This window comes from Corapipo altera, unplaced genomic scaffold (assembly GCF_003945725.1).
Source record: "Corapipo altera isolate COAL_440 unplaced genomic scaffold, ASM394572v1 75, whole genome shotgun sequence".
In the NCBI taxonomy this organism is placed as follows: domain Eukaryota; kingdom Metazoa; phylum Chordata; class Aves; order Passeriformes; family Pipridae; genus Corapipo; species Corapipo altera.
The window spans coordinates 6,399,763-6,512,255 of NW_020884887.1; the positions used below are offsets into that span (position 1 = coordinate 6,399,763).

The following is a 112,493-nucleotide window of genomic DNA, read 5'->3' on the forward strand; positions in this document are numbered from 1 at the left end:
TTGAACTTGGCAGAATCCCCAGGGAACTGGTGTCCCTTTGGGGCTGGTGTCACTGAGGGAGCTGGGCTGGGCTGGAGAGGAGGCACCATCAGTATGGTCCTGTTTTCATCCATGGCCAGGGAGGGGCTGGACATGGAGAGAAGTAACTGCTGCTGAACAGCTCTGATGGACAGGAGGGGGTGCACGGGTGGGTACCAGAGGTGATGCTTAGGTGGGCATGGGAGGTGATTCCTGTGTGAGCACTGGGAGATGATGCTCAGGTGGGTACCAGGGAATGATGCCCAGGTTAATACTGTAGGATAATGCCCGGGTGGGTCCTGGGGGACACTGCCCAGGTGGGTGTTGGGGACAATGCCCAGATGGGTACTGGGGGCGATGTCTGGGGTGTTTCCAGGGGATGATGCCCAGGTGGATACCGGGGGATGATTCTCGAGTGGCTTCCAGGGATGACGATCAGGTGAGTTCCAGGGGATGAAGTCAGGGTTGGTACCAGGTCGGTATGGGGGGTGATGCCCGGGTCTGTCCCGGGTCCGTCCCCGGTCTGTCCCCGCCCGTGTGGCCTCCCGGCCGCCAGGGGGCGTTCGACCCTTCCCGGCGCGCGGGGTCTCGCGGGGTCTCGCGGTGCCGCTCCCGGAAGCGGAAGCGGCTGTGGCTCCTTTTCCGGGCGGGCAGCGCGGCGGCGGCAGCGGGTGAGGGATCGAGGGGGGCATCCGGGATAATCCGGGATCATCAGGGGCCATTCCGCGCCATCCCCGGCCAGGACCGTGCGCAGCGCCCTGCGGGGCCCCCGCAGGGGAGCGGGAGGGAGCAGGAAGGGGCCCAGTCGCCGGGGGCCCGCCCGGAGCTGTGGGGTGGGTTTGCCGGGGAGAGCTCGGGCTGCGGGGAGAGCTCAGGCTCCAGGAAGGGCTCGGACTTCTTCGGTCTGTGCCTTGGTTATGGATTATTAAATTGATACGGTCCAGCTCGCATAGGAGGTGCCAGTTTGTGCACTGGGAAGTTGTGGAGCTGAGCAAAAGCACCCTTTGATTTATCTTTTAATTTAATTTATCCTTTGCCAGCAGGATGAGTGGTGCTATGACAGGCAGTCCTGCAGTGCAGTTGTTAAAATTTAGGAAAGGCCAGAAGTGTCTTGGATTTGCAGATGCGTTACCTGTGCGCTCTGCCGAGGAGCTCTGTTGAGGATGCCGGAGCAGGGCGAGTTCCCTCCGCGAGCTCAAAATATACATCGAGTTCATAAGTGAGAGTGGTGTGACTGCAGGGCAGGATCCGGGTGTCCTGAGTGCTGGGAATGGGGAGGTTTGGATTAGAAGGGTCGTTGTCAGTCGTGGAAGAGGCTTAAACATTTGGCGTCAAGGCTATGAGGGTCCATTAACCAGTGAGCGGATTAAAAATAGCTAAAAGTGCTTTTTTTGTGCCCTGGCCCTGTGGGTGGACTGTGAAACACAGTGTGTGTGAGTTATGAGCATCTCCCGAGCTGCTGTTCCTCTCTGTGCAGGCAAAATGAAGTTCAACCCGTTCGTGACCTCGGACCGCAGCAAGAACCGCAAGCGGCACTTCAATGCCCCTTCCCACATCCGCAGGAAAATCATGTCCTCGCCCCTGTCCAAGGAGCTGCGGCAGAAGTACAACGTGCGCTCCATGCCCATCCGCAAGGACGACGAGGTCCAGGTACCTCACTGCCCTGAGCTGTCGCACGGGAAACTCTCTGGGGTTTAGTTTTCAGAAGGAGGTCTTCACTGAAAGGGTTGTCAGGCACTGGAAGGGGCTGCCCAGGGAGGTGGTGGAGTCCCCATCCCAGGAGGTGTTCAGGGAATGACTGGACGTGGCACTCAGTGCTCTGGCCTGGTTGACAAAGTGGTGACGGGTCACAGGTTGGACTCTGTGGTCTCAGAGATCTTTTCCAACCTAAATTATTCTGGGGTTCTGTTTCCATATGTAGCCTGTGCAAAAGGGAAGGACGAGACAAATTCACCTTGGTGCTGCAGCTTTGCCCTGGGTATTGCAGAAATAATCCAAGATAATCTAGTTATGACTTGAGCTTTAGTCAAGCACGTTTTGTTTCTCAAATTCACATCAGTGACAAAGACAATACAAGGAACGAACACAAGTGTGGTGGCAGTTTTACTACACTTCACTTATATGTAGTGATTGTCGTGCTGGATTAAAAGCTTTCAACAATGAAGCACAAAAAATTGTTTCTTTTTTTATAGACTATTTGCTGCCTGTGATATTTAAAAGATTGATTTGGAAATTAATCTAAGTTAAGTGGCTTTTTTTATATAAAATGCAATGACAGGTGAAAAAATAAGATAACTGTTCAAGTTGAAGCCTTGTGGCTGAAAAGTTACAGAGCTTCATTAGGATTTACTGCAGGAAAGTGAGGGCGAAGCACAGTTCTGATCCATTATATTTTAGTGATGCAGGAATTGTCAAGTCAGTGATGTCTTTGTGGCGTGTGTGTGTAAAGAACTGAGATGGGATTTCAGTCTGTGCAGCTCTGGTGTCCTGCAGGATAACTCAGTAGTGGTTTATAAGGTGTGGTGGTTGTTCAAGGGGTGTTTTTGGAGCGTGGGTCAGTGTGTTCCCTGTGCTGGTGTTCAGGTTGTCCGGGGACACTACAAAGGGCAGCAGATTGGGAAGGTGGTCCAGGTGTACAGGAAGAAGTATGTGATCTACATCGAGCGTGTGCAGCGGGAGAAAGCCAACGGCACCACTGTCCACGTGGGGATCCACCCCAGCAAGGTACGGTGGGACCTGGGATCTGTGGGCTGAGCTGGGGGGCACATAAGGGCACTGGTATGAGTAGAACTTGTTACCAAGTGCTGGTGCTGCACTTGGGTCAGGGCAACCCCCAGGATCAATCCAGGCTGGGGATGCACAGATGGAGAGCAGCCCTGGGAAAAGGACTTGGGGGTCCTGGTGGGGGAGAGGCCGGACATGACCTATCCCAGAACACTCCCGTGTCTTGGGCTGATCCCACAGCGTGGGCAGCAGGGAAGGGGGGATTCTGCCCCTCTGCCCCACTCAGGTAAGATCTCTCCTGCAGAGTTGCCTCCAGCTCTGGGGGCCCAGAACAGGAAGGACATGGAGCTGTTGGACCAATTCTAGAGGAGGTACAAATAGGATTAGAGGGATGGAAACAGCTCTGCTGTGAGGAAAGGCTGAGAGAATTGGGATTGTTCAGTCTGGAAAAGAGAAGCTTCAGAGTGACCTAATTGTGGCCTTCCAGTACCTGAAGGGAGCCAACAAGAGAGATGGAGAGAGACTATTTACAAGGGCCTGGAGTGACAGGAGAAGGGGAAATGGCTTCAAACTGACAGAGAGTAGGGTTAGATGGGATATGAGGAAGAAATTCTTTCCTGTGAGGGTGGTGAGGCCCTGGCACAGGTTGCCCAGAGAAACTGTGGCTGCCCCATCCCTGGAAGTGTTCAAGGCCAGGTTGGATGGGGCTTGGAGCAACCTGGTCTAGTGGAAGGTGTCCTTGGCCATGGCAGGAGGATAAAACAAGATGATCTTTAAAGTCCCTTCCAACCCAGACCATCCTGTAATTCTGTGTATAGTGGAGATGCTGCAGCACTGGGTGGGTAATAAACCCGAATAAAAATAAATGTTACAGTGTTGTGAATAGAGAAGTGAGTTGAATCCAGTAACTCCTCTTTGTTTCCAGGGTTAGAAAGCCACTAGAGACTTTGGAGTCCTGCTAAAACACTTTAAAGGGCTTGATGTTTTTAAACTACAGAACAGATTGTTTAGAACGATCCTTCATCTTCGCTGTATGGCATTTGCACTGGCTGAGGAGGTGTTAGAAATGTTTAAATAGATGCTCAGAATCAGGATTTGTTCTTGTGGGCTATTGTGAACTAAATTCTGAACCTGGTATCAGCCTGAAGTGTTGAGTCAGTGAAAACCAGGCAAAGTGTGTTTTAGTCATAACAGGAAACATTTCAAACTAAACAGAACCACTCACCAAAACCTGGTTTGAAGCAGATAAATTTAGTCTGCTTCAGCCTTGCCATGTGGGCACACATAGGGAAGCGTTGGTGGAAAAGATCGAGTTGTAACAGGTTTTGTGCAGTAAATAGTTGGTGTGTTGAGCAGAGGGAGAGCAGAATTATTCCAAAACAACATCACGACTTGTGTGCAGCAACAACATCTGATGGACAAGGTGACATTGTGGTGGAGCCTGTGCACATACTTGTTGTGTGGTGAACAGTAGTGAAAGAAATTGAATTTTCTGCTGGTTCTTTATTTCTGGGAAGGTTTTCATTAATTGGGAACCAGACCTCGATAAAGCTTTGCACAAGTTATTAATGCAAATGGAGCAGAGGAATGTTTTGTTACAGACTTGCAGTGGGCTGTATGAACAGTTTGTACCTCTGCTGGGTAGAGAGGTGGGAATTACAAATAAGAGAGACCTAAATACACAAGGAACTGAGGAGGAGTGTGAAGTCCTGCTGCAGCTTTTATGGGATTTCTAGGATTTGATTGTCAGGTGTATTTTTTAAGTACTGCTTTCAGTTATACCAACACACTTATTTCTTGATTCTGTGATCCAAGAAAAACACTGAAGGCTTCTTTTGGGCTGGACATCAGAGCCTCAGTTTGCTGGTGCTTTGTGTGCAATCCCATCAGTTGGCAGTGGCAGTGAAGGGTCTGCACAATTACCCTTTATATGTCAGTCATATTTGATAATCACAGCTGTGCCACTTCTTCAAAGTGTCTTTATAGTCACTGTGGTGCTTTGACTGTTGCCTTTTTGGTGAGATCAGCTCTCCTGTGTTTCAGGTGGATGTGGTATCCATCATGTTTGAGCTGAATAATGGAAAGTATATGTACTTCAAAGTCATTATTTTATTATGTAGTTCAGTAGAAATTTGGCTGCTTTTCACTTTGTGCAATGTTTTGGCTGTGCATTGAAAGAACTCCAATTCCTGGGTGTGCCTGGGAAAATCGTGGAATGGAGTCAATTCTGTACCTCGGGTTTACTCAAACCAAAGGAGATAATCCATGGGAATAACACTTTTGTGCCAGGGCCCAGCTGCAGTAGCACAGGTCCATCGGGTTGCTGTCCTTAACTCTGCAGGGACACTGAGTTCCTTGTCCTCTCTCCAGGTGGTGATCACCAGGCTAAAGCTGGACAAGGATCGCAAGAAGATCTTGGAGCGTAAAGCGAAGTCCCGCCAGGTTGGGAAGGAGAAGGGCAAATACAAAGAAGAAACAATTGAAAAGATGCAAGAATAGATGGTTCCTGTTTGACACCATTAAAAAACTGCTAAAACTCAACCTATTGTGTGTCTTCTCATTTAGAAAGTCTTGGTTTGGTGTGTCCTGCTCAGCCTTTAAATATTCCTTCTTTTTTTGACTATGTAAGAAATACTCCCACTAAATGAAAAACCTTTTTATGTCTTCTTCTTCCCCATAAAAGAATGTTTCAACCAACTGTACAAAGAGCAGTGCAATCCTGAAAACACAAATCTAACAGCCATCATAGTTCTGTCCCTTCCACAGATCTTTAACAGTTCCTTAGATGTGTTCATGTTTTTAAATTAACATTTTAATTCTGCACAGTGTATATATTTAATATTTTATTGGATATTTGAAGTAAGCTATTGCTGGCCATGCATCTCTAATCCTCTTCAATTATCTTTCGACTGTCTTATGAATTTGAGACTAAAACATGACATTTTAGAGGTTTATTGGGCACGTTGTGGGCAAACACAGGCACTGAATTAGCTGTGTGATCTCTTCAGGCCTTACATAATTGGTAGAGCTTGACAAGGGGGTTTATCACCAGTGCTTGTGAGGTAGAGCTGACTGGTTTGAGAAGGGTAGGGATGAAGCAGTCTCAGTGCTGTTGCTGGTGCTATTTTGGATGAACTCTTCAGTAAGAGGAAGTTGTTTTTAGCACTCTGTACCTACAAATTGAGAGTGGCTGCAGTGTGTTGAACACAGCCCTGAACTCGAGAATTTACTGCCTCAGTGAGTGGCCCTCTCACTGCTGAGATAGAGGGAAAGAAATTCATCTGCCTGCAAAACACCAGGATCTGAAAAATGGGATGCTGTGAATTGAGAAAAATTGCATATGCACTTGGGAAGTCATTCATAAGCCTGAATGCAAAGCTTTGTTTGGTGGGCTGTGAATGAGGGTCTCATGCAGGCTCCTGTTTGTCCCTCCAGTTCGTGCTGCTGAATACGAGGTATCTTTGCCTTGAGTCAGTGCTTGAGGAAGCCCATGGGGTTCCTTTGCCACCGAGATCTGCCCTGTGGGGTCCTGTCCCATGTCCCCCGTTCCCTGAGGAGCTCAGAACCAGCCCTTGGAGCTCTGTCCCCCTTACCCACCAGCCTGTTTTTCCTGGGGTCCCATTATGAACAGCGAATGGAGATCGGGTGGGCAGTAAACAGGGAGATGATATGGTGCGGGGAGCAGAGCAGTGGGCCGAAGCCGGTAACTCCTCGCTGCTTCTGGGGCTGGAAAGGCGCCAGAGCCTTCGGGGTCCTGCTGAAACTCTTCTTGAAAGAGACTGACGTCTTTGCTAAGGAAGCGGAGCACAGTCGCATCACCCCCTCTCTCTCTCCCTCCCTCCCTCTCTCCCTCTCTCCCTCCCTCCCTGCCGGCGCGGCCCCGGCGCGCTCCCGCCCCGCGCGCTCCCGCGGTGACGCGGCGGGCGCGGGTTGGTGCGGGTTGGTGCGGGCGGGGCCGCTCGCGGTCCCTCACAGCCCGGCCATGGCGTACGGCGGCCTCGCCGTGCCCATCATCGTCATGAGCGTGTTCTGGGGGGTGGTCGGCGGCGTCCTGCCCTGGCTGGTCCCCAAGGGCCCGAACCGCGGGTGAGTGACCGGGGCGCGGCGGGCGCGGGCCCGTCCGGCCCCTGGGGTGCGGGGGGAGGCCCCGGCGGAGGTTTCCCCGCAGCCCCGCGGGCTCCCCCGCAGTGTTGGCGCAGCGCGGGCGGGCCCGGGGCCGTGGCCGGAGGGGCCGGAGCCGAGCGGTGCCCCCGGAACCCCGCCCGGGTTTGGGTTTTCCCCTGAGGCCCTGGCACAGGTTGCCCAGAGAAGCTGTGGCTGCCCTGTCCCTGGAAGTGTCCGAGGCCGGGTCGGAGCAGCCTGGTCTGGTGGAAGGTATCCCTGCCCATGGCAGGGGGTTGGAGTGAGATGATCGTAAGGATCCCTTCCAACCCAAACCCTTCTGTGAAACCTCTGCAGACACAGCGCCCTGTGTCGAGGAGGTTCGCTGTTAGTCAGGTGGTATTTGAGCAATAACTTCCTCTTTCCTTCCTTACTTGACCTTTCCTAACTTACTCCTCTGGTTTCCCACTGGAAAAGTTGCTATAGGAGATCTCAGTTCTGTGTTAAATGTGTGCTGGTGCCCTTGTAGTGGAGGACAACAGTGGGGCATCTAAGCAGAGGGTTTTCCTGCAGTGGTTGTGGCTGCTCAGGTTAAAAAGCAGACAAGTTTTTGTCTTTCTCTTTTCTCTAGGAGATAATGACTTCTTAACCTCTCTTCCTCTCTCTGACACCCCCTCTACTCCACAGGTACCAACTGTCTTTTCTCTCAGTTGTTTATCTAAACCCAGAGGAATATTCCTCAGGGTCTGATATTTACTGCCTCGCTTTTAAGCCTTTTATGCCTGGAAACTTGTCTGTCCTCAGAAATACCTTGGAAATATGTCTTCCAGGCATGAAAGTATGTGAAATATGTGTCATGAACAGGTGTCGTATCCTTATTCCAAAGTGTGATTGTTTAACAAGTGTGAATAGAGCACTGCTGTGTTCTAATTCTACAGCAATACCTTGTAGTCTATTCACTTCCCATCTTCTTAAAAAATTATGTAAAGCTTGTTTCTGAATAGGATTGCTGTTTTCCTAACAAAAGAAGTTAGTGCAAACTTTACCTGACGTAAGAATTCCCATTGCCTAGGTTAAAACTGCCAAACAAAGGCTCTGGGACTCCTTGGAAAGGTTCCAGGCTGTGTTGGCTTTGTAGCATTCATTTGAAAGTTGACAAAGTGGATGTGTATTGATAGATTAAAAATATTGAAGTTCTTGTGTCACAAAGGGGTTGGAAGATACTGTCCTACCATAAGATTTTGTTACTCATTTGGGGGAGGAAAGACATAGAGGGAAATTCTATTTTATGACTTAAAAATAAAAAAAAACCCTCCACTTTGCCACTGAGTTCCATGAGCTGCAGAGATCACTGTTAGAAAGCCTCATTTCCTTTCTTCCCATTTCAAAACCATCTGTGTGTGTAGCTGCAGTTTTACTGTTTTCAATTTCAAGAGCTTGGTTCTTCCTTCTTTTCAGCTTCACTGTGCTTTCTGACACAGTTCTCTTCCAGCAAGACAGGGAAATCTTACACTACCGAGCATTTCACGTGGCTTTGACATTTTATTTTGTAAAGCCCTCATTTGTTCTATAAAATTAAAAGTCATAATTTGACACTGAAATTTTCTGTAAATAGAATTCTGCAAATGAAGAAAGTGTTTCCCGTGTACAATAACATCCAGTTTCAGTGATTTTACTGTGCTGGCAGCCTTGGCTGTGAAATGGAGCGGGGACACTGCATCAGATTTGCTCCTCCTCACAGTGATTTTTGTTAAATATAGCTGTAAACTTCTGTTTCCAGAGCTGTGTCAGTCCTTTTGCAGAGTCTGTGCTGTGCCTTTGTAGTTCACTCAGCTGGAAGAAGTCAGGACACTCATGTTGAGTCATCTTTCATATGATCAAAGTTAAACTTGTTCTTGTTTGCTGGGATTATTTTTGCCAATGTATCTTGTGGTCAGTCACAACATGACACCTGATCAGCTGTTTCTCTCCTTCTTTGCAGTGTTATCAACACAATGCTGGTGACATGTGCTGTTTGCTGCTACCTGTTGTAAGTATAAATAATGTCTTGCCTTCTGACCGAGGCCCAGTTCTGATGGACTCAAAGGTTCCTTTTTTAAAGCCTCAGAACATTCAGGAAGAAGCTTTTTGAACGTGTCACATGGTGTTCTTTGACAGCTCTTGGAATTTCTAGTTCTGAAGACCTCCAACGTGCCAAAAAAACCCATTTTCCCATTGGAAAACACTGAATTAAAATGAACTTGAATTCCTTTTGTGGTCCTCTGACACATAACTGTGAGCTGTGCTCTGTGAGGACTCGATATTCCTCCTCTCCAGTTCACTGCCTCATTTACTCACAAGTGTAACAACAGTTGCTCAATTCTAGGATTTTGCTGATTCACAGATTGGGGTTTTTTTTCCTTTTTCCTTCTTTATACCTTACGCTGATTTCTGAGGTGTTACTAATTCAAACCTACTGAAGAGTTTTGCCCTTAGTTTGGTTGAATTTATTCTGGAAATCTGGTAGAGCGGTGGGTGGAAAAACTTCCACGTGGGGATTTTTTTAGTGATACTTTGATATATTAAGACCATTTCTGTTTAAATGCACAGTATATTTTGAGGGTGCCTATTTTCTGTAGGAGAGTTAGTAGCAATAGCAAAGTGACTTGCTGAGAGCTCCTTGTATCATGTTATTTATCAGGAGGTAAGCCAGCTGTAGCTGGAGTCTGCAAGAGAAAGTATGCTTGTTGTTTTCTCTCTCTCTTTTTTTTTTTTTTTAAGACTTTAGAGAGTTAGTTTGTAAAAGAAAGTGCTATGCAGGAATAACTTTGGAAGAATTTGTTATGGAGAGTAAATTGGTAAAAGTCTGGTTCAATCTTAAGGATTAACTTTTAACAAAAATCATTATTTGGAGTCCCATTTGAACCCAAGTAGTATTTGCACTTTCCTGAACTATTTAGGCATTTTTTGTGCTACTCAAAGCAGCTTAATATGAATATTTAGAGAAATGCATCTCTAATCTCAAGACTTATTCTGAACTGGCAGCCAAATGTGATATTATCAGTGTTGGCATGTTCCAGGAGAGGCCTGTTTGGTTCTGGGTTGGGTTCAAGCTTATACAGGTTTGGTTTAGTCTAATTAATGTGATATTCAGATTTTATACAGGTGAGGTACTTTTAAACTTCATTTCTTTATTCAGAGTATTTGACAGATGAAGTCTTAAGAAATCATTCAGTTAACTGTAAAAGTCCAGCAGACTTTGTTCTGTGTTTTATATCCATGACAGTTTTTAAACTCAAGTTTTGCTGAGTGGACATAGAAACTTGAGAAGAGCTTTGCAGTGCAAGCAGCTTGAATTTGGGATTGAAATCTGGGAGTCTCAGTGCTATGAAGGTCTCCTTGCATGCACATAAAGTTTGTAGCAGCCCAGCCTCACAGTAGGTCCCAAATGCTTGGCTAAGAAAGGGCAGTTTTTTGGTCATTTTTACTGGGTTACTGCATTTAGGTTACAGTAAGTTGGGTGGTGTTTTTTTCTTAGGGGGAGGGTTGAGCTTTGTTATGGTTTTGTTTGAGTTTGAAGTTCTCACTTGTTTTTGTCCTACAGAAATAATGTCCCACTCTTCTAAAATCCTTGAAGCTTAGGGTTTGTTGTCTGTATTGTTTGAAGGAGAACAGTTTCCTTGAAGTAGAGGCCACGTGGCATCTGCAGCATCCTCTGGATTGTGATGTGGAATGTGTTTGTTGTAGAATTTCTTAACTTTTGGCTGAATGCTGTGAACTTCTCAAATGTACAGTGATATTTCCCTTGTAACTTTAGTGGATTTTGTACCTAAACAGACCCATTACAAATCATTATCATGTTTTATAATCTGTTCTTGCATGTCCAGTGAGGGGGTTTGTTGGTAATTTTGGAGGCTCCAACTTGTTTTCTAAATTCCCTTTGGCTTTCTCCGATTATATCTTGGAAAAAGAGAAGCAGCCAAAAATTAGGATGTTTTAAGACTTCAGTAGTTGTACCCAACCACATAAATGACATTTGTAGTGTCTGCTTGCCAGAATGCAACAAAAAGCCAATTTTTCTTCTCATGTTCCAGGACAGAACTTGCCTCATCACACAGTCTTTATTTTTTTTTTAATTTATTCCATATAAAACTCTAGAACAGCCCTTGTTGGAAAGGACCTTGAAAGATCATCTGGTCCAACCTTTCTTTCCTCAAACATATGGAAGTTTGTTGTTCCTGTGTCCTCTTCCTTCTGGGGAGAGGAGGCATTGAAAACATGTCAGACCTTGATTTTTGGTGACTAAAGAAAGACACTGATTTTTCATACCAGTCTTGAAGGAAGCCCAAAGAATGGTTTCTGAGGATTCTTTGTTAGATAATTCTTGTTGTCCCAGGTGTGGTCTTCTGTATTTGTGTGTCCTTAGCAGGTGGCTGGTGCTATTATCCACTTCTTTGTAGATTTTAGAACTCTGCTGGATCTACTTTCATGCTCTTTGAGTTACCTTTGCAGTTGAAAATAGGAAAAAAACCCAATTTCCTGTCTTCGTTAAACACCACTTGATTGTCAAATTGATTTTCAACAAACCCAATTTGTCCTAACAAAATTTCAAGTCAATCACATTTCAACTCAAAGCTGTTTATTCTGTGCTTAGATTTAACAGTAGTAATTTTGAATAACCATATTGATTACATGGTGTTCATTTGGTTGTTCTGTGGAAGATATTTGCATGGGTAAGTGCCTATTTTGTGTACAGATCCTGTACCCAGCAGCCTTTTGAAGGAGAATATACAACCCTCAGGAACCTCATAAAATACAAGGCAAAGTCTTTACTGCTGCAGAAATTATTGGTTACACCATATTGGGAGGTACTGTCAAAGTCTAAATCTATTTTGCTGTTTACAAAGCAGTTCCTGAACAGTACCATGATGTCCTAGCAGAGGGCAGGGTGCTTGGAAAATGGTATTATTTGCTACTGATGCTAAGAGGATTAAAATACGGATGCCCAAATTGACATTTAAATAAGAGATAGCAGGACCTTAATTTGCAACACGAGCACAGACAGATGGCAGTTATGGTGGAAAGACCTTTTAAAAAATCTTTCTGGTACAACAGAAGGGACTTTAATTTCCTTGTCTGAGCTGGGTAATTAACAGTAACTGTTCTAAGTGGGATCTGGTAGAATTTAAGGGCCTGTGGGTGGCTCAAATGCCATACCTGCTTTTAGCAACTCCAGAACATTGCCCGTTGGATGCAGAGGTCTGTTTTACTCTGAATGCTGCGTTTTGTTTTGTGTTGTCACCATGGACTATTGTGTAAAGCAGCACAGCTTAAGCAAAACATGGGAAAAGCTTTTCCATGACTTACCTTGAATGCAAGGGAGTCATAGATTAACTACTGTTTTAAATTACCAGGCCCTCACAGAGCAGGAGGAGGAATGTGCTATTGCCCTAATGCCTCCATGGCTCAGAGCTCGGGTATCCAGCATGGCCCCAACAAATGCCTTTTGAAAACTGCACAGTGCTTTTCCTAAAGCCTGGTTACATAGGGTGATATTCTGAATGTGTTCCCAGCTCATTTAATCCACAGCCATGCTGGGCCTGAACTTGGGAAGCAGCGAGAGGTGAGAGATTTGTGCGTGGAGTTCCTTCCTGCTGTACAGTGAAAAAGAATAATGTGCTTTAACAGGCTTTTAGTGTTCCTACCCTCCTCCCACTTGTGTTACTTCAGGATGCTGAAGGCAGATGGCACAGTGCTCTGGCACCTTTCGATCTCTCTGTTGTATCTGAAAATTAACCCTCACAAAACAAATTCCGCGATAATTTTAAGAGCTAATTTGCTTTTCCCTTAAGTAGATTTAACACAATGATTAACGTGGTCTCAAAACACGTTGTCACTGCTTTGGACAGCAGAGTAAGAACGTGTCAACCTGAAGGTTGGTGGCTGCTCTCGGAGGTGTCTCGCTGACGTTTTAATTCCTCAGTAGAGCCTGCTGCGTATTCCAAGGCTCCTGTGACTGATGGGCTGCTGCAGGATCAGCCTCTTGTTTTAACTGGAGTTCTTACTCTCTGCAAAACTGAAAGGGGCATTGCAAATAAATATTTGTAAATTGGAAGAGGATTGATGTGTTTTCTTTAAGCCTGACCCACATCTTTTGCCTGTGGCTGTTCCAGGCGTTTTGCAGCCGACCTGCACTTGGTTTGTTGGTCGGAGCATCCAGGTTTGTGTGGAATTTTCCATGACTGCCTAAGCACTCTGATACATTTGTGGCAGCTCCCATTACAAAGCTGCTCTGCTTTTTCTCCTCCTTACAAAGCATTCTAGAAATAGCAGACAGATGAGCCAGTGTGTTCACTAAATGTGTTTATATAGTTAGTATTTAACATAGATTTAAATCCATGGAAGCATCCATTGCTTTCTCTGACTCTTATAACATTTACAAAGCAAATATATCTTTTCACAGTGGAATATTTATTTCTGTTTAGCTTTCCTGGATATTTTCCACAAACTGCATTCCTCTTGTTCTCAGTTCTGGCTGTGGCTTCTGCAGTGTTAGTTTGTGCTCTGCTCTGATGACAAGGCTGCTCTGCTCAGGGTCTGGGGTTTGTTGTCGTTTTGGGTTTGTTCTTGTGGTATATTTTTTTGTCTTTTTTTTTTGTGTGTGTTCCTATAGCATTGTACCCTTTTGCTTCAGGTCCCTGTTCCTTGACCTCTGGGCCGGGTTTAAATTCAGTTTTGTTCAATCTTTGAAAATACACCGTTTTCTGCAAGAGCAGGTTGTCATGCAGTGAAAAGCAAATGAGAAGAGAGGATGTTTCTCAGAGGTATTTGTTTAAAGGATTCTTCAGAGGCACTGAAGAAAGGTCTGTTCTTTTATGTTTCTGTCTTCTGAGCCCACAAATACCTGAGTTTTGTGTATCTAAAACCACTTTCCTGTCAAAGGCAAAGTACGAGGGAAATGCTGTCAGGTGGTTTTGTGTTGCTTTAAATTGAACAGAACAATTTATTTCAGTTGCAGAAAGATTTGGTGCCATAACCTCATTGCCTGTTTCTGGTCCTTGTGTATGAACTTGAGTAGAATTTTTATCTGTTCCTAGACCGTCTCGAAAATGGTCTTTTCTTCTCTGCCAGCCCTTGTGCTTTGGTCAAGCCTTTCCATTATCATAAGGTTTGTAATTTGGCTGATGTTCTCTCTGTTGGGTTGGGGGGTTGTCTTGCAGTTGGCTGATTGCAATTCTGGCTCAACTCAACCCCCTCTTTGGGCCGCAGTTAAGCAATGAAACAATCTGGTATCTTAAATATCACTGGCCTTAAGGATGTCTGTCCTCTGCTGCAATTTATTGACTAGGTGAGTATGATCAGATTTATTAATCTATTTGGTATGTTAAAGCTTCAGGAGAAATTGAGTGGTGGTCTAAGCAGTGTGATCAGAACTGCTGTAGCTCTTTTGCAGGAGAAATCTGTCTCTCTGTAGGCTGCAACAAAACATGTTTTGGGTGGTAATCTTGACTGGATACGTGAAAAGCTTGGACTGAACTCTTGACAGTTATTTTTCTTTCTATCCTGTCATGTAGTGCTGTGTTCAGGGGTTTGTAAGGAGAAAAAAACATTTCATCCAAAAGCAAAAAAAAAAAAAATTGGGCTGGGGTGTTTTTTAATAGCTAGCATAAGTGGATTTCCTAATCTTGAACATATGTTAAACCTCCCCTCAAACCTACTACCATTTCATCTAAGACCTGTCCTGATTTCCAAGGCAACCTACAGTTGCCCTCATTCATCTGGGAAGTCAGAGCAAGAACAGTGATTAGAGTGTTCTTTATCTCCTGTCAATATATAGCTCTAACCCTGAGCTCACAGCTGGATGGCTTATTATGTTTTTAATGACAGCCTGTGTGCAACTTCAATCCCAGGTGAGCCTGGTGGTTGATATCTGGGCTGTGCTGCTGGAATGTGGTTGTTGCAGTTCCTGGGCTTTCTGACAGGGCCAGCAAAAATAAAGTGTTGTTCTGAAAGTACCTTGATGCTGTTGGGTTTCTCCAGAATGGCAGCATTTGGAGTTGAAGTTTCAAATGAAGGAAATGTGGAAACAAGCACACGTGGCTTTAGTTTGTATGCTGGTAACTGAATGATCAGACACACTAAGTTTTTTACCTGGGTTGTTGGGGTTTTTTGTCTTTTCAAGTTCAACTGCCTACCCCTACTCCCTTGCTGGTGTTGCTTCTGTTCCCAGAAATCCAGTACAGCAGACAGTGAGAGCTGATGTTATAGCTCAGTTAAATGCTGTCTGTAAAGTGTCCTGGGCATTTATGCTGAAGCAAAGCTCCTCCTCTATTTCAAAGACAGCTTCATGGGAAGCTGTTGTCAGACTGGGGGCACGTGAATGTGTCTGTAGCTTCTTTTAAGCACCAAGCAGAATCTAAAGGTAGAGTTGGCCCCGCTTCAAGTCGAGGCCTGTAATTAGCTAAGTCAGTCAAGCAGAATTTCCTAGGAGCAATTTCACTGTTCGGGTGTTAACATATAATTAGTGAGCTAAAACAGAGAACAGCATATTTTGGTAATGGGCATACAGATCCCTGAGTCCCATAGGATGATTCAGTTTGCCTGGGATCTTGAAATGTGGTTATCTGGACAAGCGGATGCCTCGGAAATAAAAATGTGGCTTCATGGTGTGTCAAAACCATCAAGGACAGCCTGGAGGTGAGATGCAGCTCTTTAAGTGCCTGCTAAAAGAATCAGGCCTTTCCCCCTCCAGGATTTTCCAGAGAACTGAAGTTAAATTAGTACCAAGGAAGAGAGGGAAGTAATATGTTCAAACATGACCAAAGAGTTTGTGAGGAGCTGCCGTTTTTAAACTTTTTAATGGAATATGAGACCTGTGAAAAAGAATGGTTTAAAAAAGTAAAAGCATATAATAAACTCGAATATCTGTTCTTTTTTGCTTGAAATGTGCTGTCACAGGACACACCACTCTCCCATAGTGTTGAGGGAGGTGCTCTGTCTCTTTTCCTTGCTCTTGTGTGCACTCAGAGCCTCCTGTGGAATTTGACTTGACAGGAGCTGTGAATTAGATTCCATCTGATCAGAGTTGGAATATATCCCTCTAACACTGCACGGATTCCCATAAATACAGCAACCAGTTAATTTTGGCTTCTAAGATGTGCTTTTCCAGCGTTAAAGTACTATACGTTTTTCTGCCTTCTGTTTCTTTCACTTGAGGTTTGGATGGATTAGTATGGATAATGCAAAGAGAATGAAGTACTAAGTCCCAAAGTGGAGAGATCTTATTTAAAACCAGAGGTGATCTAAGCAAACCCATTTTATTTTACCAACTGAGCAAATTAAAAATGCTCTAGTGAGCTCCTCACATTCTAGAGGGGAGCTCTACATATGCTGACCTGATTGATCCATGCCAAATTACACAGGTTTGGTCTGTATTTTCAGTGAATCTCCCTCCAGTTCAAGGGATGATTATACTGCATCATTTCAGATATCCCCAAGTTAAGGGCTTGGATGGCAACACATCAGAGCACACAAAGCTCTGTATCCATGGTAAATATGGGCTGTGGTCTCTTCCAAAGAATGTGGTCCAATGCTGCCTGTTCTCCTTGACTCGGTCAATTCATAATCTGTGTTCTCAGACCAGGAACTGTCTTGGTGCAAGTGCTAGAAGGGCTGTCATCCAGATCACTGGATGCTGTTACAGCAAAGAAAACATTCTGGGGATATAGTTGTTCTACCAGCTTATAATGTAACTAAAACTACTTGCAGTAGCTCCAGAAATGAAACTGCCAAGAAAACATCCACGTAGATGAATTATCTGCAGTTCTTGACCATTTCTCAGTGCGTTTGTGGAGTGGAAATAGGTGTGGTTAACAACCAGGTCTTCAGTTAGTAAATTGTCTCCATGGAAAGGAATAATGAAGTTGCCTCTTGCTTTGCAGGTGAAGAAGAGATTTCCTCCAGATGAAAAACTCCACTGACCCAAAGATGCCCTTTACGTAGCTGGTTGGATACCAAGCCTGCAGTAATGCCTTAACCTTTCTATTGTGCTTCAAGGGGCTTGTTCAAAGCCCTGTATTTTTCCTACCTTACCATTTAACAGTGTGCCTAATGCAATTTATACTCCTCTTTGGTACTGGCAATTTTTGACTGTTAACTCCAGACGTGGTGAAAATTTCTAAAGTTTTTACGGGTCATAAAGTCATTTCCTATTCATTTTCCTCACTCTTTAGGAACACTTCATGTATCTTGTAGGTCTTAAATTGTCTGTCATTGTGCTGTTCACCCCTGTTCTGTTTGCACTTGACAAAAATGTGTGCAATAAACTGTATGAGGAGAGGAAAAACAGTGGTGCCACAGGCTGATGGCTTTTTTTTTTTTCCAAATTAATTGTATTCCTGAGAAATTTGCTCTTAAATTTCTCACGCCTGGAAATAAAAGTAATCCTCTGCTTTATACAAAATGTTCTTGTGCCATGTTTAACTGTTACAATGTGCCTTTCTGTGGGTTTAATCAGTAGCTGGAGTTGAGCTGAGGGAAACTTAGATGATAGGATGGGAATGAATCTAGTAAGGCGTTTGCCAAGGAGTAACTTCAAAGGATATAAAAGCTGTTGCATGCACAAGAGCCTTTATGAATTCTTCCTTACCTGCTTCCATCGTGTCCAGATAAATTGCAATTATTCTCTGCTGTGTTTCATTGTTATGCTCAAGGACATAATGGAGTGGTTCTTTTTCTTTTCCTTTTTCCTCTTGGATAGCACCATTAACTTGTTCTGTGGGATAGTGCTCATTACTATGCAGGAAATTCCAAGATCCTGACAAGTAACTTGCAGTGATCAAAAACTGGACAGTGTGAATTGCAAAAGAAGAAGAATGTGCCCATTATTACGAATAAACATAGCAACTGTTGGGACTGGAATAGTGGATTTTTTTTGCTACGTTACCTTCTACAGAGAGCTGTGTTTTACCATGCAAGACATTGTACACCATCATGTTCTACAGTCTGTAGCAAATAGCTCCTAAGAAAATTGAAACCAAATGATCTTAGAAAACATTAGGTGGTTGTTTGGATTTTTAAGTGTGTGAAGATTAAGATATGTTGACATTGTATGAGGGGGGGAGGAAAAATACTTCAGGACATCGTTGTCAAATCTGAATGTGCAACAGATTTAAAAATGCATTGATCTGCTTGTCATATTTACCCTAAAGTGAGATATCCAAAAAGAAAACACTCTCTGACAAACAGTGCTGTTAGTGTATTGTATTACCACTTTCTTGAACAGCCTTTCTATTTTAGGTTCTAAGCTATCACTTGCTGTAGAAGAGAGAACTAAAACAGAATTTCCATGGTGTGTCTCACTGTTGGTGAATTTAATGGAAAGAGCTATTCCAAGCCTGGACAAAGAAGCCATAGAGCAGTTTTCACTTAGATGCTTCCCAGAAAGAAATTCCCCTTTTTCAGTGATTAATATTTCCTCTGAAGCAGATGTCAGGTAGTGGCATGACTGAAGAAGCTGAAAAAACACTGGTTTGTCTCTGTTGTACTGAATGTTGTGTGACCTACTGTCTGCATCGTGGTTGTGAGTGGTGTCCATGTGTGCCAGGAACTAACAGTGCTTTGGATAATTCCTTTTCTTTTTGCATGACTGCAGGAAATTAGAGCAGATTCAGGGTGTTGTAACGAACAGTGCAGGTACCAGAGCCTTTAACAGTTCCCTCTTGGTTTTGCGACAACGTGAGAACACAAAATGTTCAAGGAAGCTTGTGTTGCTTGTAATAGGAAACCTGCATCTGCAGTGAAACAGGTATTTTAGGGGGAAGGTAAAAAATAAGTAGGATTAGGGAAACTGGCTTCAAAGTCTTGAAGACTTTTAAGTCATAAACACTGGCAGTGTGTAGAGTGACAGTTCAGATCAGCTTACAAATGCTTGTAACTGCTTTTGTTCATATTGTTTAAGAAATGCAAATATCTGCATCTGTGTCCTGCACAAGATATTGTTCTGGAGAGTTTCTTGAAGTTTGCTTTTCCTGTACTGTAAATCATGGAAGCATTTTACTCCTGTGCAGGGCTGAGTCAGTTGTCAGAGGTGGGTGGCTGGTCCCTTGTTTCCAGAATTAAATGCTGTGGAGTCTCTGGGGAAAAAAAAAAAAAGCAATGCGGTGAAATGCAAAAGTTGTCTAAACAATAGAAGAAATATTCCTTACAAATGGCAAGGTAAGAACGGCTGGGTCTTTTTTTTAATCATTTTTATTAGCAGTGATTTCTCCAGTTGTGTCTTAAGCAGTCCAGGCCAGCCACCTGTCACTGTGAAAGGTGGCTGTGTGGGTAGCTGGAGACAGCAGGAGAAGTACTGAACTGCAGATACAAAATGGGTGGATGGATGAAGGGGGTAAGTACGTGACCAGGGCTCCAGGGGGACAGGACCGGGGGACTGGATGTCGGGGCAGAAGCCCGGCACAGCCCCAGGAGCAGCGGCCGCACCGCCCTCTGCCCGCGGGCACCCGCCACCCCGCCTTAAATAGCCTCCGCGCTCCCCTCTGCCGTCACGTGACGGGGCGGCCGGCGGCGATTGGCTGGCGCGGCCGCCTTCCCCCCGCCCCCCGCGCGTGCCCGCCCCCTCGGGCCACGTGAGGGGCGAGTCACGCGATTTCCGGGAACCCGTCAGGAAGGGACATAAACAAACAAACCCGGGGCCGCATGGAGGGGCCGGGCCGGGGCGTGCGGGGCGGCGGCCCCCGCTGAGCGCGGTGAGTGGGGGCTCAGGGGGCACCGGAGGGGCCCGAGGGACGAGGAGACCGGGGGGCTCGGGGGGTCCAGGGCGTCCGGCGGGAGGAGGCGGTGTGGCCGGGCAGGGGGCTCCGGGAAGCGAGAGAGGGAATAGACTGGAGGGAGGGCTGTGCCTGCCCGGGGCACTGGGACGGGGATGGTGCCGGCGGCCCCTCCGCCCCGCTCGCCCCGCGGGGGGTGTGGCCGCCGGGGGAGCAGCTGTACGCGGGGGGTGTCCGGTCCCGGAGCGGAGAGATTTGCGGCCGGGGGGACGCGGTGGGAAGGGGCTGCGGGGACGGAGCGCGGGCCGAGCGGGGGTTGTCGGCGCTGTCCCCTCCAGCCTCCGCCCGGCAAGAACAGCCCGTGCCTTTACAAGGAAAGCGAGTCTCGCCCGCAGAGCAAAGCGCTGTCCTGCCAGGGGAGCGCTGGGTGTGCTCGGCTGCCCGGGGAGGCAGAAGGGCTCGGCAGTCCCTGCGCTCTGCTGCCTTTCGGGCTTGTATTCGCCTCCTCTGCTTGCGACCTGTTTGAGTGTCCGAGCGGGTCAGGGGTGACCCGCGGGGTGCGGGTTCTCTGTGCCCGGGCGCGCCGGTGTCCGGCGGGCGGCTCCGCTCCGGAGCGAAGGCTGCGGGGCAGAGCGGGCGGAGAGGGGTCCCCGCTCTGCGAGTGCGGGGCAGGGCGGCGGGAGGGACCGTCCCCGCTCCGGCGCGGCGTTTATGTAACGACAGCGCGGGGGGGGACGGAGGTTTCGCTGGCGAGCGGGAGCCCCGCGAAGGGGCTTCCCCCGGGGTCGCCCCGGCCGCCCGCAGCCCTGGCGGGGGTCGCTGGGTGGGAGACGCTCCACACGGGACACGGGGGGCCCTCGTTGCCGTTCCCGCCCCGCGGGGTGCGGGGGCGGCCGGGGGGGGACGCGGGGCCGGGGGGGGGCGCGGGGGTCCCGGGGCTGCGGCGGGAGGGGGTTTGTTTACATGTCGCCTCACCCAAGCTTGAAAGGGCCGCTGGGCGGGTGAGCGGCGGGCGTGCCGGCCAATGGGGGCGCGCGCGGCGGGGGCGCGGGCCAATTAGCGGGCGCGGGGGGCGGGGCGGCGGCGGGCAGGGGTAGGGTGCGCCGGGCGCTGGGCGGCGGGGCGGCCATGTTGGCCGGAGGTGTGTTAGTGGGTCAGGGCCGGGCCGGGGGCGCGGGGGGGACGCGGGCACCGCTGGGGCTGTGGCTGCCGGGGGGCACCCGCGGCCCCGGCCCCTCGCGGCGCTTTGCCTCAAGGGGGTGTGTCCCGCCCGGGGGTCTGCACCGGCGCGGGGCGGTGCCCGCGCGCGGGGGTCCCGCTCCCCGCGCTGACGGGAGGACGGGGCGCGCTCCCGGCTCCTGCCCCGAGCGCGCTCCCGCTGATTTGGGTTATAAAACATCGGTGGGTTCCAGGGGCCGGCTCAGGAGCCGCCTGCGGGGCTCAGCGTGTCCCCTACAAGGCTGTCCGACACCTCTGCGGGTTTGGGCTCACTGAGGCTCCGAGCGGGGACAGCTCGGAGAAAGCCCCTCCTGTCACCGAGGAGTAAAAGATCTAAACTTTATTTCCCCTCTGTCCCGAGGGTCTCCAGCCTGGACGTTGTTCCCTGCCCTCAGCGTCGCTGCCGTGCCCTACCCTCATCCCTGTGAGCCCACGGCACTTCTCAGGGCATTGGCTGCTGTGACTGAGCCCGTGTCACAGATAATTTCACTGTGTCACACTCAGTACAAGACACACGGTTCTTTTTCAGGCTTCTCTGTGCAACAGGCTGAACAGCTTCGAGCACTCAACTCTGCCTGCTGAAATGTGCAATTCTCACTTAAAGTAGTCGTAATTTTGCTGTTGCTGCCACTCGAGAGGAAACTTGTTGAAATCATGCAGTACATAACCTGCAAAACAGAACCAGGTTCCTGTATTATCTTTCAAACACTTCTAAATGTTTTAAAGATTGTGATTAAAATGCCTCTGGCCTAAGGTAGCTTAACCAAGGGCTTCTAAGCATCCATGCTGGGAGGATTAGTTATGATTATTTTTAAATATGCGTTTTCATAGTAAAAATTATAGAGGGGCACACACAGGTGCTTTAGAAACCTGGTCGATTTTTATTCTTGAAAACTTACTTGAGAAGTGAGAATTTCTACAGAAAATAAGTCACAGAATCATGGAATGGTTTGGGTTGGAAGGGACCTTAAAGATCATCCAGTTCTACCCCCTAGTGTGGGCAGGGACACTTTCCACTAAACCAGCTTGCTTCAAGCCCTGTCCAACCTGGCCTTGAACACTTCAGGGATGGGGCAGCCACAACTTCCCTGGGTGTGACTGTTTTAGCAGGAAAGGTTTCCTGCAGAGGAGACATCTTTGGTGAGGGTCCTTTTTTAGAGGCATGAAAATAATAACTCAGAGGCCTCATACAGTGTCGGTAGCCAGAAGTTCACCTGAGCCAAGAAGGAATTGTCCTGTGTTTGATGGGAGTATTCCCTGATAAGAGCAATCTGCAGCAGAGGCATCAGGCCACTGAGCACCCTCCCCGTGTGTTTTTTAAATAATGAGAGAAGCAAACAGCTCTGTGAAGGACAAAGGTTTGAAGTCCCTTCAGCATTAACAGGAATTAATTGGAACAAAGAGAAGCTTTTGTCCAACTAATAGACCGATAGTATGGGATAAATAAGGGAACCCACCCGTTTAGATTCCCATGGTCTATATGACCATGCTGTGTAGTTTGGGAAGCTTAACTAAATGATGTTTTAACAAAAAACGTTGATAAGGAAATTTGGTGTTGGCATTGGCTTGAAACTCAAGGCAAAAGCTTTCTGAAAATCGTAAATTTAAGGTTTAGGCTTTGCTATAATTCCCCTGACTGTATATTTTTTTTTTAATTCTTTTTCTGTTTTTGACCTCTTAACACCTTTTTTTTTTTTTTTTTTACTTGCTGGACTGTTTTGACTGATGCATTTTTCAGATTCGTTGATGGCTCTGAAGTGTTCTGTACTAACCCATTCCTGACAATAGTATAACAGTCATAATTTCACAGTATGAAGAGTAGATTAGATTGTACCATTTCCTTCATCATAAGAGTTGTTTTGCTTTTTGTTTTTTTCCTGGGAACTACAGAATTAATTTTTTAAGCCCCAAAAGGCTTTGCCCTGTTAGAAAAAAATACAGAAACAACATCCTCTTGGGACATAGAATATTGCTGGAGATTGGAAGCTGAATTGTTGGTTAGTTTTGCTTTTGTTTCTCTTTGCTTCCAGCCCACTCTGCTTCAGGGGAAATCTGTGGCTCAAAAAAAAATTGAATGTTATTTTACTACTGATTCTCTTGTGCAAACAACTCTCCTAAGTCTTCAGTGTTATTTTAATAATGGTTTATGCTATTAATATTTTAACTATAACAAGTTTTTTTAAAATTAATTGAAGTGTGTTAATAGAGTTCTCATAAGTTTAACATGCTGCACATCGTACTGTTGCCACTAAAATAATAATAAAATCTCAGTCTTTGTTGCGGAATGTACAGAAAGGTACTTCTAGTAGGAATATATTAATCTGAGCATAGTTATTATAAAATATGTAGATGCTTTATGTTTGTTATTTTAAAAAATAATCCCTTTTCTTTATTCTGCCTCCTGCATAATGGTTGATATCAGTCCAGGCTGGAGTATCAACACAGCCTGGGGATGCACAGATGGAGAGCAGCCCTGGGAGAAGGACTTGGGGATGCTGGTGGGGGAGAGGCTGGAATGACCCATCCCAGAAACCCCCTGTGTCCTGGGCTGATCCCACAGCGTGGGCAGCAGGGAAGGGGGGATTCTGCCCCTCTGCCCCACTCAGGAGAGCCCTCCCCCTGCAGAGCTGCCTCCAACTCTGGGGACCCAGCGCAGGAAGGACATGGAGCTGTTGGACCAATTCCAAAGGGGGTACAAATAGGATTAGAGGGATGGAGCAGCTCTTCTGTGAGGAAAGACTGAGAGAATTGGGATTGTTCAGCCTGGAAAAGAGAAGCTTCGGGGAGACCTAATTGTGGCCTTCCAGTACCTGAAGGGAGCCAACAAGAGAGATGGAGAGAGACTATTTACAAGGACCTGGAGTGACAGGAGAAGGGGGAATGGCTTCAAACTGACAGAGGGAGTGTTAGATGGGATATTGGGAAGAAATTCTTCCCTGTGAGGGTGGTGAGGCCCTGGCACAGGTTGCCCAGAGAAACTGTGGCTGCCTCATCCCTGGAAGTGTCCAAGGCCAGGTTGGACAGGACCTGGAGCAAGCTGGTCTAGTGGAAGGTGTCTCTGCCCATGGCAGGGGGTTGGAATGAGATGATCTTTACGGTCCCTTCCAACCCAAACCATTCTATGTTTCCATCAGTTATTGGGATCTGCCTGTTTGCTGGTGCAGCTGTGGAACATCCCTAAGCTGGGTAACAGCATTGGCAGGGGGGGTACACGAGTGCCGTGTTCTTCTGTGGCTCATCAGCTCTGCTATGGGAGGCTTTGCATGTGTGGAGACCAGGGCTTCTGTTTATTGGTATCACTTCCAGGTCTTGAAGTCTGTCTGCTCTGGGCAAGTAGAATTAGAAAAATAATACTGGAGGGGGAAGGCACAGTCAGCGGAGGAGAGGGAACAAAGACAGTGAAGTAACAGTTTCCCTCTCCTGAGGGGAAGAGCCTTAGCAGAAGTGAAAAAGCCTGCATGTCTTTTCTTTTAAATGGCAGTGCTTCATCAAACTCAGGGTCTGGGTGTCTTAAGCAGATGTTGTTTTCTGTCCAGGACAGAAAAACCAAAGGGCACAATGTTTTAGATGCTTGTGCTGGCATTTGAATACGAATCCATCACTGAGAAGGTAGAGGGATTTGGCTGCTTTGGTGAACAGGTGAATGAGGCTGTGGTGGGTGGAAACACAAGAAGACCTTTTACCAAAGTGTCTTTGCTCACTGCTATGAAATAATAATAATAAAATTAAAATGTAGTGTCTTTGTGGTGGGGGAGAAAAGTAAAAGAATTTTTTTAAGTCTGGGTAATAATTGAAAAATCATGTAGAAAGGAAAAAAAGAACATTACTCAGAAACAAAATTAGGAGAAATACAGAGTTACAGAATCATTTGGGTTGGAAAAGCCCTCCAAGATCAAGTCCAGCCTTTTGACCGATCACCACGTTCTCAACTAGCCCAGAGCACTGAGTGCCACATCCTTGAACACCTCCAGGGATGGGGATTCCACCACCTCCCTGGGCAGCCCAAACATTCTGAACTTGAAGACTGCACTGAGCTGAGGATGTTCTGTAAGAGAAAACAAACTGGCATAAACTCTGAAAGGAAAAATAGTTTTAAGAGAAGCATAGGAGAACTTCTTGCATCTCCAATTCTAGCACTTCAGAAATGTCCAGATACAGCAAACCCTGCATTGTACATAATGGTGCTTTTCAAACACATGGCGTGGTTTTCGTGCACTCGCTGAAATTCAGAGTTGGGCATTTGGAATGTTTCAGCCTGAGTTTTTAAGTTTGGTATTGAAAGGCTCTTGTGAGCTATTTTTTTCTGTCTGCATCAAAACTGTGACTTTGACAAGCTGTGCTGTGTGATGCAGTCACCATCATGAAAGTGTAATTGTTCATGTAATGCACTTACAGCAGGCATTTAGCTGCTGGGATAATGAGCACTGTGCAGCCAACAAACCAGCACAGCCACGCTCCATGTGCCTTTCCAATGGCACAAAATACACATCTGACAGAAATAGCAACTTCAGCTACAGCACAAATGATTCATGCAGGTGGCTGAGGAAGACTTTCAGAGGTGCCAAGATGAAGCTGCATTTTGGAATTTTCTTTTATAGGACCTCCTTTGAAGGTGCTGTATTGTGGCAAGAGGGTGTTTTGCTGGCCCAGAGAAGTGTCACATGCACAGGAACTACTGTGTGTCTCCTTATTGCTGCATGTTTGGAGTTTAGGTCCTGCTGTCTTCTGGGTTAAATGTGCTGCTGCATCAGTAATCCCAAGTAATGTGCCTCCTGTCCCATTGTGTGAAGCTCAGTCTTCCAAGGCACCTTGGGACCACTGCTCTTCTTCAGAAAGTAAATATTAAATATGGAGGATTATTTTTTAATTAGGATTTGTCCTTAGGTAATTAGTTACTAACTCTCTAGAACAGGCTTTGGTTCCTTACTGATGACTGCTGGGATTTAACCAATGTACACATGCATGCCTGCATCAGTACCCCGGATTCTTAAGTGTTAGACAAACACAGCTGCTCCCGAGATCATGGAATCCCAGAATGGTTTGAATAGAGAGGGACCTTAAAGATCATCTCATTCCAACCCCCTGACATGGACAGGGACACCTTCCAGTAGACCAGGTTTCTCCAAACCCCGTCCAACCTGGCCTTGAACACTTCCCGGGATGGGGCAGCCACAACTTCTCTGGGCAACCTGTGCCAGGGCCTCACCACCCTCACAGGGAAGAATTTCTTCCTCATATCCAATCTAACCCTACTCTCTGTCAGTGTGAAGCCATTCCCCCTTGTCCTGTCACTCCAGGCCCTTGTGAATAGTCCCTCTCCATGTGCCTTGTAGGCTCCCCTCAGGTGTGTCTTGCCCTCCCTCACACTGCAGTGAAGGCAGGAGCCTCCCCCAGGAGCAGGAGCACAGCTCTGCACGGATGTGTCTCAAGAGTCTGCAGACACAGAACCAACTCCGGACTGGCTCCTTAATCACCTTAATCTGATTTCCCTGCAGGCTGCTGCCAGAGGAGCAGCACCCTGCCGGTGCCTCGGGCTGTGTATTCCACCTGTGGTTCAGTCCTGCCTGCAGTCTCACCTCTGTGTCTCTGCCTTGGGGAGGGCTGATGTAAGGCATTAATGGAAATTGTCCTGAAGTTGACAATCCTGCTATATTTATCTTCAGTAATTCTTAACGCTGCTGTTCTGCCACAGCTCTTTTAGTTCATTCAAGGCTGCATTCATTATAGATAACACAACAGCTGGACTATTCTTTTGTAACTCAGTCTTGGGCTGAAAGTGCCAGGAATGATGAATTCTGTAAAAACAGGACTTTAACTGCAGCCTACAAATTACTTTCCTTAACAGCGAGTTCCAGTTCTACATCTGTGCTTCCATATGTGTCGTTGACTTCTACTATACATCTTTATTTACCAGTTCATGAAAAAATCCTGGTGGTTACATGTGAGCACCAGGAGACTTTTAATGAAGATCTTGATCATTCTGGGAAATTTGGAAGGCAGTTGGAAGTAGGACTGCTTTGTTGGGAGCATGAAGCATGCCCCGATTGTGCAACTCCCTGAGGCAGAGTCTTTCTTTTTATGTCCTCACCATGTTTTCCCCCTCCATGGAGCTACCAACAAAAAGCTTATGTTGTTGAATCCTGGAATAGATCCTGCTGGGATTCAAGTCACAATTAAATATTAATATTATAAAATATCAAGAATGAAAGATAAAGAGAATTACGGGAATAATCAGATTAGCTGATACACTGCTTTGACCTGGGAGGACGTGCACTGTCATCCTTAAATGGTGCAATAAGTTTATCACTCCAGTCTGTGAGCTGGTTAAAGTATTTTGAAGGTTTAATGTTTATTTGAGGATTTGTAAATGATCTCAAAGCTGACAGCTGGAAGCGTGGGTCAGTTGTTATTGAAGTCAGTGTCAGTACAGAGGAAGTTTCACCTCCCCTTTGCTAGCTCTGTGTGGAATGGCTTGAGGTTTGTGTTTGAATGAAAACGTGATAAAGAATAACCAGTGAAGAAGCAGCAAATGGTTCCTTTCTTTGCCTTTTATATCATGCAGTGGCAGAACTCTGACAGACTCCATGTGAATGCTGGTGGTGGTGGTGGTCTGGTGGTGATGTCAAAGTATTAATCTGATGTTCTGGGGGAAAAGGCATCAATCTCTGCATGGAAAGAAAGTGCTTGGGTATAGATTTATGTGGAAGATTATATCCTTCTCACCTCTCTCTTTGTGTCTGCAAACATCATTTATTTGTTTTAAAGAACAGGCCTTTTCTCCTAGATCAGGTGAGGCTGAGAAGTGACTCAGTCATCCCTGCAGGGTTACCAGTGACAGAAGGACCAGTTCTGCTGTGGTGTGGCCTTTACTGGGTGAAGGGAGGTGGGGGTTGTTAAGGCACATTTCCCTAGGAGACAAACTGCACTTTAAATACCACTTAGGTAAAGAATTCCCTGGAGGTTTTAGAAGAGAAAGAAACTTTTCTCAGGAGGAACTGGCTCTCGACCCCATGAGGAATGCCCCAGGCAATGGTAGAGTGGATTCACTGAGAATTTGTGTGTTACTGGACATGTTAACTGTTGTTCTTTATTTTCCAACTGCTTTTTGCAAAGCACGTTTTGATAAATAAAGACTTCTTTGAATAATGTCTGTTTTCACCACAATCTGATGGACTGTATGCTGAATATAGCAAAATAGCTGAGATACTATCTGAAAGTGGGAATAATCATGGGGATGCCATCATGTGCTGCTGGGAGGAGGGTTCTTAGTGTAGCTCTGCTGTAGGAGAATACTTATAGTTTACTATTTGTTTTTCAAAACAAGAAAATAAACATAGCCTGAGCAGATTGCACCAAAGTCTGACTTAAGAGCAGTGCTGAGTGAGGTTTTTCCTTGCATTGTTAAAAATGCAGGATTAAGCAGGATATGAGGCTCATCTGAAGTAGAGCAGGTCTATAGAAACTACTAAACTGGTAAAACTACTAGCAGATAAATTGGTCCAATTTCAATATGTGCCTTACTTGAAATAATAGAGAAGATATTTTATTGGACAGCTGTGAATGTGGCACAATTTTTAATTAGTTCTGCTGGGGAAGTCTGTCTCTTCCTCTCTGCTGTTGGATGGTGTGAGATGCTCGCTGTGATCCTCTACCACTAGATGTTGCTATGTGAGTGATTGATATAATCTTATCTGATGCTGGACGGATTCATCCCTGAAAAAAAGGAGGAGGTATTGCTGAAACAGTATTTCCGCCTATTCTGAAATTCGTATTTTGAGCCATTTGCCTGAGACATTTTTAGAATTTATTGGCTCCGTTATATTAGTCATAAAGAATATTTCTCTCTTGGGTACCCAGCAGTGTGCTAGTTGTTATTTCCAATTTGGCAGGGTTTTCTCTTCAGGTGTCTATAGAGCTCGTGGTCTCAGCAGTGAGGAAAAAAGGCAATAAAATGTAGCTCGGCCGGAAAGGTTTCTGCAGCAGCTGTGTTCTGCAGCATCAGTCAGTGAAAGATGGCAGGGGGAATAAAATCCTTATGCATTCCAGCATGAGGAAAAAATCACTTTTCAGTGGAAATTCTTCCTTTACTTCACTTTGGCTGGTTTTTAACCTTTCACCTTTTTTGGTGGAGGATTACTCACTTTCTTGGGGGTTTGCTGTGTTTATTCTGCACAGAAGTCTACAAACAGAAGAGCTCCATCAGAGTGAACTGAAGTTATCCTAAGGAAAAATTTCATTGCATGGATAGTGTAAACTCCCTGAGACTGAATTAAAGCTGGAAAGGAATCTACAAGTGAATAAAACAAGAAGTTTGGAATTGGATTTGGGGAATCTGGGCTTGGAAATGCCTCAGGTAAGTCTGTTAGGATTTTATTTGCTTCTGTGAATAATTCTGCTTCCGTATTAAAAACAAGAGAAAGTTTAAGAGCAAATTTGGCTGGCAATAGGAGGGAGAATTTGTAAGAGATCAAGTGGTGTATATCTTTCAGAGTCCCAGTAGTGTCTGTGTTGGAAGCTGTGGTGCTGCTCTTGGTGCTGTTTGTTCGGGATTCAACCAGGTTGTCTCTCGAGGAGGGCGGATGCCTGGAGAGCAGAACAGCCTTTTATTGCTGCAGTGATTCACACATCAGCACACTGAATGACTTTCAGCAGCACAGTGTTTCTCCCTTCCCAACCCTCAGGGTGAGAGTGTCTAGAAGAGAAATAGAGGTCTGGAATTAAATGTAGCAAAAGGCCGTGCTGGCCATTCCCTGCATGCCCAGTCATCCTGAATAATGTTTTTTTTTGCTACAAATTCCACTTGAGAGAGGGGTAACACTCTTGATTTAGTCGTCATAAATTTTGCTTTTGCTACAATTTCATATGGAAGCTTTATGAGTTCTAATGGTTCTAAATACAGTCAGCACTGCTTTAGTACAAAATTATTTGTATTAGTGGGAAGACCCTGCAAGCATGTGGTGCCTGCTGATTCTTACAGATCTTGCCAGTACTTGCCCTTGTCTTCTCCAAATGCCAGTGTATCCCAAAGCTTATCAAATGCGTGAGACTTTCAAACTCACAAGAAAGAATGAATGAGCAATGCTCTTGCAGCTCTGTAGTGAATAGAAACATGTCCTTGAATTGAGGAGTTGTATGTAGTCAGCTGCTCTTAAAGCATTCTCTGGCTCTGGGAAATGACATGCTTATCTGTGTAGGTAAAAACCTTCCAGATGCAAGTAGAGCAAGAGTTCAGAGACTTGGAGGAAATGGTGATATACTCTTTCTGTTTTGTTGAGGATGATAACGTGCCTTTTTATAGCATGTTTCAAGTGTCTGTCCATTGTGTTGTAGCCCAGTGTGAGTGGAATGGACCCTCCTTTTGGGGACGCCTTTCGGAGCCATGTGTTTTCAGAGCAGACCCTGATGAGCACAGATCTCTTGGCAAGCAGTTCAGATCCAGACTTCATGTATGAACTGGTAGGTCACATTTCTGTGTGTGTACAGAATTTCCTCTCCTTGACTAATACCCCAAGTTCCTGTAGTAATAGAGGGCTATTTGTTCAAGAATGCTGGGAGATTATTCATTATTGCTGGGTACTGGTTAGGGAAGAGCCCAACTGCTTGTCCAGCAAATGTGATGCTTCCTCAATAGGCATTTGAACAAGCTGGCCATCAGGACAGGCTCAAATAGAGTTTGTGATGGTGCTTGAGACTTCTCCCTACAGTCTTTTTTTTTGCAAGAGCAGCTATATAGAATCACAAAATGGTTTGGGTTGAAAAGGACTTTAAAGATCATTTTGTTCCTCAGAAGAAGATTTTAGTTGAAAGTTGAGGTATCTTCGTATGTTCCCACTCTCTCACACTTCACTGGAATGGAGCTCTCCATATTAGATGAAGTAGAGGACAGAGATGATTGATATTTGTTGTGTATTAATTTTTAACTTGTCTTCTTATGCACAGGATAGAGAAATGGACTATCAGCAAAGCTCCAGGGACAACTTGCTTTCCATGGAGGACTGCAAAGACCTTGAAAACTTGGAGTCTTTTACGGACATCCTGGACAAAGAAGCTGCTTTCACCTCCAAGTGGGAGCAGTGGGATACCTACTGTGAAGACTTAACTAAGTACACTAAATTAACCAGCTGTGACATCTGGGGAACAAAAGAGGTGGATTACCTGGGCCTTGATGACTTTTCAAGCCCATACCAAGATGAAGAAGTGATAAGCAAAACACCGACACTGGCTCAGCTTAACAGTGAGGACTCCCAGCCTGTCTCAGATTCACTCTATTACCCCGATTTGCTCTTTAGTGTGAAACAAAACCCTTTAAATTCTTTGTTACCTGGCAAAAAAATTGCAACCAGAGCAGCAGCCCCGGTCTGTTCCTCCAAGAACGTTCAGGCTGAGGCGCCGCTGTCGGACTGTGCTCAGAGGGTCAGCAAACCTGCGACCCAGCCTGCTGCCAGTACACAGATCATGGTGAAGACCAACGTGTACAATAATGAAAAGGTGAACGTTCATGGGGAATGTAAAGACTATGTTAAAAAGGCAAAAGTAAAGATCAATCCTTTGCCACAGAGCAGACCAGTGCTGAGCCAGGCACATGCTGACGCAGCGAAGGAAAACACCTGCTACTGTGGTGCTGTAGCAAAGAGACAGGAAAGAAAAGGACTCGAATCCCCGCATGGCCACAGCACACCTCCTGTTTTGCCTTTTAAAGAGACTCAAGAACTGCTCCTCAGCCCACCCCAGGAGACCCCAGGGCTTATCGTGGGGGAGAGCAGCCTTTCTGCCAGCACCTCCGTGTCGGATTCTTCACAAAAGAAGGAAGAGCACAACTACTCTCTTTTTGTAACAGACAGTTTGGGTGAACAGTCAGCCAAGGGAGACCCCGAGGAAGATGAGGAGGATGAGGACGATATTGAAGATGAGGACCACGATGAAGGATTTGGCAGTGAGCATGAGCTGTCTGAAAACGATGATGAGGAAGAAGATTATGAGGATGATAAAGACGATGACATCAGCGATACTTTCTCAGAACCAGGTACCAGCAATGTTGGGCTGTGTTAACGTGGAGGTGAATGGATTTGTCTGCCGAGTGGGAAGGAATGCTGTTGAACTCCTGATAGATCAGTGTTGCTCACCTGTAACTTAAGTTGTGAACTTCCATCCCAGATTTTCTAAGTGCTTTGCAAAATGCAGTTAATTCAAGGTCTCTGTTGCCCTGTTTGGTGAAAAACTACATCAACCATGGTCATGAAACAAAAGTAATAATAGAGAATACAGGAAGCCCAGCTGTAGCTTGAGGTTAGAGCAACTGCAACAAATGTTTTCTTCTTTTTTTTGTGGCTTGATGATAAGGTGTGCAGAGCTTTCTTGCACTTCTTGTTGCTTTGAATTTATGCAGAGTTCATCTCTCAGTATGAAATCATATCCTGAGTGAGTTCATAATTACTTAAGTCCTGCTGTAGGTACAGTTTTCGACAGAATCCAAAGAATAGCTGCCACTGAAACTAATAGAAGCATTTCTTGGTGGTTTTCAGCAGTAACACTTAGTGGGTCTTCAAAGGACACTGAATTTCCCTGTTCTGCATGTAGAAATGGAGCCCTAACAGCAGAAGTAAGAACTAACCTTCACGTAGAAGGTAACAAAGGGGTAACGTTGTATTAAAATAAAATCAGAAGGGAAAGAGACAGGATTGTAACCAAGGATTAATTTCATTGCAGGAAGTGTTATAGCATTCACCTTTTATAAAAACTTTATAGTAGAGTATAAGAATTAAGGTATTCAGACATTTGGAAATATGTAACTGTGGGGTGGGGGGGAAGCAGCTGAAATTTTTCCCTTTCAAGAACAGCTTCCGTAAAACTTGTCAGTGTTTGTCATCATGAATCTCAGATGGAATTATTTTCCAATTAGATTTCCTAAGCTGGCATTAAACTTGGTAAGCATTATGCCCTTTATGTTACTTTAACATGCACAGAACACATTTTTATTAGCATTTTAAAACCTCTTTCTCCTTTCTGAAGTGAACTCCCTCTGCTTTCTGCATTTAAATCTGGGGGGCTTTGCCATTACTTAGTGTATTTTGCCTAATAGAAATACTTGTAAATGACTGCTTCTCCCATCAAGTGGTCAAGAGATTCCAGAAATGGGAAATGCAGCAACTTATTCAGTTGTCAGTAGCACTGGAGAAGAAATAGCAGAAAGGGAAAAGTGCTTGTGAAGGCACAGAGATTGTTTTAAGGAGCTGCATTGCATCAGCTTTGAGCACCTGCACCATCAGCTGAGGGAAAAACACTCCTAAATGATTTGACAGAAGTCACTGTGACCAAGTGGTTAAGAGTAGGGTTTTTCTGGTTTTGTTTTGGTAGGGCTATTTTTGCTTTTAATCTGGTAAAATGAGGAAGTCATGTCTATACTGTTCTCTGTTTACTTCACTTAACCTTGCTTGGCAGATTTAAACCTGAAGCCACAGTAAGGGATGTGAATAAAGATTTTTAGGAGGGGCTTTCAGAAGAAAGAACCTTTCAGATTTCATAGTAGCCTGCCCTCATATATGATCTTTGCTAAGAGGAGGAATCCAGGAAGAGGAATAAATATAGCACAGAAAATCTAAACAAGTTTGTGTGTTACAGCCCAGGTTAAGACACTATGCACTGGATTATTTTATGTAACTTTAAAATTATAGCAGGTCAGTGTGCGAGCTGCAAGGCAGGATGTATTAAGTCAACCTAATTTCAGTTGCTAACTTAATTATAGTTCAAATAAGCAAACAGGAAGTCTTGATTTTAACCTTGTTGTACATTTGTACACATCAGCTCTTACAGAGATTTGTTTTCATTGGTTGGATTAGTTCTGTGTGATTCTGAAGATGGGCTAAATTCATACATTTCTATCTAATGAGTTGCATAGTTAGGCATGTTTTTTCAAGGGGAAAGTCAATGAGAGTCAATGGGAGTATTTTGATACTCATGTCAAACAGCATTTGGGTACCGTGGAAGTACAGGTACAAATATTTATGGTATTTGAAACTATATTTATTGTAAATTTGTCAATAATTTTGGCTATACAACAAAAATGTTTATAAAATTATAAAGCGTGTTCCATTGTTTGATTTGCCTTTAAAATCCTGCATTTTAATAAACTAGAGAATCAAAGTAAATGAGTTGATGAAATGATTAGAAACAGAACTTCAGAATGGATTTCATCCTTCTGCACACCTAACTTTTATTCATACTTGGGGTTATGAGGTGAGAGTCAGACCAAATCAAGAAAGTTTGTTTTTCCTCTTTCAAATGGTTTTTCAAGTGCAAACAGACTAATTGAATGGACTGTTTTAAAAAGAAGAAAGTGTTCTTTGTGCTGCTGTTAGAAGATGAAGCAGAGCTGAAGCATATGGGGTCAAGGCTTGCTGAGCCTGCAGTCCATGCAGTGGCTTTTCCTTAAGCTCCATCAGAGCATGTGATGCTTTGAAATGCTCCTGTTTTTAAATGTAAACTATTATGTAGCATTTTAGTACAAAAGGCAATGCAGTGGTTTGAGGGTTTTTTTAACCTTAGTATAGGTTATCTTTATTTTCTAAAGCATATCTGGGGTTTCAAAACCTGTGGTTTGTGTTTATAGTTATGGTAAAATGTTTCTGTGATGTTGGACTGCATTACAGTTTCCACATCCTTCATGAAAAGTTCATCATATCAAGTGCAGTGTAATTTACTGCTAAAATATGATACAGAGGATCATTTCATCCCATTAGAGAGGAGAGGAAGAGACTGAACAGCCTGTGTCCAGATCCCTTCAGTTTAGATGGTCTTTTTGTCACTGTCTTGATAACAGAGCCTACTTGTTCCAGTCTGATAGGGCTCAGTGGTTTGATTTATTCCCCAGAGGTGTTCAAACTCAAGGAAGAGCAGGAGTTGGATTCGATGATCCTAGTGGGTCCCTTCCAACTCAGAGTATTCTGTAATGGAATCATTCTGTTTTATTGTCTTTTGCTAATTCATCTTTATTATCTGCTTCTCTTTCCATGTGTTTTGTAAAATGTGGAGGTGAGCTAGGATTATATTCCTGCAAATTCATGGAGAAAATTGTAAGGACGGAAGAATACTGTGCAGTAGCTGCTGTCTGTGGAATTGTGAGGGACAAGAGCTTAGGGGGTCAGAGAACATAAAGGGGCTTTCAGTGCATAAATATTTTGTCTCTTTTCAACTAATGAAGCACCATCAATGGCTCAGTGTCTGTCCCTGGATTTTAGGCAAGTACTTGATGCTGAAAACCAAGTCTGTTATATAATGTAAAACAGGCCTCATCTGTGGTTTTGCTCTTAACTTGAATACTCAGGCCATTGCTAGAGGGCTACAAACAAGTTCTGTCACCAGTATATAAACAACCCAATGCGTCCTTTTAGGGTATGAAAATGATTCAGTGGAGGATTTAAAAGAAATGACTGCAATATCCTCTCGGAAAAGAGGCAAGCGAAGATACTTCTGGGAGTACAGCGAGCAGCTGACACCGTCACAGCAGGAGAGGATGCTGAGGCCATCCGAGTGGAATCGGGACACCTTGCCCAGCAACATGTACCAGAAGAATGGTCTCCATCATGGTAAGGAGAGAGTCCCAGTCACAAGTGTCTGTCTTTTCGTTCTGACACCTTCACTAGCCAAATTCCCATACCTGCAAGTGCGGAGAAAGTGGTGTTTTGGCCCTGAAAATCAGTTGTTTAAACACTGTAAGTCTGTTGCTCAGTTAGCAGGGTTCTGCAGTGTCCAGGGAAGGCACAGTGAACGCACAGTAGGGACTTTCAGTGTGGTTTCTTCCAGAGGAGAGTGGATGAATTGAGAATTGTAACTTCCAAAGGCTCTCAGTGGAAACCCCAAGAGTTCAAAGTTTTCTCAGTGAGATACTGTAAACATTGGATGGGTGGTTTGACTGATATTTGCTCCTTGTAGCTGTTGGTTTCGGTCCTGCCTGTGTTGGCAGGAAGCTGGAAGGGATCTGGGATGGATGCTGAGTTCAGGGTAACTGTGGTATGAACTGAGGACAAGCAATAAGGCACAACTGTCTCTTTTTTCTCTTCCCTACTTATTTCTCCCCCCATGTGAATGCAGCACACTGAAGCAGTTACTCTTCTGGGAATAAACTATTTCCTTAAAATGCCCTCTTAGAAACTTAAACCAATTGCTCTAATAACTCTGATTTATTCCCAATGAGCAATTACTGCACCACAAACATGACTAGCATCACCCCAACAAACCAGTCTTAGGGGTATTTTTGTTTTCTTGTCACAGGACCTCTTTTAGGCTGCTCTGTTTGATTTGGTCTTTGAAGGAGAAAGTGAAACCAGCTTCCCTGTTGTAAGGTTAATATTCCCCTTACAGTTGAAAATTACTGTCTTTAACATGACAATTGACCTTCTCTTAAACCAAAAGATTTTTTTTGTTACTGTTAATTGTAGATTTATTCAGGGAAGAAAACATTTTTTCCTCTAAATCTTTTTAATTTTTAAATACTTATTTATCTTGTAGTGAAATATCAGTACCTGAAGTCCCAACCTCTGCTCCTTCTCATGATGGAGCTCTGAACAGCCTCATCTAGTGGAAGGTGTCCCTGCCTATGGCAGGGGTTGGAACGAGATGAGCTTTAAGGTCCCTTCCAACCCAAACCATTCTGTGATTCTAAGATTCTGTACTTGTTATTAAACAACAAATAACCAAACATGCCTTGAGGACTCAATCCCACCAAACATGTGAAGCAAGTGACCTTTCAGTCAGGTGTTTGTGCAAGGGATTGGTGAGATCAAACACTGTTTAACATCCAAAAGCTACAAATATAACATATGCAGGGTTGTTTTGGTTTTATATGCAGATATACCCCAAGGTCAATAAGCATCCACCTCAGATAAATCATGCTAAAATATCACCTCTGAAATAAATATTTCTGGAGCAGGTTTTGTAATTTTATTAATATTTTCATGCAAGTATCTCTAGCAAACAGCATTTTTAATACAAATCTAGAAAAGACACATAGCAGTGGCAGAGAATCTTAAGGAATAAAGATTTTGTCTTGAATATGTGTATTTCCTCAGAAAACCAGGCCTTAAATAGCTTCAAACACATATGAAAGGGGTTAACTGGCCTTCATGTGGATTATTTATGCTCAGCATCACTCCAGATCCTTTCAGGCCTCATCATTCTTTCTTAATACAGAACTTTAGCAATAAGATTATTTAGGAATTTAATCAAATTGAGTGTGCAAGAGGATATATTGACTGAACACGTGAGTTAACAAGTTTACAGCTGGAGCAGAACAACAGGTTTGAACTTGTGACATACATTTTTCAGCACAGTTGTGTGTCTATTGTCTGTCACACCCAGTAGCCTGGCCAGCAGTATTTGCTCTTATCTGATCTGGATAGAATATGAATTGTACAAAGCAGTTTGTCTGGAAATGCTCTTTCTATTGTGAAAGGCCACAGGGATCACATGATTCCAGCCCATTCTCTTGTAATGAACAAAGGAACTTCAAATGCACCCAAAAAAATTACGTATTTAGGAATTTTCTCACAGGTTTGTGTGCCTATTGTGTCAGTTCCCAACCTGTTTTTCTGCGTATTTGAAACAGGAAAATATGCAGCAAAGAAGTCACGGAGGACTGATGTAGAAGACCTGACTCCTAACCCCAGGAAACTCCTACAGATTGGTAACGAACTGAGGAAGCTCAATAAGGTGATCAGTGACCTGACACCAGTCAGTGAACTTCCCTTAACTGCCAGACCCAGGTCAAGGAAAGAAAAGAACAAGTTGGCTTCCAGGTATGTGTTAGCTGAAGCTGCAGGGATGAGAGGATTTGGGATTGCTACAGTCTCATGATTAAAGTCTAAGTGATTTTTGCCTGAAGAAATGCTGCTTCATGTGGTAGCTCCTGCAATGGGCTAATTACCAGTTTATCAAAAACCAGGGCAGCACTTTGGAGCTGTAGTTTGCCTGTTCCCTAGATAAGAATGTATTTCCACTGGAAGTTGGCTTCCTTAGCTGCAGGGCAAATGACTGATACAGTGATAAAATCCACAAGTGTCAAATGTAATCAAATGCAGGTAGCAGGGTGTTTTCAGTGAAGGGGAGCGAGGATTTTGTACCTGACAGCTCTGGATGTTTTGGTTAATAAGTTAGTGTGGCAAACAAACAGATGCTCTTAGTATTCTGGAATTTTTGGAAGTGTTCTAATTCTTCCCCTCTTCTTACTATAGGGCTTGTAGACTAAAAAAGAAAGCCCAGTATGAAGCCAATAAAGTAAAACTCTGGGGTCTCAACACGGAATATGGTAAATACAACTCTTCACATCTTAATTTTTCTTTTGTTTGGACAAGTGTGTGTTTTGCACCGTGATGTAACCCGGGTCATAGAGAAAACAGAGTTGGTACAAACCCAACAATTCTGTTGGTACAAAACCAGTCCATTCCATAAAGTATATGTAAATTTGGTTACCTGCAGTGCTGAGCTACTTTACAAATGTAAATTATGTAAATGCATGTAGCATAAATATTTTTGAAAATATTTGTAATATGTGATATAAACTGTTACATTTTAATTTTACAGTAAGTGTGATGTGACACTTTTGACACAGATAGCTGTGTGTGGATAACTCTGAATTTCTTTTGCTCCAGGGGGAATGTGCTGTAAATCTAATCCAGGTTTTTTTTCTTTGCAGATAATTTACTGTTTGTCATCAATTCCATTAAACAAGAAATAGTTAATCGGGTGCAGGTACCTAAAGATGACAGAGGAGTCAACATGGAACAGAAGCTGAACATACTTATTAAAGACACTCTTGGTAAGCAGTAAAACTTCATTGTTTGTCTGTATGTGAAGAGACATCACATGATAGTTTGGGTTGGAAGAAACCTTAAAGCCCATCTTGTTCCACCCCCTGGAACAAGGACACCTTCCACTAGACCAGGTTGCTCCAGGCCCCATCCAACCTAGCCTTGAACACTTCCAGGGATGGGACAGCCACAGCTTCTCTTGGCAACCTGTGCCAGGGCCTCACCACCCACACTTCAGTGGGAAGCCATTCCCCCTTGTCCTGTCACTCCAGGCTCTTGTAAATAGTTTCTCTCCATCTTTCTTGTTGACTCCCTTTGGGTACTGGAAGGCTGCAATTCGGCCATCCCAAAGGCTTCTCTTTTCCTAGCTGAACAATCCCAGTTCTCTCAGCCTTTCCTCACAGCAGAGGTTCTCCATCCCTTGGTGGCCTCCTCTGGATTCAATTTGAGTGCAAACAATTTCTGAAACAGAGAAAAGAAAGAACCCTTTCCTGGTTTCAGTTGTCCGTACCTTTAGCTGATCACTGACCAAAGCATTCATTGGCTTTGTGTCACTTGTAGGGACATCCCAGTCCGTGCCATGAGCAGTAAGCTGACAGCACGTTCTCTTACCCTCCCCTTTAGGACTCCCTGTAGCTGGACAGACATCAGAATTTGTGAATCAAGTCTTGGAGAAGACAGCAGAAGGAGACCCCACCGGAGGCCTCGTAGGGCTGCGAATACCGATGTCAAAAGTTTAAGATGTGACTCGAGCTGTTCACGGGTCAGATTCCACCTGTGCTGTTGAGTTCTTCGTTGTAAATCCCGTTCTGGTCTGCATGTCAGCTTAGCATTCTGTAAACACTCACCATTAGGTTCCATTGTTTGGAAATAACAATGTAGTAAAACAAATCAAAGCGTGATATAAAATGCTTCATAGCATTTTTGGACCATAAACCAGATAGTTTCAAAGCTGCTTTAAGCTTCAGTACAGAAATGAGAGTTCTTTTTCAAGTGATCTAGGACCAGAATATATCACTTTTGTTTTAGAAGCAAAAACATGGTTTTGCTAGTGACATTTTTTAGCATGTGCCAGACATTGTGACAGGCTTATGGTCCAAGTAAAATAAGAGGAAGCGTTTTTTTTTGGTAAAACTGTCAATTTAGGGAGTTTTTTGTTCCTTTTTTTTTTTTTTTTTAATAATTGGGTTTTCTTTTCTTGTTCTTAAAAACCAATAAGCTTTCTTTGCAACCATTAACTTGTACATAGCACACCTGGCATTAGAGCTAGTGTGCCATATAAGACTTTAATTTTCTGAGCTTAATATAGTATTTAAATGTCTGTGCAAGCAAGAGAAAAAAAAAGTATATTCTTTGTGCCTTGTATTTTGGGGGGAGAGCTATCAGTATAAGCTGGTAAAGTTTTGTATGAAGAAAACCCTGAGGGGCAAAACCAAGCTGTATAGATGGTAAGATTTTAGGTTTTAATGTATTTGTTCCAGCTCTTAAAATTTTTGAATGTATATAGGAATATGTTGAAAATGTAGATATATGCCACAGAGTCTATGTATTGTATAAAAGATGGCTCTAGAAAACTCAATTTCGGTACTTTGGCCGGAAGAAAACAAATACTTGCACATTAATGCGATTGTTTATTTTTGTACCAAAGACAAATGCAACTGATATGGCGAACTGCCAGTCTAAGTAAAGTTTTGCACAGCTTATATGATACTGTACTGAATGTAAAAACAAAAGAAAAAAAAAGAAAAAAAATTAAAGGTCAGGGTTAGGGATCTTACTGAACTGTGAATTTTTTTGTTTGGGTCCAATTATCTACAGAAGGAGCATTCATACATAACAATATTATTTTGCTGTTCTTGTAGTTTCGCTTCCATGGTAGATAAGTTGGTGGCCGTCTTGGAGTCTTTAAATCTTTTTTCTCTGCACTTACTGTAGGAGATTTTAATATATTTGGATTTTAGTAAGCTATTGGTAAAATAGTTTTCAACTTTGAGAATTTAAAAAAAAAAGTATTTAGCTTGTTGTAGTATACTTCCACCAAACAACCAAAATAAAATTATTTTTATTGTAACTTGTATATATGTAAAAAGAAAAAAAGAGCTACAAATATCTAATTCCTTAGTTGCCACTTTTCCAGTTGATGTATTATTATTATGCATGTGATGTTTCCAAGGATCAACACAGGCTTCAAACAAAACAAAAAAAAAATTTATAGACTTTTATATTTTTGTACAGGTATTTCGAAACTAGCTTCTTCAGACTTATATGTGACTTATTCTTGTTAATTCAGTAGTTTCTATGATTGAGGAATATTAACACACAGTTCTTATTTGCTATTCTGCTAATAAGAGTTGGCTTTGTAGTCAGTGTTAACGTACAGATTAAAAGCTTTAGCCTTTGATGAGAAAGTCCTTTATCTCAAGGCAAGATCATTCTCTGGTTTCATGGACCCCCCCTCCCCCTTTTCCTCCCTGTTCTTTCTCTCCCTATTTAAAAAAGACAAAACACTGTTTACTGAAAATAGAAATACCAAATATTTTCAAATGTAGCTGCTGAAAAAAATGCAAAAGTCCATGAAGGCTTTCTCCCCACTCCCTTTGGGGAATTTCTCCACTTCATTTCTAGTTTGTCTAAGTTTGTTTGTACTGTGATTGCTTTTTGTTTATAAGTAGATTATTTTTATATCCAAGCTTGTACTATAAAAAAAAAAGCCTGAATTGGTAACAGTGCAGTAAGAGTGGCCGATGGAGGTGGTGGCCCTGCCACACTCGTGTGCACACAGCTTACTTTGTACCTAAATATTTTGGAAGACTCAAAAGGGAGGAGGAGGCCAAAATACCACTACTGAGCTGTACAGAAAGTCTTTCCTACAAGAGACTGAACAAATACCCAGGGCAATTTAGGCAAAACTTTGTAAATCCACTTAAGACTTGCAAAATCTGAGTGGAATGTGGGTGTTTCCGTTTGAGGTGTTTGTGTTGTTGTTTGGGTGAGGTGAGAGTTGGCTGCTGCTTTACACAGTGGGTCTGGTGTATTCCTATTGTAGTTGTTGCAGTTATTCTGGAGCTGCAAATGGCCCATAAAAACCCCGACAGAGAATGTCTCCTGAAGTTCAGGCCGTGTCTGTACCAGGGCTGGCACACTGTTGTTCCTTTCCGATGGACTGCTCGGATCCCAGAGCTCCTTGTGCTCCATCCAAACCCTGCAGACAAGGCAGCATTTCTAAACATTAACAGAGAGCAGTTTGCAATCAGGTAAAAACTTCCGTGACAAATTAAACTGACAAGGTATTAAAAAGCCCCTTTTTACTGCTCAGAAATGCTGGGCAAACACAACTTTATAGCTTTTTATTTTTGTCTGAAAACCAGACGATGATTTTGGTCTCGCATTTCAAAGCAGACTTTGAATCTTTCGTGAGTTCCATACCCTCGCATTTCAGTGTTTCCTATGTATTATTTTAAGTTAAAGCTTTGAAATAGTTGAGCTTTTTAATGTTGACACTTTATTTTGTAACTATTTATATGTATGTATATCTTAGAAAAGCACTTTGTTTAAAAAAAGAAAAGAGGAAAAAAAAAAAAAGAAACTGCGTTTTATATGATTCCTGCCACTTGCTGCTAACTCTGGGCTGGTCAGAATGCTGCAGCGATACTTGAGATAAATAAAACCTGGCAGTAAAATGTAGAGTAAAGATAAGACCTTTTGCTGGTTTAACTTTATCATAAAGGTGACATAGGCAAGCTGTGCAGCTTTACATTTTAACCAGGGGACTCTGTGGCATTTAAACCGTCTAGAAATGGTTGTACTTTAATGCCAGTAACAATCTGCTTCCTCTAGTGTCATTAAAATATATACATTTAGTGTATACTTATCACAAACAAAAATCTTTTAAGGGTATAAAAACCAACAAATGTACATGTTCTGTTTTTTGGCAATTGTGGCATGCGTTTTTTGGGTGATCTTTAGAGAAGACCATTTTCTAAAGATTTTCAGTGTTCATACATGGTATGTGGATCTTAACGAAGTCCTGGGTTTTTTTTGTTTGTTTTTGAGTGTAGGCATTGTGAATATTCACTTTTAATCCTATATCCAAAAACAATGATATATTTTTTGATTTAATACAAACAAAAGCTCTTCCTTTTTCTGATACACTGGATTCTCTAGGATTTGTTTCCATATTAAAAGCATGCTGTCATAACTGCTCTTGTCGAGATCTCGTCAGTCTGAACGTAGGTGCCACACTTGGAATCGATGGGCTGCTTGTTCTGCTGTACCATGTATGACCCTCGTCCTTCCCCACTTCCTTCATGACAGATGATGATGTGGCTTTATATTGTGCCTTACTTGTACATCTAGAACTAAATGTTTTTCATTCCCTCTGAACTCGTCAAACCCTCTGAAATGGAATCAGAACTGAAGAGAGCGCGGATAGGTCTGATTTCAGTTTCTCTCACTAGTCCTTTTGTATTTATATGGAAGACCAGTTTTTGAATGGCCTTGCAAAATGTGGGGGTGCTCATGAAGGGTGTTTTTTAGCCCGAAACCCCTTTTGCTAACGCTTCTTTTTCTGGTTTATTGAACACATTTACTGATACTTGGTGAGTACTTTTCTTTTTTTGGATGAGAGAGACTTACTACTAAAGCTATGTTTACGTGTGGATGGGCTGGATTTTCTTATCATACCAGTTGAAATCATTGTGATTTAATAAAGTTGCATTGCTGTAAAGCTGATGTGAGAGTCAGGCTCAGCTGTGTTCAGTTCCTAATTATTTATAGATTGACTTTTTTCCATTCTAAGAGGGCCAGGGAAAAGTTTGGTTTTTTAGAAAACAAACAAACAAAACACCAACCTAAAATGGATGAAAGGTCTTTTAACTAACTTAAAAGCAACCAGACACTTCTGAAATACAGTGGTGTCAGTTTTAATTTTATTTTTAAAAGACCCCCCGTATTTATCTGATATTTGCCTTCATTAATAAAACAGTTAGCTTATTCACAAACTATAATGACTGGATGTGCTTTTCTTTTCCATAAACCATTTAAACATAGCTATTTTTTTAAAAGCTCTAAAACGCTTTATCAGGAGAATTTCCAAGGGTTGTGTACAAGTAGCCTTCAGCAGAAATAGCAAATGCAATTCTGTTCCTCAAACGTGCTTGCTCGTCTTCCTGAAATTCTGTTGAGGCACAACCCGTTTATGGACCGTGAATGTCAGGATCTGTATTTGGCCTTGAGACCTGAGTTTCAAGAGTACACCTAATCATGATTTTATTTTCTTTTTAAGTTGGAGGCTTCAGTTGGAATCACCTAGTGAAGTGTGCTGCTAGATGTGGTCTTGGCTTATTGACACAGCCTTGCACACAGCTGAGGTTTATTTTGTTTACCCCAGGGAACGTGTGAAGTACATTTCAAACAGTTACTCAGTGACTGATCCTTCTTGTAACTGTATTAAGGGCATTAGTATGTTGAGAAAACACCACTTTTGAATATCTCCCAGTGTAAATTGGGATTCTTAAATGTCATTAATGAAAGATGGCACTTTTTAGGTTGTATCTTCTTTGCAGCATACAAAAATGTCTCTATCTTTCTGCTATTTACATTTCACAATACGCCATGTTTTTCCCCCCAATGCTTTTAGAAGTCGTGTGTGTGCATTCTGAATTATAACCCTCAGCCTCTTAGACATTCATGGACTTCCACGGGAGCAAATACTGACTCTGCATTTACTATCTTTCTAAGGAGCTGTGGAGCCAGAGGTATTTTAAGCCACGTTTTTTCTTCCCCCTTCCACCCACCACCCCCCCCCCAAAAAAAAGAAATACAACTCCAACCTTTTAGATAACATCTTTATTCAGAGTTTTTCTGGAGTTAAAAATATTTCGTGGTTGGTTGTCTTTGTAAGTCAAATTTGGGTGACTTAACTAGCTCCTGTAAGGAAAACTTCAGTATTGGATTTGGTATGGGCAAAAGCACGTTCCACCCTATCAAAATCTGATTGGGAAGGAGAATCTAGTAGTAAAACTTAATTTTATTAATCTTTCTCATAATGATCAATATTCATACATTCTGATTGGAATAGTGTATTCTCCAAGAATATTATGTCCAAGGAAAACTTATTGCTCAGTATTTGTGGTTGGGTGAACTCTTAAGGCTGATGGCACATGCAGATGCAAAAAAAAAAAGGCATTTTAAATGAAACATGGCATTCTGTTCCACCTATGCTTGGGGTCATGATTGTAATGCTGTCCTTGATATTCTATAATCAACTTCCAACTGGAGCTCAGAAAAACTTACTAAAAGTCTTGTCTCTGTTAGAAAATAAATTTACCTTGTTCAAAGCATGATCTGTTAAGAGTTGCAATGTTTAATGTTGGTTAATAGTTGTGCAGTTTTATTTTTTTGAAAAGAGGCACAATTAAACTATTGACTTTGTTTACTCTGTCACCCTTGATCCCTAGCACTTCTATTCAGATACAAATTCATCAATGTATGCAACATCCTTTGTAATTTAAAATAAAAATTGTGGAGGAAATAATGTCTCGAATTATTGTGTGTGTGGAGTGATAGCGAATGGAATCAGCTCTCTTGAAGTAAGTGCCATTGGTCTTCTGGTATTTTCAGGAACTTTCTTTTGGAAGTTGAGAGGGAAGAAAAGAACTTGTTTTTCCTTTCTCATGCCAAGTGCTGCTTCTTGAGGCTGCTGGATCAGCGTGGTGGTCCAGCAAGAGAAGCTGGATGGGTCATCCAACTGGCTTCCTGCAGTCCCTGTGAAAATGGTCTCCAACACCTTTATCCAAAGGGTCTGAGAGCAGGAGAGGGAGGACACAGCACCAGGGGAGGAGTTTGTGGAAAAAGCAAAGGGCCATTGCCCTGCCTCTTATTTTGGAGGAACAGAAGGGACCTTGTGTTCCCCCCCGTTGCTCATGGCCAATGTCGCTCTGGATCTGTCCACCCAGAAACCTCGGGAGGGTATTGGGTGTAAACCTGGAGCTTCTCAGGGGAGAACTCTCTCTCTTCGACTCCCTGACAGGAGTGTGGGGCCAGGTGGCGTTCGGGCTCTACTCCAAGGGAACAAGGGACAGGATGAGAGGAAACGGTCTCCAGCTGTGCCAGGGGAGGTTCAGAATTTCTTCACTGAAAGGGCTGTCAGGCATTGGAAGAGGCTGCCCAGGGAGGTGGTGGAGTCCCCATCCCTGGAGGTGCTCCAGGAAAGACTGGACATGGTACTCAGTGCTCCTGCCTAGTTGACAAGGTGGGAATCCATCACATGTTGGAGTCCATGATCTTGGAGGTCTTTTCCAACCTAAAGGATTCTGTGGTTTTGTGATTCCAAGCCCACTGCAGTCCTGGAGTGACCATTGGTTTTCCAGCGTATCAGGGGAGGTGCTGCTTTGCACCTTTTTTTACCATGAGTCCAAGGGCCCTCCGTTTGCCCTCAGCCACTAATGAACCACCTTTGTGTGCTTCCCACAGCGCTCAGCGGGATATTTCACTGCCCAAAGAACTATAAAATATGCCCCAGCAGCTGCAGGAACACAGTATGTGTTATCTGCAGTGCTGTGTCCAGTTCTGGGCTCCTGAGAACAGGAGAGACATGGAGCTCTCAGAGTGGGTCCAGCAGAGGCTGCGGAGATGATGAAGGGATGGAGCATCTCCCTGACGAGGAAAGGCTGAGGGAGCTGGGGCTGTTCAGCCCTGAGAGGAGACACCGAGAGGGGACCTGAACAATGTCTGTCAGTGTCTGCAGGGAGGGGTCAGAGCATGGACCACGCTCTGCTCGGGGGTGCCCAGCTACGGGACAGGAGGCAACGGGCAGGAACTGATGCCCAGGAAGTTCCACATGAACACGAGAAAGAACTTTCCTTTGCAAGTGACAGATTGCCCAGAGAGGGTGTGGACTCTCCCTCACCGGGCACATTCCAGTACCGTTTGGACACAACCCTGCACCACGTGCTGTGGGATGACCCTGCTGGAGCAGGGAGGTGGGAACAGATGGCCCACCCTTCCAACCTAGCCCAGTGTGTGATTCTGTGCAACTCTATTATTCACCACGGCCCGTTATTCACCACATCCCCTCTGGAGCGGCTGATCCGCCCCTTCCCCGCGAACCCTCAGCCCCGCCCGCCATGGCGCCCTCAGGACGCGCCTCCCCCGCCGCCCGCAGGGGGCGCCCTCGCGCGGCTCTGCTCGCGCCCCGCCCTCCCCTTCCAAGATGGCGGCGGCCGCCGCGGCGGTGCCGGTGCGGGTCTGTCACCAGGAGATCGTCAAGTTCGACCTGGAGATCAAGGCGGCCGTGCAGGTACTGCCCGCCCGCCTGCCCTGGATCGCCCCGGCGCGGCCGCGGGGGGAGCCGGGGAAAGCCGCGCTGACCGCGCCGTTGTGTTCCAGGACATACGGGACTGCCCGGGGCCTCTCAGCGCCCTCACAGAGCTCAACGCCGCCGTGAAGGAGAAGTTCCGACATCTGCGGGGCTGCATCCAGGTGAGGGTCACCCCGGCTGGGGGGGCTGCTAAGGGACCAGTGGTCTAGGCCCGTGCCTGCGGCTGCCCGCGAGCTGAGGGGGGTCCGGCCGTGGGTCGGGGGGTCCTGGTTTTGGGTTGAGGGGTCCCAGCTGCGGGTTGAGGGGTCCCGGCTCCGGGCTGGGGATCTACCGGATCAGTCTGCTCGGAATGCGCTCCCTGGCCGGGTTGGGGTGTGCGAGTTGCAGGTGGTTGATGGGGTTTTGGTGTTTGTGGTGTCTGCCGAAGGAGCTGGAGCAGATGGCGAAGGAGCAGGACAAGGAGTCGGAGAAACAGGCCTTGCTGCGGGAGGTGGAGAACCACAAGAAACAAATGCTCAGGTGGGTCGGGCAGCTGGTGCTGTTCCCAAGCGCCCTGTACCCCGAGATAGTCTGACTTCGAATAAAGCATCTCTCAGATTCTGTTTGGCAAATGCAGTTGCTGACAGGATATGTTTTGCCGAATACCAAGAGGTCAGGGCTGGAAAGGATATAACTCTCTCTTCCTTTCCAGACTCCTGTCCTGGCTCCCCAACTCCAGTCTGTCTCTTTGAGCACTTGAGCTCAAAGTAGGTGGCTTGAGAGTCTGTCATTCAGCAGCTGGCACAGTTTTCTTCTTCCCTTGCTCCGTAAATGATACACTGAGGAGAAGGAATGTTGGAGCAGTATATTGTTACTCGGTGTTGTAATACTGAGAAAGTGAGCAGCTGAGGGAGCTGGGGGGGGCTCAACCTGGAGAAAAGGAGACTCAGGGGGAAACTTGTCAGTCTATAACTCCCTGACAAGAGGATGGAGCCAGATGAGGGTCGGGCTCTGCTCCCAGGGAACAAGGGACAGGATAAGAGGAAACGGCCACAAACTGTGCCAGGGGAGGTTCAGGTTTGACATCAGGAAGAATTTCTTCATGAAAAGGGTTGTCAAGCATTGGAAGGGGCTGCCCAGGGAGGCGGTAGAGTCCTCATCCTTGGAGATGTTCAAGGAACAACTGGACTCAGTGCTCTGGTCTGGTTGACAAGGTGGGGATCAGTGATGTCAGAGATCTTTTCCAGCCTAAATGATTCTGTGATTCTCTGAGGGTCCGTGCACATATCAGGGGTGCCCAGTTACAGTAGTGTTTGCTTTGTGAAAATTGTGCTTGCAAAGTGTTCCCATCACATTACAGCACTTTGTTCTTGTGATTTCAGCAACCAGGCAGCTTGGAGGAAGGCAAACCTGGCCTGCAAAATTGCTATTGACAACTCTGAGAAAGATCAGCTGCTACAGGGAAGAGACTCCTTAAGACAAAGGTATCAGACTGTCCCACTGTACTCTGAGAATCAAGCAGTGTCTGCTGTATTCACTAGTTTTAAATGGAAGTGACATAAAGTTACTTAAGTATATCTGGAACGTGGCTTTTCTTTTATGAGTGCATTTTCCTTTTGTGGAGATTTGAACTGTTAAGGATTGTGATAATTTCAGGTTTTCTTGGCACTGGCATCTCTAAGCAGAAAAGGGGGTAAGTTAGCCTTTATAGTTTTTCTTACTATCTTTTACATTAATTCCAGTCAAGATTCTAAACAAGTAGTAGATCATTATCCAAGCTGTTTTCTCGTGCAGACCTGGATCCAAGCCTATGTAAGTGGTATATTGAAAGCAACAAATGGGATACCTAGGATAATAAAGCTGTAGTTTGTTTGAGTACTTCCATAGCAGCTCTAAGTCCTGGATGAGTAAGTAGTGAAATACAGGCCCATGATTCTTTAATATTTTGTGATTATTTTTTTTAATTATTGTTTCGTGAAGATAATCTGAGTTTCTTATGCAGTGAAAACAAACTCTGTCTTTTGTACACTGGCAGAGATGTTTGGTGCCAAGCTTTGTTCTAGGCTCCCTGGCAGCAGCATTTTCCCAAAGTACCCAAAGAAATAATTTTATCCCTTCCTGCCTTACTTTTTCCCTTTCCTTTTCAGGAAGACTACGAAGGAGAGCCTGGCAGAGAGTGCAAGTAACATCACAGAGAGTCTGATGAGCATCAGTAGGATGATGTCACAGCAAGTGCAGCAGAGCGAGGAGACCGTGCAGACCTTAGGTACAGATGGAGTTTGGGCATGGGTTGGGTGGTGGAAGCACCTTTTGCCAGTTCTGTCAGGAGAGGGAGAGGCAGACCAGCAAATGTGCAGCAGAGTGGAAAACTGCTTTGCTGTAGGAGAACGTGGTATGATGGTAATTAAAGGACTGTCCAGCAGAACTTCTGTAGCAGTTGGACATAAACAGGAAATAATAATGTACTTTGTGTGGAGCTGCTTGTTGGAGTTTCTGTTTCATAATTAAGAAAAGGAAAAGGGGTCACGATAAGGAGCTTTTGTTTTAGTTTCACATAAATGCAGTTGTAAAAGCAATGTGAGCTCACACAGGGCCAAGAGCATGTTTGATGTTATTCTGTGCCACTGTCCTGGCACGGATTTGGTAATGGCAGAGAAAATAAAAGCGTGGGTACAAGTCCATACACAAAGGAAAGAGTCTGGCTGGAAGGCTGTTTCCACCCAGGCTCCAGCTGGGATGACTGAGGGACGAGGAGATCAAGTGACTTGAACCCGAGGTCACTTGCTCTGTCAGCAGTGCATCAGGGACTGTGAAACCAAGATTTCACCCAGTTCTTTGGCTTAGACTCCTAAACCAATAAATCAAGTGACCTGTCAGAACTGGTGATTCATGAAGCATTTAGAAGTTGAGTCTGTGCTGCCCGGGCCTCTTCCTAGCTGTGCTTTTGGCCAGAAGGGAGAACAGTTTAAAGATGAGGATAAATAACACAATTTTGCCCTCCTTGCTTTCTGCCCTGTCTGAGGGTGGCAGCTGGGCACATTTTGTTCCTGCAGAAGCAGCATGTTCCTTCTCCAGTTAAAAAGACAGCTTGGCTGACACTTTTTCACCCTGTGTCAGACTGAACAGCACTTGGAGTTCATCAAAGGAAAAACTATCAAAGGTCATTTTCAAAACCCAGCTGCAAATTCTGAGTTAGCAGTTAGAATTCCTTTTTTTCTGAGCAAGTCCTTCCATAGGATGCAATGAGTGTTTGAGGCTGTGGAGCAGGGAAGCTCTGCTTTGTCATTAACTCTGGGAAACAAGTTTTCTGTTTTCACTTGGATCAAAATGCGTCTTGAAATGAGATGTGATGGGACAAAATGTTTTGTAAAATACTGCAGACTTTATTTCTACTCTACTTGTTTCTGTGAACTAGACAAATGTTGGATTTGACCTTTCTGTAAGCAATCAGGGCAGTGTAGAGTGGTGCACCTTTCACTGCCCTGTAGGCTGTGCATTCTGTAGTGGAGGAAAAAGGAAATTCCAGGGCTTTTGCTTTCATTGAGTAATTTGAAAGGAGGAAGGCTGAGGAGTTCGGGGCATTTGTTTGCTTGTTTGTTTTCTCACAGGGAAAGAGAAGTTGAGACTAATCAACACACTTTTTCTAGTTGACTCTTCTCATTTTTATTAGGCAAAAAAATATTAAGTTTGTAAAAAATGGCTATTAAGATCATTATCATCCTATTAAAAATCTCTTACTGCTGCATGCTGCTTTCTCACTTTCTGCAAACCCACCTAAATCACACTGTTCTGCTGCTCTGGCTTGGGGGAACAATTTCAGTTGTGCAATTAATATTGCCCTGTCCTGCTGCTGCCAGAACTGCTGCTGATTGTGCCAGTGATTTCTCTCTCTTCAGTTGGTGGTTATTTTACACCATTCTTATTTCACTCTGCATCCATCAAAGTCTCAGCACTGACTGAAAAACACGAACTAGATTTGACCTGGTAACCTAAAAACTAAAAATCCAGGAACTTTAGTAGGTCTTGAAGCTTTTCAGTGCTGTTGTTTTGCTTTGTCTTCTTCTTTAGCACTGCTGAGTTGTGACAACTTCCATGAGAACAGTCCACGTGTGTCTCACCCACGAGCGAGTCTGACCCAGCACAGGATCTCTCGGGCACTCTCTGTATTGCCAAACATCTCATCCTTACATACTTTGCCTTGTATTCTTGAACTGCCTGATTTTATTTTTTATTTTTAATTTCAGCCAATTCTTCAAGAACCATCCTGGAAGCGAATGAGGAGTTCAAGTCCATGTCTGGGACGATTCAGCTGGGGCGGAAGCTCATCACCAAGTACAACCGCAGGGAGCTGACAGACAAGCTGCTCATCTTCCTGGCCCTCGCCCTGTTCCTGGCCACAGTGCTCTATATCTTGAAGAAAAGACTCTTTCCATTTTTGTGAAATTCCAACGCTAAGCTGAACTATTAAAAAAAAAAAAAAAGAGAATCGGAAAAAGGTGGTCGATAATGGTGGGGCTTTAAAATGAACTAATAAAGGGATGCTGCAATAGCTGGAGGAGTGTTAGAGCAGGCAGGGCTTTGTGCTGTCCCCGTGGAGCTTGTGATCTGCCTCAGAAGAGCTTAAAGGAGCAGGATTTGGGAAGAAAGAGGTGGATCCTGGTGTGGAAAAGAAGAAATGCTGATTTGCCGGTAGATTTGGGGGAATCAAACACTTGAGGAACTGGTCACTCAAAGGTGCCAGTCTGAGCTTCAAACCTCTCGTTGTTTTTTGCCTTGAAAATTAACTTTTGTCCTTGGCTTGGACTGGAAACTGCTCTGGCATCTGTGTGTAAGGTGCTGAGAGTAAGAGGAAGGATGGAAGAGAGAAATTCACATACATTCCACTAATAAATATTTATTGTATTCCTGTAAACAGAGTTTTGTTTAAAAACAAAGTCTGATGTGTTGAAAGAGCCTTCCAGTGTAAAAATTCATATTATTTAACAGCAGTGGTTGTTTATGGATTGTTTTTCCTGGGAGCATAACACATGTGCAGCCTGGCTCTGCTCCTCTGGCAAAGCAAAAATGGGAACCCCATTTGTTACTGTTAACTCACACAATATATTTTAGAATTACATTGCCAGTCTGTTGAAATCAGAAGCCTTTTTGTTCCTTTTCATTATGAAATTTCACTAAATGCTTTATATTTGCAAAATGCTGCCAAGTTGTACATTTGAAAATTGGGGTTTTTATTGAGACAGGTGATCTCTTCTCAGTAAAATCTTTACCTTCCCTATCTCTTTTGCTTTAGTAATGTGAGTTTATTTGAATTAACAACATAAATGCCAACCACCACACTTCAGGTAGTATCTTGAGGTACCAAAACCTGCACTGCAATGTTCTTAAAGTTGATATTTCATTGCTTTTTCAGAGCTGGCTGGTAAAGCTGACATTCTGTTTAGGAAATTCTCACAAAATGGTTAAATACTGCCTTAATTTAGTAATAAGAAGTAACTTTTTTAAAAGGGAATGCTACATCTATCCTAATAAATAAGACATCAAGCCAATTGCAGTATGTAAGTCTGTGTGGAATTCGAGGCTTGGTCACCTCTGTAGTCAGTTCTCAATGGGACATTTAGAAAGGAGGTGACCAGTTGATGATCTTGTCATTGTAACTCATTCACTCAGTGCAGTGCTGGTTTATGCAACTTTGGAGCAGTCAGTAAAATTCTCTTTACAGGGACTTGCTGCTCCTTGGCCAGATGTAGCAGTGTGGCCTTATTTTGTTCAGTCAGCTTGAAAACGGTCTCATCCTTCTGAAGTATTGTGGTCAAACACTCTCTGCCTCTGGACATGGATCAGCCTTAAAAAAAAAAAGCAGCAGATTTCTCACAATGCTGAGAACTTCAGTAAAGGTTGTTTTTAAAGGGGTGGTATTTTGGGGTGGGGGTTGTAATGTAGAGTTTGGGGGAAAAGAAAACATCTGTTGCTGAGTGTCTTGGTTTTTGCTCGGTTGTCATCTTGATACTGAAACAGAACCTTTCAGACCTTGACCTGCTGGAACAGTCTGAAGGCAAAAAAAAGCTTATGACATTTGCTTTCTGTTGCATCCGGATTTAATTAAAAAAAATAATCCAGCCCTTTTGTAAACATACCTACCTATATAAACTGGCTCAATTTACAGTCCTGAGAGACAGGAGAATTAGTGAAAAAATATTGACAGCTAGAGCTTTTGGAAGAGGGGAAGAGTAGAAATAACTCTCCACTGCCCTGGATGCAACAGCTTGGTCTGCAGTACTTGAATCATTTCCTTCCACAGGCAGCCAGAAATCATGCAGGCTCCTGATGGGCCTGGAAGGAAAGAATCAGTGGAGACATCAAGATAAATGTTACTTCCTCTTCAGGGTAAGAAGGGTGGTTTGGTGAAGCACCACCTCTACTCTGGGGGGTGAACCAAATCAAGTGGTTGCTCAAGAGACACCTGGGACTGGAGCAGAGCCAGAGCTGGTGGGAGTGCCCTGGAACCCTCCTGGCCCGGTGAGATCCCCAATCAGCCCTAATAGCCCACAGCTGGGGGTGGCTGTGCCCAAACGTCCTTGCTCCTCACCTACAGACCTTGCTCCTGGCCTGAAGGTAGGGCTTTATATCTTATTTTTTTAATAAGTGAGCGGGAACAGCACTGGGGGAAGAAGAGGTTGTTGTGCCTTTTGTTTTTGCTGTACAGTTTTTCTGTGTCTGCAGAAGGGTTTATATTTGCACACAGGATGATGTGTCTTGGGGTCTTGCTGCTGTGTGCCCGAGGTTGTGCTGGGAAGGGTAAAAAATGGCATCACACTGGTTTTTCTGAAAAAGTAGCATTTTCTTAGGTGCTTTACCTTTCAAGTCTGCCCTGAAAAGTGCAGCAGAGCCATCAGGGAGAGTGAGAAGGGAATGGCCTCTGTTCCCTCTACACTTTTGGGCTTGGGCATGACTTGGGAACCAAGGGTTGGAATCCTTCTGAGACCACAAACTCCAGGAGTGCAGAAGCAGCAAGTGTTTGGGAAGAAAGAAAGAAAGAAAGAGAGCTCTGGAGAAATGTTCAGGACTGTGCTGGAGGATTCATACACAGGTGAAAGCAAGCAGGACTGCTCTTGTTACTCCCTGGGCCATCCCTCCCCAGAAGGCAGCAGGTATCAGATGTGGTTGCTGCAAGCAGATGGTGGAATTTACTGTCACAGAACAGTTGCAGTAAAAATCTTTTTCCTTTGAAGAATAACACTCCTTTAAAAGAGGGAGTAAGGAATCACTCTGAGTTTAAAAAGGGGCTGAAATCTTGCTGTGGAGTTCAGGGGCTGAGACAGGCAGCTGGCAGCAATCAAGCAGCTGTGGGTTAATGAACTCATCAGCTGAGTGGTGGTTCATTAGTTTTGTCCTCCAGGCAAAGGGGGCTGAAGCCATTTAAAGGACTGTGGGTGTTTGGCTGTGCAGCTGGAGCCACTTGGGGGTGAGGATGAGGTGGCTCTGATGCCTTAGTGGATTCAGAGGTTTAGAGCTTGCAGGTTTGTGGAGTCTATATCAGGTCCTGCCTGTGGAGTCTGACCCACTCCACTGAGAGCAGTTTGCTTTTTCTGAGCACCGGTGGAAAAAGGGAAAATGTCTGGAAGTTGACCGTGGATGTATCAGGAGCCAGATGGTGCTGTTGGATATTTATCTGTGTTGCCAGCACGTGGTTACTGGGCTGTGGATGCAGATACAATCCTGGTCTCAGTTCCCACATGGCCATGGTGAAAAGCCTGTGGACAGGAGCAGGTGCCTGCCAGGTATCCAGTACATCCCTGAAATCTGCAGCATGAAGGTCACTTCCTAAGTGTTTAGTTAGATGTATGTTTCCAAGGAAAGTCACTTTTTAGTGACTTGCAATAGAACATAGACCTGAAGAAAAAAATTGGAAATAGTTTTAACATGGGTGTAACTGTGCTGAAAAGACTGATTTGATTTGACTTATAATTATTTTATTTTTGATTACTGTGTCTGGAAATACAGAAATATTACAGGATAACTGTGGGAGAATAAATGAAGAGTCTAATATTATTTATTCCCCCTCCCGTGAGAATTGAGGAGAAATTAAGTTTGTATCTAAAGTTGTGCTTTTGAAATGCTTTCCACATAACTGGCTTTACCAAGATGGAAAGGTGAATTCATAGCTTGGAAGTTTCTAAAAATGTCTCTGCCAAATGTGCATGGCTGCTATCACAGGCCGAGTGGCCCAGAGCAAGCCAGGCTGGAATCTCTGGGGGCTGAGAATATCCAGAGGGCATGTGCATACTTGTCTGGCTCTTCTTTGGAAAGGGGGTGCAGAAATCAGCTTAGTATTACTTTGCCTCCCTGTTTGTAATGGAATGATTCTCCCAGAAGAGAAATCTTAAGCTGAATCCAGGGGGTCTTTCATCATCCTGCTACTATGGAAAGCTGTTTGTGGGCTGGCTTAGTGCAGTTGATCGTGGACTTGTTCAGGCTAAGGCTGTTACACTGAATAAATAAAACTTCATTGTTATCTGCTTGCTTATATACAATGGTACAAACATTGTCTGGGCTGCTCTGTGCCACAGGGTAAATGACAGAGGTTTGGTTTTGTCACAGGAATATGTGATGGAGACTTTGTGCTGATTTCTTCAGGTGACACTGATGCTCTGGCTGTGGTGAAGCACTAAGCCTTCAAGACTTGATTCTCTTCCATGTAAAGAGAGAGCTGCAGTCTGAGGAAGGGACTGGGTTCTTCGTTTAATTTGGTTTAGGATCTGGCCCTTTGTGTGGTGTCCACTGAGATCTTAAGCTAGCAGAGATGCAGCGCGTGTGATTAATTTTCAAGTCCTTTACTGTCTGTAATTATTCAGGCTTCTGCAAAGTCACTGAAAAACATTGCCTAGTTGTGCCTCTGTGTGTCCATGTAAATGCAGTTGGTTCAGTGCAGCGAAACCAGCACGGATCTCCCAGGTAAGGTCCCTCCTCTGTGCTATGGGCTGGGGCTGCTGCTCCCATCAGTGTGAGCAATGTGTGGAATAAACTCCAAGCTTATGGCACCATGTGATCATGAAAAGTATCAAATTCTGCACAAGCAGATATATGGTCTTCACAGCAGCAAACCTGAAAAAGCATATTTTAATTTTATTTGGCTCTGGTTTGGGGTTTGCTTTCGATATCATGATTTTAAGCCTTTCATGTAAGTGGCAAGTGCTTAAATCATAACCCTGGAGAATCTGCAATTGCCCATTTCCCTCTGCCTGGCTATATCCTCACCCACTGGCTATTCCCACTTACTCCAGGGGAGCAGGAGTGTTCCAGCCTTTCTTGGGCTCATCTGGTGCTGAAGAAAATGTCGTGGTTCCAGTGTGGACCTTGGTTACTACTGCAAAGCCAGAGCTAATTGTGGCAACGTGTCTGCCTCCAAGTGGTGCCTTGGGCACCAAAATGCTGAGTGAATCGTGAGGCTCCTGGAAAGTCATTAAAAATACTGTTGGAGTCGAGAAGCAAATCTGGTGAAGGTCTCCCTGGGGTGCTGTGACATCTTGCCATACCTTAGACCACCACAGCCTTTTGCTTCCACTTGGGCTTCCCTTTATTTTTATCCCCACAACGTGAGGCCGATCAGATGTTATCGCTCCTGACCTTTGTCTCCTGCTGCAACATCAGAGCTGACTCCCGTATCCCACTTATCTCTGGCTCCTACAGCCTGCCAGGCGGGGTGGGGGCTGTGCCGTGGTGCTGTGGGATGCTTTGCCCTGCACTTGGTGTCGGTGGCTGCATGAAAGGAAAATGCCACTCGGCTGCTCTGAGCCTGGCCCGGTGATAATGCTGCGTGTGTCCCTCCGGGCCCGCGATAAGCGCCCAAAGGGCAGGCAGGGAGAACGTCTCTGCTGGGATCAGCACACACCAGGCCCTATAGATAGAACCACATATATATAGAACAACATGAAAGCTTTTTGCTTTCTTCTTTTCAACAGCATGATGGCTGAGTGTCACATCCAGGGACGCTTTCGGGCCTGACCCCGCCGGGGCTCTGGTCTCGTTGTACGCGCAAGTTCTTCAGTTTGTGTCGTCCCAAGGGGGCTGGAGATTTGAAATCAAAACCCACACGGGCTGCAAAGCGATGTTCTGTAGTCCTGATAAAGGCACTAAGACCGGGGAGGGGTGGGTTGGTTTGCCTTTATCTTCAAAATAGACAGCAGGACAAAATTTTCCTGTTTGGGTTATTGGCTTTTCATAGGTGTCACCGAACAGTTATTGCTGCTGCTGATGGGAGATAACTCTGTCAGTGGCATCTGGGTGCTGACATTAAGGCCAGCCAGCCTGAAATGAAGATAAGATTTTTCTATATTGAGTAAGTCTATTGATCCAGTCAGCCTCCTGTCCTGTGTCTGATAATAACTTGATGTTTCCAAGAGAAGCAAGCCTTCCTCCGTCCTCTATATTGAGATATATCTATATAAATGATCTGTTATATGTATATCAATGCTGTGTATTTTGGATTAAATAATGAATTCCTTTCTGAGCGATGTTCTTCAAAGCATGTTGCTTTTCCTTCTTTTCATTTGGGCATAAAGTTGCAAATGCTACTAAGAACAACAATGTTATTCCTGTTTGTTTGCATATCAGAGATGAGACTTGAAAATAACTGAAATTTGCAAATAGTTTAATGCCAGGGAGTCCTGGCTTTTACTGGCTAATTTGTGCCAGTAATCTGCTTATTCAAAATCAACCAGCCAAAAATAGGAGAGAAATAAAAAATTTAAAAAACCCCACCAAACCCCACAAGCACACAAGCAATTTCCTTATCTTCAGATTTGTTTAAAATACTTTTGTCTTTGGTAATTGCAGGCTTTGACCCAAACTTGCTTCCTGATCTTTCACAGACTTAATGGTAAACAATTTTGTAGACAACAAATTGAGTAATATTCATGGTGAAAGACAGCAAGCAGGAATTTGAATTCTCATTACTGCAAGTTAATTTTTATGAAGTTGTGTGGATATTTAGGTTTGCAGATCTCAACAAGAGTTTCTGGTCTTATCACATTGTCAAAAAGACATGTCTGTTAGAGGATTCCTGAAAAGATAGACAGGAATTGCCAGTTAGGAAAGAGTAACTCCTGGAACAACAAGCAATAAATATAGAACAAAAATAAACTTTTATGTTCAGTACTAAACTGTAGATGAAAACTTTGTTTCTGTCTCTGCAAGAGGGGAATGGCAGCAGAGCTATTTTTCTGGATTAAAGCCAAAAGATAGTGGCAGTCCTTTCTGCACTCACCCAGGGCACTGGATTTAGTGTCTGTAGTAATAACCACACATGTATTGTTAATTCACATATCTCAGTCTTATTCCTGTGAGGTTCCTTGTCCGTGACCCCACGGGAGGAGATGTTCCTGTGGGTGCACAGAGCTGAGGGGTCCCTCGCACGGTCCAGGCTCAGCAGCTCCTCTCTGAACGTGTTCATCAGCCCCAGACACCACTGGTGACAAATGACATTTTCTTTGCCTTTGTCCTCGGGGGCGTAAGATGTGACGTTTACATCCAAGATCAATTATTTTTAACTGAAGAGTGATAACCCCGCGTCTAAATTATCTCAGGGCTTAATTCACATCAGTTAAAGCTTTTCAAAGGCTTATTAAAATTCCTTAAGTGTGTCCAACTTATCAGCAGTTGAGTGTCAATGGCATTATACAAATGTTGCTATTGGAAATAACTGTTAAGTATTGTTTGACTGTATTATTCTCATATATATATATATATAATGCCTGTGACTATTAATACTACTTAGTACTTACATGACTCCTTTCATCTGGTGATCATAAGGCATTGCCCAGGGAAGCAAGGACTGTTCTCCCCTTTCTAAATATGGGAAAACTGTCTTGTCTAGCAGCTGTGTCTCATACTTAGATTTAACATCTTCCACTGAATCCTGCCAGGCTTGGCTCTTGGTCTGACCTATCGGTTTTTAACTTCATTTAATTGTGCTGCTGCAGAACCTAAACCTTGACTTGTGTGGGGAAACACAGGGCAATAGTGCTGCTCCTTTGCCAAGAAATTTGTGATGCTGGAAAAAGTATGGATCAATGTATAGATCAATATAGACTGACAGATTTGTGACAGGGAGGAGGTGATATTCAGCTGCCCCAAGTCAGTTAAACCCTCCCTGTTGAGGAGCAAAGGAAAGTTTGAGAGGAACATGGAAGGGTTTTTGGAGGGGAGGATACTCTGTTGCTCTTTCTGACGAGTGTCCCCATGCTGGCAGGAAATCTGGGAAAATCTGAGCACAGAGCTGGCATTAACATTTGGTGCTGTGAGAGAGGATGAAAAGGCCAGGGACAGTCTCTGAAGGGCTGTGATTGCCACTAGTTCCATGTTCCTGTGCTAATCCCTGGCAGTGGTGTGAGGTAGGAAAAATCCTGGTGGTTGCATAAAGGTGCTGCCTGTCCTGGCATCTGCTACAGCTGCAGGAGGCTGGGATGGGATTTTTGATGTGCTTGTGTGTATGAATATCCAGTCAGAAATACTTGGGATTAATTTGCAAGTGTTCTTTGTGGGTTTTTCCTTCTTTCTTTTTCCCTCCCTGCAGTTTTAATGTACAGTTCCTACCCATTTCAGGCAGTGGTGGAGGTTTAGATTTTATACACATTTGTACTTAACTCCACACCGAGGTTCTGTCTGGAGAAGCATTTTGAGGAACTGATCATTTGTTCCAGAAACCACTAGGTAGCACTGTGAAATAAAGTTCTGCACCACGTTCTGCTTCCCTGCTCTGCTGGCCCCTGCAGAACAAAGACCTGCTAATTCCGGCATGGTTGGGCTCAGGATGGACAAAGGCAGCAAAGATGGGATTAAAACTCAAAACTTTCTCCAGTACTGGGTTCACAGCCAGGCATGGGAGAAATGAAGCTGTGTTAGGAGAGGTTTAGACTGGGTGTTAGGAAAAAGTTCTTCACCCAGAGTGCTCAACCATTCAATGGGTGAAGAACCTTTCCCTAATATCCAACTGAAACCTTCCCTGACACAGCTTCATATCATTCCCTTGGGTCCTGTCACTGCTTACCAGAAAGAAGAGATCAGTGCCTTGCATTGTCTTGATTTAATATGTTAAAGGGTTATTCTTCCAGAAAAGTGGAGTCAGGTAAAAATTTGGGTTTGATTATTAACTTGTTTTTATGAAAATTAGTTTAGTTTTTGGTTTATTAATCCCCAAAATTACTCAAAATAAATAACTCGCCAGTTGCATTTTTAAACTTTTGAGCTTCAACAAGTTAGTAAGTTATCTTGCTGCATTTTAACTCCACCCCATATAGTCACTGTACAATATCCCAGCTGTGGATCTGCTTGTGCCCGTTTCTATTTCAATTCCAACTGCAACGTGTGTGCCTGCAGCAGCACCATATCACTGCTTTTTAAAATTAGCCCTCGCTCTGGCTGCCACAGGGAGAGGATACGTGATAAAGGGATTGAGCATCACGCTCTGCCAGAGCTGCTGGGCTTAAATCATCGAGTTACAGGAACCCTGAGGTGCTGCTGGAAAGAGCCCCTGGCTCTGGGGGTCACGGTGTGCACGCTGGTCACTGTCAAATGCTTTGGAGAACTTCAGCATCAGCGTTGGCTGAGGAGCTGGGAATTCAGATGAGGAGATTCTTTTTGTATGTCTGCTGTGGCTGTACCTGATGCAATGGTTTTTCTACCTGCAAAATTCCATAACTGGACTAGATGGTCACTGTAGGTCCCTTCCAACTGAGTTATTCTAGCCTAAAATGATTCTAGAAGGACGTGGAACTGCTGGAGCAAGTGCAGAGGCCACAAGGTTGATAAGGGGACTAGAGTACCTTCCCTATGAAGACAGGCTGAGAGGCCTGGGGCTGTTGAACTGGAGAAGAGAAGGTTGTGGTGAGACCTCACAGCCCCTTCCAGTGTCTGAAGTGGCTACAAGGAAGCTGTAGAGGCACTGCTCATCAGGGACTGTAGTGACAGAACAGGGGGGAATGGCTTCAAACTGAAAGAGGGGAAATTCAGGCTGGATGTATAGAAGAAATTCTTCCCTGTGAGGGTGGTGAGGCCCTGATACAGGTTACTCAGAGAAGCTGTGGCTGCCCCATCCCTGGAAGTGTCCAAGGCCAGGTTGGACAGGGCTTGGAGCAACCTGGTCTAGTGGAAGGTGTCCCTGCCCATGGCATGGGGTGGAACTGGATGATCTTTAAGGTCCCTTCCGACCCAAACCATTCTGTGATTCTGTGATTATGTTCACAAAAGCACTTTTTGAGCTGGGTATAATTCACAACTGTCAGGGAAATGTATGGAAAGCGCTGACCAAAAAGGGCAACTAAAGGCTGTCTCCTGTCTTGTACAAGCCAAAGACATCCCAACTTGAGCTGAAACAAATATGCTTATTTTGCCCTGACAAAAGCCTGAATTGCTTGATGTTTTCACCTTTTTATAGGTTTGGCCACCCTGGCTTAGAGCAAAATAACATTGTGGCATCACCTGTTGCCCTTATGGTGTCTGTTAACACTTGCTGGGCGGATGCTTTTCTTTATCTGGTTACTTCTGCAACATCTGCAAGCAAGTTATGTGGTATTTTCATCCCCCTGAGGATTTATGGTGACCTCTCAGGGACCTCAATCATTGGATCAATACACTTCTAACACCTGTAGATCAACATAAACTTGACCCTTGGTCTTGACTAATCTATCACCACAGTGGCCTTTCTGTAAAGCCTCTCCATGGCAGGGAGGGAGTTTGGGCTGGGCAGAAGCACCAATGGTGGCACAGCAGAGCCCCTTCCATCCCAGGGTCAAAAGTCAAAATGATAAAGGAGTGGAGTGCCAGTATAATAAGGGGGGAGCTGCTCCAGGAAGGTCCCTCCAGGTGTTTGGGGTACAGGCAGGGCCCCAGGACCAACAGCTCTCCTTGTGGGTGATGCTGGTGCAGGGGAAGCTCAACAGTGGTGAAGCTCCATGGTGGTTAAAGTGCTGTTGCCTCCTCTGGGGTTTGTGATAAGGTGAGATCTGCTGCTTTAAAAAGCTACTGCCTGTGCCCATCCTATCTTTAGCTCAGGGCAGTGGAAAGCGTTTTCTCTTTTGAAAAGTCAGTTCCTCTCTGTGCAAAGGCTTTCCTGTGCTTACCCCCCACTCCATCCATTTTTCCACCCAAAGCAGGGATTTCTGTCCATATCTTTGCAGCCTTCCCGTGTTTAGCAGGTAAGGGAGGATCCTTCTTCCTCACCTGAACTCTCTGCCTCTTTAAAGCCACATGTGAGATTAAATGACCAATCTCGAGATTCCGCAAATGAATGTCAGAGTTACAATTAAAACAGTCTTCCCAATTTCAAGATCTCACCAACTCTGAGCTTACTGAAAAAAGCAAAGCAACAAGCAGTGGATGCTGCAGCAATGACAAGCACAGGTACAGAGCACCCTGCAGGGCTGTATTTTCACAGACCACTTTTTATTTGATTTTTCCCCAAAGTTTTTCCACAAAATGCCATTGGCTAAAAAAAAATTCCCAAGTCATCTGTTCTGTATTTAAGGAAAAAACAGAAATACAGAACGAAATCTTGAGGCCCACATTGTTTTTCTCAACTGATTTTGAACTTCTATTTATTTTTATTCTCCTCAGAAGGTGGGTGGGATGCTGCTTATCTTGGTTGATAAAACAGGAATTATCTCAAAGAAGACTTTTCATTTGAAAGCATCTGGTTAAGGAATTTTGAAGAGGATGGTGCTCTCCAACTGGCACACATCAAAGTCTGAAAAAATTGTGCGATGTTATTTCATCTTAAAAATAACAAGATGGTCTAAGAGGAAACTAATTGCTTAAATGGCCTTTCCAGTCCCAGACACCTGTACTTCAGTCCAGACTTGATTCCTGTCTTTTACATTGGCTTCTGGGTAAAAGGACCAAAAAGAGTTAGGGAATCCCAATGTCTTGATTTCACATGGAGTTGGGAACAGATGCACGAAGGAAAGGAATCTTTCTGGAAAATTAAAGGGATGGTCATCTGGGAGGCAGAGGGAAAAGGAAAAAATAGTCAGGAGACATTCCTTCTGCTCTGCAGTTAGTCTCTGTCATTGAAGACAGAGGGCCAAGGTGGCTTTCCTGGAAAACAGTCTTTAAACCAACTAATTATCCTTAGAGTAATGGGGCATTTTAATATTGAGAGCAAATAAGTGCCTGACTTTGACAAGATATCCTCTCTATTCTGTTTTGGTTATACGCTCAGGTTTGAATGGATCTAACCCCAAAATACCTTTCTGCACAAGACAAGTTGAGCACAGTGGTACTGACTTCCACCAGAAGAGCATCTTATGTTCCCGGAACTGAGATCATGGCTTCTCTGTGCTATGAAGGGCCTTGAAATCAAGTTTGGGTCTGAATTACAAGAAATTTAGAAGCTTGTTTGCATCCAGCCTTTGCTTTGGGAGCCTGCTTGGTCCATCTAAAGGCCAAAAGGGACAAGTAAGATGCTCTAGTCTATTGTCTTCTATTATATAGTTGAAAGTGTCTTCTGAGTAATAGAATCTATTTCAGATGCCAGTCTTGTTTTAAACCCCATAAAAATCACTGGGGAAATAGTATTCCTTTTACACACACAGATTTTCCCTTATTTTTCCCTGGAAGATGACAATTTGATTCTTTGGACCACTGATGTACAGGGGCTTCAGTTTTGCCTTGACTCCACCTTCTTACACTTAACCAATACCCATCATAGCCATGACACAGAAGGTTTCTTCTCCAATGCTTTTAACTTGCTGACTTCTTGGTCATGGCAAGGTCTGTTGCAAGGACAGCTGTGTTGCATAGTGGGTCCCATTCTGCTATTTTATCTACTCAAACAAAAAAGAGGTTGGAAATCATAAGGAGGAAATCCTCATTCCACCAGGGTTCAGGCATCAGCAGGAGCTTTGATGTGAAACTCTAACACTCTGGTTTTCTGAGTAACTTGAGTTCAGTTCCTGTTTCTGGATGTATCATTTCATGAGCATGTGAAATGGTGGTCCCAGTAGCCTGCAGGGATGGTGGTGCTCAGATAAGTGACCCTCGTGGGGGTTTAGTATTTGGGGGATTAGTGTTTGAAATACTTATCTGAAAGAACTGAAGTGTAGTTCATGATCATTTTCTAACAGGACTTAAAATAGGTCTTTGGTGGCTGCAGACACGGGATGCTGAGCGTGCCCTGCTGATCCCCCAGCACAAGAACAGGATTCTGCCCCACAGGTTGATTTTGGTGTGTGTAATCTGGACACACACTGCCAAAAGCCATCCATCATCTCCTGCTGTGACCTTGTGCCACCTGTCTGTCCCGTGCAAGGCCAGCAATTAAAATGTAAGGTAATGAAGACAGTGAGACATGAAAGGGCTTTTCAGTAGCTGATCAAAGGGGCAGAGCACAGTATTTTCACAACCAGGACATTGAGACCAATAGGACTGGACATGTGGTCAGGAAAGAAAGAAAAGCAAAGAGGATATTTTGACATTAACCTACAATTTTCCCTGTCATTCCAGTGTGCTGCACTGGGGGGTCATTCTCTCACGTGCTCTTACTATTTTTTTGGTGTGGAAAAATACCAAGTATTTACTTTCATCTTGTTACATGGGAAATAATCTTTGTGTGTATAAAAATGAAATGCTCTAGAAAATGTTACCACTGAAGACTGAATAGGGAAATTTGATTTCCAGTTCTAAAGCTTCATTGTGTAAGAAATGATTTAGGATTAAAGACAAGCTGAAATACTGGTGGGCTATAAACTGGTGTCTAACCAGGCAAATATAGTCACATTAGGCCTGGCTCTCAGAGATACCAATGACCAGGACCTCTTGCTGATTTTTTGATTCTTTATTATTAATATTTTCTCTGTGTGTCTAAAAGGAGAACTTAACCTCAGTCCCAGACAAGCACAATGGATGCCTGTGAGTGTTAGATAAGAGATATGGCAGAACATCTCTTTTTATAGCAGCAATTACACTTTCATGTCTTCAGAACTAGGGTTAAGTAAAGCTTTTTTTTTCTTTTTTTTTGGCATTGCTTGAAAAGGGCTGTTTATAGAGACAGCAGTGAGGAACCTGCATTCTGAGCAGGGCTGTGTGTTTAGTGGCTCTGGGATGGGGACTCCTGCAATTCCCAGGGATGTGCAGGCTTTCTGGGCATGGAATTGGGCAGAAAAACTCAGATGTAACCCAGAGCAAGTAAGAAAACTCCTGTAACCCTCATAACCAGAAATAAATAGCAGAGGCATATGAAAGCCTCAGCATGGGAGGATGCCAGAAATGTAGCCAAGTGTCAGCATGTCCGTCTACTTCCACTCTGAGCCCTCGTACGCCGTCTGTGTTGGTATGGAATCTCCAGTGGGATTAGCCATGTCCGTAAAGTGAAGTGTGTGTAATTGCAGGATGGATCTGGACCTGTCTCTGGGTATGTGGCAGAGAGGGAAGCAGCAGCTGACAGTGCACAGTGCATAAGGGAGCACATGAAACGTCAAGTCAACCAAGATTTGTACCTTCCTCCTTCAGTTCTAATGATATCAAGGAGATGATTTATGCTGTTTCGATTTGCTGAAGCCAGGCAGTAGGTCTTAATTCTAATTTTTTTGATGCTTAAAAATGTAAAAAAACTTACTTATTTGACTGAAATGAGTTTGAATTTTTTTTTGTGACCTGTTTTTTAACGGCCTCTCTTGCTGACAGCCAGCACTGAGCACATGTCTGTGCCCTGCTCCTCCACCAACTGCAGCCACTACTCTGAGAGCAGCTTTTCTTTTTCACAGACAGTAAGGAGTACAAAAACATCCTGGCCAGGAAGATGGGGCTTGGGGACAATTTCTAGGAGCCACTACTGTGACTTATTCAAAGTTTATGCTGAAGGACAATGCAATCTATTTAGGAAACGTCTGCTGTGCTAAAATAAATTCTGGTGTATTCTTGCAGCATCAGAGAGCAACAAATCCTGCTCCAAATATGCAGAACACCTAGAAAATGCTTCTGAGAGTAGGTGTTTTTAACTGTGGAAGTTTAATAATTTGTTTAACAGCCAGATTTGTCGGTTCTAGGACTAAAACTCTAAAATGGCTTTCTAAATTCTGTTTTTTATGTTTGTTACTAACTAATAGCTACAACAATTCACAGAATTTGAATCACAAACTTGCTTTTCTTTTGCTGTTTGAGCCTGTTAACTCCTGACCTTGCCCACTGTACAGTACTGTCATTCATGCCTTCAGCCTGCCCTTCTCCACAAATAGTAATTTAGCTCCAGGATGTCTCCCCAAGACCAATTAATTTTAACCAACCCCAAGAAATAAAATTATTTTGGCCCCTAGGATTCTTCCCACTTACAAGTTTTTCTTTTGGACAACTTGTTTTTCCAGCGCATCAAACTGAGCAGGTATTGAGTGATGTCTGGAAGTTATGTTGGGGAACCCCTGCACTTGCACAGCTGGGCAGGACTGAAGGTCTGTCTGTGCTGAGCCTGCTGCAAATATGATGCCTCTCTCCAATGGAGTTGGGAAAAGCCCCCAGTCTCCTGATTTACAGACCTGTGGTTTGGCCATTTGACTGTGATTGTTTGTTGACACCAAAAAAATGTTATTTTAAGCAGGGATGACTTAACAGACATGTCTCAGTGGAGTCAGTGCACCAACTGCTTGCACGCAGAGCTGGTTTAAAAATGTCCTGCTTTGGTTTTCTGAAGGTTCATCTCTCTTCTTGGGCTTCTGTTGGTTTTTCCTCTTGCTCAGTCTCTGGGAAACAGTTTATTTTCTGTCTTAACCTAGTCATCCAGACTCCACTGACATGCCTTGTATCTGATTTGAACTCCTTTATGCAAAGGCAGATAAAATCACCTATTTTTACTCATCTCAGCCCAGCAATTCTAGCACCAGTCTGGGGCAAGTCCCTGCAGTACAATAGGAAAGACCTGTGGCTAATGCACCGCTCAGGATGATCTTTTTGCTTAGTGGGGCTTTCTTATTGAATGAAACTCTGGAGTGGCAGAGTTTAAAATGACTGTAGGAGGCAGGTAGAGATTTTCAAGTAACATATTCTATGTCACTTTGCTAAACCTTGATTGATTAACTTTCATAAACCTTGACTGATGAACTTTCACAAATGTACTGCCAGTGCTTGATCTTCTGCTTGGGAGAGATCTCCACTTCCTTCTCTTTCTGCATCAAAATGTAGCATTAAGTTTGCTTTGCAGGCAATAAGGAACCACCTAGAAATGAAAAATTGGACTCCAGTCTAAAAGCCTATCCCTTTCTTGCTTTGGAGACAATGTGGAGTGGCATTTTAAAGGTGTTGATTCTTCTTAATAATCCCCATTAACAAGAAATCACTTACTGCTGATACTGATCTAAACTGATGTCAGTGAGATGAATTAGGAGTAGGGGACTAGAGAGAGAGCCTTGTTGGTCGGTTGTTTTCCTGCTGGGCTTCTCAGGAACACTGAAACTTTTCACTAATTTCCACCTGGACCGTATCTCCCAATTTTCTGACTCCAGAGAATAACTTTGGATGTGAAAACTCCTTGAACTGAAGGAATAAAATTCTGGCCACAAAAGCACTTAGGAACTGCATGGGTGTTATTTGGGAAAAACAATTACTTCAGTTCCTACAAAACTGGTAATGGCAAGGGATTTGATATCAGTCCCTTACAGCTCACAACTCGTTCCTGTACAAATTGCGTAAATTCCAAATAGTTTGTACAAACCTACCATGTGCAGTTTGTCTCAAGAAGACAAGTAGTGCTGAGCTGCACTTGCCCTGTTACCTTCAGGTGAAGTTGGGGCACTGAATTCTCTGAAAAAAGCTGTGCTGAAACAGAGAAATGAATGCCAGTGCCAGGCTGTGTAATCCCCAAAAAAAATCTGAGGAAAGAGTGAGATCAAATCCAAGTGCAAATCTTTATTAAAAGCTCTTTTCTACATCCCTTAGCATGCCCCCAAACACTGAGAGGATCTCTGATTTCAGGTTCCCTGGGGAAACGCCATTATCCTGCAGTTTCCTTTGGAATAACCTTTTCTAAGCACAGGCTTTTCATGTTGCTCTAGAGATGTGAATCACTTCAGGCTCAGACAGAGGAACGTGTCAGGTCTGATGCATTCAGTTTTTCTAAGCTGTTGAGAGGACTGGACTCAGAAGAGCACATCACCATGCTGTGGGGTTTGCCAACAGCCCTGGTGCCTTTGGAAATCCTGGGCAGACCCTGTACCCCCACCTGACCCTGTTGGTTGTTCTTGCTGCTGAGCTGCAGCTGAGGCAGACCTGGAGAACAGGAATAGTAGCAATGTGTGTCTGTGAGGACTGAGCCCTCCTTGGCCAAAATCAGTGTGCTGGGAGTTAATTCCTACTGTATCTCTCTAGCACTTCCCGTTAATCCAGCTATGGAAGGTCTTTAACCGTCGCTGCTGGTGCCCCTGCCAGAGCTGGGCTGCCTTGGCCTCAGCCAGCTGTGCTTGTGTCCTCTCCCTAAATCGTTTTCTGAACTGGCTCCAAGGCTCCAGCTGCTGATCCAAGCCCTCATGTCTTATCCTGCCGTGCATCTGCTCGTGATGCAATTCCCCCGGGAGTAGGGAAGCATGGGGGGGGGAGTGTGTGAGCAGCAGTGTGGGCAGGAGCTGTATGTTCACCCCCATTGAGAAGGAGCACAGGGCAGTCCTGAAAATCAGTCCCAAACCTGGTGCCCAGAACAGCCCCTGCAGAGCAGGAAAAGTCCCACTGGACACCCGGATTCCCTGATAGCTGTAGCTCTGAGATACCATGGGAGGAAAATAAACAGGCTTGAAGAAAATGAGGGATCTGAGGAAGGGAAAGGATGCTGGGAATATGTGGAGAAGGGTGCTGTGCTGATATGAGGAGTTACTTTTTCCTATGGCTTTTCCTGAAGCTTCATTGCAGTGCAGTCTATCTTGGTTGAACACTTAATGAAGGACCCTGCTCAGAACCGGCTTCTGAATGTAGTGGTTCCAGTTTAATGTCTTCTGCCATGTTAACTCAGGACTTGTCCTGCCTTCTGAGGGTTCCCTGTGTGGTCTGATCCCAACCAAGCTCTGCGGTGGCAGAATTCAACTGTCGGTGACACGGGGGGCATGGAGTGGGAAGGCAGCTTTGTTCCCATTTTACAGATCAGGCAAACTGAGGCACCAAACTGTCACTCCCTCCACATCATTCAGTAGTGGCAGAGTTTAAACCCAGCTTTCTCCTGTTCCCTTCCATGTATTTTCTGTCTAACCACTGCCTCTCTACCATCTGCTGAAGCCTGTGTGTCCTTCCAATGCGGGAAGATGACAGAAGTCATCATGCAGCCAGTGATACCAGCTTGGAGAGGTTTCAAATTAGGAGTAGCCTTTGCTTCTTCCTGGATTGCACAGCTGTGGGGCTGCCCTGTGTCCCTGCTTCAGGCTGGCAGACTCTGGTCCCCTTTGTTGTGACAGACCCCATGTCCCTGTGGCTCTCTGGGGTGAGTACCCCCGAGGCAGACCCTCCTTGGGAAGAGGCAGAAGGCCCCCCTTTGCCCAGCCCTGAGCCCCAGACAGGTGTCTACACTCCATGCTGCACTGGGGGCTTTGTGAGCAGCACTCAGGGCTCCTCCTCCATTTGCAGAGATAGGAAGGAGGTGGGAGCTCCTTATCTGTGCAATCCTACCTCGGGGTGTGTGTGAGGTTGGTCCCCTTGGGAGGGAGGGATAGAGGCTTCAGGCAGCTTCCATTCACCGGCAGCCTTTCATCCCATGTCCCAGGGCCACAGCCACCCTGTCTCCATCCCTGTTTACTGATGGGGCCGATATGGCCAAGGCAGGAGGGGTTGCAGGTTGTCCTAATCGCCTTGTCACCGGGCCGGACAGTCTCAGACACTCAGAGGATGTTGTGACTGCGCTGAATTACAATGTTTGTTGTTTCTCACTCCCAATAATTGACATTTGATAGCGACTACTGTAAAAGCGGCCGAAAGGCTGCGGCTGAGGGAGAGCAGAGACAGGAGCCAGGCTGTGGGGAGTCCCACTCGCTGCCCCTGGGCAGTCTGGGGGCAGGCGGGGGTCCTTTGCCCCTCTCCCTGTTCGGGGACGGGACGTGGAGGGGCTGCGGAAACCTCCTGCGGATGTGCTGGGGGCAGTTCCCTCTGGTTTATAACCTCAGGATATCGGTACCTCCCTGGCACTGATTTTCTGTGTGGGGGAGAAATCAGCCGCTCGGCACCGGAGTCTGGGAGCGAAAGGGTCACCAATGGGAAGGAACGGGACCCGTCCTGATCCCAGCCCGGCGTGGGGGACGGGACGCGGGCGGTGCAGAGCAATCCTGCCTGGGCCGTGAGCTCGAAAAGTGGCTTTAAAATTATTTTTGAAAAACTTTATAATACAAGCGCCGTTTCCAGGCCGCGCAAGGAACGCCAGGGACGCCAAGGTTCAGCCACTCTCTTTAATGACAACTCGCTGACCTCCGTCAGCTTGTACAGCAAAGGGTGACACGTAGGAAGGGGCGGACAGTGCATTTCCATGCTAACTCAGGTTTTAGTGCATAACCCTACGGGACCTGGCGGGCCGCAGTGTCCGTGTCCCTCGGCCGGGGTGGGGTGGGGGGATCTGTCCCCATCGTGTGCGGGCGGGAGCCGCTCCCGGCCCCGCTCCCGGCCCGCAGCCCAGCCCGGCGGTAGCAGCCTCGCACAGGGAGACCTGGGGGCGGAGAGATGCTGAGCTGGACGAGCAGCGGGAACCGTACGGGAAGTGCAAAAATTAAATGTGGATGTCAATAATAATTAGTATAGAGTAAAAGTTTAAAAAAAAAAAAAAAAAAAAGAAGAAGAAGAAGAAGAGAGAGAGTTGCTGGGCTTGGCTAGCTGTCGTTGGGAACAGGTCCAGCAAAATGACCGGCTGGTTTTAGGAAGGAAGGAGGGGAATTACCAGGGTGAAGACCCAGGTGGAACGGGGAGCGAGAGGGGCCGGGAGCTGCGGGCACTGCCGGTCGTCCCCGCTGGTGCCCGCCTGGCCCCGCACGGAGCGCGGCCACCGCACAAAATACCAAAGACCCCCCCCCGTAAATGGCCACCACTCCAGTGAACTCCGCCGGGATGCTACACTGAACCGTCCTCATCCCGCAGCCTGGAAATGTCCCGAGCCCGGCTCGCAGGCGCGGCCGGAGCCCCTCCATCCCTATGGCCGTGGTCCATGGAGGGAGCGGGCCGGGGGCGGGGGCGGCTCTACCAGGCTCGGATCCCGTGCAGTGTGGAGATCCCCGCGTTCCCCTGCGGGATGGGCGTCTGCACCGAATTCAAGTCCCCTACGCTGAAGTTCATGAAGTTGTTGCCGGCCGCCGAGGGCTGCATGGGCTGCATGGAGGGGTAGTTGCAGTTGTAGTTGGCGTTGCAGGCGGGGCTGTTGTAGTTGGTGTACGCAGGGTAGGCGTTGTAGCTGTAGGGGTTAATGCTGACATTGTAGGGCGAACTGTAGGGAGAAGATTCCCCCAGGCAGGGCTTCCCATCGCGCACCAGCACCGGCACTGCTATCCGCCGGGGGGGAGGGATGCCCACCATTTCCAGGGTCTGATCCTGTCTCTGCCTTTTGCATTTATACCTTCGATTCTGGAACCAAATTTTCACTTGGGTGGAGGTGAGCTTTAGGACGTTCGCTAAATGGTCTCTCTCGGGGGCCGAGAGGTATTTCTGCTGCTTGAACCTTCTTTCCAGTTCGTAGACTTGGGCTTGAGAAAAGAGGACGCGAGGTTTCCTCCTTTTCCTCTGTCTGGGGCGCTCGGGATCTTCCAGGTCTCTTTTCTCCTGCTCCAGGCTCTTGTGCAGGGAACACAGCTCTGCAGCAAAATAAACGGGAGAAGGAAAAAGGGGGAGGAAAAAAATGTGCAAAAAATTATAAAGCAGTGTTCAATAAACAGCGTACAACGTGAGCGAGCCCTGGCTCTTCCCCGGCCCTTCCCTGGCTCCGTGTGCCTCAGCCCCGCAGGCCGCCGCGGTGACCCGCTCCTGCAGCAGTGGGACCGGCCCTGCTCCACTTTTTAAGTACCTCTTCAGCAAAGTTTCCGTCTTTTTTGTTTGTTTGAAAACAAGAATGCTCAGTGCACCGACTTGAGTCGCGACCGCCAGTGCCCCAGCCTGGATTTATCACGTAGCCTTTGTATTTATTGCGCTGGCTTTGTATCGAATCCCAGCCCGACCCACGGGCTCCAGTACACTCAGCCGAACGAATTAGAAATCCGATTTGTCACCTAATTTCTGTACAAACTCGAGACCTCGCGTATCCTCCTGCAGCTCTACCCGTCCCGTGGGGTGGGAGCTCGGCCCCGGCCCCGCTCGGGGGGTTCTCCGGCCCGGGGTTACCGGGACGCTCCCCGCGGTGGGTCTGTCCCTCTCCTGCACTGCAGCGCCCGGGAGGGGATGAAGATGCTCCCGCTCTCCGCGCTCTTTCTCCCCCGGCCCCTGAGGGTGGTAGCAGCCCTGAGCTGTCCCCTCTTCCCCCGCAGCCCTGGGGACACCTGGCCGAGCGCTCAACCCCAACTGGGGGGGCTCACCGTTCCCCTGCATTCCCTTTTTCTCCTCCCAAGGACCACCGGCGAGCCCCGGACAGCAGCACTTGGCTTTACCTTTCTTGTCCGCCTTTCCCTCCTTGGCCGAGTCCATCTCCACGTAGTTTTTCACGTAGTAGGAGCCGGGGAAGGCGGCGGCTGTTTTGGCGGGGGGGCGGCTCAGGCAGCTCCTCCCGCAGGTCGGGCAGGGCCGGCGGCTCAGAGCTGTAGGTCTCCTGCTTGAAGGTGGCCAGCATGCAGGAGGGCGAGGCCAGCGAGGAGAGCTCCATGGAGCCCAGGCCGCTCTGATGCTGTTCCAGGTTCAAAATATCCTTGACCGAGAAGGGTGTCGTTGTCACAGGGCTAGGAAACATTGCGGAGGAGAGCGGGGCAGCAGCCGGAGCCCAGGGTCATGGAAAAGTAGTTGAGGAGCAGCCAACCTGGAGCAGTGGTGGAGCGTGGGCTCACGGAGGGGGCACATAGCATTCCTGCGAGTAGCCTTGACTTGTGCACTGGAGGCAGGTAGGACCAGACCATAAGGGAAGGGAAGGAGGGACTAGGCAGTTTTTGGGTGACTTTAGCTTTCTATTGGCCAACATTGCAGTGATGGTATGAGAGATGCAAAGTTCCATGTCACCTAATATAGTAATACATCTCAAAAACATCTCCGCTCATTTAAAGGGGCGGCACTGCATTTATCCAGCTTTTCTGCGCTCAGTTTTTTCATCCATTAAAAAAAAAAAAAAAAAAGCGGAACGGCCTAATGTGTACAAAGGCCCTATCTGACGCTATCTATCATACAGTCAGATTAAATAAACAGGCCGGGAGGAAGCCATCAACCAAATATGTGCTGATTTCATATTTTTTTCTAAGTGATGGAACGGAGGTTTCGTTTTTAGTGTTCTGCAATATCCGATCGCAGGAACTAGAGAGCGGGAGTTCACTGCTGTGTGAAGCGCGCTCAAGGGGAAATCCGCGCTTAGGGTTTATATAGATATTCTGAAGCAACACAACGCTCGCAAAATCTAGCTGATAGGAGAGAGGTCCTGAACAGCCCCTGCCTGGCTTGGGAGAGGGAAATGCCGATTGGGTTTTCCTCCCGTCTGTTTGTAAACTTTTCAAACAAACAAACAAACAAAAAACTCCCCAAACCCCAAACAAACTACCACTGTCTGGGGGAAAAAAAAAAAAAAAAGAAAAGCAAAATAAGCTAAAACAAGAGCGGGTTGAAGGTGTTGCAAAATATAGAGGGGTAAGAGATGAGTAAGCCAAAGCAACCGTGGGCTGCCGTCGGGAGGCAGGGCTGGCCCTGGTGCTAGCCGGGTCCCCGCAGCTCGGTGGGCACGGCTGCCCACGGGTCCCGAGTTCACGGGGCTGAGGTGGGTGCTCTCACTCGTTTAACTTGCATGGAGCGGCTGAAATAAACCCTAGCGGCAAAGCCGAAGGTTGAGAGGGGGCCTTACGGCGCTTTCTGGGCTCGGGGGTCGAGAAAGAAAATAAATTTTGAAGGACCTCCTTTAGCGCTCCAGCGCCCGACTGAGAGAGACACGGGATGGGCTCGGCCCGGGCGGTGGGAGCCGAGCGGAGAAACCCTGCAGGGATGCGACGAGTTTGGGGGTCCCTTGGCCGGGCCCTGCCCTGGGAGGCGGGGGAGTCGCAGTTGTGCAAATCCTTCCTCCCCCCGCAGGAAGGGACCCTCCGAGGCGGGTGGAAACGTGAGCACCTGCCCGAAGCTGCCCTGCCCGGGCTGCTCCCGAACGGACCTGCCCGTGTGCCCCCCGCAGCTGTCCCCCGAGATTTTTGTGTCTCGGTACCTTCGGGCTCACTTTTGGGGAATTTAATTCAGGATGGTTTGGGAGGCCATGCTGTGACCCGCCCTGCTCTCTGGGGATCGCTGGCCGGAGCAGCAGCAGCAACCCCGGTGCTCGCAGCCCCTCGCTGCAGACGCCTGCGGGTGTCCTGAGAACAGTTTTTTGGCGAACCAGATCCGGATCTTGCGATGACAGTCGGTGCGATCACTGTGAACGGGGAGGCCTGAAATATTGCTATTTAATGATGGGAGGAGGTGGCTAAGCGGCCATCTCGCTCTTCGCGGCTGCGCTTCCTGCAGAATTCCCTGGGACACAACTCGAAGGGGATGTTCCTCGGTTGCAGGAAAAGGGGTGAAGCGCCTGGGGAAGGTAGAGGCAGCCTCAGCAACCCGGCTCAGGAGAGGGGCCTGCGACGGGACTTTCCTGGCTGTCTGGGGCACCCCTTGCCCTCCGCATTGCCCGGCGGGTTTTCTAATCTCGTTGCCTCCTTTTTAATGCAAGCTAATAGGGGTAAGTTAGATAAATACTAAAATAGCGAAGTGATCCCGATCCCTCCCAAACCCAGAGCCGCGGCCGCAGGTTCGCCCGCCTTGGTGACATCCACCTCTCGGCAGAAACGGCGTCCAGCGCTCCCTTCCTCCATCCCGGGCCCAAAAGGCCCTTCCCAGGTCAGGCCGGGAGCTCGCACGGCAGTGCCTCCTGCCCCGGCGGTTTCCCTCTGTCCGACCTGTCCCCCTGCGGGCCCGGGGCGCATCCCGGCGGGGCGGGCACTGCCGGCCGACAGTCCGCGATCCACTGAGGATTGACGGGCTCCCTCCAGCCCCCCAGTCACACGGCGGCTCCCGATCGATGTGGGCCCGGCTGCAGAGGGTGGAAGTGATTAATTGAACGATAAGCCGGAGCTATCATTTGGAATGTCATTAATGCGTCGGGGAGACATTCATTGGAGACAGACAGCGTTATCTCCGCTTTATCTTCAACAATGCATCACTTTTAATACTGCGGTTTAGAAACAAATGGGGGCTTTAGCCTTAGCCCTTCTCTTCGTGTTTATATTTTTGGAAGAATCACAACTAGTGGGAGTCCCGGGTTCGGCTCCCTGATAAATGAACATTAGCACTTTTTAGAACTACTGTATCAACAAAAAGAGCTGCAGGGCCGCAATAATTGGTGAAAAAGCAAACACTCCGCAAAGAGAGGCCAGGTCTGCTCTGTGTCCGGCTGATTGATGAATAAGTTACTGACACACAGCAGCTCACGGACTTTCCGGGTCGGGGCTCGGCACCCATTCCTCTCCCCTTTCCCACCCCCTCTTTCTCCCTTTCCCGGTGCTCCCCAGCAGCCCGCTGAAGCCAGACTCCGACTGTCCAGCGGAGTGGGCAAAGGCCACCGGTTCTCCCCGCTCCGGACTCTGCTCGCAGCCCTCAGGAGCCTCACTCGGCCCCTGCCCGGCCCGGGGGGACCTTCCCGGGTGCCCCAGCTGAGTCGCGGGGCAGGGGTGGAGGGGAGGGACCCCCCGCACCTCGAGCTCTCCCGCACCCCTTTTACTTTCTGCGGGGTCGCTTTTGACTGCGTTTAATTAACACGCAAAAAAGAGTAAAGGGAGGCAGGACCCCGGAGCAGCGCCCTGAAACACCTTCTCCAGCCCACTCCTCCAGCCGGGACCCAGGCCCTGTGGGTGTGTGGACTGGAGACGGGGCGAGCAAAGACGCTGTTGTTTTTCTGGCTGGCAGGGAAAAGCAGAGGTGTTCTGTTCTCCCCCGATCGCCTTCACGTTGTTTGCAGGTTGCTCTCGCTGCCCCCTCAGGACTGAGCCTGCCCTGGCCCCCCATGCCCAGAAAAGCCCCTCGCAGGCGAGGGGTGTCGTCCAAACCCGCTCGCGGCTTCTCTCCGGGATTGCTAAGTGCGATTCGTGTTGGGTTTGTTGTGTTTTGTGTGCGTTTCCTTTTTTCCTAAAAAAAAAAAAAAAAAGAAAAAAAAAAAGAAAAGAAAAGATACCACAAAAATTTAAAACTTTTCTTGCTGAAAACAAACAAACAAAACCAAAAAAATTCCAATCCCGCAATTAACTCCAGAGAGCACATCCTCTCTACCCCTGAGCTTTCGACACCTCGGACTGTTTAGAGAGAGATGGGACCTTTTAAAAAACTTTTCCTCTTAATCCCAGTCGGTTAAGATGTCCAGGGCCCCCTCCCGCTCTAATTCCCGGCTATCTCCCGAGGACTCTGTTTATACCTCGCCAGTAAACGCCGGAGTTTGAAACCTTGTCACTAATTGAGTGCTAACACTTCAGGTGCTATAGATTTGTTAAGAGCCAGTAGTCCAGAAATAGCCTATTAGGGTTTCCTTGCGAGAAGTTGTGCCAATCTCCCTGTTCTCATCGTGGCGGCGGGAACCGCTGGGACCCCGGGGCCTCTGCAGGTCCCCAAGGGTTCCCCAGGGTCTTTTGGTCAGTTATTCCTTTCAAACGCTTGGGAAGGGATGCTGCAAACCGGCGAGCCCGGGTTGAATAAATCCTGCCGGCGGGATCCCTGTGCTGATGTGCGTGTTTGCCGTGGCGGGGTCCCACCGGCGGTTGCCGAAGTCGCCTGAGGGCTGCGGGGGGCGAGCGGGGCCAGGGCAGGTTTTGCTTTCACCCCTCCGGAATTCTGCAGAGGAAAAAGATTTTGGAGCTGTCCAGGCGCTCCATCTAAAAACATTCTCCTTTCCTTGCTACTTTTTTTCTATTTTTTTTTTTAAATTTTTATTCCTTTCTTACCCCCCGATCCTTTCAAGCCCTAACGAGTCTCGCCTTTTCTGGCCGTCAAAGAAAGAGTTTTGACCTTGACGTAAAGCCGGCCTTGGCGAGGGGCCTCCCCTTTGCCCGGTGCTTGGGTCCGCTGCGCTGCGAGCCGGATGGGAGCTCCTCGACAGCTCCGCTCCCCGGCGGCGGGGCAGGTATCGGGCCTTCGGGGCTCCTGCCCACCGCTGTCGGATCCCAGCTCCTCCCGCCGGGCACTTAGGAGATCATCGGGCCCCTTCCCTCCCGGTTCAGACCGGCTGGAGAGCGCGGACGAAGCCGGGCAGGCTGGTGCCAGGGTACAGCACGCCAATGCAGCAGCCAGACAGCGCCGAAGTGCCTTCCCTTTACTTCAGGACAATTTATGCAAAGCCCGGAATAAAACCTCTCCGGTGTTGTTTCGGCTTTGGCACCCCCAGCCCCGCTCCCCCGGCAGGCCGGGGCAGCACGGGGATGGCCCGGTCGCCTCTTTCCGCCTCCGTCGGGACTCAGATGGGGTGACTTAGGCAGGGGGACTTGTATAGCAAATGCCACCGTGGAGTTCCCCCTCCTGCCCTGGGCTCCGTGCCTGGAATCTGACAATTAAGCTGGTTCTTGCACCTCAGGCTCTGGAAGTGGTTTTTTCCCCCTGCTGAAGCGAAAGCTGCGAGCCGGGCCGATAAATGAAAAGCTTTAATTTTACCCTGCCTGTAACTTTTTTTCTGCCTGTAACTGTGCTGGGTTCGCTGGTGAAGGGAGAGAGATAGGGTTTCGCCGTCCTTCCCGCCGCCCTCTTCCCGTTCACGGGAAGCGGTCGCGTTATTAGCGCTTGTCTCAGACCCGCCGGTTTTCTGCTCTCCAGAAAAAGCTTTTTAACGCGTCCAGGTAATCCCAAAAGCGCTTGTTCGTTATGTTTCCTTGGGGAACGCACTCAGGGCAGGAGCGATACGGTAATTTTTGGGGACGGGGAATTAAACGACAGAAGAGATTTTCACGTAAATGCCACAAGGGTTTGGCACACGCGTCCTGCAGCCGGGACGCACCGGGGTCTGGGGACGGTCAGAAAAACTGTTTTAAAAACGAAATACCTTCCAGGCACTGTGGAGTCTGGGCTGTTTCGAAGGACAGGGCTCTAAACGCGGCGGGGCTTTGGCCCGATCTGCCTCCCCCGAGGGGAGGATTCCCACGGGCTCCGGTGGGAACGGCAGTGGCGCTTGGCCGGGAAGCCAGAAATCGCCTCAAGATTTCAAGGTGTTTGCAGCTTTTCTGTCCGCACGATGTTTTCCCGAGGAGATAAAAGTCTTACTTCTGGGATACTTCCTGCGGGCCGTGCAAATCCGATCCGTCTTGCGCTGTCACCGGGCGCGCTCGGCGCTCCCCGGGAGCCCGGGGTGACCGCGCCGGGCCGGGGCAGCGGGCAGGGCTGGTCTGGGGGAGCCACCTCTAACATGAGAGGTGGCTTTATTTGTCTTAAAAGTGATCTATCCCCTCCACATCCCCGCGGAGATGAGGGACCGGGTGCTCTCCCAGCGCCGCCCTGCCCGGGGTGCCGGCTCAGCCCCGCGGGGCTGCGGCGGGTTTAGCCCTGGACTGGGAGCTCCCCCGGCGCTCCCGCAGCAGGGCCCACCCCGAATCCTACCCTCTGGAAAAAGCCCTTCCTGAGGCGACCAGCTCCGCCGAGACGGATGGGAGGATGAACCCGGGCGAGTAGGGTTACAGCGCCCTGACCCCCAGCTCCTCTACGGCGTCTCCCGGCCGTGCCCCCTTTGCTCCGGCACTGCCCAGCCTGTGACCCACAATCGGAGAGCCATGAAATCGGCTGTCCCAGGGGCAAACTGCGGGCGGGAGGGGCTGTGTGTCCCTATCCCTTTCCCCGTCCATGTCGAGCTGCCAGCTCCTTGTCCCGCGGGGCCTCGCCGGGATGGCCGGCTCTGCTTTTCCTCCTCGTTCCCCTGCTCCAGGAAAGAGGATTCCCGGGACGGCCCCACTCCTTTTCCCTCACTCGGTCCGGGGAGCCTCACCGCTGCCCTGCAAAATCCCCCACCGGTCCCCAGGGTTATGGTCCTGATGGGAGCGCCGCGCCTCTTTGAGATAATAATAAGCAATTTTTAAAAAACACAACAAACCCCCTCAAACAAACAAAACTCCCTCCAAACTTAAAAAAAATCCACAACCAAATAAAAAAAAAAAAAAAAAGGGGAAGGGAAGGGATACCCCTACTACCCGCGTTTATTTCTGCCCTGAGATGCGGTTTGGTGGAGCCGATTCCTCCTTTCCCACCCTTGAATCCCGCAAAGAGGCACTGGGAAAACAGGCTCCGTGCAGCCCCTACGGGGCTCCCGGGTAGGATCGTTCCAGGAGCAGGACCAGGACTCTGAATTTTTTTTTTTCTCGAGGCGGGGAAATTGGGTTTTGGGTTGCGTTGTTGGGTTTGTGGTGATCTGGCGGGAAACGGGTCTGTTTCTCCAAATGGTCCCGTTTCTGCATCCTCTCTGGAAACCTAAAACTTCGGGTGCTCCCGCGGCTTGTTTTGCAGAGATATAAACGGTTATGAAGAAATCCCTGCAAAATTAAAATACATAAGAAAGAGAAACCGGCAAATACAAGCACGGGAAAGTGTTTTCATCAGCCTAATGAATGTACAATTCACTGAACGTAAAACACGATATATTTCAAGTGTGTATCAAGAAGAAAAGGGTAGAAAGAAACGAAAATCTCGTAAAACTTCTTCTAAATTTTTACCTTTTTCTTTTTTATTATTATTTCTGGGTAAAAATTCCAAGTTTCGGATATTTTCACAAGTCCTTATTTTTATTTTTAAATTCAAAGGCATGTCGCATAATAAAAACAGATCTGCATTTTTATTCCCCAAATCCTGCATTAATTATCAGCGGTAGAGGGAAAAGCACCAATTAAACGGCAGCCTCCTTTTTTTTTTTTTTTTTTTTTTTTTCTTTTTTCTTGGAACCTCGGCAATACAGCAAAAAGAACTGGAGGAAAGCAGGGAGAAGCGCCCGCGGTGCCTCAGTCCCGTCCTCCCAGCCAGCTCTGAGCGATCTCCGCTCGCCCCCAAGCCCAGCCGCTGCTGCCTTTTCTATTTCTCAGTTCAAGAAGGAGAAAAAAATCCAAGCGAAACGCACGGAGCGTTAAGCACCCTTTTATATCGACGACAGGGTTTATTTCTAATAGAATTGAAAGGATTTCGGGTTGGCTATTGGCGTTTTCTTACGCTTTTGGACACTGTTCTCTCGGGCGGTCCGCGGGAGTTACTTTGGTTTTTAATTACGCCGTTTCTGTCTGAGAGCTAAGATCAGTGAGAGAAGCCGTCGGGGGCCGGTGCCAGGCTGTTTTTGGGAAGGGAAGATCCATGGGAAGGGATGAATCCCGGGTAGCTGCCCGGGAGAAACCCCAGGGCGGCAAGGGGGAAGAGACTGGCTGGATCTTGGCTGGGCTGGGTGTCACCTGGGGGTGTCCGGGGCCAGGGGGACAGTGGGCTTCCTTCAGAGCTGATTTTGTCATCCAAGACAGGAATCTCCAGCCCCTGGTTGCATTATTGCTGCGCTCAGTCTCCTTGCAACCCCTGGAATGCATGTTTCCAGAGCTCTGCAGATCCAGGGTTACATGTCCACAGGGATGCACATTCCTGGGGCAGCACCTGCTGCAAGTGGAGAGAAGAAGTAGCAAGGGGGGTGGTGGTGCTGGAGAAGCACGACTTGGGCCCGTCCTCCAGGCCATCTCTCTCCACCTCTCTGAGGCACTGATCTGGGAAAAGGTCCCTGGGAAGCAGTGCAATTTTTTGGGCACCTTCACATTGAAGGTTAGACCCAGCCAGAAAACATCCCTTCCTCCCGTTTCTGTTGTGTTTTTCACCCTGCCCCATCGCAGTTTTAACATGCAGCCTTGATCAGACTCAAGAGGATATTTCCTCCTCCAGTGTTTCTCTGGGCAAAGAGGCACCAACAGATTTTTTCCATAATGATGAAAACATCTGGCCATCTCCAAGTTGTCAGGCTCTGTCTTGCTTCTTCCCAGATGCCTTCCCCGCTCCAGCCCTGTGGCTCCTCCACTGCAGCCCTTCCATGCCCAGGGCATTCCTGACCCACATCTCCAGCTCAGAGACACTCGACACTGTCTGCACAGGGGCACTGAAACCTCCAGGATCCCCTACACTCGGACTTGGAAACACATTTTAGGCACAGTCAGCCCAGGGAGATGGAAATCTCTACCCTGAATTCTTTTCTGAGACTTTTTCCCTTCACTGTGTCCAACAGAAGTTGTTTCCACCACTGCCTTCATATGTGTAGTTCAGGATTAGCTGCTTCCAGCTCTCCTGTTTCAGAGTCCATCTCAGAGAGGGGAGGTACATCCCTGCTTTCAACCAGGGCACTGATTTTCACTGCTCCTGCTGTCAAAACATGCTTTGGTACAAATGCGTCCTTGGTTTTGTGTGTGTCAGAGCTGGATTATGCATCCACTTTTAGGAAAAGTAAAAAGACAAAATTTTCTCCCCCCCCCAAAGAGAAATAAGGAAGTATGTAAGCACTTATTCAGTAAGATCCTAATGTGCTGGTCAAATTTTAAACATCTGAATTACAGGGCACTCATGTGCTTGAAGCATCAGAACTGAGGTGAAAAATTAGAAACTTTATTACATATTCTGATTTAAAAGAAAAAGAAGTCATGAAACCGAACTGTTTCTGAAAAGTAAACAAAGGTACATCCAAGTGGAATGACTGAAAAGATAAATATGTTCTTAGGCCACAAGAAAACACTCTCAGAGATGCATTTGGCTCCAATAATCAGAACAGCCTGAGCCCTGTCTAGAGCAGCTCTCAGAATTTCAGCATATAAAAGGAAAGGGGGGGATGTCCTATGTTTAAAAATATGACTTTACTTACTCCCAAGGAAGAATAAACAAAGCAAAGACAAAATCCTAAATGTCTCTAGAGAAAAAAAAAGTGTTTAACCACAATTCTAAACTATCCTTTTCCTTGTCTTTCCCCACTTTTTAAAAAATGAACAACTAACAGCCAAGCTCCAAAGCATTGTGTCATATTCCAGCCTCTCTAGCTTTGCTCTCATTGATGCCAAAGTTCATAAAAGAACAATAATATTTACAAAATATGAACCTGATCCAGTAGTTCACATTCAGGCAATGCTCTGCACTTAAGGTGATGGAAGCTGTGGCAAAACGGGGCGGAAAATGGCCATGCATCTCCTGCCTTGGGAACTTAAATTTCATCAGGGATGTGGAACCTCTGCTGGGCTGATCCTTGGCTGTGTTTGTGCTGAGGCTTTTGGTGTTGTGTAGGAGGAGGCAATCGACTTGTCACTGCTGGTGTAAGATCAAATGGAAAAGGAATACATCCATTTGCTTAGTTGACTCTCCCTCCTGTTCTCAGTCCTACTACATTAATTCTGAACGACTTGTTAGCATTAACTGGATTAAAGTTCCAGCAGGATAAAATGTCCTGCAATATGGATTTCTACACTACAATTTGATGGGAGTAAATGTTGTCTCTGTGTACATTTTTATTATAAGCTCCAGTAGCCCTGGGGTAAATCTGCATTTTGAAAAAGCCAGTATGACTGGAATCACTCTGAATTGCTTTTTATATGTATCACACATAAGCAAAAATGAGGCAAAAGGGACTTTGTGTGAGCTGCAAAGTCAGGCCCCCGGCAGTCAGGATGTGACTCTGTTGTGTCCATTCCCTGTCAGGCTTTTGGGTTTATTTCAGCTTTGCTTTTTTCCCCAAAGCCTCGTGTCTCCCAAAGTGCACAGGATGCACAGTGCTTGTGCAGCAAGCAACCATTCAATATTTAGTTTTATCCCTCTTATTGAGCTCCCAGCCTTGTTCCACAGAGATGGAGCTTTTAGTTCCTCTCTCATTTCAAGAGTGTCCGAGTGCTTTGAAGGTATGAGAAGTTCTGCCTTTGCCTATCCCATGTGTGGGGAGGAAATAATCCATGAGTTTTACCCCTGGATTTAAAGTGCAGAGTTTGAGGTTAAAAGCACCCGTTGATTTGTGGTACCCCATGTGACATAGCTGCAGTGTGAGTTAAAAAAATCTTTGATGTTAAAAGGCACTACAGTCTTCCAGACATGGAGAAAGCCCGGAGAAACTGCTATAGCAGGGGGGTAACTTGGATGTGTTTATGGTGATTCTCATGTAGGTCACAAAAATGGCTGGTCCTGGTGCAAAGTTCAGATCTTTTCCTAAACACAGAGGTGTGCCATGGTCTCTCAAAGCAAAGATCCCCAGGATTTTTCTGATGTGTCATTTTCCAGCCTTGCTCTCCCCTGTGGTTTTCAAAAAAATATAACAACCAAACCAAACAGGTAGATACAGGTTCCAAAAAACTGGCAGGTACCATTTTGGCTCAGCTGCTAGGAAGTGTTCAGCAAGTGGAAATAATGGAAATACGAGGCAAGTTTCCATGAGATGGGAGAACCTCCTCTGTCCAGAAGCAGTCACCGCATCCTTGGGCTGCTGTCCCTCATGCTGTGCCAAATGGCATCCTGTGGGATCTGCAGCCCTGCTGGGAGCCCCCAGGGCTTGCAGAGTTTGGGGAGGGGGTACCCAGGCTGTGGGTACAGGCAGTGAGCAGAAGCCTTTTTTTGCTGCCTGAGAATCTGGGTGTCCTCAGGGGGACTGAGGTGCACCAAGAGAGAATAACCTAGGAATGAAATTAGAAAAAAGCCCAAAGTGGAGCAAACTGTCCTGCAGCCCTCAACAGCCATGGAATTCCCCTGTCTTTGTTTAACTGAGGCAGGTTTGATCTGTGACCTTTGAGACAGCGATGAGATGCTGTCTATAGCTGACCAGCTTAGGAAGCTTTTGTACATGAACAAGCAACAGGCAAAAAAATATGCTTACCTTGGGTAAATGCTCATAACTGATACTTTATGAACCGTCCTCCCTCTTAGGCAGCCTCTTTTTTTTTGAGGGTGAGAAAATCTACTGCAGACAGGTACCACCACCATGTGCATCTGCCCAGTTCACAGACACCAGGACTGTTCTGTAGCTAGAAAAAAAGTGGAGCTCCTCACTTGCTTTTTGTTTACTTACCCTTTTATAAAAGTTGAATCCATCTAATATGGTTCTTCAAGTGAATAGCCCACGTGCGCAAAGTTTTAGCATCCTGCCTACTGCTTTTTACAGGGAATACAATCTCAGTCTGCTTTGTATCAGCTCTGTCTGGTTTTGGACATCCCATCCTTGTAGTGGGTTTGCTTTTATCAGTGGTGGTGGGACATTTTTCTGATGGGAAAGGCTATCCTTAGGAACAGAAGCTGTTACCTCATCAGAAAGGTGTTAGGTGGGCCCAGCTTTTGATCACTTTATTAACTCAGACTCAATGGGACTGACTGCTGTGGCAATTGCATGACCAATATCCCAACGCATCCTGTCAAACCCATCCCTTTCTCCTTCCTGCCATCGAAGGCTTGAGATAAGCAACAGTGAGATGTCTGTCTGGCTGATGGAACCAGCAGTTTCTGGTCTAATCCATGCTGGACTACAGCACAAGTGTCTACCAAGGATCACAGAGTAGTATGTTCTATGCTGGTGGGTAAATTTAGAGTTGACAAGTCCCTTCCACAATTGGAGGACTCAAGGACAGTCCTATCAGGTGGCAACTGGCTGGGGGAGTATTTATAATCCATTTGCTGACTGGAATTAATATGAATCTGTCATCCCTTGTGCCACTTGGAAAACCATGTAACCGAGGGCTGATGATGCCAATAGCTGTTGTTGGTCTTTTTTGGCAAGAGCTGAACGTGTTTTTCTCAAAAAAAAGTTGTCACCGAGATAAAGCACTGTCTGGATCCTCTTTTTTTCTGAGCTTTGCGGACTCGGGTAAATGGGACATTTGATATGGACAGTAGATTGTGGTGTGGGTGCAGCCAAAGCCCAGCTGGTGTGTCCGAGGAGCTGACAGCTGTCTAGGGAGCAAACTCAGAGCTTCTTTGCTCTTATTGCAGAGCAGCACCTCATGCCTCTGTCTGATTTTAGCAGGTAATGCACTGTGTTATCTGTGTCTGCACACATGGAACTGGGTCTTACCCTGTGCTAATCAGGTGAAATGCAGTCTGGGCAAGTTCTGCAAGGAAGAAAAATTCTTGGCTCCTTTTCAGCCTGAACTGCATATTCAGTCAGTCTTCCCCTACCCATTTGATGAATGCCTTGATGTAATTTCTTACTTCTACCATTTGGCTTTTGTATATGTAAAAAACAGTCGTGAGTTTTATCTGCAGGAGTTCCCTATAATGCTGTGCTCCCACAGTGGGGAGGTCTGTGGGCTGTGAACAGCCAAACATCCACATAACTCTCGTTCAACAGACACTGCCAGGTGGGAGCTGTTGCTCACCTGGGAGAAACGAAAATTGTGTATCAAGGTTTCCTGACAAAAATCATCACTTGGCCTTGCTGTTGAGTAACTCTGTGATCAGCATCCCTAGCACACATCCTCCTCTGATCTCAGCCTCTGTGGATGTGTGTGAGGAAGGCTGCCTCGGGATGTGCTGCAGAGCAAGTCCCAGCCTGATGTACCTGTGGTGGATGCTGAGGAATCCCTGATGTGATGTGACAGCAGAAGAGAAAGAGAGATTGTGGGTAAAGTCACAGGGTGTGAGAGTCGATTACAGGCAGTCCAGGATGCAAAACAAGCTGCCATTAATTTCAGAGTGGGGAGCAGCCTTTATTTACTACTTGGCAGGAGTCAGTCATGTCTGCAGCCACAGACAGCACTGAGCATTTGAGAATGGGTCAAAATGGTGATATGACCCTGTCAGACTCCTCAATGTTGACGGGAAAGTCTTTGGAGCATGACCTGCCTTTTAGTGGATGTTTGTGCAGCACTTGCACCCCAACACGGTCCAGACTGGGATTTTCCTTCACTGAAAGGATTGTCAAGCTTTGGAAGGGGCTGTCCAGGGAGGTGGTAGAGTCCCCATCCCTGGAGGTGTTCAAGGAATGACTGGATGTGGCACTCAGTGCTCTGGTCTGGATGATGAGGTGGGGATCGATCACAGGCTGGACTTGATGGTCTTAGAGGTCTTTTCCAATCTAAGTGAGTCTATAATTCTGTAACCTGTTGTAACAGCTTTATTTAAAAACCTCCATAAATTACCTATGCAAATACTTTGTAATATTATTTTCATGTTTATTGTCAGACATTTAGGTTTTATTTTAGGCTGGCTTCTAAGGTGGTCATTTCCTAATAGGAAAAATGAAGCATAGGTAAAAACTTCAGTGAAAATCATGGACTTCTTTCTGGCTGTTGGAAAAGAAGCAATATGATTTGCTGATTTAAAAATTTTTCCTTAGGTCTCCTATTTTAGTAGATCTAATAAATGACAATAAAAGTTGGGACTGTTATAGCTGAAAGGAATTTTATAAAGGAATTAATTTCTCTTCAGTTTTGATGTCTATTTTTGCAGTTAATTCTATTCACAAAGGTGAAGGCACTGCTTCTATTTTTAACTCTATTTAGACACAAACCTCTTTCCTTGGAAATACTGTTTAGCCACAGTTTATCTCCAAGCAATAAAAGTAATGATATTTTTTTATCCATAAATAACACACTTTAAAACTGTCCACCCAAATTTTAGACCCAGAAAGATGAGACCTTTAAGGAAAAAGTTTTATTTAGGGATGGTATCCTGGAGAATTTTCTGACAAATAATGGGAGGCTGGTGGCATTCCCCAGGGAACTGCTTGTCCTCTGCTTAATCCTCTGACGACCCTCAGCCTGGAGAGCCCGGCTCCCGGTTCGTGCTGGGGCTCTCTCCCAGCCTTGGCTGTGCAGCTCCTTGCCCATCCCAGATGGACATGGCCAGGTTTCAGAGCTCTGTCAACAATGTGCTGGGGACATTTGGAAAAAAGATCAGAAATGTAGCCTGAAGTTTCCAAGCAGGGTCTTAGATTTCATTTCCTATTTTCTGCCCATAGGTCGGGCGGAACTGGGACTGGATAGTTGCAGAGGCAGTGCAGGTCATTAGATGAGACTTTTTTTTCCCCTGCCTGTGTCTCCAAGGCCCTGTGCATGCACTGATGGCTGAGCATGACAGTTTAGTTCTTAAAAATTTCAGATGCTGCTTCTAAAATGAACACAGGCTGATGCACAGGGACAGTTGTTGTTCCTCTAGGATAGTCTACACTGTCTTTTGACTGCCACATCTCCCAAAATGGGAGGTTTTGCCCCTGAGCTCTCTTAACTTCTTGCAGTTAGATTTTATTTTATTTTTAAAGAAAACTTAATTGCCTGTAATCGTGCCTGCTATATCTGAGGAGGATCTTGCATCCCACAGTTTCAAATGAAAGTTCCTAGAACTTTTAAATGAGACTCCAGACAAGTTTGGTGGGCTTAGGGCAGGTAAAATAACTGTGGATAATTTACAGAATTGACCACTTAGCCTCAGACTGTGTGGAACTGGATGTAAATCTTTCTAGTTTGACATATTGCAGGCACATAGAGAAAACTGTACTGTAACCCACAGCTTGCTTCACACCAGATCTTTTCACTGTCTGAATTTGACTTCAAGCCCACGTACGTTTCAGAAGAGAACTATATTCTGCATCCCTAAATCACATGAGCTGCTGGAAGTTGGCACAGATTTGTCCCCAAACAGAAACCAGAGAAAAGGCTTCATTCCAGAAAATCTGTTGCCAGATGGTCATTTTGAGCAGAAGGGAAAGAAGAAAATGTTAAATACTGCTCTGCTTTGAAGAGTGGTTTCATAAACGCAGCTTAATGCACAGTAATGTTGTTGGTTGTTCTTTCCAAAGTAGTGTCAAGAGGTGGATGTATATAATTTATCAACGTGTCTGTTCCCTGAAATTAATGAGAAAGACATGTTTAAAGCCCTGGACTCTTGAATTCTTCTATATTGCCTCTTCTTGTATTCTTTTTCTCTGCATAAACCCTATGTATCATTTGCTATTGACCAGTTCACAGGTCCTGCTATTCGTCTTGGGTGTCTTTAGGTATTTATTTATCCTGATGTTTTTCCTGGCATTACAGTGAAGGATACAGGTCTATAATTGGTATTGCTGGGATAATTCTATGATTGCCTGTTTCCTCTCATCCCCTGCTTTTGAGGAGAGACACTACCTTTGCCCTTTGCCCGTCTGCTGGTATCTCACCTGTCCCTCACAAGTTCACTAATGGCCGAGATAACTGGCTCCCCGAGTATCCAAGGATAAAATTCCTCGGGGACAGCTGATTAGGAAATATCCCTCTTTCCAGCTTGTTGTGTCACCGCTCAAAATTGAGCTCCTGCTCCGTCCCTGCTGTCAGTTGTGGTCTCTGCTGGTGCTTTACCAGAGCCAAGGCAGGGGGTGAGCACTGAGCATCCCCCAGGGACACATGTGTTCCCCATGTAGCTGCTGATCCTCTGTCCTGCCTTTTACAAGACTGTGGTCAGAGAGTGGTTAAACCACCTTTAGAAGACCTAAATGAAAATCATCAGTGTGCAAATATTAATGAATCAAACCTTATAAGAACAATTAAGCTGTTTCTCCGCAGAGCCTGGAGCTCATATCTTTTTTACCTGTGAAGGAGGGGTCAGAGGATGGACCAGACTCTGCTCCAGGGTGCCCAGCAATAGGACAAGAGGCAACAGGCAGGAACTGATGCCCAGGAAGTTCCACCTGAACATGGCAAAGAACTTCTTTCCTGTGCAGTGACTGAGCACTGAACAGACTGCCCAGAGAGGGTGTGGACTCTCCCTCACTGGGGATATCCCCGAACTGTCTGGACACAACCCTGTGCCATGTGCTCTGGGATGGCCCTGCTTGAGCAGGAAGGTTGGACCAGATGACCCACTGCAGTCCCTCCCAACCCTTACCCATCCTGTGATTCTGTGATACCTGCTGGGTGAAGGAGCTGCGGTGCTTCCCCAGCCCCTTTCTCTTTACAGGCATGTGCGACGCAATGTTGCCTTCAAGTGAAAGCAGAAAGGTACTGCAGGGAGGGAGGGATGAGGACTATGGATATCTGGAACGACTGAAGCAAATCTGGGAGCTGCACTCCCAGCTGAAGCTCTGGAGTTCAGAGGACAAGAGGGTTTGTGAATAAAAAAGACACAGGAAAAAACCCGACTCCAATAATTTGAGAAAATTGACATAACTTTTGTAATCCCGATTAGAATCCAGGGCTTGCACAACCCCCTGAGTTCAGAGACAGTTTATACTCATTTCCCACTGCTACTCAGAGGTCCAAGGCGTGGCTTTGTGGGAAAAGTTGGTGTTGCCAAAAGGAGCCAAAGCTTTGCCTTTGAGAGTCAACACACGATGTGTTCTCAGCCCTCCTCTGGTTAAACACAGGGTTTTTCTTCAGTAGAAATCAGTTTTGTGTGCACTCACACTGCCTGACACAAAGGGGCAGATTCTCCCTGCAGTGTGTGCAATGGTAAGCTTTGCTCTCCTTCCCAGCAGCACCCTGCTCTGCTTTTCTTTTAATGGAGAATTAAAAAAATCTGATGTCTTGGTGATAATTTTGGTCCATTTGGATTATTTTTCTCCCCCCCAAAAAATGCAACTAACTTCAGAACTAATGACACAAATGGTCTGAGTGTAACTTTCCTGAAAATAGCCTTCTTAAATTTCATTTTCTTTTATTAAAAATTTTCTTGAAATAATACCTTGAAGTTTACTTATAGCTAATGCCAAGTTTCCACTGTTTCAGAGCCCACTGGCCATTTTTTGGAAGTCCTAAATTAATACTCTTCCTGTTTCAAGTACTTGCACCTCCTCTGCTGTTATTCTCAGAGTTATACGAGAAATCTAGACACTGTCTGGAGAAAACTGTCCCTCTCCAGAAGTGAGGAGACCTAACTAAGAATGTCAGGAAACAAACTGAAAACCTGAAGCAAATACATCCACGTGCTCTGTGTCCTCTCCCCATCCTTGTCATCTGAGATGTTGCTTAAAGACTTGGGAGGTAGAAGAGTGTGAAGGGTCCTTTTGCTGCTGCTGTTACATTTCCAGTTACATCCTTTTGTCTCCCTGATGCTCTTAGTCTGCCTGGGAGAGAGTGTGGAAAATCTGGGACTGGGGAACAACATGTTACAGTTTGGGGAGCCCTGTTAGACGTTTTAGAGTCCCGCTGCTGCCTTTGTGTGGACAAGTCACACTTGTTTCCTCTCCGTCATGGATGTGGCAGGTTGGTGGCTGCCCGAGGGCTGTGCTGGAGCAATGCTCATGGGGAGGTTCGAGTAGAGAATTTAGCAGATATCTTTTAGCTGGGTAAAAAGCAGCCACCAGCAAGGGTGATGGGCAAAAGAGTTTAACAACAAAATATTGAATTCCACAAGTTGAACCCCAAGTTCAGCCTCACTGGGGTTTGTTTGGGATGCCAGAGGCCATAACTCACCATCCCTAATCCAAATCTTCCATCTGTTGTCTGTTTTGCTCCTGGTTGTAACTGCAGCCCAGACTTCAGGTCCTTCGGGTCCACCTCTCTGTGCTGCTGCCTGCGGAAGGTGTTTTCCTCCCTCTTGCTGAAGATGGTGCTACAGAATAGGGAATTGTGTCTCTGGGAGATGAGTGTGCGGTGGGCATTGCTGCTGGGGGACGGGGCCTCCCCTCCAAAGTCTGTTCTTAGGGCTGTGAGCAGGTGCAGGAGCTGCTGGCAGCATTGGGGGGTCCCAGTGGGGTGGGGTGAAAGAGGGTTGGGGAACTCTGACAGTGCTGGGGTGGGGTGGGGGTTGCATCTAACCTGCACTGATCCTTCCTGCCCAGAGAAAACCAACTGACTGGTGATCCCTCCATACCCTGCCTGCTCCACAGTTATGGGGGTGTTGGGGTAGCAGTTTAGGGTGTTACTGTCCCCAGTTCCCCACCTTGTGTTCTTGTGGGACAGGACAAGGTGCACTTCATGTTCCCTGGTCTATAACATGGTTTTTCTTGGGGACAAACTGACCTTTGTTAATGGCTTAAGCTGCTGTAGCAGCTGGAACTCCTGATGTGGAGCTGTGTGTCCCATGGTGCTGGTTTTGCTCTAGGAGTGGTGACCATCAGCAAGCCACAGGGGATCTTAAACTGGTCTGCTGTGGTTGACCAGAGGACGTAGAACAGATACCTAAATACAAGCCTTGCATTACATTTGTTCTGGATTTTGCCATACCTGTATAGATTTACCTACAGTTATATCACTTATCATGTGTTTATTCAGATTCTTAGGACAAGACCTTATTCCTTAAGGAAATGATTCATGGCAGCTTGTTTTTGCTTTTCTTTTTCCACTTTTTTTTTGTCAAGACTCTGTTTTCTTTTGCGATTTATCTTGAAGTTTATTAGGATTGAAATGGGAAATCAGAAAAGAAGTCATGAGAAGGAATTATTATTTAAATTAAATTGTCATACATCTGAAAAATAAAGTAAGTATATAAGGGCCTGTTCTGTATGTGAAGCTGATGTATTAAGGTTATTTTTAAGTAGTAAGTGAAATGAGGTGTTTTTCCCGGTCAGGGTCTTCACAGTTTTAGTACTAGCAGAATGTATTCTGAAAAGCTACTTAATGGCTAGAAGAGGAAAATAAACTTTCCAGCTTTTCAGTTTATTGATTAACACCTGAATGATAAAGTACCTCAATCAAACTCGTTCAATAAATCAGAATGAATAATTCTGATTTTTTTTCCCCATACTTGCAGTAAAAGTTATTTTCATCAAAATCTTGTTGATCTTCTTGACGTGTTCTGGTCATGGTCTGGGACTTCCACCATTTCAGCAGTTTGACTTTCCTTTAAAACACTGTCATCACATATAATTTGTGCAATTTTTCTCTATGGTGCAAAGGATGTCAAGAGATGACGGTATAATTTTTGATTCTATATCTAATGTAATTTAAAATGTATGTATATGAAATGAAAATAAACCAAAAAAGAGTTAATGTACATCTACACTGAGAGCCCCCACTGGCTGCCTATACATAACTCAACAGGCAGTTTGAGGCCGACACTGGTTTTGTTGATGGCATTAGCCTTGACTGGGTAGGATATCTTGTTTTCTACTCTCACCCTCATGACATCTATTCCTAAAGCACAGGGCCCTAAGAGTTGCTGTGAGAGGTTTGGACTTTTTCCCTCTGAGCCCACAGGACTCTGCTTCCAAATACCGTCTGGAGGTGTTTCCCCACAGTGCCCAGAGCTGCAGCCTGGCATGGGGAGAGAGCCTGGCCTGGGGCACAGACACTGCTTTGTAAGTCAATTTTGCAAATTCTGGTGTCCTGCTTGGCCTCCAGCTGCTGCTCCAGAAGGCCACCAGTCTCCAGGAGGTCCTGGGCCATACCTGCCAGCCTGGGGTGGACGTCTTGGATAACAAAGCACATATCAGTTGGCTTTTGACACCTGTATTTTGGCAACAAACCCCTTCTTCCTCACACCACACACTGCGTGCTTTGAGCAAGTCACTTCTCACTGCTCCTTTCATCCTTTGCTGTGGCTGTTTTCAGCGTCACCTCCTTGGTCCATGGACTCTTGCACCATGTATTTACCTGGATCTGAGGAGGAATACCAAGAGTAATAGTCATGTTGCCCAGACCCACCTGCCAACCACAGCAGGTCTGACAGGTCCAGCTGGCTGGGCACGGGCACAGTAGGTTCCCTCCTGACCTGTGCAGGGCACAGCTTGGACACTGTGTGGGGCAGCTGCCCCAGAACTCCTACCTGTTCGAAGCTGGGACCATCCAAAATCTGGAAGTTGAATGGAGAGTAAAGGACAGACAGGGGAACAAGAAAATTGGTGAATGGGTGCAGGAATAGCAGGGGGTGTGGTGGTAGTGGATGCGAAGTTATCAGTGTTTGGCTTTCCCTTCCCATCCTGCTGGACAGGCACATCCCTTGGCTCTTGGGGTAAAGTTTTTAGGGACCAGAGCAGCCTCCCTTCTGTGCTATGCTGTGTGCACAGGCTTACCCTCATTAGCAGCTCATTAGTAGTCAGTGGAGAGGTAATGTCTCATAATTTCTTTACTCTCTGTGCCTCCCATATATTTCTGGTCTCTCCTTGCTGAAGACGCACCTCCTCAGGGAAGGGTCGAGTTGAATTTGCCTCTTGAAATCCACCCACAGAAAGCAATTTCTGCCATCAGCTCCACTCTGTTGAAACCCCCATAAGAGGGAATTGTGCAGCAGCTAATTAATGTAAAAATCCAATTTGTTTTCACATCTTTCCATATCTTCTCTGTATCTTCCCTTTCTGTTCTGACTATTCTTACACTTTCCTTTCTGTTTGCTCTTTTCCTCTCTGTTCCTTCTTTATTTTTTCCTCTACCCTCTTCTCTTCCTTTCTTTCTCGCTGCTGGATATTCTGAGCAGTGACAGCAGCCGCTGGGAGCTGGAATCCAGGGAGATAACAGCACTGCCGTGAGAATCAGTGTGCTCAGCTACAATTAGCCCTGCTGATATCTTTCACCTGGGCAGAGCTGTGTTATCATTGCTACTTCTTGGAAAACGAAGGGTCACAGATACTGATCACAGATAGCATGACTCTGGCATTTCCCTCTGGTTTTCATGTTGCTGGAATCCCTTTTTGGCTCCCTTCTCAGTACGATTAGTTTTGCATCTCTCTCGTTCAGCTGTGCTGCTGTCAGATGGAAAGCAGGCACGGACGCTTTCCAACACTTCATGACTGGAACAGAGACCCCGGGTAAATTCACCTGGTGTGACCAACACCACACATCCAGGAATTCTGTGTGTTCCTGAAGTTCAAACCCAGAAATAAATAAGGTATCAGTGCTCCACCGTCCCTTTGTGGTAAATTGTTGCCCTGTCTTTGGGAACTATCGAGAAGGGCACAAGGCAGAGCCAGCTGGGCTTGCTGGTGTGGGGCTGATCCACTCGATTGCGCAGTTCCTGACTAGCGACATGGAGATGTTGGCAAACGCTCCCACAGCCTTTTCTTCCCACCACAGATGGGCTTTAGCACCTGTTTCTAAAGTCTGGAGATCATGGGGTTGCCTTGCTGACCTTTGTTTTGGTAGCAATTTTACCTATATCATAAAAAGAGACCAATGTAGTTATCAAGGCAGCTAAGCCAGTCCCTGCTTTGCATGCTCCCTTTATTCTGATATTTTTCTTTCTATTGACCTTATAAATACAGCTCTGCAACAGGAATAACTCTAATTAATTCCTTACCGTTCTGGAGCTTGAAAGCATCTGAACTACAAGACAAGCTTAGCAGCAGGGCCACATATAGCAGAGGTGTCCTTCTTACAGTGTGTCTTCTTTCTCTCTTGCTTTTAATACCTCAGAGACACAGTTGCTGTTGTGAGAGATCTGTCAGTTGCAGTTAGATATTAGCTACAGAGATACTGGAATTAATTTCAAGGTCGGATTGGATGGGGCTGTGAGCAACCTGGTCTAGTGAAAGATGTCCCAGCCCATGGCAGAGGGGTGGAACGAGATGATCTTTAAGGTCCCTCCCAACTCAAACCATTCTGTGATTCTATGATGGTAAACTAATGGCACTTGGTCATAAACAAAAGAGAAGATCTAGACTGGGAGGGAATGGGTGCCTCACTGACCATTTTACAAAGCTAGCATTCAGGACAGGTGCAGGGATGACTGTTAAGGAATTATCTCTCTTTCCCTCCCTGTCTGGTTTTGCTGCAGATTTGCTCCACTTGCAGACAGTACTAAGTGGGAATCAGCACAGTTTTGTGGAGAAGAACTGCTATTTCTGTGGCTTCATTTTTCCTTGTCTACCTTTTTACCTGATCTGCTTGGACTCCACGTCCTTTTCGGCCATATTCATAGAACTCAGGACAAGGGTATTTTGGTCTCTGTCATGTGCTGTTGTACTATTACTACCAGTAGCAGCATTTTAGCTGATTGCAGGCTCTGTGACTGTGGCCTGTGAGCTGATGCCATGGGGTTCACAGCCTCCACCGCCTCCATGCACCCCCAGATTTCTCTTGTGGTACCATACAGACAGTAGAGATGCACCACATCAGCATACTTATATTTTGGTCAGCACAGAGCACAGAGTTTGGAGCCAGCTTTATGTTTTCGTGGTGGCTTTTTGTGGGCCGTGAGATTGCAATCAGGATAATTTTTGATTTATCCAATACCAAATAGCAGACTGGGGTCACCAGCCCTCCTGCCACACTGGTGGAGCATTATGAGTGCCACAGGAGGATCCCCGTGACTGGCCCAGCTGTGTTTCTGCTGGAGGAGTGAGCTGTGCTTGTGGGTGTGTGTATCATCAAGCGTATGAGAGTCAGGGTTGTGTAACCCTTACTATGTGTGTACTGTGGTGCAGTTACACCTGGGGCACCGCAGTGGCAGCCAGGGGACAACCTTGGATCCCATGGCGGCTCCTGTCAGTTCCTGCCCTAAGGACAGACGTGCTCACCACAACAAACATGCCTCGTGAAGGGTGCACGTGGGGACAGGGGCTGGGGATCTCCTGGGTTGAACTGGCCTCTGCCTTTCATGTAGCTGCCCCTCCACTGACCTTGCGTCACTCTGGTATTGCTGGGCAAACGCTGTGCCTGTTGCAGGTGAGCCATCTCCCTGGATAAGTCCTCCTTTTCCTGCTGGTGTTGCTCCAAAGCGATCCCTCACTGGCAGTACCTGGTTTTATGGCCCCTGAAGGATTTTAAATTGGCTCATTTTCTCATCCTTGAGAGAATTGCAAAGATTGGAGAATACTTGTGTTTTTCTTTTGAAGATAAGGGTGGGTGTTGCTCTGGAGTTTGTTTTTCCTGTGAAGCTTGGGCTTCCCACTGTGACCTCTGCCCTCTCTGTCCTGCCTGTGTGTTGTGCTGGTAGAGAACATGATCCTCCTGTGAGCTGCCCACCATCCACTTGAATGTTCAGTCCCAACAGAACAAAACAGGTGAATCGCCAGGGGAATGTGAGTCCAATAAATTGCAACATTTGTATGTTTATCTGACCTTCAATGTTTACAAATTTGGCTGGCAGTCTCATGAGAGAGGGTTTGACCAACTTATTGGTCAATTGGACCGTAATGGTGTTCTCGTCTCCGGTCACGCTGGCAATGCCGTAAGAACAGCTTGTTCCTAGCAAGCTCCTAAATGAGTTTATGTGCTTAAACAGCATCATCACATGTTCTCAGTACTGTCTCTGGTCCTTTTTTAATCCACCCTTTCAAGTTTTTGTCATCTCTGCTACTGCTCAGAATAATTGCTGTATTTTCCCAAATAAATGGTATCATCCTGCTGCCGTTTTCACTGGGGAGGTATAGCTGGTGTTTTCTCCTCTGAAGGGCCTGACCTTTTTTCCAGGCTGTACTAAAGCTGTGATATGTGACCAGCTGAAGGAAAGGCAGAGGCCGTTATATGCAGGATGGCCATAATTCAATTCTGGATTTTGTGGAAAGGTACTATGGATTGCCTGCCCTTTTATGGTTTGCAAATGGTCTGTGCTTAGGGAGTGCTGTAAAAAAACCCCGTGCCTCAAATCAGGCATGTCTGAATGTGGGATGTTTGAGAACAGATTATTTTCAGCCTCATCTATTTTCTGATTTTGACAAGACTATCCCTGATAAGCCTATGGAGTCAGGAAAGCTTCAGTGATTCCTAGCTCCAGCAGAAGCCTAATCCAATTGTCCTGCTATTATCAATAAGATGTTTTACTAGAGGCTTTGGTGAATGCAAGATTGGGCCTTTAATTATTATCCAAAACTCATTCCCCACTCCTGGATCGTTGGCTGTGCCCAGCTTTCACTAGTCCATGTAATGCAGAGAGCCACAAAATACATCTCCTCTTCCAGGAATCTGCAGAGTCAGCTGTGGGCTGCTGGGACCCTCGGGAGCCCTTTCTTGGTGAAGAGCAGCTTCAGCTTCCCTGGGCATTCTCTGTCCCCTTCAAGGTATCCTGGCTCCTGTAACTCCCTCTTTCTGTACAGGCTAAAATGTTTTTAATGGGCTTCTGCAGACTCATCCTCAGTGTCAGCTTTTGGGCCAGCAAGTGTAGGTGGTAGATGTGAGCAAAAACCACATAATTCCTGTCGTTGCTGTTCCAAGGCATCTTGTGCAGTGAGTTAATGCCGAGTGCCCAGGTAGGCACTATTTCGTGTTCTGCATGGGGAGGCAAAGGGCAATGTTTCCTTCTACCAACGGAAACTCTTCTTGGCCAGGATTCTCTCCTGTGATACATGGATCAGTAGCCCCAAGGTTGGGACTTGCTGACAGCCAGGAGCTGCTGCAATCATAAATAATAATAATATTTTACAGAAGGCTTCAAGCATGTGTACTGCATTCCTCTGCAAACTGATTTTGTAGTGACTTGGTTTCATGTCAGTTTAACAAAATGCTGAATGTGCATAGTTCCTCTTCATTTTATCTTAAAATAGGACATCTAAATAAGGAGCTCTGTAGGCCTTTCCCAGTCTCTCCTGGCTGTCAGCTTTCACTGAGCTTCCCCACACCTCCCACTGCATTTTTCTCCAGGGTAGGAAGAGACTCTGCAATGTAAGTGGGATTATTCATGGGTGACAAATGTAGCTTGGTGTGACTGTGGGATAGAGAAAAGCAGATACAAACTGCAGAAAATTTGAGAAATGGAAGTGGGGTTTAGAGAGGGGATTACGTGCCATTATGACTTAGATATCAGAGGGCTGATCCTGTGCTGTGTTAAAATGTAGCCTGGTTTTACTGCTTCCATAAGCTGCTGTTTCCAAAGACACTGGGGAAGCTGGTGCTGTCTGTGCCACAGGGTCATTTTGTTCTTGCTCTGTGAAAGCAAATTCAGGCTTGGTTTCAACCCTGTTGAGATTCCTCTTGCAGAACTACAGGTCAGGGCTGATCTCTGTGGTGTCACCAGAGCCACTGACACGCCCACTAGCATATCCAGAACACTGGTTCCAGTGGCACTGCCCCCAGGACACTGCCTTCCAGCAGTGTCAGAATACCCTTAAAAACCCCCTACATCCCCATGTAAATGGAGAACCTCATAGCAGGCTCTCCAAAGATGACTTCTTACTTGAAAGGAATTTCTAAATAAACTCCAAGCCTCGTTTTTATAAGGGAGGATGGTATTTGCAGAAAAGGTCAAGGCTGTAACAGTCGGTATCCTCGGAGATAGGAATTCTGAGCCCCTGCAGCTTCCCATAATTTGGCACATCTTTCAACTCTCAAGTCCCCATTTCACATCCCCAGTCGAAAAAGACATGAGGTTTTGATTTCAAAATGCAAAGTTCCACTGCCTGGGATGCTTTTCCATAAAGAAAATGTACAGGAACAAAAATTTTTAGGATTTCACTGATTATATGGCTATGCTTAGCCCCAGCCCTGTGCCAGGATCTATTAGTGCTGGGGCTGCAGGAACAGGCCCTTGCAAAGCATCAGTGGAACTTCTGCCTCTGGGGAGGTCCAGCTGCAGCCCTTGCATCCCCTCTCCTTGATTCAATTTTGGCTGGTCACAGGACAGGGGAGCAGGATGGGTCAGGCTGCCTGGCATTGCTCGAGGCTGGAGATCTGCTGTACTTGTCACTGAGGGAGCAGGCAGCAATCTTTGACTTTAGCAGGTGTGAGAGAAGCCTTTCCTGCGAGAATCTGTGAGGAGAGCATGGAAACACGAACATAACTAGCAGTGAAAACTGAGTGGGATTTGTGTTTCTGGTGAGATGTCAGGAAATAGCTTTAAAAATGCAGTGCTGAGAGGCTTCCCAGGAAGCTTTACCTATTCCCTCACCTGGGAAGATCGCTGCGATGAATTCCTCAGGCGTGACGCAGCAAAGAGCTGCTCCGGAGCTGCCTCGGCTCTCCCGGCAATTCCAGGCGTGGGCTCAGGGAGGAGAGCGAAGGGCAGTACCTGGGAACCTGGGAAGATCAGGCAGAAGCGCTGGCAGTAGCTCTGACTCAGCTCACCGTGTGGGCTGACATATGTATATTGCCATATACATTTGTAAATGTTTTGGTATGCCTGAGCAAGCCAATATCTGGAATTAATTTTGTTCTTTTGGGAGGCAAGACAGGGAGCCCGTAAAGAGAATAAATCCAAGTGGACCACATGTATGAATCTTGCTGGGGTTTGTTCAGTTGGCTGAGACCTGTGTGTTGATGTGCATTTGCAGTTTGAATTGCCTGGATTTGATTTTCCTTACCTCACTTATAGAGTGACTTGGACCAAATTGAAGTAAGATCATTCCAGTCTTGAAGCAGACTTGTCATCATCATGGCTAGGCTTTGCAAATGAAGATTTGGGAAGGACTCTACCCACATTTGCTACAAGTGCACTGGTGGCTAAAGAGGCCAATGTGAGATAGACAAGTCTGGTTGCAGAAGCAGATTTATATGCTGGTATTAAACATACATTAGTGAGTTGTGCAATGCAGAATCCCTGCTCTGCAGTCTGTTTTAGTGTTTCTTTTTGTCTCAGTGCCTCTGTACTTTTTAATGTCAACACACTGATACTGGCTGTGCTATTTTGTGAGACATGAGGTCCTAAGGGGAGATGAGGATCATTTCTCTGTCACTAATGTTTGCCACTTTTGGGAGCAGAATGCAGTCTCACCATGTTACACATTAGAAGATGAAAAATTCCTTTTTAAGGCTGAAATTGCAAGGAGGATGGTAGAGGCAGAATGCAGCTACCTCAGCTGCATCAGAGCTCCAGCAAAAAAAATGCAATGGGCCAACAAGGGGTCCAGCACCAGCACAAGCTATTCCTTGGCTGTAGCCTGACTGCAGGATGATCTGGGATCATATCCCATCAAACTCTCTCACAGTTCTGCTGGCAAAATGCACTTTCTCGTTGGTGTTTGACGACAGTCCATGACAGGATTATAAAGAGCTGCTGCACTTATAGGCAAAGAAATGCTACAGGTCCTAGATTGCTGCAAATCACATTTGTGCTTGTGAAGCCCATCTCATCCGAAGGCTTCAACTGGATTAGTTATTTTTAAACCCCACAGAAGGAGTGTTAAAAATGTGCTTTTTCATGCAAGCAGCCTTAAAAACCCCCCCCCCGTGCTTTATGTTCTGAGGTGCTTTCTCATAATTTCCCCATCCCTTTGCTGCCTACACCCTGACACTGTATGAAAATTACTTTGGAGACAACACAAAGGGCTGTTTCTGCAGTTTGCTTTTTGTAAACCTTAGGATTTTGCTTTTCTCCTTTGCTGAAACTCCAGTAACCATTTAAGATTTTGATACATGATTTGAGAGAGAATTACAGCTCCTGCATGTGCCTGTTACATCCCTGTATGGAGCCACTGGCTGGTACTTATTGATATATTATTAATAGCTGACAGTGGAGAGCCAAGTGAATGTCCTCTGGCTTTAAGGTAAAATCGTGAAGGGATAACTCTTGCTGTTATATGAACTGAGTCTTTTATACATGCAGGACAAACCTTATCAGCTATTGCAGCTTTTAGAAAGTGTTGCTGTTGTATTTCTTAATGGGTCTGGCTGAAATCCAGTGCTTGGGGCTTTGGGGGCTGCCAACACCTAGCCCACAGGCAGGTGCTGTGGTCAGCCACAGATCCCCTTCCTGGCTCCTATGGGATGCACTTATGGATGCTGAGTTGTGCCTAAAGCCAACGTGGCTGAGCAGAGTGTGCCAGCTTGCAAGGGACTTTGTAATCCAAGATCATCAGGGCAGTAAGAAGAAACCCTTAAGTACCTGCACTCCCTGCTCCTTTCCTAAGGTGAATACAGACTAATTTAAAGCAGATGAGGTGGCTCTGACATGCTGCAGTGAACCCAATCCATGGCTCCTGCTAAGGGAAAAACCTCCTGAAACAAGCAGAGGCTTTGTCTGAGCTTGAGAAGGGCATGAGCTTCTGCTCCCTGTGTTTTTCATCCTATAATTTATTCCACATCTCCCTTTCTGCCCTCAAGCCAAGCTTCCAGGTCCCAGATAAGCAGCCAGCGAGGTCTCCCTCTCCTAGGGGAATGACAGGCCAGGGACAAAGTCTCTCTCCTGGCTCTCCCTGCTATACAGAGGAAGGGTTGGCTCTGTCCCCATGTCCTGCCTGGCTGGCACAGGGGACGGGCTGTGGGGGGACGAGCAGAAAAATTACCTCTGCCCCTCTTGGCTGAAGCTCCTGGCTCAGCTTCAGAGGGCTTTTCTTACCACCTTATCACAGCAGCTGAAATTCCAGCTAAACAAAACCCAGCCACAGACTTATTCAAAACATTTATTAGTGTTTAAGGAAAATAATAGTGTGAAAGGTACAGAGCTTTCTCTAAAGCCATATGCATTTTCTTTATTTACAAGCTTATTTGGCTGCAAATTCTACATGAGATAAAACTAGTATGTTTTTCTCCCAGAGATTTGGAATTAAGGACAGTTTGTATTTTTTTTATTTTATTTTTTTTCTCCTTTTAGTTCAGCACTGTAAGTTAGGACAGCATTTTCCAGGGTTTACTGCTATCTTTTTCCAGTAGGCGTTTTGCTTCTTGCAGTATTTTCATTCCAGAACAAGGCTCATTCCAGATGCAAAGCATAAAGGAAACATTCATACCTTGGCTTTTAAGCTAAACCTCCTCTATGAACAGCAAGTTCATAAGGAATGTTAATTAAAGCATCATACAGTATCTAAATGGACTTTTTTTTTCTTTTTTATAAAGAATTAAGGCTATGTAGATGTCACAATAAAATAAATCTCAGGTAAGACGCACCCTATCTGTTAGATATGAAAGAAGGTTTAACAATAAATAAATGATTTATGCTGTCAATAACATTATGGAACTGTATAAAACTATATTTACGCAGCTTTAAACATAAAAAAACCCATACTAGTGGCATGAATATGTACAACACAGGTCATGACATACGTTTAAATTATCATAGCCAGCAGTGTTCTTTTTTAAATGGGGACACTATAATAAATAGAAATGTTAAATATTTACAATAATAGCATATGTGGAATCAGTAGATGAACACATAAAATCTTCACACACAGAGGAAAAAAAATGATGCCTTATACAAAAATCCCTCCCACCCACAGCTTGTCCTCCCCCCCCCCCAATTTTCATTGACTAAACAAGGGGAATATACAGTTTTCCCCACAGAACCAATGAATACAAATAAAACTGTATGCATGCTGAGGTGATATGTTGACTGAGACATTCAAGGATGTAGATCTCTATGTTTGGTTCCCATTGATGAATCAGACCTCTAATGACAGAGGGATTTTATTTTAGTTCAATGCAAGAACATTGCACTGGTAGCAAGTTGTTTCTGGTTTGCATTTGTTTTCCTTTTCTTTTTTTCTTTTTTTTTTTTTTGCTAAAATGCTTGGATTGTCTTTTTGGTTTGAGCTTGTTCTTCGTGGTGGCTCTGTGCCACCAGAGGGGAGGACGCTTGCAGGAAACCCATGGAGGCACATGCTAGAAACCTTCTCATGGTACCACCAGCAGCCACCTTCTGCAGCAGAGGAGGTGGCCAACACTCAGACCCAAACCAACCTTCCCAAGCTGCTCCATGGGACAGCCTGGGTGCCCCAGGGATGGCAGAGCTGCCACCAGCCCAGTAGTGCAGCTGCCACTCCCACTGGCACATCCCCATGGTCTTTGCTGCTATAGCATCTGGCCTGATCCCACCTCTTCCCACTCGAGTCAAACAAAAACGTTATCAGAGAACTTTGCTAAAATCAGGCAGGATCAGGGTCATGTCTTTAAGCAGAGACCTGGTGATCACAGAGACACACCTTTTCAACTTAACTGTCCTCTCTTGCTTCCTACGTGGTTGCTATTAAAAGCAGTGCCTCTACCTTCTGCGGGTGGATCCACGCATTAAACCCTGAATACAGCTATTAGGAGCCGTAACTCACTCAGCAGTAACTAAAATCTGAGTTGGAAATTGTAGCCAAATTCCAACACCCTCTACTGCTTATGCAGCTCCTTCCCACCATGCGACAAGACGTACGTTAGTTCACTGGGTACGTTCTGTCCCTGTTGAACTGCCTTCCTCCCCCCACAGCTTTCCTCCCAAACTTTCTAAATGAGAAGGCTCAAATCCCTGGTGTGATTCCCACTTTCTAAGAAAACTCACTTTTTCTCTCGAGGAAGCTGAGAGCTCACCCTTCTGTCCCCGTGGATGCCGTAACCTCCACTTCCAGTACAATATCTGGGGATATAGGATTGCAGAGCTGCAACCTGAGAATTACAATTGCATAGGGGGTAGGAGAGATATGGCCAAACACCTCATTCACACTTGAAACTCCTTAAAGACAATAAGCTCTTGGTACTCTTCATCTTTACTAACTCACTCTGTGGAGACTGGTGGTCATTATCTGCACAACAATTAAAAAACCCGAGTCAATCCCCTCTCCTTATCTTTGGCATTTGGATAAACCATAGCTATAGGCAGGTTAGAGTGGGGCTCCACATCTCAGCAAACCATACCACGCTACTGCTAAGGAGAGACAGATTTCTGATGGGCCTTCAACGCAGCCCTACAGAAGAACTAAACACATGGGGTCCTTCGCTGTCTGAGCCCACACCCATCCCTTTAGGCTTGGACTGTCTATAAGGGTGGAAGACCTGTATCACTGAAGGGGCAGACGTAAGCAGAGAATATGCACAGGGTTCTTAGAGGTCCACAAGAATACTTTTGGGGGTCCTCCACACTGTGCAAGTCTTTAACAGTCACATTGCCTTGTCTGGAAGCTGACTACTTGCCTGTGATACGCTGAAGGGACTGGGTATGATACTGTGATTAGCAAGTGTCAAGTTATGCAGTGGTTCAAAACAAACAGGGGGGCACTTAAACCAGGCAGCGTCACCCAGGTGGGAACAATGGCTCAGAAGTTAGTTAAGAGAAAGTGGTGGAGCTCCAGACCGCACGGTTCCTGTGCAAGAGACGGGGCAGCTACTTCATTAGAGAGCTTCACATAGAGAGCCTGGAGCTCTTGTGTTCTCAGCCACAAGCAGAAACCAAATCCCTTTGGAATTCAGCCATCTGCTGTAAGGCTGTGCCCTAGACCTTTGGAGGTGCTAAGCCACAAGCAGCCACATGCAGTCTGGCAGAGCCCTCTTGGAACAGTCTCCCCAGCCAAGGAGACCAAGGGAAAAAAACAAAACAAACCCCAAAACCAACCCAACAATCCCCAAACAAGATCCTAAATTTCAGATTATGTCTGTTTCATAAAAAAGGGGAAAAGAATTTAGTTGGAGACATTTTGCCACGTTTGGTGGCTGCTCGAGTGTCGAGTTTGCTGGATCGATAACCCATTGCCACTGCTCTCCCTTTGCTACTATATACACTGTTGCCGAGGTCCATATATATCTTGCAATGCCCTGTGCTTGACCTCTGAATGGGAAATGCTTTGGAATGTCCATAGACGGGAAGATGGAACTCAGGAGGATTCCGGTGGAGGGGGAGGATGGGGGGGGAAGGGGGAGCTGGTGCCTTTTTTCACCTCCGGATGTCGGAAAAGTCGGACAGTTCGTCTGCCCGGTCCACGATGCCCTGTGCCCCTTTGGGACTGTGGCCCCCAGCTTTCACCCGGGCGTGGGCGTTCAAGTGGCCCTTGGTACCTCTCTCTCCCTTGGATGCTCTTGAGCTCTCCCTGTGGTCAGGGTCGGAGTGGGCCAGCATGTCCCCACGGCCAGCACCGCCTTTGGTGGCTTCACCCGACTTCTTCTCGGAGCCCAGGGCGGCGTCACCATGCACAGCCGAGGTGCAGAAGCTCAGGATGGAGCAGAGACTTCCCCAGTTCTGTTCACACTGGGCCTGGACGCTTCTTGTTATTGCCTTTTTCACCTCCTCGCCACAGGTGAGCAGGATATTCACTAGGTCAACATATGGCCTAGAGGAAAAGGAAACAGGGAGAGGAGAGTTAAAAAACACAAGGGAATCTGCCTCACAGTCCCCTGGGCACAGCACAGGTCACTGGTGTGAGCCTCTGCCACCCACTGAGTCGGCAGCCTTGGAGAGCAATTCTACAGCATGTTTTTTATGCAATATACTATATTCTGATTGGCCGTTTTCTGTAGCACACTGTGGCATCCTGTCAAAGCTTTACTGGATCTGCCTTGATTACTCTCCCAGTGGAGAACTGGAATGTCCACCAGAGGAACAGATGAGGTCTCCCTGCTCGGCAAATGGAAGAACTGCTATCTCATACTTTCTGCCTCTCTCTCTTTCCACAACATTTCATCTTTAGTAGTCAGGACACACCACAAAGGAAACTTGCTCATGTCCAGAGCCATCAGCTTCATCAAGCAGTTGCTACCTCCAGGTGAACAGCAGGTACAGAACATTCACCAATCACCAGTCTGCAAGAGGGAGGCACTGCCTCACCTCTATGAAAGCAAAAAAGAGGTTCTTTGGCTTTTCTCATCTCTGAAGCACTGGGTATTGATCTCCACCACAGGCAAGATCCTATCTGAACTTGGGATCTGACTGCACAGAGTTCAGACACACAGAAATCCACTTTGCTGGTACTTTTTCTTCCCACACCAAGGTTCTTTTTCTTCATTTCCTTACAGAGTTGAGTACAGCTTTCAGTATACACCTTTCCCCAGCCAGACAAGCCGTGGCTAAACACCCTTTGTGCTTCCTACCCTCATCCCTGTGAGTCCCCACACACAGGCACTTCGGCTTCCTCAGCCACGGGTCACCGAGTGCAGCGATTTTAAAATAGTTGTGGTCACAAGTTTTGTGGGTCAATATTGATGTTGTCTATTGACACAACCGCTCAGCTGCTTGCAGGCCCAGAAGGACGTGCTTAAAAATCTTCCACGGTAGGAACCATCCCTAGCACAAGTGGAAAACTGCCCAGGGTCAGCACTCGTGGCTGTGCGGGGTGGTGGGCGTGCAACTTCTGGGCACACCATCCACCAGCTCTGGTGGCTGTGGACAAGTCTAAATTTCTTATTAACTAAGTCAGAAGAAACAAGGAAAACTAACAGATTATGACCAGTGTCTGACACTACCCAACTACTTAAACTCATTTTGAATCGCTAATCTTAGAGAGCCACCTATTCCCCTATCTCAAAATATTTCCCATGGTTGGATTGTTTCTGCTGTTTAAAAAAAAAGTTACTTGGAATGCAGCAGCGACCAATCTGCCAAGGCCTGTCACCACTTCCACCATAGCAAATCAGCCTGACCCCCACCCCACCACAGCTGACTCAGGAGGAGGCTTCACTGCCCTGGTTGTGTTCCACAGCACTCAGGGGGAGAGAACAGTCAGAACAAAATAGTCAGAGAAAAAGTCTGAGAGCTGCCACTTGCTTCTCTGCTCCTGGTTTTTGTTTTAAATGTAAAACAGAAGAGAGAACTGAGCATGTTGCATACAAAGCAATCCAGCAGAAGGAAATAAAAAAAAATAAATTAGTTCTTCAAATTGGGCATAACCTTTACAAAAATCTTTGTAGGAAAAAAGGTCGCTGGTATGACTAAAAAGCGGCTCAGCTGCCAAATATTTCAGGTATTCAGAGCCTGCCAGAGCCCTGCGGATTAATACTGGCCCATTTCTCCTTCCCTGTTTTACTTTCTGCAGTTCAGCTGGCCTGACCAGAGTACCTGAACTGAGCACAAGGCTGCAAGTCAGCAGACGTGATTTTATTTCCAGCTCTGCCACACTTGCCTATTGATCTTGAACAAGTTCCTTAGTTCAAGAGCTTCAGAGATGGCCTCTAAATTTAGGGGAGGGGAGGAGGCTGGCTGGTTCTATTTGGGGAGTCCCGCATAGGAGAGCTGAGCTCCGACTCCGTGAGATGCTCGAGTGTAGGATGCGCTAAATGAGATCATGCAAATTATAGGTGTTCACTGAATGACCCGTCTCTTCTCAACCAACAACCCCCCAGTTAAGCTCCCCAGAAATAAGCAGCTGCCTTCGCACATTCCTGCTTTAGCCGGTTCATAAAATAAGGATAACTTACTCCTCTTTGGACAGGCTTTTGGCTCTCATAGGTCTTTTCATCCCCAAATGATGGGGGGGTTAATTGGTGCCAAGTACCCAATTTACAGCCTGCTAACACAGCCCAGGCAGTGCCCAGAGAGGTGCTGCTGTGCAGGATGGAGCCCTGCTTTCCCTCTCCACCAGCCAGTGGGATGCTGCCCATTGCCCTGGGCACAGCAGCCCTGGCAAGGCCAGACTCTGCCACCAGCCATGCCTTTGATCCCAGCCTCAGGAATGTCCATGGAAAGGGCCTTGCTTTCAGGCCACCATGTTCAGCTTGTACAAACCACAGCACATGATTTATGTGAGTAAACTGGCATTGAAACATCTCTCTGCAACTGCAGCTAAGTATTAGGGGGGTGGTTTTCAACAGAAAGTAAGGGAATCAGAGCACAGCTCCTCTGGATACTGATGAAAATGCAAGGCTAAAATTCCAAAAAGAAATGATTCTGCAAAAAAAAAAAAAATTGCCTGTCATGACTGCTGGGATTTGGAGATTCTGTGTTAAAATCAAGGCACAGAGGTGTGGTAGGAAGATGCTCTAAGCTTAAGCCTGATGCCAGGCTGTGGCTCAGCCTTCTTGTCTGGGAGTGAGACGTTCACCTGCAAGAAAAACTGGCTCTGATTTCTGCATTTGTGCACAAAGAGTCAGTACAAACAGCTTTGCCTGGTTTGTTGCTGTCATGTAGGAGCTTTGATCAATTCCAAATAGGATTTGTGCCTGCCATTCCTTGGAGGACAGCTGTGTTCCCAGTCAGAGGAATGAAGTCCTCAAAATCTCACTTCTGCCTTCATTTTGTACATCTCCATGTTTTATTAAAAACCATCTGAGATTAATAAAGAATAAGATGAATGGGAGATTACCTGGGGGACCACAGCTCTTTCAGGGACAATTAACTACAAGACATTTGAAAGTATGTATTTAAAGAAAAAATTATCATCTCGCTGACAACTTTGCATAAACCTTCTTCTCCCTTCTCTAGCTGTCATCTTTAACAGGATACTGGGGTCAAGAATGATGCCTTTGAGCTCAGAAAGCAAAGAGACATTGTGAGATGCTTCTGGAAATGACAGATACTGACAGTGCATTTGCCAAAGGACCAAGGGAACAGGCAGATCCAACTTCAACCCACTTCATCTCCTTCCACACAGTCACATCTAGCCCTTTGTACACAGCCTATTCTTCGAGGGCCCCTGCAAAGAAAGCATTACCTCGGCCTTGTACATGGGAAAACGAGAGGTGCTTAAGGCCAGAAGGAGGTGAAACAGCCCATTGGCACCATCACGCTCCTGGAAGGAGCTCCCACGCTCTGACTGCACCAGCACAGAGGCACTTACTCATGCTGCAGCAGGTCTTTGAAGTGAATCATCTCCACAATGACCTGGACGTTCTCCTTGGCAGCAGAGCAGAGGTCATGCTTCAGGTAGCACTCCCGCTGTAGCTGGAACACCATCTCTTTAATGGCAGGGCACTTACGGCTGATGCAGCTGAATTTATGCCTCAAGGCATGAGCCTTACACTTCAGAGCGTCTTTAATGAAGGATTTTCCCTGAGAAGAAAAGAAATGGAGTAGGTCTGTATTTTTGTCCATTAAGTACAGCAGCTGATTTATGCCCAGCCAGCTGCTCCTCTGCAGGACAATGTCAAGGGTTATTACAGTGCTAAGGGTATCACTTAATGGCTTTTCACTCTCTTCTCCTTGTTTCTCTGCCCTTAAAGACCATGCCAAGTCACCTAGCTTTGCTATCCCAGTGGATCTGAGACATCCAGGGCTTCCTCACTGGTGCTTTGAGGTTTCCTCTCACCCAACAGCTGAATGCCCAATGAGGGAAAGAGCAAGAGTAAGCACCTTAAAGTAGTTCAGTGCTGGAGTTACTGGATTAATTTGCTTCCAGGATGGCAGAACAGCAGGTTCAAACAAAAGAGAGGGCATCCTGCCATGGCTGAGGTCCTCAGGACCACAAACAGATACCCATTCAGTAACTGCAAATTAGGTTTTCTTTATTTTAAAATTAGTTCACAAACTCACAAACATGTATACATGATTTATAAGCACCTGCCCCATTCTCCACCTGTCAATACTTTCTCTACTACCACTCCCTCAGAGAGAGGCTCAACTCAGCACTACTAATAATCCTCCAGTGTCTTTATGTCTGCTGCAAGAAATTCTAAGTGAGATTAAATCAAGAAACTAAAAAAGTAAGGTGGAGAAAAGCTGCTTTAGCAGCTTCTCTTTAACCACTATTTGTGATTCCTGCATTCACTTGCTTAGTGGACACCAAACCCATCCCCTCCTTTTCTCTTTGCCATCTGACACTGCAGCTGCCATTCATGCGACTGCTCTGCTCAGACTCCCCTTACTTTGCTGAGCAATAGGCTCTTGCACTGCCTCCACCTCTCTTCATCAGCTTCAGATTTTACACAGGTGCTTCATGAAGACCAAATCCTTGTTCCCCTTTATCCCAAGAGTACAGTGGCACAGCTCCACTGTCACTAGGTCAGCTTCACCCAGACCTGCAAGCAGACGTCGTCCCCAAATCGTTTCAAGCCAGAAATATTTCTTGCTGATCAAAGAGTTGCTTCAGTCATCATCCCTTTGTATTCCCCATACCAAAGGCACTTACTTGCCCTTCCCTTCAGTAACAAACATGCAGAGCACAGTAGGCAAATAAGGATGAAAAAGAGAATTCTTACATAAACCAAACCTGACATCAATTCTCAGGTTTCAGAGCAGAGAACAGAAAATGGACAGCATTAGTCGTCATTTAATGCAGCCTGAAATAACTGTAGATAATAGAGAGAGGAGCTGTGAAAAGTCATGTCATAGCAGAGGCTAAAGCCACCTCCATATTAAATAAAGCTCCAGGGGTTTAAATCTTCTGCACTGCAATAGAGACAGCCTGGATGTGAAACAGGCTGTATTTGATGAGCAATATCTGGGGATCAGGCATCAATGGTTACACTCAGCTTTTCTAGGCCCCTTTCCCTCCCCTCCCAACAGGACTTACTTCTTTGCTCAACTCTGTTCACTGACAGAATATTGTGCAAAAAGAAATGAGTGTTTTCTGGAAGCCACTTGGAAATTAAGTTGAAGGTTTTCAGACACCCATAAAAGCAGCAATTCCCACTTTAATGCCTAGCCAGACCCTTGGTACATCCTTGAGCATTTGAGCCTAAAACTCCAGCACTTCAAAAGTGCTTCCTACTGGGTGGTCCCATGATCCCTCATGGAATGGGCTGGATACTGAAGACAGCTCTACTTTGTACCATGCTTTTAACAGTGCCATGTAGCTGGTGCTTTTAGTCAAGTTATACTGTAAACTGCCTGGTCAAGCCAAATGCCGCTGGCCCGTAGGAATGTTCCCTTCCCTCCACACTGAAATGGGAGAGTAGGTTTACAAGACATAATAACAGGATGTCTCAATGATGCATAAATGGTCTGGGGAGAAAATGAAGGAGACAAACTTAATACCACATACCATCTAAGTAACGTATTTCAACGTCAGTGCTCGAACCAAAGGCTTATTTGAGCACAGCAGCTTTAGGAGGTTGCCTGGACTGGTTGTATGCAAGTCTTGAGAACCAACTTTAATAACTGCATGTTGGGAAATATTGTGATAAGTCTAAATGAACTGGGAGCCCATGCTGCATTTCAGGATCAGCTTTGAACAAACATGGTGCAGAAGCTTGAGTTGCCCAGTGGTTCTTAAAACCATCTTTGGCTACATTAGTGTTCTGCTGCAGTTATCCTGGGTACAGTAGGTGGAAGGGATCCAGGGAGCTGCAGCTAGAGACAGCCTGTCTCCTGGGACAGGTTGCACACCACTGCTTTGCTACTGTCCTGAAGTCTCAATTCTGGACCTTTCAACAGAAAAATTCTAACTGAGTTAATAAATCATGGCAGAAGCAGACTTGCTTTGTCATGGTAATTTTTTTTTTTTTTTGCAAAGATGTGTTAAGGAAATAAAATACAGGCCAAGTGTATGTTAGAAGCAAGCAGATACATAGGACATTTCACCATGTTACCTGGGCATCGAATTTTCCAGCGTTGTGCAGGAATGTCATGCAGATCTCGTGTAAGCCTCGGATCTCGCAAGAATTGTTTTCAAAGCATTCAAACACTCCACATCCCACATCGCCAGCATTTACCAGGCAGTGCTGGATTTCAGCTAAAATGAGCATTGGTTAGAGTTAATTGGAAGAACTGTTCATAGAAACTGGTGGTGGGTAGGGGAGAGGGAGTTATTTTGCTACCAACATGAGTTTGAAAGAAAAATGTGTGACAATTAGTTGTACCCGCAGAGTGCCCATTTTTTTGCAGAAATTAGGCCAAAACTTGGGTGTATTACGTTATGAAAGTGATATCTGAGAAACAAATGCCAAATCCACTATGCTTACATCAACCTTTTTCACTTGAGAACTGTCTAATGCTCTTGCATTCCTCAGGAGAAAAGGACGGGCATGATTTTTGCTGTCTGACTTGCACATAGTCCCCCATCAACTTTAAGTGCCACAATGAGAAGCCCAGAACCCAGTCAGACAAAATTTTTCATTTTTGGTATTCTGAGCTAATTTCTGGCCATTTGGCACAACGTTTTTTTACAGACCACTGGGTTTTACCTGTCAGGGTGTCTATCAAGTTAATGGCACAACTCCCACTGATGCATAAAGTCCCTTGCACTGCGTGATATCTGAAACTGCAACTATGTATTCACCTATGCAAAAATCAATAGAAAATATATATATTTATATATGTAGTACATAAATTAGATGAACTGGAGCTAGTAGTTACATATGTATTTATTCTGCCCTTTCAGATGTTATGTAATGCTGTAAAAAATGCTGTCTAATACTCACTTTCAAAAAAAACCAACCACCAACCCAAAAATCTAATTCTTAACACGACAGCTTCTGGTCCTTTAAAAAAAAAAATGGATGTAGTAGTACTGCCAGAGGGAAGGTGGTTGCTGAAAAAGCCTGGGGATAAAGTTAAACAGGGGCAGCTTTTAGACCAGAACTGAGGATGCTAAGAATTCCTGTACTCTGTGCCCTGTGGTACCTTTAATTAAAGTTCGCCCTTGGGAGCCAGCCTAATCCCCCTCGAACCGCAGCGTGTTTCAGCCATCCCCAGCCTCCCCCTCTGCCATGCGGTCCATTTGCAAGTCTTTACAGCAACTTTCGGTCTAATTTCAACCCGCTGCAAGGCAGAGAGAGGAGCCGCGGATGTAAATGCGGAGCCTGCGGGAGTTCACACGACACCCCCCCCCCACCTCAAAATGCACTGCCGCTGCATTTTTTTCTTCTTTTCCTTTTTTTTCCCTTCTACCTGCCCCGAAGTGCATCAGGGGGTGGCACGGGGGAGCCCCGGGGGTGGGCTGCGGGGATTGTCTGAGCCACGGGCGAAAAGCTGCGCAAACCCACCCGTCCCGGGGAAGGGGGAAAGGGGCACTGGAGCCCTTTGTGGAGCGCGGAGCCGGGCGCTGCCGGGTCCGGGAGCGCGGCTGTGGTGCTTGTGTTGGCATCCGGATGCAAACCCTTTGCCGGATCACATGTCCTGGCTCCAGCGTGCTGAGAACTGCACAGTGCCGTGATTCACATGTGGCAGTCCCTAATGGGCATTCGTGCATTCCTGCTCGTGTGTGTTTAAACACGTCTCGCAGCACTGAGAGTGTTAAAAAAAAAAAAAAAAAAA

General features: G+C 46.0%; 6 protein-coding genes across 10 annotated transcripts in view; 4 read left to right on the forward strand and 2 right to left on the reverse strand.

The window, feature by feature from the left end:
- Positions 1 to 620: 620 nt before the first annotated feature.
- Positions 621 to 5,283, forward strand: RPL26L1 (ribosomal protein L26 like 1). The gene is made up of 4 exons (XM_027643556.1): positions 621 to 689; positions 1,496 to 1,668; positions 2,602 to 2,742; positions 5,113 to 5,283. The coding sequence occupies exons 2-4, from the start codon at positions 1,501 to 1,503 to the stop codon at positions 5,239 to 5,241; spliced, it is 438 nt and encodes a 145-aa protein (XP_027499357.1). The 5' UTR covers positions 621 to 689; positions 1,496 to 1,500; the 3' UTR covers positions 5,242 to 5,283.
- Positions 5,284 to 6,674: 1,391 nt separating this feature from the next.
- On the forward strand, positions 6,675 to 17,742 carry ATP6V0E1 (ATPase H+ transporting V0 subunit e1). Its single transcript, XM_027643563.1, has 4 exons — positions 6,675 to 6,828; positions 8,825 to 8,872; positions 14,043 to 14,170; positions 16,764 to 17,742. The coding sequence occupies exons 1-3, from the start codon at positions 6,725 to 6,727 to the stop codon at positions 14,134 to 14,136; spliced, it is 246 nt and encodes an 81-aa protein (XP_027499364.1). The 5' UTR covers positions 6,675 to 6,724; the 3' UTR covers positions 14,137 to 14,170; positions 16,764 to 17,742.
- A 1,733-nt stretch (positions 17,743 to 19,475) lies between these two features.
- Positions 19,476 to 44,793, forward strand: CREBRF (CREB3 regulatory factor). Of its 5 annotated transcripts, none has more exons than XM_027643557.1 (10): positions 19,476 to 19,571; positions 28,986 to 29,163; positions 30,141 to 30,266; positions 30,750 to 31,833; positions 32,333 to 32,434; positions 35,198 to 35,392; positions 37,411 to 37,600; positions 38,036 to 38,109; positions 38,497 to 38,619; positions 39,236 to 44,793. In XM_027643557.1, the coding sequence occupies exons 2-10, from the start codon at positions 29,155 to 29,157 to the stop codon at positions 39,349 to 39,351; spliced, it is 2,019 nt and encodes a 672-aa protein (XP_027499358.1). In that variant the 5' UTR covers positions 19,476 to 19,571; positions 28,986 to 29,154; the 3' UTR covers positions 39,352 to 44,793. The 5 variants fall into 5 exon arrangements, with proteins under 5 accessions (XP_027499358.1, XP_027499361.1, XP_027499362.1 ...); XM_027643560.1 differs by having other exon boundaries at positions 32,336 to 32,434; XM_027643559.1 differs by lacking the exon at positions 19,476 to 19,571 and adding an exon at positions 25,556 to 25,570.
- A 2,007-nt stretch (positions 44,794 to 46,800) lies between these two features.
- Positions 46,801 to 51,405, forward strand: BNIP1 (BCL2 interacting protein 1). Its single transcript, XM_027643562.1, has 6 exons — positions 46,801 to 46,910; positions 47,000 to 47,092; positions 47,359 to 47,450; positions 48,293 to 48,394; positions 49,058 to 49,176; positions 51,155 to 51,405. The coding sequence occupies exons 1-6, from the start codon at positions 46,824 to 46,826 to the stop codon at positions 51,349 to 51,351; spliced, it is 690 nt and encodes a 229-aa protein (XP_027499363.1). The 5' UTR covers positions 46,801 to 46,823; the 3' UTR covers positions 51,352 to 51,405.
- A 19,679-nt stretch (positions 51,406 to 71,084) lies between these two features.
- Positions 71,085 to 72,774, reverse strand: NKX2-5 (NK2 homeobox 5). Its single transcript, XM_027643659.1, is given in 3 exon segments — positions 71,085 to 71,692; positions 72,479 to 72,573; positions 72,575 to 72,774. Coding segments are annotated over 3 exon segments (903 nt in total).
- Positions 72,775 to 101,068: 28,294 nt separating this feature from the next.
- The window catches only part of STC2 (stanniocalcin 2), a 12,399-nt gene continuing 974 nt past the window's right edge, over positions 101,069 to 112,493 (reverse strand). The window contains exons 2-4 of the mRNA XM_027643389.1: positions 110,828 to 110,970; positions 108,139 to 108,350; positions 101,069 to 104,700 (exon numbers count right to left, since the gene is read on the reverse strand). Of these exons, the coding sequence (XP_027499190.1) occupies positions 104,307 to 104,700; positions 108,139 to 108,350; positions 110,828 to 110,970 (749 nt within the window). The 3' untranslated portion in view covers positions 101,069 to 104,306. The remainder of the gene's footprint in view (positions 104,701 to 108,138; positions 108,351 to 110,827; positions 110,971 to 112,493) is intronic.

Bases quoted from the DNA above. Each gene is read 5' to 3' on its own strand.
- RPL26L1 (XM_027643556.1), top strand. From the start codon at position 1,501: ATGAAGTTCAACCCGTTCGTGACCTCGGACCGCAGCAAGAACCGCAAG. The intron at 1,669-2,601 runs GTACCTCACTGC...GCTGGTGTTCAG, and splicing joins GCAAGGACGACGAGGTCCAG to GTTGTCCGGGGACACTACAA. The intron at 2,743-5,112 runs GTACGGTGGGAC...TCCTCTCTCCAG, and splicing joins TGGGGATCCACCCCAGCAAG to GTGGTGATCACCAGGCTAAA.
- ATP6V0E1 (XM_027643563.1), top strand. From the start codon at position 6,725: ATGGCGTACGGCGGCCTCGCCGTGCCCATCATCGTCATGAGCGTGTTC. The intron at 6,829-8,824 runs GTGAGTGACCGG...CCTTCTTTGCAG, and splicing joins CCCAAGGGCCCGAACCGCGG to TGTTATCAACACAATGCTGG. The intron at 8,873-14,042 runs GTAAGTATAAAT...GTTGTCTTGCAG, and splicing joins GCTGTTTGCTGCTACCTGTT to TTGGCTGATTGCAATTCTGG.
- CREBRF (XM_027643557.1), top strand. The intron at 35,393-37,410 runs GTAAGGAGAGAG...TATTTGAAACAG, and splicing joins GAAGAATGGTCTCCATCATG to GAAAATATGCAGCAAAGAAG. The intron at 38,620-39,235 runs GTAAGCAGTAAA...CCTCCCCTTTAG, and splicing joins ACTTATTAAAGACACTCTTG to GACTCCCTGTAGCTGGACAG.
- BNIP1 (XM_027643562.1), top strand. From the start codon at position 46,824: ATGGCGGCGGCCGCCGCGGCGGTGCCGGTGCGGGTCTGTCACCAGGAG. The intron at 47,451-48,292 runs GTGGGTCGGGCA...TTGTGATTTCAG, and splicing joins CACAAGAAACAAATGCTCAG to CAACCAGGCAGCTTGGAGGA. The intron at 48,395-49,057 runs GTATCAGACTGT...TTTCCTTTTCAG, and splicing joins AGAGACTCCTTAAGACAAAG to GAAGACTACGAAGGAGAGCC.